The sequence below is a fragment of the Amblyomma americanum genome, chromosome 5 (genome assembly GCF_052857255.1).
Source record: "Amblyomma americanum isolate KBUSLIRL-KWMA chromosome 5, ASM5285725v1, whole genome shotgun sequence".
NCBI lineage: Eukaryota > Metazoa > Arthropoda > Arachnida > Ixodida > Ixodidae > Amblyomma > Amblyomma americanum.
In genome coordinates, this window is record NC_135501.1 from 59419707 (window position 1) to 59563885 (window position 144179).

Here is a 144179-nt window from a genome sequence, read left to right on the forward strand (position 1 = left end):
ACACCTCTTTAATGCCCATTCTTATTAAGCTGTGTCGCCATCGGTGATCCGTGTAACGTAGAAAATCTATAAATAAATAAATATGAATGATCATTCCCACGACTATTTATTTTAATGTATTTATTTATTCAATTACAACACACTGCAGGCTGAGCGCCCAAGCAGGAGTGGCATACATGTATATAAAGTACAAAAGAGCATGTAAGTACAATGTACACAATACACCAACACATTTTGTAGGCTAGCGGAAGCGAATCTTACTTTAAATGAGGTACTCGTATGACCACAATAAAAACTGACATTCAAAGACACATAGGAGACCAAATTACTTAACTCTTCATAAGCTTAATTCCACCTTATCCAAAGATTGGAGAGTAGAAGCTGGGAAACTATTCCAATATTTAATTGTATTAAGGAAAAAGAAGAATGTGTGTAAGTTCGTGTTTGCAAAGTAAGGCGCTAAGATTAGTGCATGAGGGTGGCGTGTCTACGGGAAGAGGGCGAAGTTTGGGCTAGAATCCAGTGCGAGCTTGCGATTAAGTAAGAGAAATAAAAATTTCAGACGGAGAATTTCTCTTCTTGCCTGGCGAGCGTTAATATCATTTTCTGCCATTAGTTCTGATAAAGATTCTGTGCGACCGTAATTCAAACAGATAAAACGTACTGCCTAATTCTCAATTATTTTGGGAGAATTTATATTGCACATCGTATAGCGGTCCCATGCAATGCAAGCATGTTCCAGCTTAGGGCGTGTGAGAGTTGTGTGAGCGAGAAGTTTGACATCAGCGGGAGCATGCTTAAGGTTATGCTTGAGCAGGCAGAGTTCACGAAAGGCGAAAAAGAATGGTTATGAATATGTCTGTTCCAGTTGAGTCGCTTATTTAATGTAACTCCGAGATTTTTGTATTCCTGCACTTCATTTATTCAGCGGTCCTGGTGAGAGTTGGAGAACTGAAGTGGGTATTTTTTCCCGCTATGCAAAAAAGACAGATTTTTCTGAGTTCAGCTTCATGCCCCACTCCTGGCACCACTCTAATATGTTAATGAGTTCAACATTAAGTGCATGCTGTTCTTCAGGTATCTCAATTTCACTAAATATAACCGAGTCGCCGGCGAAGAGACGAATGTTCACGGTATCATGGATCATTTTAACTATGTCGTTGCAAGATAATCCAAGCAATGAAAAATTTGCAAGTTTGAGTTGCTTTAATTTTGAAAATATCCTTCTCGTGCGCGACACGATAAAAAGCTTGACTGAAGTCTAGAAATGTGACGTCTATTTGGCCACCTCTTTTCAGGGCAGAAGGGAAAAAATGAACAACTGTAGTTAATTGAGCAGTGGTTGATAACCCCTTTCTGAAGGTATGCTGGTATGGAGGTAGAATATCGTGCTGATTTAAAAAGTCGGTGATGCGAGTGCTCAGGATATGTTGAACAATATTACAGGGCGATGATACCGAGAAAATAGGACTGTAAAAAAGTACTGAGAAATGGTTTCCTTTTTTAAACACAAGCACTTCACGAGCTGTTTTTCAGTCAGCAGAAAGAGCGGCAGATCTAATAGAAAATTGGAATATTATTACAATGTACCTTGCTAGTTGCCCTGGGTAGCACCGGGGAAATTCATTCGGAATACCATCCGGTCCTGGGGACGTTTAACTTTTCACCTTAGCATCATATTAACAATGGTCTCATGTTAAATAATGTTAGTGTCGTGAGTATCACAAGCAGCGTTTAGGAGTGGGTTATAGATGGTTAAGAGACAACTGAAATGTCGATTGAAATAAGATTCAATTGCCTCAGGGTCTGTTATTAAGGTGCCTTTGTGTGAAATTCAATGTATAAGTTTCTTACATTCACTAATAAACCCCCATAATTTTCCAGGAACAGATTTGATAAAATTACTCAAGGTATTTTTAAAATAGAAGTGTTTGGCTGACTAAATGCCAAGTGATAGGGCGCGACAAATTTGGATAAACTCGTTTCAAGCCCTACGCTTATTTCTTGTATGCTTCGCTTTCATCTTTAAATGTTTTATATCCCTAGTCATCCATAGAGAGCATTTAACAGTTTTTTAATTTGTTGGGGATAACTGGTGAATACAAAAGAAGCAAAACTTTTTAATCTTGTCCCATAGAAGTTAATGTCATTGCCAGTGAAGTTTAAGAGGTGAGAATCTGACTGCCATCTGTGTAATGCTGTGTAATCTTTCTCAGTTTTTACCAGAGATCCATGATTAGGTCGAGTATCATGAAAGGGAAAAGCGGCTTAAACTATTTGGAGTTCAGAAATCCTAGGATGAACTACAACACCATAGTGAATTATAGAGCGGGAAATAAAACACGATCAAGAAGTAAGCATGAACAAGCAGTAACACGTGTTGGTTGTTGTACAACTTGCTGTAGATTGTGGCAAAATATGATATTGTCACTGATAAACGGTCAAAGCACTCACATCAGGTTTAATTAAGCGTGCTGGGCGAGCAAGACAGCGGAGAGCTCGAGCGAGCTAGAAGATAAAACCCTCTAGCCCCTAGAGTGTGCAAGGCACGGCAAGTCCTATCTAAAACAGTTCGGCTGCAAAATGGCGCCACTGGATTAATTTGTACTGTGGAAATATAAAACATTATGCCAGAAGAGCCGCCATAGCTGAAGCCATATTGCAAGCGACTCCGACAATATAGGGAAGATTAAAATATCCGGCCACGATAAGTTCTGTTTGTTGAATTTTTCTGATGCATTCTAAGTTAACATAACAAATCAGGCGTTGAATCTGGTGGCCTCTACACGGCAAACAATGCAAAAACATTTCCGAACAGGGTGCTTTTTAGGCTCAGGGTTTCGATACTTTGAATTTTCGGCAGAAAAGTTCCAGGCCCTTTCTTATTCTTGATTTACATAAACTACTACCATTTCATGTTTCTTCTAAAGTTTGCCTTTTTGCAGACGACTGTACTTTGTACCGTAAACAAACTGATGCTTCAGAAGTTCTATTAATTAGAAATATCAATAATATTGTCGATTGGTGTAATGCATGGCGTACATGCAAATAATAAAAATTAGAAATCAGTGAAGGTATCTCGTACAAGCCACACAAGTCCAACGTATATGCCTAATAATGTCTAATTATAATCTCCGACATCACAGCGGTATCTGGGTGTTATCAATAATCTATCTCGGAAAACTCAAGTCGATTACATCCCTTCTAAATCCAGTAGCACAGTTGAATATATATGCATAAATTTCTCCCTTGCACCAATATTATTCAAATATTATTCAAAATGCAGTACGTTTTATCTGTTTGAATTACGGTCGCACAGAATCTTTATCAGAACTAATGGCAGAAAATGATATTAACGCTCGCCAGGCAAGAAGAGAAATTCTCCGTCTGAAATTTTATTTCTCTTACTAAATCGCAAGCTCGCACTGGATTCTAGCCCAAACTTCGCCCTCTTCCCGTAGACACGCCACCCTCATGCACTAATCTTAGCGCCTTACTTTGCAAACACGAACTTACACACATTCTTCTTTTTCCTTAATACAATTAAATATTGGAATAGTTTCCCAGCTTCTACTCTCCAATCTTTGGATAAGGTGGAATTAAGCTTATGAAGAGTTAAGTAATTTGGTCTCCTATGTGTCTTTTAATGTCAGTTTTTATTGTGGTCATACGAGTACCTCATTTCAAGTAAGATTCGCTTCCGCTAGCCTACAAAATGTGTGGGTGTATTGTGTACATTGTACTTACATGCTCTTTTGTACTTTATATACATGTATGCCACTCCTGCTTGGGCGCTCAGCCTGCAGTGTGTTGTAATTGAATAAATAAATACATTAAAATAAATAGTCGCGGGAATGATCATTCATATTTATTTATTTATAGATTTTCTACGTTACACGGATCACCGATGGCGACACAGCTTAATAAGAATGAGCATTAAAGAGGTGTGATCTCAGCCTTGCGGTGACCTTAATCACTAACTGTAGCCAAAGCAGAGTACATAAACACATTCATAGCAAAGCCCGTTTGACTTATGCTACAAATTAAGGTGCAGCCATGCTGTGTAAATAAATGCATTGTGTGCATTTCTCTGGCGGGCAGCGATTATCTCGCACAGCGTGAAATATTACGATACCTTATCAATATGGGGCATTGCTAAAAACGGATAAGCTTTATTGGGATGCAGATAGGTTCTTTTGCGGCTCTGAAGGGCCTTCGTCACATTATGGATGTATTCGAGAACATTGCTTCCAAAAAACTTCGAAGTAAAGCAACAAAAATCCTAAGGTGCAGCCAACAGCATATACAGCGAAGAACTAAGGGATAGTAGTCGGGCCCTCAGTGACGTCATGGCTTGGAGGACTTGGAAGAGAAAAGAGTTTCCGATGCCGAACTGCGAGGCGGGCTTCAAATACGGTGCTCACCATTTGGCGGTGCTGGAGCCTGCAATGAATTTAACACCGCTACCTTTAAAAAAAGAAAGCATTCAAGAATTTTGAATGGCATAAATGAAACTCGCGACAGGCAAAGAAGTTTTCGTCGCCTCGTATTGAAAGCAACGCAGCCAAAAAAAATTGGGCTCTTTTTTTTATGCGGAGTGGAAAGTTTACTTCAACTACCATTTTAGTCAATTCAGAGATAAATAAATATTTCAGATTTATATTAAGTGAGTAGTACACATTATTTTTGTAGAGACCATAGGACTGCAGTGTAAGAAACAGCAGCTACCAGTATCACTACTGCAGTTTCTGCGGCCTATAAAGTGTCACATACAGAGCCGCCGAGGTGGCTGAGTAGGTGTGGCGCTCGGCAACGGAGCCAAAAGACGCGGGTTCGAGCCTGGCCGCGGCAATCGCATTTCGCCGCCATCGAAATGCTAGAGGCCTGTGCACTGCGCGATGCCAGTGAACGTTAAAGAACCTCACGTGGTTAAAATTTACGGAGCCCCTCACTACGGCGTCCCTCATAAGCTGCGTCGCTTTCGGACGTCAAACCCCCATAAACCATAAACTGTACCAATATCTTACCGAAATGTAATTAGCTTATTTCAGTGAATATTGTGATCTTCTATGTAGTAGGATACGCGCAAGCTTGCGACGCGCAGGCTTGATATCTATATAGTTCGATTCTTGAGAACAAGGTCTGATAACCGTCATCTATGTTTGGGGGTCAAAGGCAGGACAAAGCTCCTACAATTTATTTGCAGTTAAATGTGTATGGGGCAGCCGTGACTAGTGCTCAGAATTTTTCAAGGGAAATGTTTAGGAAATGAAATTTTGACGCCACCACCCGTAGACGAACTAATTGGCTGGTTGTAGAGACTACAAATAAACATTGCCTTTTGCTTGTTTTTCAGTGAAGCAGTGGTTTCGCAAACAAAAATCTTCTGCGATGGCATTACTTCCCCATAAATGATATTTTCTACTGTATGCTGTAGCGATTGCTCTAGTTGCTTCATTTTGTGCTCATTTACTTCAATAACATTGCATGTAGTGATACATTTTTCTTAATATCTTTGAGTTTGGTACTTCAAGCACGGTCGTAATCTGTTTCACAAATATTTATTTCCTTGCCTATCTGCATGCATAACAAATCACAGAAGAGTGGTCTGTAACAAATATTTGCTGTACTCAATACCGAAACCATGGCCTCACAGAGGAGTTCTACTAATTGCTTTGGGGGCTCGTGAGTACAGGCACAAGCGGCATGCGATATCGAATCTGCAAAGAAAGATGCACCCTGTTATGAGTCTTTGGGCAACCCAGCCTTCTGTCTTTCCCTTAATGCTGTCCTGTAGAGACGCTTTTTGGCGGCGACGAACACGAAGACGTTTTGACAGGGGCACTTCGCATTATGAGCTGGGGCTTTAAAAGCAGAAGAAACTGGATAAGCCTCTGTATTCACCTGTCGCTCAAAAATCAGGCTGTGAGAAGCACTCCCACTTTGTGTATAACGAACCTTACGGTATTTAAAGAGTGCAGCAGTATTAGAGCAACAATTAGTGCCATTTTTCAACGTCCGCGCATGTATTTTAACGCGCTAGTTCCTACTTGCAATCTCTTATAAAAATCAGCGAATGAGCATGAAGGCGTTTACCTACCGCAGCGGATGAGACTTCAGTATATAGGAAGGCCGCTGGACCAATCCGCAACTATCTCCGGGCAGCAGGTAAAATTTTGAGGCGGCCAGAGTTTACTCCTCGCTGCAGATGGACAGCGCCACGTGTTTTCCTTCCCGAGCCCTTTCGTAACACGCAGAGGTCGACATAACACCACAAAGGCAAGCGCCGCGGCAGCGTGCGAGGAATTCCATAAGGAAGTCGCCGCGGGTACGTTGGCCGCTAGCTGTGTAGAGCTCCAACTCTCCAACCCAGTAAATCGTGAGGCAAGGCCTAACTGAGTCGGTAGCCAAGTGAAGCTCGAGCTTTTCTAAGCTTGTCGGGCGGCTGGACAGGGCCGGGACACTCTCAATGGCGGAGATTGTGATCTGAACATAGTTTCCGAGGAAGAACATCCCCACTGTCCTGACAGCCAAGATGGCGCTTCGATAAGGCGCAGCGTTGCCAACTGCGTCGGGACGGCATCGCCCAAGCAATGAGCACACTAGAAAGAGCAGGAGACGAGCCTGCGAGAAATGCAGACGAGGGAAAAAGAACAGACTGCGAAACCAAAGGAGCGAAACAATGGAGGCGCCTAATAAGGACCTGATTATTTCAAACCACAGCACTGACATGCAGGAATGATAAACGATAAAAGAACGGTGACTTCGCGTCGACTGAATATGCACATCTCTGCAGGAGAGTAGTAGGCGTCTACTGAAAAGATCCGAAGTTGGGAAATATTGGCCGGGAGGGGAGAGAGTACAAAGTCAGCTCGTTTTAACAGCAGGCCAAACTGATCGTAACCACCCGCAATAATATCAACCGTGTTATTTTTCGTCTTGTATGCGTCCAATAGGGCCTTGCTTTCTGGGTGTTCAGTTATTTGGCCATCGGTCATTCCAATATTCGCCACGTAATATTTTCCGACTGGGAAATACTTTTCAAGCGCTGCTGCTACGAAGAGGTCCGGCGCCTACTGCGTAGTACTTCCTAATGTCGCACCTCTTGAAGTCATCTGAGGGAATGCTGAAGCCGTGCGGAGTCACGCTTGTTACCTGACAGAAGCCTTCTTTGCTGAATGCACAAAACGTTTGCTGGTGTGACTCACCAAAGATGAACAGGCGCACTGAACTAGAAAGTCTCGCTAGGTTTCGCACCCTTTCCCTCACGGCTTCTGTTAGATTCCAGTACCATGGGAAAAAGAAGAGCCGGTCCGCATATAACTGTTTGTACAAATCGTTCGAACAGAAGCCAGGAGCAAGGAGGAACTCCCAGAGTAGTTTTTGCATAGTGCAACTGAGGTACCTGACAGGAACAGGTAAATGCTGCGATAGCATATGAAGTTGCGGTGTCATTGTTGGCGAATGTGTTATGATTGCTGCGCTTTAGAAACTGAGGAGTCTTGGAGTGCTTCCAGCATCTTCGGATGTATGTGAGCAATTTATGATGGTGCTGGGAGATGTTGGTCTGCTATCGCTGTGGAGAGGAGGGCGAAAAATGTGACGGTGTCAGAGAAACTGCGCCGCATGGCAAAGTATGACAGGGAAAAATGCTCTAAACCTTGAGAAGTTTCCTTGATTTTGCCTCAGTATGTTATAATATACCGGCAAAGAACGATACAGCAAGATGCCAGAGCACCCTCACATGTCTAAGCGCTGTATTGCTGAAAGACCATACAAGAGCATCGCCCGTGGAGATTGCAAAATATTCTGGAAATGAACACTACTTAGAGTGGTGTGGTTTCGAGAAAGCAAGTGAGAGTCCCTTCTGGTGTTGTACTGTACCTGAGCACTATACTAAGCAACAAAGCTTACCCTTTGCTGCACTGCGAATGCTGTAATTATCCGGAGAGGCGCACTAAAGAGTTAGTAACTTTCACGTAAATAGGCTCACCTGTGGCCTTCTGGCGTGCTGCGCATTGGGAATATCCTGCCAAAGAAAGAGACTAGCATGTGCGACAGCAGTGAGTTGCGTTCGGCTCGGTTGGTAGCTATCGGTGTCGCTTAGTGGCAGTGTGCAGCGGCCTCTGCGGAGAGAGTTGCAGTAACTGCGCAAAAAGCAACGGGTGCTATTTGATAGCCTATGCAAAGCGTTACTGCTGCCTCCTATTTTAAGACTCGCTTCATGTGCTCTGTCGAGGATTAAGGAAGACTATTCAGATAAAAGCGGTTTAACTGGGCTTTGCAGCACCTAAATACAGAGCGGACCACTCACTACGATTGCTGCGAACAATTTAGGAGAGTTTTTGTGACAAAATATCCCAACTTTCGCCTGTGTAGAGAGAAGCGGTATGAAGACGCAGTCACCGGTTGCTTTATTATTGCTTCTCCTCAGCTCCTGCGCTAAATATATGTTCACTCGCAAGGTTCATTAGAAAGGCTAGAGAAGGGGCTTCCTAGTTCAAGACTCGCGTGATATGCTGTGAAGAGGGCCAAGGAGAATCAATCAGCTAAAAGCGGTTTAAATGGTCTTTGCAGCACCTCAATATCGAGCGCAGTGCACAACTCAGTACAATTTATGCGAACGCTTTAGGAGAGTTTTCGTGACAAAACGTCAACCCTTTCGCCTGTGTAGAGAGAAGCGGTATGAAAAGCGCAGTTAACGATTGCTTAATTATTCCTTCTTCTCAGCTCATGCGCTCATTGAAAGTTTACTCATGAGGTCCATAAACAAGGCGATAGAGGAGCGACTTCCTAGTTCAAGACTCGCGTGATGTGCTGTGCAGGGGGACAAGGAGGACCACTCAGCTAATAGCGGTTAAGTTTGCTTTCTTGCACCTCAATACCGGGCGGACCATTCAGTATTACTGCTGCGAATTCTTTAGGAGATTTTTCGTGCCAAATGTCAAAACATTCGCTTGTGTAAAGAGAAGCGGTATGAAAACGCAGGCGCCGATTGCTTAATTACGCATTCTTCCCAGTTCATGCGCTCATTGAAAGGTTACTCATGAGGTCCATTAACAGGGCGATAGAGGAGCGGCTTCCTGTTTCAAGACTCGCGTGATGTGCTGTGCAGGGGGACAAGGAGGACCAGTCAGCTAAAAGCGGTTTAAGTGCGCTTTGTTGCACCTCAATACCGGGTGGACCACTCAGTACTATTGCTGCGAACTGTTTAGGAGAGGTTTCGTGCCAAATGTCATAACAATCGCTTGTGTAGAGAGAAGCGGTATGAAAACGCAGTCGCCGATTGCTTAATTATTCATTCTTTCCAGCACTTGCGCTGATTGAAAGTTTACTCACAAGGTGCATTACCAAGGCGATAGAGAAGCGGCTTTCAAGACCGGTTTTGTGTAATATTTTTCTTTCCCAAATGGATCAAGTTTTGAACCAGGTTTTACCAGCTAGCAAAGTTTTTAAAGTGTTCAGTTATGTGGACGACTTTTTAATCATTCTTACCAAGGACGGAAGTTTAAACTTCGAAGAAAGTGTGCGTGATGTGTTATCCTTATTTAGACAAAATGAAAATGGCTTAAGTTTTACTTGTGAAGTTCCTGAAGGTAATGTTTTACAGCCTTTAGATGTTAGTTTTGATTGTTGTGAGGAACAGGTTTGTTGGGCGTATGCTCCGCGCGCAAAAAAGGGGCTTCTGCCATATGATTCTGCTCACTCCAAGCTAATAAAAAGGGGGATTGCTACACTCTGCCTCGAATCCGCTATTAGAAAATCATGCTCTCACAAGATGCAAATAAGTTTCCAAAACCAATTGGCTAGGCTGTCTTCAGCCGGGTTCCCTGGTTCGCTCGTAACGGCGGTCGCAGAAGGCCTACTACAGAAAATAAAAAGAAAGGCTGTGAGAGCTGACCAAGATGTTCCTCGAGAAGAGGTGGTGCGACCTGTGGTGGTGCCCTATGTGCACAAGTTATCCCACAATTTGAAAAAGGTCGCGAGCAGGCATGGTGTGCCGCTTGTCTTTTCAGCCCCAAAAAAGCTAGGAAGCCTTTGTTCTCGCATTGAAAGAGAACGAAATGATGAGAGTGGGTGTGGCACCAAACATGGGCGATCGTTCATGAAGTGCACGGAAGGTGTGGTCTATGAAATCCCCCTCTCGTGCGGCCGCTCCTATATTGGGCAAACTAGACGCTGCGTTAATGAGCGAATCAGGGAACATGAAAGAAATGTGGAGCAAAATAAGGAAGGGCGAAATTTGCCTAAGCATATAAGGTCTTGCCCGTTACGCTCTTGTGAGTCATGTTTTTCTGGTGTGCGAATTTTATCAAGAAGTAAAGACACAAAAGCCAGAGAATTAATTGAAGCATTTATTGCTAAGAAAAGAAGCATGTGCGTCAGCGACACGTCCATATCGTTGTATAGGGCAGAGAACGATTTTTTCACGCGTTCGCTGTCATATCAGATTGGAATATGATAGTATTCCTTGCGTGTCAGCTGGTATATATATGTTTGTCGTGCCTTCGAATAAATCAGTTGTGAGTGGCGCTCCGTCCCGTTTATCTGCCTTGTGGTCTGTCTGTTTTCGCGCCTGTAATCCAAAAAAAATGATGTGCTGCGTAGAGGACCAAAGACCAACAGCAGCTAAAAGCGGTTTAAGTGCGAAGTGCAGCATCTCAATATTGAGCGGATCATATTGAGCGGTCATGGGAGTGTAGCGCTTGCCTCCGTGACCCCTGCTTCAGCCTGGTCCGTTACCACTCCACTGTGAGTGTATCCTGCACAGGTAGGTGTCGCGCAGCTCGTCTGACTACCCTTGTGTTACGTGACCACATTATGCGATAGGTTAGAGCGACCCCAAGAAGATATTCAATGCGGGAGGGCTTATTACATGACATGACGAGGTGTAAAGGGGAATAGGGCGCATCGTCGACATACGGTTAAGAAGAGAAAGCGCACGAGCGCTTACACCGATATTGATGCAAGAATTAGGAGGGAGTAATTGCCTTTCTAACAAGGAACGTCTTCCGAAGCACTCCATCGCGAACAACCAGCGGTAAAATCCAGGTACAGACCAGGGGCAGCGGTCCGTCCAGAGCGCACACGATTGACGGAGCGTTCGGCGCCTCTCGTCGCCTTCTTTGTTAAGCTCCAGCATCCTCGCTGCACATGTTGACGGTCCCATTTTATCAACTTTCTTATCCCTACTTCCTCCGAATTCGAGCCTTGTTCATTTAGTATGGGTTCCCGGTCACAGCAGCGTGACAGTAAATGATATTGCTGATAATCTCGCAAAGGCTTCCGTCAGCGGCTCAGTGTTGCCAATCATCCCGGCTACAGCCTATATTACAGCATCTAGATTTCGGTGACGTGCGTTTTTAAGCACGCAAGACACATCACTTCTAACATCGGCGGATTATGAGCACCGTAAATATTATTGGAACAGGAAAATTTGTTGCTCTCGGCAGCTTGAAGTATCACTGACGAGGCTGCGCTGGCGCATCCCCCCTCTAAATTTCTATTTACGCAAGTCGGGTTTGGCGCTCTCTCCCCTTTGTGCATTTTGCTGTGAGCCTGAATCTATTGAACATTTTTGGCTGTGTTGTCGCCGATTCAACTCTCTGAGAAAACGGTTGCTGGAGGAGCCCTTGCAGCATCTTGGCCTTAGTATGAGCAGCCCGCTCTTGCTATCATTTGGCGCCACCGCATTTGGGTTCAGCCTAAGATCTGTTTGTACCGCTGTTCTAAATTTCCTGATAGAATCTCACCGACTGCCTTGCTAAGTGTTCCAACCTTTTCTTTTCTATCAATTATTACATTTTGACTAAATCAATAATATTTATTTCCTCTCTTTATTATTATTCTTAAAATTTTAAAATCAAAACACTCATCCCTTTTCTGTTCATGACGAAAAATTCACCGGTGTTGCGCTCTCACGTGCTTTTCCTTTTTGTTAACTGCGTTCAGGTGAATAGCCACCCGATTCTTGGCCGATCCCTCAGTGTGGGTATGTGCCATATTTTGATAGGCTAATAATAATAATAATAATTCGAAAGTCGAAGGCCAGTCTTACAATTTTCCACGGGAGAAAAGGCGCCATCGTGGCGACCTAGGGTGATGCGACGACTGCAGGGCCGTAGTATGGTTTGAGGCGGGTCGTGTGGACAATGGCGCGGCTTCGGCGACGATGACCATGGGATTGCATAAGGGGTACGATGAGGTAATTTACGGGAAATGTCTGCTGAAGAATACGGTAGGGTCCTTGGTACTAGCTAAGACGTTTAGAGGAAAGGCCGGGACCCGATGAGGGTGCCCAGAGCCAGATCAGAGTAAGGAAGGTAAGCGGGAGGAAGTGCACGGGGTCACGGGTGCTTTTCTGCTGCTGGGCGTGATAAGTGAAGGACCGGGCAAGCTGTCGGCATTTTTCCGCATAAGTTGCGGCTTGAGAAAGAGTTGTAAATTAGAAAGCATCAGGGCTGTAAGGTAGAATGGTGACAATTGAGCAAGAAGGCTCATGGCCGTCGACGAGAAAGTACGAAGAGAATCTGGTGGTGGCTTGAGCTGCGGAGTTATAAGCGTATGTGACAAAAGGAAGAACGCGGTCCCAGTTACAATTGTCGGAAGCAGCATACATGGCCAGCATGTCGCCGAGGGTGTGGTTAAAACGCTCAAATATGCCATTTGTCTGGGGATGGTAGTCTGAGCTGGCGCGATGAACGATGTTGCATTCCTGAAGGAGAGCATCTAGAACTTCAGAGAGGACGGCCGGACATCGATCACTGAGCAGCTCTTTTGGCGCGCCATGCCGAAAAATGATGTGATGGAGAATGAAGGATGCAATGTCGTGGGCTCTGACGGATGGTAGATGCGACGTTTAATCATAGCGTGTAAGATGGGCGATGGCAGCGATGATCCAGCGGTTTCCGGTTGATGTGCTGGGAAGAGGGCTGTAGAGGTAAAGGCCAATACACTCGAAGGGCTGCGCTGGGTAAGGCAGCAGCTGCATTGGAGCGGCGGGTCGGTGAGATGGATGTTTTCGGCACTGGCATGCGGTGCAGGACTGAACTTACTGGCGGACATAACGAGCCATCCCACGCCAGTAGTACCACTGTCGTAGACGGGTGAAGGTCTTCAAGAATCCGGCATGGACACGCTGGAGGTCATCGTGGTAGGGATAGCAAATGAAGGAGCGCAAATTTGTCGGTTGACGAGAAGCCACTTGCGACAATCGGGAAGGTAGTTGCGGCGGTAAAGAAGCTAGTGCCAGATGGCGAAATGGTGGGACTGACGACGGAGAGCACGAGGAGGAGGTCGGGTCGATTGGCCAGATAAGAGATCAAAGAGGCAAGTGATCCATGGGTGTTTGCTTTGCTCGGAAGCCATATCAGCGGCCTCAAACGTCAAATAAGGCAGGGGGGATATACAAAGCACTGCTTCAGACGGCACAGGGGAACGTGAGAGGGCAGCAGCATCGGCATGTTTGTGGCCGGAACGATAGATAACGCGAATGTCGTAATGTTGGAGTCGCAGAGCCCAGCGCGCCAGTAGACCAGAGGGGTCTCTCAAAGAGGACAACCAGCAGAGGGCGTGGTGATCGGCGAGAACGTCAAAAGGGCGCCCGTTCAAGTCGGGGCGAAACTTGATGGTCGCCCAAAGGAGGACTAAAAACTCCTTCTCGGTGTCAGAATAGTTGGCTTAGCTTTTATGAGTGTCCGGCTATCGTAAGCGACAACGTATTCGTCAAAGGCTTGCTTGCGCTGAGCGAGTAATGCATTGATTGACGCCGCTGGCATCGGTGCGGAGTTCCGCCAGAGAACGAGGGCCGAAGTGATGCAAAATTGGTGGACTGGTCGGGAGACGACGGAGTGTCGTAAACGCTTCATCACAGGCTAGCGACCAGGCAGAAAGGTCGTAGCCGGAAAGGAGCTTGGTCAGGGGGTCGACGATAGTGGGGAAAGTGCGGACAAAGCGGCTGAAGTAGGAGCAGAGGCCGACGAAGCTGCGGAGGTCTTTTACAGAAATGGATTTCGGAAATTCGGCCACATTTCGCAACACGGTCGGGTACGAGAGAACGCATCCTTCGATACGACATGTCCGAGAATAATGAGATGCCCAGCCCCGAAGCGGCACTTTTTCAAATTGAGTTGGAGACCAGCGTCGGCCAGGCAGCGAAGAACAGTCTGAAGGCGCTGGAGGTGAGGTGAAAAGTCCGGGGAAAGATCACAACGTCGTCCAGGAAACAAAGGCATGTATGCCATTTGTGCCCTGGAGCATGTTGTCCATCATGCGCTCAAATGTGGCGGGTGCATTGCTTAGGCCGAAGGGCATGACATTAGGTTCATAGAGCCCGTCGGGTGTTATGAATGTTGTTTTTGGGCGATCGGCCTCAGCCATCGGCACCTGCCAGTAACCGGAGCGCAAGTGCAATGAAGTAAAGAACTGAGCGCCCTGCAGGCATTCGAGGGCGTCGTCGATACGGCGGATAGGGTAAACGTCCTGGCGTGTAATCTGTTCAGACGGGCGGTAGTCCACGCAGAACCGGATGGGACCGTCTTTTTTATTGACCGGGACAACTGGCAATGCCCACGGGCTGTGCGACGGTTGTATCACATGGCGCTTGAGCATGTCGGTCACCTGCTCGTCAATGACGCGGCGCTCAGCTGCTGACACGCGGTACGGACGTTGGCACAAAAGGGCATGGGTTCCATTGTTATTACAGTGGGCAACGGCGGTAATGCGGCCCAATGAAGATTGCTGGTAGTCAAAAGAAGCTTGAAAACGGTGCAGAACGGCGACGAACTGGTCTCGTTGGGTAGACGTCAGGGCGGCGTCGACGGAACGGTGAAAAATATCGACAGAAAACTGATTGGTGAAGGGAACAGGCGTAATGGCGCTGACGTGAAGGCCGGCCGTGCTCGCGACGAGGGGGTATGCTGAAGGGGGATCCAGAAAGGCATCACTACCAAGCGATTGGCCACGGAGTAAATTGGTAGGAAAGGAGAACGGGTTGGCCACATAAATAGCGCTGCAGCCGCGAACAGTTGTCAGCACAGCATGAGGCAGCAAAACAGACTTCTGGTCAGCGCATCGTAATGAAGGAGTCCAAGTGACAGTTGTATGTGAGAGAGCAGCAAAAGAAAGAGGTAACAGCACTGAATGGAAAGGCGGAACGTCTGTGTCCTCTGAGACGACCACAGTAGCGGCAGCAGCACCGGGTACGTCCAAGGAAGCGGCAGGGCGACCAGTCAAACTGAGCACGGGCGCAGTCAATAACAGCGTGATGTGAGGAGAAATCCCAACCAAGGATAACATCATGAGAGGAGCGGGCGAGAACGATCAATTCGATTGTGTAGGGAACGTTCTTGATAAGCAGGCGGGTGGTGCAGGCGGCACACGGTCGAATGTCCTGAGCGCTGGCGGTGCGGACAGAAACGGCAGGAAGGGGCGTCGTCAATTTTTTGAGTCTGCGACGGAGGGTGTGTCTGAGAACGGAAACGGAAACGCCTGCGCCAGTGTCAACAAGTGCTTTGACGGCGACGCCCTCAACGAACACGGTAATAATATTGGCAGGCACAGAAACAGGTCCTGAGTGAGTCGCTGGTGACGCAGTTCTTGCCTCCGGAACTGCGGCCGTTAGTTTTCTGCTTGGACGGTGGGTTGGCGGCGGAGCATCGGAGAACTGGAACGGCGGCCAGGAGACGGCGAGTGGTGGGAGCGGGGATGGTAACTAGGAGAAGAAGAATCCGGAGGCGGCTTGTGTGACGCGGGCGAGGGCGACGGCGGAAGGTTGTACGTCGGCTCACGCCTATAATCGTAGGGACGGTGGTCACGACTGCGACACAAACGAGCCACGTGACCAGCAACGCCACAGGCATAGCAAATATGGCGGTTGTCTTGTGTGCGCCAGGGGTTGAGTGACTGCGGCTGTGATCGGGGGCGGGCAACCGGACGGTAAGGTGGGGTGGCAGGATGCTGGGGTTCTAACTGCCGGGTAGGTAGCCTGTAGGCAGGGGCAGCAGGTGAGGACCGCACCACGGCATCGGTGTATGTGAGAGGAGCCGCGGTCAGGAGTGGCTGAGGAGGAGATGGCAGGACTTAGCGACCTTTTCCTCGATGACACGTTGCAGGTTGGAAGTGAGCAACAGCGCATTCGTAGGCGGGCAGGTAAGCAAAGACAGCTGGCATGCGACTTCCTCACGTGCAAACTGCTCGATGCGCTGGAGAAGTGACTGTTGGTCCAGAGCACCGTCCCTGGGAGAGCCAAGCTGGAACATGTAGCCTCCTGATAGTCAGCATGCCAGGTAGAAAGGCGCTGTTTGCGCAGCTCATAGAAGCTTTGAGAATAGCCGATGACACCGGAGACAGTCTGGGGATCTATGGTGACGAGCATCTGAAAGTCGTCATCCTCAATGCCTTTCATAATATGTCTGATCTCGTCGGCCTCGCTCTAGAAGGGTTGATACGCTTGTAGATGTCGACGACATCTTCTATATATCTGGTGAAGTTTTCACCGGTTTGCTGGGACGTCTTCGCAAGGGTTGCTCGGCGCGAAGATTACGCACTGAGGGACGGCCAAACACTTCTATCAGACTGGTTGTGAGAGCAGCCCAGTTCAAGATGTCAGTCTCGTGGTTTTGAAACCAGAGATTGGCTACGTCGTTCAAATAAAAGATAACGTGGGTGAGCTTGACGCTATCGTGGTGAGCTTGACGCTAGCTTGACGTGTTTTTTTAATATAAAATGTATGTTCTTCTTAACAAAATAATTAGTTGCGAGTCAGCGCTTGTGTGTGTCTTCTATTATCGTCTTCGTCTGTTCGCGCTGTTCTACCCACCGTGAACTGTTACCAACTAGCCCAACTTTCTATCCTCCTTCTTCTGAACAAACAAGTTGTCTAGCCATCTTTCCATTGTGATGTTTGCTGAGGTGCAACTTGATGTGCTTTCCCTTCCATCCGCTTGGAGGTCCTTGAAGGGCTATAGCTTTTTATCCGCTCCTTGCAGATGGATTGAACGGGATTTTCCGAAAAACATTGTTCTATCCTTTCTGGGTTTTCTGACGAGGGCTGTGGGTGCGAAGAAGCTATCAACATAAATTTTATGACATTTCCCTTCAAGTCCTTGGGACAACGTGGTGACATCACCGGAAATACCATATTCATTTGACACATTGGCTTGCCCACCGGTTGGCGCTTGGTATACCTGAAAGCGAGAATTGTTGCCAGATACTCTTGCTCTCTCTGACACCTTGAATCTCAGCACTTCGGCTTATATGCGATGTAATGCTTTATGGAAGAGCGACCCTTGAATGGAATCGGCATCTTATCCACGGATTCGTATTCCGAGAAAATTCTGCTGGGGAAATTCCTTCGTTGAGTTCATCAGTGATTGGCCTCATTGCAGCTACGCAGTAATTCTGGGAGCTCACAGTGTCGCTGTTGTCTTTGTATTTGAGAAATCATCGAAGCCCCTCAAAGCGATTTAGTAGCATTGAACCGGCTACAATATCTGTTCTAAGTGCGGATTCTGTCGACCAGCAGCATCACCGTGCATTTCCGAGAAAGACTTTCAGCTCTGGCAAGGCCAATGTTAGATTCTCTTTTACTGCTTGCACAGCATAGAAATTTATTTGGAAAACACACTGCTCTAGTAATTACTCTAGAATCGGAAGTGCGCCATGCACGTTGACCTTGGTGCTTACAGAAAAAGGCTTTCTTGTGTACTCGTTGTCTTTGTCGGCGGTCTACAATGTGTTGTTCATTCTCGCGGACGATACTCTCGAGGGTGGCCTTACGCCGGAGCGTGTTTAAGCGCCGTTAGCACGTACAAGGTCGCTTTCCTCACTCTGTACTTATGAGCTGCTCGAAGTGTCAAGGTCAGTGAGTAGCTGCTCCCAATCGTCCGCCTCGAAACAGTCATCTGAGTAAGATGAGGGGTTCTCAAGAACATTGATTTCCTCCCGGGAAAGAAAATAGATGACCCCGAAAGAAGGGGAGCTCCCCGCTCCGCAAAAGTACCGCGGGTAGAGAAAATAAGGAAACGAAAAAGAGCATGGTAAAAAAAATCGGACTAGTGCCAAAGTTAAAGTGTAATAGAAGAAACTTTGGAAGTAAAAAGAGAAAATAATAAAAAAACACGTGATCTACCATCCAGCGTTCCCGCAGCCAAGGAAAAGGCCCGACACTGCCAGTAGAATTTATTTCTTTCCTTTTCGTTTCCATTCCTTGCACTCCTGTCCCTCTTGTTTTCTTGGTCTTGTCAGGTCGGGGTAAGTCTTGAGCTTCTTCGCCAAGACCTGGGAGTCTTTCAGCTGGTATGGCCTCTTGGTGGGTCTCCTGGGCAGGGCTCCTCCCGAGTGAGTCAGATAGTTCTGCTGGCTGCTTAGAGGTCTTCACCTTGTTGCAGCCTTCTGGTGGGCCTCTATTAGACCTGGACTGTTCAGGACCACTAGGAATGTTCTCTTTTTCTTTGTGTGTGTGTTTTGTTTTCATGTTTTTAACTTTTCTTTATTTTCACATTTTTGTTATGTTCATTAAAATTTTTGCTTTCATTCTTCATTTCATTTTGCGTTTCTTGGTTTGGAATGTTCGCTTTTTTATTGTTTTCTTTTTTTTCTATTCCTCGTTTTCGATTTTGTTTTTATTCTTTGTTTTAGAGTGCATTTTGTTTTTAATTCGCCTCTTTCTTTTTGTTTCTTTTTTTTCCCATGTGTACCTGTGTGTGGTGGCTGGGTAGGTCAGTGTCTATGTAGAATGTTCATGGTTCTAAACTCTCTCATCCCCCTCCCACCAAAGTTTGCGCCTCCGGCCTCCCGACCCTGGAGTTCACTTTGTGGGGCAAGTCAGAAGGCTATGCATAAGAATTCTCTAACATAGTATGAAACATGTCTTCTAAAATATCTGCTCTTTCTTTAGTCTTCATGATTTCGGGTTTCCTATTTGCTCAGGTAGGTCCTAATTTTTTAACTAGTTTTGTGCGATGATCTCTTGTGATGGTGCTGGTTTCAACTTAATGGTCAAAGTCTGTAATATCCTGTCCACATTTAGATTTTAAAGGGCTTGTAATATGAAATAGTGATAAGTAAAAAAGGAAATCCTCCATGACCTGTCATAGCTTCCGTGAACTGTATAAGGATATGTAGTGGTTTGTTGGGAAATGAACCGGAATGTGTTTACCGTTTTTAACCAATTGATGTGTGTATTTTTGCCTTCTTTTTTCTAATAGATATTTCATTTCTCGTAGATCTAGTTTTTTTTTAGTTCTAGTTTTATGAAATGTTTCAACTGTTTTGTCATTGCCCTTATCTACGCTATGTCCTTTGATGACAGCAATTGTCACATTGTGTGGATGACTTTTTTGTAGCTTCCATTTTATAGCATGAGTGAATGTATTTCTATTGTTTGTGTTGTTATGTGCCTTATTTGACAGGGATCTAAAGTTCGTTTTTCACAAAGTGCCCTACAGCGTTTTCAGTTGGTATGGCTTCAGCTTCAAAATTGTTACTATAGTTTGGAAGTGAGTTTTGTTTATAATGAATAAGAACACCCGACTTATCGCACACCACAAAAGCAGCTCCAATTTTTTCCTTATCTTTTGATCCGTCAGTGTGTGTGTTGTAATGCGAGTGTTCAGTGACTGTCTCGGAATATGTATATGGATTGGTTTATAGGGGTTTAACGTCCCAAAGCGACTCAGGCTATGAGAGACGCCGTATTGAAGGGCTCCGTAAATTTCGACCACCGTGGGTTCTTTAACGTGCACTGACACCGCACAGTACACGGACCTCTAGAATTTCGCCTCCATCGAAATTCCACCGCCGCGGCCGGGATCGAAACCGCGTCTTTCGGGCCGGCAGCCGAGCGCCGTAACCACTCAGCCACCGCGGCGGCCTAGGAATATGTATATGGGGCTTTCTTTCCAGCGTGCTAACTCTAAAGGTCATATTTGTGTTTTATTTGTGTCCCTGTTAATGTTTGACCTTCTCATTTAAATGTCTTGTTAATTATGTAAATGCTTTATATTTCTTTTTCTTGTTCAATTTTAAGATAGAGAGGTGGAATATCTGCTAATGTAATTATGCTATGTTGTCCCGGGACCGTTCGATATTTGAAGATATTTCGGAAACTACCGGTTTTTTCACGGTGTTCGGAGGCTCGATACCTTTACACACCCAAAAACTCCCGCCATATCAGGCTCCACCGCGCATGGGGAGAGCCGGTAAATACAGATGCTTTGAGTCCAGGCGTTACTTTCAGTAGATAAGTTTTTGTTAGATGGCGGTTCAGGTTTGGCTGCACCTTTTATGAATGCCGTACTCACTTGAGGAGACATGTTCTCTTCGGTGTATAAGGTCCATAGCTCAGCAAAAAAGGACAAGCACACAAGCTTATATTAATGAGGAGTTGTTCTTAGCTCGCATAATTTGTATAGCCGGGTAGCAGCATTGCCTGTCCACCAATATTTGTTTTGTTTTTTTGCAAACATTTAGTGGCCCAAACAAGCCTGCTCTCCGTTACAAGCTGGCGTTTCAAGAAACAGACAGCAAGCGCATTCTCTAAAAGGAGTTAGAAACTTTTACATGTCCTCATTCGAGGACACTATGCAAATAGTGACGCTCTGCAAGCTATACTAAGAATCTTATATCAAGATAAAGATTTGTCCTCATATGAGGCCTGTGTGCATGAAAGGCTTAGATGTGTATGTTGAGAGCGGGTCCCATCATTTCCCTTCAGAGAATGTAATCTCAGGCGTGCAATCAGTTATCATTTTGTTACGGATATCTCTTTCATTGGCACCATTCTAGTTACCCATGTTTCCGAGACCACTCCTCTACTGTACGAAAGAAAACATTGCACTGTACTTACTGTTTTATCAAAATGGGACATAACATTGCAGCGCTGCATTTCATAGCTTATACCAGGTTCCTGCACATGTCATATTTGTTTTATTTGAAATCTGTATTCTTGTATGTTTTAGTGATTACTGAGTATACTATATTTTTTGCTTGTTTACATCGACAAAATCCCGTTATTGATAAACTTTTGTTTATTTTTCTAGTTGGCTACATATATCTCGGTTGTAGTCTGTTACATAAATATCTACTTCCTGCTCACTTCCATGCGTACCGAATCAGGAGTGCTCTGCATCGACGTTTCGTCGTACTCACCACCGAAACCACGCCCTCAGAGAGGATTTCTACTATTGCATAGGGGTGCTCGCGTTCACAGAGGCACTTGACATGTGGTAATGATTACGCAAAGAAAGACGCGGCCAGTTAGCCAAGTGGGGCCAATCCATCAATCCGTCCTCCCTTTTAAGCTGAGCTGTACACACGCTGTTTAGTGACAACGGCGACAAAGACGCCTTTGACTGGGAAACTTCACGTTAAGAGCTAGTGCGAGAGAAGTAGGCTTACATTGAAAAGCACCAAAGTTCAGAAATCCAGGCCGCGAGGGAAGACAGCGCAGTCAGCTCGCTTATCCTGAAAGATCAAGTAATTTCTGCCGCCGGCGATAACATCAACTGTTATTTTTCGCCCTGTATGCGTCTAAAACGACAACAATTTCCGAGTGCTGACTGAATTGAGCACCGGTAATTCCGATAGTCGCCACAAGATTATTTGCGGAGGGAAACTATCTTTCAAACACTGTTGCGCTAAAGAGCTCCTCAGCTGAAGCATAGTACTTGCGAATATCCCACCTTGTGAAGTCATTGGCCGGAACGCTGAAGCCTTGCGATGTAATGCCGGTTACGCGACAGAGGACTTCTTTGTCAAATTCACTAAGCGTTTGATCCTGTGAGACACCAAAGATGAACAGGCGCAACGTAAAATAAGCGTTGTCTCGGCTTCGCAGCCTTTGTCGCGTGGCTCCGCTGAGATTCCAGTACCATGGGACAAAGAGGAGCTGGTCCGCGGAAACCTTTTCGTAAAAATCGTGTCTACTGGACTGAGGTGCAGAAACGAACTCCCTGAGTAGTTGTAGCGGGGTACCGCGTAGGTACCTGGCCGGAGCAGGTAAATGGTTTGATAGCATGTTAAGTTGCGGTTTCTACATTGGGGAATGTATTACGGTGCGGTCGGCTTTAGATAGCGAGGAGGCTTGGAGTACTTCGAGTAACTTCTGAAGATGCTGGGAGATGTTGGCCAGCTGTTGTTGTCCTCATGCTATGGCACATGCCCACATACGGGGATTGGCCAAGAATTCGGGGGCACAGAGAGTTATTCAGGTAAACAATTCCTGCACGCATACAAAATGAATGGTAAGGATGGAAGAAGTAAACGAAAATGAACAACGAAATCAATTGGCAAGCTGTCGCTGTGTAGAGGAAGATGAAAATAGCGACCGGGACTGCGATACTCCGCAGCATGTTAAAAGCGCTATAACTCGAGACATTTCAGTGGTTTCTGGTCTCTATGTTACCTTATAGCCACGCATAACGAGCAGGTTGTGATCCTCAACACCCTCGTGTGTCTCACTTCTGTATTACTGAAAAAAATATGGGCGCATCGCAGGTGGAGGTCGCGAGAGATTCTGCAAAACGTGCACTCTGCGCCGAGTGGTGCCCCGCAGGAAAGCATATGCGATTCTTTTATGGCTCTGTGTTATATGAATAGTTTACAAATTAAAGACGCCGATCTCTTGTTGTACCGCTAACGCTCTATTTAACCGGAGAGGCATAGCGGGCAGTACGATAACGATGTTGAACTTCAGTGATGTTCACTTGAAGTGGTCCACCTGTGGCGTTTCCCAATTGCCGTACATGTGGACTATGACTCCAAACAACGTAAACCTGCTGGTTCATCAGCAGCGGCTGGCGTTGCGCTAGTTTCGTTCCAGTCGGTGTCACCGCGTGCTAATGTCTGGGAGTCGCTGCAGACAAATCAGGAATAACTGCATACAGAAGAAGGGGTACTGGCCGAGCGCCTATGCAAGGTGTGATTCCTGCTCCCAACTACGTCGCGTGACGTCTGCTGTAGGCAACCTAAGAAGAACTATCAACTAAAGGCACAAATTTCCTACATCTCATGTCGTAAGTATCGAGCGTACCCCTCAATGGTTTTGTAGCTATCGCTTTCGGGGTATTTTTTATCCAAAATATCAGAACTGTGACCTCTCTGCAGAGGAGGGCTGCCTCAATTCCGCCATCAGTTGCTGTATTTTTCCTATGTTTGAATTCATGCATTCAGTGGAAGTTTATCACAGGTTTCGTTTTTGTAATGTGATAGAGAAGAACACGTGCTGAGCATTACTTAAGTGAGTGTAATGGTCGGTAAGCACTCATAAAATTCAATAAAAGCGAATAAACTGTTTTGTTCGCCAGTTATCGATCAAGTCAAAGAGCACAAATAGCCTTTGAATTCTTGTAGAGTACCGGATAGAGAGTGGAATGTAATGGACTGTTTAAAGCTTCAGAGAGAAGTGTTTACAGAACAGAAGGGTAGTGGCGTTAGTTTGGCACCGTGGCGATCATAAGAATGACCCTAATTGCGGCCTTATGCTGGCACGATTTGTAGTGTGCGTCAATAATGAAACGAACGTATTGAACTTCGAAATTCAGTCGATTAGCGTCGACTATTACAGTATACCTTAGGGCACGTCGGCGCCACCAAAGGTGTGTTAGCCCTCACATGTAGAAGTGATGTTGCAGTGCGCTGTCGTTCCGTTCCCTTGATTTTCTAACAATGAGCAATTACAGTGTATATATATGACTACGCTAAGCAGAAGGAACGCAGATTTTCTGTTGGTTACTTAAGGAGCCTTTCTGTACGAATACGTTGGCTATATGCCATTCGCATGCCTCTTTCATGATGGTGAAGAGATCTTTCTCTATTTAATCTGCATCGTGTAACTCCTGGAGCTATGCGAGCACGCGCTGCAGGGTTCTGACGTGCACGTCGCGGTGCTTTCGTTTCCACCGAAAGCGCACTGGTATCCTGTCATGGCACATTGTTGCTGGCTGGAACCGGCGCAGAAAGGGTTGTGTGATGACAAGATCGGCTCCTGCTCTCGTGACCTGCCGGTATCAATGGTTCTGCGTCAGCATGATCCGTCATCAAGGCCATGAGGATGCCTTCAGCCCTAGTACTTGTTGCTCAATTCGTTTTAGTTCTATTGTGTTACGTGCCCACATTGTGCGACGGGCTGGAGCAACAAGCGATCCTCATTCAAGGCGGGTGCGCTTATTCCGTGACGTCACGAAGTGGAAGAGGAAGGGCGCGCCGTCAACATACGCGGGAAAAGAGGTTGTTTATGGAAGAAGCCTGTTTCTTGCGTCCAGCAGCGGTTGTAAATTCATATGTCGGCGTTGAGTTATCGCGAAAAAGACACGTGCACAAATGCAGCACAGAAAATTTATTCCACTGCGGGGACCCACTTGGGTGCTTGGGGTCCGTAGCTTTTCTATTTTTATTAAGCACACGCGTTAGCAATGTTGTTATTCACAAAAGTGCTTCCGCAAAATGCTCCAACTGTGCCATAAAACTTGTTTCAGGGCAGATGGGTGTCTTGGTGAATGCTCCTTTCTGGCGCAGACGTTTTCACACCTGCAGGGTCATTCATGTGTGATGCCTCTTCCAGGACATTCACAACGGTGAAGGGTTCATGGCCTGTCTGGCGTTATTTTACTCTTACTATATTTCTCTTACATGAGCTCATCATGCTAAATTGTCATCATCGTCAACCTGACTACAGCCACTGCAAGACAAACCCCTCTCCTGTATATTTCCATTAACCCTGTTATGTGCAGCGGCGGCTACCTCGCTCCGGAATCTGTTTAATCTCATCCGACCAACTTTTTTCTGCCCTCTCATACCCAACAATTCTGGATAAAAACATTTCTGAACAGGAAACTGTTTATGAACGGAACCTTTTCGTATAATGGAAGACTTCGCTATAGCAATGAATATACCCGCCGATTATCCGACGGAAGTCTTGTATGTTTTTTTATTGGAATGTTTCTGTGGGCAAAACCATTTCGCATTGATTTTCTATGGCAGTCTTAACTGCTCGATGCAATCGATGAAAACACTCTGAAAGAAAGATTTTTCTATATATCACAAGAATGGACCATCACCTTCAGTATTTCTTGGAGAGTGTCTTACAATATTTCAAAACTCTAAAGTTTTGTCCAAGAATGTTGGACAAACAACGAAACGATAGGGCATGGTTCGATCGGGAAATCCGTGCACTAGTCAACAAGCAGCACTGCCTTCACACCTGGTACATAAAAAGCCGTTGCTCATGCACGCTTCATGGAATGGAGGTCCTTTCACGAGATATTAGAGTTAAATTGAAGATTCGAAAGATGAATTCTTCGCTTCTTTGGTGAAAGAATTAAATGTAAATCTAAGGATCTGTGGAAGTTCTTAAAATCTCAAGGAAGCGAACAGGTTTTCGTTCCACACCTATCGGGAAAGGGAGCGACGTCTCTGATGATTGTGACAAAGTTTGCTGTTTTAATAGCTATTTTCGGTCTATTTTTAGAGCTCCCTTTTATCCACAACTTCCTGAAACCACTCAAATTATTTCTGTACCTATGTCACCTATTACAGTTACGTATAATGGAATTTTGAAGCAACTGCAATCGCTCAATGTTCAAACCTGTATTGGTTCTGATCGAGTACCATCTTATGCTCTGAAAGCATGTTCTGAATTGGTAGCACATTATTTTTTGCGCTGTATTACAATTTGTTATACTCTGGTTGTTTTGCCAAAGAATAGAAAATAGCTAACATTGTACCGATCCATAAAAGTAGCTCCAGAACTCAGGTTTCAAACTACCGGCGACTTTCCCTCACCTGCATATAGTGCAAGATTCTCGAACATATTATTTACAGTGCCGTTATAAAACACTTGGAAAATAGCAACTTCTTTGCGAATGTACAGCATGGTTTCAGGTCCAGCTGGGCTTTCATGTTCTACACGGTTGTTGGATTTCAGTCGTGATATTATTTAGTTTTATGACAGTTGGAAATCAAGCTGACTACATATTTTTGGATTTTTGGATGCCCTTTTATTGAATAAACTTGCTTCCCTCGAGACCTACCACGCTGTAATTACATGGAAGCACGACTACCTTTCTGATAGATCAAAATATGTTGTAATTAATGGTGTTACATCCCATTTTGCAGATATTACTTCCAGTGTACCTCAGGGGTCAGTTCTGGGGCCTTTTTTATTGATATTATTGACATTGTCGAGAACATTTTCTGCAAAACCCGCATGTAAGCAAATGACTGCGTCGTGTACAGCCCAATAGTCACTGAACATGATGTGCGCACTATGCAGAAAACCTAGACGGCATCCATCAATGGAGCATCAAGTGGAAAATGACGCTGAATTCAAATAAATGTAGATGTGTTCGCTTTACACGAAAACGTAACCTAATAAACTGTCTGTACTGTTTAAATTCTACTCCTTTGAAAAAGTTTCTGAATTTAAGTACCTCGATGTGTATTTTAGAGAGGACGTTACATGGAGAAACCACTCTTAATATGTCATACGCAAAGCATCCAAAATGTTGAATTTATTCCGGCATAATTTCTATAAAGCCCCAACAAATTTAAAATAATTGTTGCACCTCACACACATTCGACCTATTCTTGAGTATGCTAGCGCACTGTGGGGTCCAAGTATGATTACACTACCGGATGGTTTAGAACGCGTACAGAAACGTGCAGCCCGTTTTGTCGGCATTGATTACGACTTTAGACAGAGTTTCAACAATAAAGGAATCATTTGGGTGGGAACCTATCAGTAATAGGCGCATGCGCTGTCAACGAGAAATCTTCTATCGCGTCTATTTCAGCAAAAGCGGGATTGATAAAACTGTATGCTCAGCTGCCACATTTTGCATCTACACATTGGGATCATGCTTTTAAGAAGCATGAAATGAAATGTCGAACTAAAGCTTATAAGAACCCTTTCTTTCCGCATGTCATATATGTTTGAACGAACTGTCCAAAAATGTCGTTGACTGCACATGTGTGGAAGAGTTTCGTGCCTTTATTTGTGCTTTAATTCATTTGAATCCTAGAATTACGTAATATTTACTTTGTATAATTATTATACTGGTGTGTGTAGCTGATTCTGCTGTATTTAATGGCTTTTCCGTGCGCTCTTTGAACGTCGCATCACATGATTATAGCACTTGCAATGTTTGATTCGTTGTATGTCCCTCCTGCAGTAGCACCTCCTGGCGGGGCAGGTATCTGTGAACAAATAAATAGACATGGCTACGCTTTCAATCTCTTAATATCTAGTCTGTTGCCCTCAGCAAGCATCGGTTAACGGTCAGGGATGGCTTAGTGGTAGTGCATCCGGCTAACATTGAATACGACTGAGGTCGGAATTCATATAAAAAAAAACTCCGTATGTCGATGGAATTGCATACCCAGGCCTTAGGTGCTGCCTTATCTTGATGACCAGAGCCGACGAAGCACTTCCTTATTAGAACAAGATTTGGCCACTGCAGTGTAGTACGTGGCCACAACCTTATATACGAACAAACCAATAAGAACAGGATTAAACTGGAGAAGCTATACAGGAGAGGCCTTTGTTCCGCACTCAGCGTGGTCAGCCTGCTACTGCTGTATGATGATGATAAGCATCGGTTATCTTGTCTTCGCATTGCATCATCTGACCAAGCCCGTTTCTACTGTCGTTTTAGAAGACGTTGGTGCTAACGAGCTGCTCGTCAAGCTCTTCGGCTTTGCGCAAAGAGTACCGAAAGTTCCAAAGTACTTGGACAAAGTATTGCAGCCCAGAGAAATTGCAAGAAAAAGAAACGTCGAGATTGTGAAAGTGACTGTCTATATACACCTTTTCTAAATGAGTTTCGCAGGTACTTTCGCCTCCCTCACAAGCCATGCCGTTGGCTGATCGAGAGTTAGATGCCTCTAAGTTTTACTCTTCGCCCACAACCCACGGCAGCTCTCAGTTAAAACCTGCAGAATTGCGCAATATATCCTTTCAGTAGAAAGCAGTAATTTTTGTAATTTCTTATATTCTACAGGACAATAGTAGGCAATGTGTTTCGTGTGCTTTTGAGTGCTTTGTACGTGCGCCATAAATCCATGTATGCCAGTTAGATTTCTATTCTTTAAAACAATAAAAAAAGGTTGTCTCTAATATTTTCAGCTATTTTTCCTTGTTATTCTATCACCTCGGTGGCTCATTGGTTATGGTGCTTGGCTGCTGATCCCAGAAACGCGGGTTTCCGGCCGCGGCCGTCGCATTTCTATGGAGGCGATATGCTGAAGGGCTTCTACTCTGAAATGTGAATGCACGTTAACAGGCCTCAAGGGGTAGAAATTATCTTCTCGACTACGGCGTCCCTAAAAGCCAGGGTCACACTAGAACGTTAAACCGCATAAAACTAATGTTTCACCTGTATGGTTGATATTTACCATGCACTTGTGAACTGTAGTAATCAAGAGTGGGGCTGATGAATACAAAACTATGGTAACGAAATATTGGGAAAAAGAAGCGTCCCTCCCAATATAGGAGCAGTCTATTGCTGCAATAAATGTAATCCTCCATCAGGTGAATGCATGGGCGTATTATTGTCATTTGTAGCAATGCGCTGCTAAGATATGCACACAGTGCATATTAAAGTTTTCTCAATGGAATGTAAATTTAATTCATGGTTTAGGTGCCCCAGGGATACCTATCTTCACATTAATGGCATACAGTGCGGAAATGAGGGTAGAATTAAGGGTAATATGTGGTTTATTTTCCTTCCTCGCAACATAGATTGGCTACCGAGCAATGAGGAGCACTTTTATGATGGCTGCAACGTTTGTGTTTTCATTTGCATGCCCCGCTCACAACTCCGCATAACTTGAAGCTGATGCTCTGTGAACGTGCGCTATCCTAAAGTGATGATTTCTATGTACTCCGGCAACAAAGAATCAAGGTTAAAAGTTGCCATTGTTTTCAACATGGGAGCCTCAACAGAGACGGTGTTAATAACGAGATTGATGGAACTTGCGTGTGACATCGCCCCACAAGTCACCTACTTTGCGAGGGAAAAAGAAGCCGTAAATCAAGATTTGGAGACGGTAAGCGCATTGCATGCATCGTCTTAGGGGCTTTTTAGAGATTGTTTTTCTCGGTCTGTCCAAACGTTACGAGCAGATAGCTGGTGTAATTGCTCTTTATGTGTAATATCAAGATGTCCTAACGTTCATTAGCAGTAGATAAGAAAAATCTAAGCATGCAAGCAGCATGCATATAAAAAAAGGATCGTCAGTATTACGCGTGTAATGCAACTAATATGCGTTGCTGAGCGCTGCAATTCCTAATGCGATTGCCGTCATTAACGGCAAAAATTTTTATATGCGATTTCCGGAAAAGAAGCTTTGGTCAGCACATGTGAACAGACATGATCAGGTGTTCTTTTTCAATACAAGGAATTTGCGAGTCAGATTGCAGATTGTAAGAAATTTTCGCGGGGACGGCCGGCAAAAAAATTTGGAGGACGCTTAAGCTTCGTCTTTAAGAGTGAGGCGGGACAGCGTGTTGAGGCATTGGAATGGAGTGCACGGAACGCCATCGCCCGTTTGGCGCGACGTGTGGCCTGTTGGACAATTCAAGGAAAGGCTGCCAGTCTCGCATATCTGTGGGGACACCCGAAACGGGCAGTAAGGGAAGGAAAATGAAACGAAAATTGGTTTGAAGGAAAGGAAATGACACCTGTCTCACAATTTTCGCGGACACCCGTACCGCACCGTGAGGGAAGGAAAAGAGGAGGCGGAGGAGTGCGAGGAGGAGGCTTTTTCGCGGGCGGCCAACGCCGCTAGCGCCGACACCGGCTTTTCTGCGACACGAGCTCCCTAATGCTGTCGCGTTAATTTATAGTGCAAGGGCACTCAGATTCTCTACACTGCATGAACTGCCAGTGGCATGCGAGAATAGCAAGTACCACATGTTTGGAGGTGCATCTTACATATTAAGGGAATATCTGATTAAAAGTGTGAAGAAATACACCACCCTGACTACAGCAAATATTTTGCACAGCCACCACCGTACTGCAACAGAGTGAAAATCGAAATATATCTGGCATGCTAATAGAATGAGTTGTTACTGTGGACTCAAAACTTAACATGGTCTATTCATATTGACTGCGTGATTAATAACGCTAACCACATGTTAGGATACTTACGTCGCAAAGTCTCTACCGGTCCCTCTTTCCTTAAACTTCTACTCTATAAAACACTCATACGTCCTAAACTAGAATACGCAGCATCAATATGGGACCCTACGCATGAAAACCTCACATATTTCTTGGAATTAGTCCAAAATAATTCCGTTCGCTTCATTCTTTCAAATTACAACCGTACGGCAAGCATCACAGCCATGAAATCTAACGTCTCACTCCCACCGTTACAATCTCGCAGCAAAATTGGTCGCCTAACACTAGTTCACAAGCTATATCATCACGTTGCGCTTCACAACTATTTCATGTCAACCCCCAATACATTTCACGTCGCATCGATCACCGCCACAAGGTTGGCATCCCAACATGCCACACCAAATCTTCTTTTCAGTCTTATCTTCCCCGCACATCTGTGGAATGGAACCGCCTTCCCCCCGATATTGCAGCCATTCCTGATAATAAAATCTTTCATAACGCTGTAGCTAATATTCTTTATTCTGAAGTAAGTTGATTGTGTGTTTTATCTGTTTCACTGTATTGTATACATTGTTTGTATACTATTTACGTTTTCTGGATGTTGTTATTTGTTTTATTCTGGAGGAAATTTCTTTGTAATACCTATTTTCACTGTATTCTATTTCATTGTTTATCCTAAACCCACTCCCCTCTGTAATTCCTTTGGCCCTGAGGGTACAATAAATAAATAAATAAATAAATAAATAAATAAATAAATAAATAAATAAATAAATAAATAAATAAATAAGAGAATAAATAAATAAATACATAAATAAAAGATAACCGAGCTGATTCTTAGCTGCTGCTGATGCAGCTTGAAAGGCACCCTGCGCCTCTGCCGGGCCACAAAGCCCCAACAGCTGATCACAACCGCAGTTGAAAAGCTCACTCACAAACAAAAAGAAATATAGGCACAAGATATCTGCATCTCACAGTTCTATAATATTTCTGGTGTGCTGTCATAAGATAAAATTATGAGGGGCGCATTTCACCCTGCCGTATTCTGCAAGTTATTTCCACTATTTACATATATAAAACGCTACCGGCCTAGGGTCACTGCAAGTTATTTCTAGTCAACGGTCAGCTGAAGACGATGAAGACAAAATTGGGCTGTCGCCCTTTCTGTAGCGATCGGCTACTTCCGTGCTTTTATGCGCTGTGCTTACCTTTCCGGCCATAGTGTCATCTCTTCAAGCTGTCTGGAGATCCCAAGAACGCCGCAAGGTCTCGGGACGGAGCCTCCGACACTTCCTTCAGGATGCCGACGTTCGTGCCATGAGGCGCGCAGGCCTAAATCAGCCTGGTCAGTGGACGTGAAGAGTAATTACGGCATGGAAAGATCCCATCCTGCTATCAATGCGTCTGCCGTTTCGCCTACTCTTCAGCCTCAAGGATGTCTCCTCAGTACTGTTGCTCCTCCTGCACCCGGTATTTCATCGCTGCTCAAGTCACCGCCTTCACTTGCTGGAGACGAAACATCGATAATCCATGCTGCCTTGCCTGTTCCTGTGCCTACCCCTACACCACTCCTGTCCTCTCCTGTTCGAACTCTCTCTGATGACAGTATCGAACTGGCTGCGAAAAAGGTAAAGCCACTCCAACCTATCTTACCGCTTAAATGACGACACCATCAAACTATCCACTCCCGAAACTTGATCTCTCCTTACGAGTGCACATTAAGCCCACCGCGCAATACGACGTAACGTCAGTTCCTTCAAGATCGGTGCAGCAGCTCATTGACCGTGCACTGGCCATCTCTGGGTACCGCGGCTTTATTTACCACCATCCCTCCAATTCTGTCACCGTTCAAGTAGCGTCACTTGCCGATGCTAAAAAGATCTGTGGCATTGGCAAATTATATATCAGCGAGTCACAGTATATACCTGTACAGGCCTATCTAGCATCAGGACCCGGCTTGCAGAGATGTGTCATTTATGACCTCGAACCTAATGCGCCTCCGGAAGAAGTGATGACGGATCTCTACTCTGAAACCCACTCAGTGCTTAATGCCCGTCGACTAGGAAATCGAGGAACATATCTTCTACTGCTTGCGGGGCCGTTAGAACTTCCTACATGATTCTTCTACAATGGACGAATAGTTCACCCGAAGCCTGTCCGTCCTGCACCAGTCTACTTCTATCGGTGCCTGCGACAAGGTCCCATCAAAAAGTGGTGCCCTGCATCTCAAGACACTCTGCCCAAACCACCAGCAGACGGTCTTCCCTCATTCAGGTGCCCATTCTGTAAGACAAATGACCACGACGTCACTTATTCTAAATGCCCTCGAAAGAAACGTCGTCCGCTAGCTGCGCCTACTCATGCTGGAGTCAAGATCTCCAACCGTTTTGCTGCTCGGTCGACAGACACAGATGAGGCAGATACTGAAAAACCGCCAGCATCTTTGCCTACACCTTCCGGTATCCGCCCTTCCTATGCCTCTGTTGTAAAGACAGGTTCCCATACCCAGCGGAAAAAAGAAGATGAATTTCCTCCAATAACCTCCTCTATGCCTGATGAGATCTCTGCCATTGATGACGCAATCGCCAACGTTCGCCAACAACTTGATCAGCTCTGCCGACGTCGCTCTCTCTTACTACAACGTCCGCATATCCGCCAGTTCAGCTTGTTTGCCAAGTACCTCCTTTGTCCAATGTACACAGTGGTTCAGACTCAAAATATGACTAATCAGAGAAATCTGTAACAACATCTTCAATGTCATCCCTCATTATCCTATTGCAGCAACTCCCTCAGATGATTGCATCTGTTTTGCAAGCGAATGGCTACTAACGCTACTTCCCATGTCGTGCAATGGAGCTGTCGGGGTCTTACTAATAAGCTCCCTGAATTGAAGCTACGCATTCAAGAAGGCAACTCTCTGCTTCGGCTTTCCTTCTCCAGGAGCATAATGCCATCCTTTCTCTCTCTGGTTGTTGTACATAACACAGTCCATCAATATCCGACCGCCGTAGTGGACTTGCTCCTGGTAAAGCAGCTATATATGTTCATTGTTCGACACCACATTCTCCCGTCGACCTGTCTCGTTGGTTAAATACCCGACAAGAAGTAATTGCTATTCTCACTAAGCCGCTACGTATTCCAGTACTGTTGGTTTCTTTTTACGGCCGACCCCAATCCTCTACACTCAACCTTGGATGGCTTACACATCTGCGCACCTCTTACCCACGTGTACCCATACTAGTTGGAGGAGATTTTTATGCGCCACATGCAGCCTGGGGTTACACCCATAACTCTAAACGTGGAGATCAGATTTACGACACGTTTTTTGACCAGTCGTTTACACTTCTGAACAACACCTCTAATTGTAACCGCCCGCGTGCTCCTCCATCAACTCCGGACCTTACATGGTGGCTGGGTCCCGGCAATCCTCACTGGTTTTGTGACACAGATACCTGGGATAGTGATCACTCATGCATCCAAATTGACTTTGCTTCAACTAAATTGCGTAAAATTCGCCGGAATTGTCCATGTAACTTCCTGGGATAGTCTTCACACGGATGGTCGCATCGCCTCAATAACTCCTGCCTCAGCACTTTCTACATTTATGCTTATCTTAACTCAGAACACTGTTTCTTCCACTCTCAACGAAGACCAACCAAATCCTCACTTTCACCTCCTCAATATCTGGGCAAGGCGCAAACAACTGGGTGTGTACATCACTCAGCATCCTTCAGACCAGAATGCACGAACGGAACTTCATAGAGTCACCGCTAAAGCCCGTCGGTATTCTAGACGCCCTCTGCACAAGCGCTGGACAGAGTGGTGTTCTCAACTCAGCACTCCTGTCGGCAATCGCCACTTGTGGTGTTTATTTCATTCCATGGAACGCAAGCCATCCGTCAAAGACTATGCCGAGACTATTCGTCTTACCCTTCGTATTTCTCCAGATGAATTTGCTTCGCAAGCTGCCCTTCAGTTTTTTCCGAATTATGACTGTTCACCTGCACCTGTTCCGGTCAGTTACAAACATGAGCCAGAGGATAAGATAACATCCCCGTTCACCATGCCTGAGCTTATAGCTGCAATTGAAGACATCCGCCCTAACACTGCACCTGGTCATGACGGTGTACCTTATGGCCTTTTCCGGAATCTGGACGGGGAAGCATTGACTTCCCTTCTCAGAATTTTTAACGAAATCTGGACATCCAGTGAGATGCCACCAGATTGGAAACATTGAGTGGTAGTTCCAATACCAAAGCCTGGAAAATCACCCACAACTCTTGGGGCCCTACGACCGATTTCTCTTACCCCAACTATTTGCAAGTTGTATGAAAAGCTGCTTGCCACTCGACTCTCCTGGTGGCTCGACCATCATCAGAAATATTCGTCTTCCCAAATTTGTTTCCGACCAGAATACTGAGCTGAAGATGGTCTTGACTACTTTGCCAACGACGTGATACGTCGTTCACCTTACAGCCGTCTCGTTCGCACAGTCCTGGCAAGAGACATCACGAAGGCCTACGACAACAATCTTCACGAAGCCATTCTCAACACTATGTCATCACTTGGCATGCCCTTGCAGATACGTCGAGCAATTCATGCTTTTCTCTCACAAAGGACATTTGCTATCCGTGTTAATGGTAAACCTACAGGCCTCTTCATTTCTAATCGCGGAGTACTGCAGGGCTCAGTTTTAGCCCCAGTTCTATTTAACATCGCATTCATTCCTCTGATACACAGTCTTTCCACCCTTCCTAATGTTCAAGTTCTGGCATATTCAGACGATATCACTCTCTGGTCCACAAATCGCTCAGTTCAGGTGCAGCAAGACTCTCTGCAAAATGCCCTCAATCTTCTACACAACTTTCTTGCCAGAACTGGCCTCTCCCTCAACCTCTCCAAATCCTGTTACGTTCATGTGGGCAATAAAGCTGGCCGCCGTATTTTCAAATTCACTCCGTTCATGCTCACTATCGACAACGCACCTCTTCCTGAAGTGGAACATACCAATGTAATGGGCCTGCATGTTCATTCTTCAGGCAAAGGCACGGCTTGGTTATCAGCTATACGCAAGAGTGCTATAAACGCACTTGACCTCATCCGCAGAATAGCCAATCGCTCTGGAAGTGCCCGCTCCGATACAGGTCGTCAACTTGTTCGTGCTGTCTTTCAACCTCGGCTCCTATACCAGGCTCAGTTTCACCAACTTACGAAACGACAGTGGTCTACACTCGAAGCACTCAACCACGAAGCCATGCGAGTCATTACTGGCCTACACCGAGCAACTCCTATTTGTCTGCTGCAGGGGTATGCGCACCTCAACACACTGGAAGATTTAATAACCCAGCGACAAACCAAAAGAGCACGGAAAAGTTTCTCTTCGTCCAATGTTAGAGCCTCAACCACCTCCAAGGGACCACTGCCACATTACATCAAACAAGCCGGCTTGTCATAACAAGTCGGAGTTATCCTCTCCGCCATTACCATCAACTTTTTCTACCCAACATGATGACTGCATCCTGCCCACAGATGTCGCCATAACCTCAACAGGGGATCAACTGTTTTTATAAGCCCGACACACCCTCAACCCTACAGCCGCCAGACCTACTGTACTGAAAGTCCATCACCTCTTCCCTTGGAGCTCCAAGCGATTTTAAATGCCATAGCAGCTTTACCTGACGACCCTCCTTATAACCAGGTACACCTATTCACTCATTCCCAAGAAGCTCTCAAGCACCTAAAGAAAGTTCGTGGTACCCTTCGGGTTTCCCAGGACATACATGCTGCTTGCAAACCTTGCCCGGTCTCTATACTCATACACTGGCTTAAAGCACGCACAGATGTCGACAGCATCGCATCTGACATGTCATCTCGTTTAGCGGACGTACCGCAAACACCTCCTGCCTCTTTGCCACCAGATCCACTTCTGACACATTTAACATCTTCAGCCTCCCTCAGGCGGCGTACACGTGCTCTTATTCCCCCGTGTACCCAACCCCTTCCTCCCAACCTATTACGGATGGAGGAGGTCTCTCTGAGGCGGCTGCGTGTTGGAGTGGCCGTTACGCCTGCAGTTCGCCACCAGTGGCAAAGTGAGAAGATTCCTGTGCCAGAAAAATGCCCTCACTGCGACACACCCGCTTCTGACACCACTGTTCACCACCTATTGTGGACTTGCCCAGGAACTTCGCTCTTGCGCGCTCGCGTTCTCCAAGACGCAGGCCTGCCCTCAAACAATGACTCCGATTTCAACTTGTGGATAACGAAAAACATTTATGCCCGAGGATTATGTGACTTTTTACACCTTACTGGACTCCATGCCTTTTTGTAACCTATTAACGTAACAACCTTCATTATTGACGTCACCTTTTATGCCGTGCGGCACATTTAGCGTCCTAAATAAATAAATGTCCAGTCAACACGCAAACTAGAAGTAAAACGAAAGTGTACAGATGGTATATATTTGTTTAAATCGCGGTCTACTTTCTTTGTAAATTCAAAAATATGAATAACTGTGATGAATTTACGCCTCGAAGTATCTTGATTTAGAATGACGACCTTTTCAAGAATATTAATTTAGCGTCCTAAATTATGTCAGTGACTCTTTACGATATTTAGTGCGGCTGAAATGTATAGATAATGTGATTTGGCATCGTATTTTCTGAGCTGATATAGATCGAGTGAAATTGAGACTTGATGAATAATTGACTAGCTAAAAAAGCGTTTTTTACAGAGATCAGTTTGTATGAAAGTATCCGTGCGATTTTCATAATATTGAACCTTATCAAATAGGGCTCCGCATGAGTACACTATGGTACAATGGCTATAATTTAATTACTCATTTTTCAGCCAGTAGGATTACCTTTTGATTATGCTTGGTTGCTGACCGTTAGGCATGAGGCAATAAGTTATGTGTGGCAGAATAAATGTACTTTATTCTAGTATTTTCTGTCTTGACTGAAGTGCGTGTCTTTGGCGGCATAAGATGATATTTTGTTGATATTGGCGCATATATTCTCCATATATAAAGTGAAACTGAGAGACAGCTTTTACCTGCTGTCGTCTTGGTGGTGCTTACAATAAGGCAATTCTTAATGGGCCATTGGCGCAAGAATTCTAGGAATTGATTGCCACGTTCTGGGAGATCACTTTCTGTATAACCTGCGAAAAACATTGTAAAGGTCATCTGCAAAAGCTTTTCTCGTACAGGTTGAGAAGTGTATAATATATTAAGAATGTAAATAGTAAACAATGAGGGCCCCAGAATGGTGCCTTGTCGTATTCCAGAGAGAGTGGCTGAAATTTCGATGAAGTGCGAATAATTGAAACCATGTGCCCCATAACAGAAGCAATATCAAAGTACATTGAGACATTAATTAGTCACATTCCGGCCACACTTCCATCCTAAATCAAATATACCAACCACTTGCTCAGCCAAAAAGAAAATATAACATTACCTGAAGGAGCCTTTCTTGTGACCATGGATGTTACATTCTTATACAAATCAATCCCCATGCCGGTGGCAATGCAGCCCTTTCGGAATCTAATGGACAGCAGAGAACTTATGAATCTCCAGTGCGAAACGTCCTAGGAACATTAACCAAAATTGCGTTATAGTATAATAGCTTCGAATTTGATCATCCATATTGCCTACATGTTAGTAGCACCGCTGTGGAAAAAAGGATGGCCCTAAATTATGCCAACACCTTCATGCATCATATAGAGTCAAAAGTTCTTTCTTGTCCAATTCGGCCGTCATTTTACAAGCGCATTTCGGATGATAATTTTATAATATTAACAAACACAAAACAACAACTTAATCTTTTCGTTGACAATTTAAACTTCGTACACTCAAACATAAAGTTTACGCACACGTACACGACCAGTAAAATAAATTCTCTTGATGTTAACATTCTGGTGGACAAGTTTGCAGTTCGTACAACCGTTTGTAGAAAACCAAGCAACTCCCAGAATAGTTACATTTTCAAAGCGCCCATGCCCGTCCCACAAAACCAGCATGCCTTTATCGCAGGCCCATCATTTTAGAAGAATCTGCTCTAACGACCTGGAATTTCGTCACAACTCCGAACACATGCGCAATGTGCTCTTAACTCAGCGCTATCCAGCATCCCTTATTGATGACGCCTTAAGCAGAGCTTCATATCTGAATCGTAATTAAATACTCCAGGGGCACCGAAAAGATAACCGAGCTGTTTACACTACAAATCTTATTCTCACAATTAACAGCAACACACCGAACATAAACAGAATTTTTAATAAGCATTTTAATATTCTCCAGCAATGTCAACGACTGTTTAATATATTTACATGCGGACCCCGCGTGATTTAAAGGCGTGCAAAAATAAGAACTACCTAGCACACCAACAAACAAGAAACACCAAAATATGGATGTCCCCCATGTGGTAAGGGTCGCTGCAAATTTTGCACACACATGCAGACTACTTGTTCCGCAGCGAGTACGAAGTCAGGTTTCCGGCATTCAATCAACAGAAACTTTGGCTGCGACTCATCAAACTTTAATTACCTTCTTGAATGCACCTTGTGTAACCAGCAATACATAGGACTGACAGACACAGCCTTCTGCATTCGACTTAACCATCACCGCGCACACACCAAGTCTCTCCAAAATCTGCCCTTATCCGAGCATTTAAACTGAGAAGGACAGTCATTTGACTAAATTAAAGTAAGAGTTCTTCAAGGAGACTTCAACACCACGGAAGAACGTGAACCACGTGAATCCTATCTTATCCACAAGTTTAGTACTATTCAAGAAGGTCTTAATGAAAAGCCTGGTATCCTTTCTTTTATTTACGCCCTCCAAACAAAATAACCCAACACTTCAAGTTAATTGGCTAACTTTGATATACCATTTATAACTCGTATTATACATCCCAGGCATTCTTACCTCTCCTTACTCACACTAGCCTGCCTCGTGCAGTATTCGTAAACTTTGACTTTCCTTCCTTGCCTTTTTTCTCAAATATGTCAAATCTTTGTAGACAGCCCAGCCCTCCGCGGTATAAACAGGTATTCCCAACGAAGTCGATTCGACGACCCGCCCAGTGAGAAGGATGCATTGTTCACTGAAACACAGACACATTGTGTGCGATCTTATCCAGGTCCTCGTGACAACGTACCCCATTCCTTCAATAACGTTCGAGCCTCCTGCTAAAGGAAACTTAATGAGACCCCCGCAAAAGGTACCTGGATTGGCCTGTTCGTCCACACCAGTGTCATTAGCGCAGCGGCGAGTTTGACCACGCATCTACAGCGGCGCCAATCTTGGAATTTGTGCATTTTGTTTGTGTGTTTTGTTTTTTTACGCCCGTCGCTGCCGCTCTGCCCTTGTGCCCCGCACCGTTCTCATCTCCTTTTCTCTCGTTTCATCATCTCCTTCTTTGACTGCCTTTCTTGCTGGTTTTTTTCCATTCTTCCTTTTTTGGTCTACTTTTTTTCTTCCTCCCCTAATCTTGTGTCCGTCTGCTCCACTCACCCCCTTTTTTTCAATTTTTTTATTTCTCCAACTGTTGCTGTTGTGTTGGATTCCTTTTAGGCTCTCATCTGCAGCTCACAAACATAAAACGCCAATTGGACGCGATACCCCTGCAGTCCTCAAGAAGACCGCACCGCAGAAGAAAGTTTGACAAATAAATGTGTGTCTTTAGAAGTGCCTACTGCTGTTATTCTTTTCCCTGCGGTTGCCAACACAACCTACCTTCTTATCTTTATATATATATATATATATATATATATATATATATATATATATATATATAGAGAGAGAGAGAGAGAGAGAGAGAGCGAAGTATATGCTTCGTTTAAGGAATCTTTTTATTTTGCTTGACGGTGCGATCGGATGCCCCGAACGAAACGTCGAGTACTATAAAATTTTTTCTTCAACGAAGCGTATTAGCTCTATAGTATTTAACGCAGTCAAGTACGTCATTTTTCCGCAACTATATATATATATATATATATATATATATATATATATATATATATATATATATATATATATATATATATATATATATATATATATATATTAGCATAGCAGACAAGACAAATGAAATGAGGGGCTCGTTTGACAAACATATTAAGGAAGCCAACAGTCACTGAAATCAAGGTGCAAGGGTAATGCCGGGCGGCAGAGTAGGGGGGGGGGGGCTCCGTGAGAGCGACGAGACCGACGCATAACAGCAGCCACCCAGTAGGAAGAAGCACGCAAGTTTCCGAAAACAAGGATATGGAACTGAATTGGATAGTCGTAGGACCGAAGGTTCGGAGAAAGCAACAACAAAGAATGGAGATGCAAGTGACCCCGGGGAAGACGACCCCGGAGCCTCTCTCGGAAGGAATGCAAACTACAAGGGGAGCACCAGCTGCGCAGAAAGAAGCAGAGAAAGGAGGAGACTGCCGCCGCTCCCGAAGGACGACTTAAAAGTAGTTCTCCGACCGAGAGGACTCACAGTCAAGGATTTGCAAACACACCAAGTGGCAAAGGCAGCAGCGGAGGCCGGGCACGAATGCAAGACAGGAGACTTCATCATAAGACTACGAAATGGTTATAACATAAAAATCACCAGAACTGGCAACGAGATAGTAGCCAGGAAGATCAGAAATATCACGCAGCTAAAATTTGGCGATAAAACCTACGCAGTCAACGCCCACGTGGCGGCACCGGAGGACACGGTGAAGGGAGTTATCCACGGGGTGGACCCAGGAACTACACCGGATGAGCTCAAGGACAACCTCAGACTACGCAGGCAGGGGATGAAGATCCTAGCGGCCAGGATGCTTGGAAGCTCGAGCACGGCCGTCATCACCTTCGAAGGCACTTTTCTACCCAAGCAAGGGATCTACCATGGAGGAGAGATGTGGTGCTACGCATACAAACCAACGAGAGAAGTCTGCTACAACTGCGGTAATCAAGGACATCGGATGGACGTCTGTCCAAGCCCACAAACCAAGGTCTGTAGGCAGTGCGGATGCCAGAACCCGGCGGAGGCACACTAGTGTACACCCAAGTGCATGCTTTGCGGCGGAGAGCACGCAGCCGGCTCGAAGGACTGCAAGCAGCGCCTTAAGCCAGCGAGCGAGCTACGCTGTGGACCTCAGCAGCAGCAAGGTCGGCGCAGCAGAAGCCGCAGCAGAGGAGGGAAACCGTGATGGTTCGGGGACGAAAGCAGAGACCCGGACAGAAGCAAGTCGCGGAGTCGCAGCCGCGGCAGACCCTGAAATCAAAACCAGGGGAGCGGACAACACGAGTCCTTTCCACCACTGGACAACGGAAGCAAGCAGCAGCAGCAGCAGCAGCAACAACAAAGACAACCCAAGCAGCAACAACAACAGCAGCAGCAGCAGAAGAAGAAGAACGGCGGCAACTCGCAGGTGAGCTGGCGGGACGGCCCTCCCAAATCGCTATATGCTCCGCACTCTAACAAAAACGGAACACAAAACACACAAATCCGAAAACTATCAGAGGAAAACGCCAGTCTTAAGCGCGAATTGGAACAGTGCCGCAAAGAGATGAGGCAACTAAGAATACAGCTAGGTGAGATAATTAGGGAGAAACAAGAAATCAGGGCAGGTTTTATACCAATAAGGACACCAACACCACCAACACAGATTGAGGAAGACTTACAACAGGATATAAGGCCGGACAGCCCAATAATGAAACTCATACAGGAGATGCGCAACGAGATACGCAACGAAATGCAGGGGAAGCGTAGTGAAATGCGCAGCGAAATGCAGCAGACACAGCAGAAGGTAGCTATGCAAGAGCAGAGCTTCAGGAACTACGTTAAGAGTCAAACCACGCAGAGAACAACCAACGATGCGAGGGATAGGCTCTTTAACGAGCGCAGGTTCAGCACTGAAACCCCCAGCACGAGTAGCGCTAACCAAACATGGCTGAGCGAAATCAACAATTAGAGCTATGGCAATGGAACTGCAGAGGCTACGCACGCGAGCAAGGCCTCTTGCAGCTGTACATATACTCCAGGGGAACCACACCAGATATTATTTTGCTACAGGAAACAAACAACACGACATCAAAACTCAGAGGGTACACATGTCAAGAGGGCAGCAGCATTGCCACCTTAATTAATAACAAGGTGGTGGCCATAGAACACAAACAGATAGAGGACACAAACATAGATCCCATAATCACAGAGGTAATTCCCAAGAAGAAAGCGAAAGCCAAAAGCACCCTAATAGTTAACCTATATAGTCCGCCGAGGCAAACAAATGGCGACTTCCTCAGGCTCTTTGCGGAGGCGAAGAGATTAGCAGGGCAAAACACCCTTCTCATAGCAGGCGATTTCAACGCCAAAAGCCCAAGGTGGGGCTACCCCAGAGATGACAAGAAGGGTCGTGGCATCTGCTTAGCGGCAGAGAGCACAGGGTGCGACCTCCTAACCGACGAGAGCCAGCCAACCAGACAAGGCAACAGCGTGAGCCCAGATACGAGCCCGGACCTCACCTTCGTAAGAGGCAACAAGCAGGTAGAATGGGAAAACCTTCTCGAGAACCTGGGTAGCGACCACTACATAGTCAGAACCTGCATGGTGGCCGAGGGGGTCAAAAGGAAGATATGCACGGCACGAATCACGGATTGGGACGCTTTCAGGGAGCCCCGCCGCGGTGGCTGAGTGGTTAGGGCGCTCGACTACTGATCCGGAGTTCCCGGGTTCGAACCCGACCGCGGCGGCTGCGTTTTTATGGACGAAAAACGCTAAGGCGCCCGTGTGCTGTGCGATGTCAGTGCACGTTAAAGATCCCCATGTGGTCGAAATTATTCCGGAGCCCTCCACTACGGCACCTATTCTTCCTTTCTTCTTTCACTCCCACCTTTATCCCTTCCCTTACGGCGCGGTTCAGGTGTCCAAAGATATATAAGACAGATACTGCGCCATTTCCTTTCCCCAAAAACCAATTATTATTATTATTATTATTACTTTCAGGGTGCAATGCACGCAGCTGGAGGGCGAAATCGAATCCGTAGAGGAGTGGAGTCAAAAGCTTCGGCAAATCCAGGAGGGATACACGAAAGCTCTGGATAGAACAGAGCAAACACCGGAAGTAGATAACAGGCTCATCGGGATATGGGAGGCAAGACGAGGGCTTACCAAGCTCTGGAAAAGGCAGAAGCTAAACCGAAAGCTTCAAAGGAAAATCGCTGAGATAACTGAAAAGGCAGAGCAATACGCGAAACAACTGGCAAGGCAGGCTGACAGCAGTTCAGTAATTCGCTGATTGGCACGCTAGGCACGGCTAGGACGTGGCAGATTCTCCGAGCCCTCATGGACCCAACCCAAAGCAAAACCGAAGGCAGTAAGTCGCTACAGAGACTGGTACATCAATATGATGGAACCGAGGAACAGCTGCTAGGGGAAGTTAGGATAAAATGCTACGGGAAGGATCAGATAGAAAGCTACAAGGAAGAGTATAAAGGAGAAGAGAATCTAAACAAGGACAGGCCTATCACCAAGGAAGAGGTAATCGAGGCGGTAAGAGCGGCCACAAAGAACACGGCAACGGGAGCAGACAAAATCAGCAACTCACTAATCAGGAATCTCAGCGACAACGTCATAGACCAGCTAGTGGTGTACCTCAATTAGCTTTGGCAATCCGGCACGGTTACGGCAGAGTGGAAGCACGCAATGGTGGTTATGATACCAAAGCCAGGCAAAAAGCTATCGATCGAAAACCTCAGACCCATTTCCTTAACATCATGTCTAGGTAAGCTCTACGAGAGGATAATCACCAAAAGGATTCAAACACATCTGGAAGGAGGAAGGTTATACCTGGATAGCATGTACGGTTTTAGAGCGAACCTGTCCACCCAAGACATCCTAATACAGCTTAAGGAGGAGGTTCTAGCCACGATGCCAAAACAGGGGAAAACGTGGTCATGGCCCTCGATATAAAGGGGGCCTTCGACAACGTCAGCCACAACGCCATCATGGAGGGAATAAATAACACCAACAGCGGAAGAAGAGTCCATAATTATGTCAGGGCCTTCTTAAGCGATAGAACTGCGACAGTCGGGCTTGGAGACCTTAGAAGCGACCCTTTCGGCACACCATGCAAGGGCACTCCCCAGGGATCGGTCATCTCACCGATATTATTCAACGTTGCGATGATCGGGCTTGCGCGGCAACTCGAGAGGATACCAGGGATAAAACACGCGATGTATGCCGACGATGTCACGGTATGGGTCACCCAGGGCTCTCTGGGGGAGAAGGAGGACAGACTACAGGAAGCAGCCGCGTGCGTGGAGAAGTACACCAGAGAAAGAGGCCTCAGATGCTCAACCGAGAAATCGGAGCTGCTGAGAGTCGGAAGACATCCCACTAAAGCGGGGCTGGAAGTCTACCTGGAAGGGCAGAGGATCCCAGAGAAAGACATGATAAGGGTGCTAGGTATGTGGCTGCAAAGAAGCAGGAAATGCAGCCACACCATCAGCCTAATTAGTAAAGCAGCAGAGCAGGTAGGAAGAATGATCAGCAGAGTCTCGCATAGGCGGTACGGCATGAAAGAGGAAGACACGCTCAGACTCGTGAGCAGCCTGATAGTCAGCCGAGTCACCTATTCACTGCCCTATCAGATACCAACCAAAGCCGACATGGAACAGATAGATGTAATATTAAGGAAGGCATATAAGACCGCCCTGCATCTACCTAGGAACACACCGAACGAGAAACTACTCCAGCTAGTGATTAGTAACACCTTCCAAGAGCTGAGGGAGGCCCAAATCAGGGCACAGTATACGAGACTCCGAGGCACGCCAACAGGCCGGGAACTGCTGAAAAGAATAGGGGTGGAAACACAAGAGCGCCTTGACAGTTACAGGGACGTCCCGGATGGAATTAAAAAAGCCATTCGGGTCGCACTCCTGCCCAGGAACATGGATCCGAACCTGCACGAAGGAAGACGGAAAGGAAGAGCCGAGTATATCGAGCGAGGCTTAGCCAATCTGGAAAACACGGTCTTCACGGACGCGGCGCTGTACCTGATGGATAGGAAGCGCACGGCCGCGGCTGTAGTAGTCGACCACCAGGGAGAACTGATCACCTGTGCAGCGGCAGAGGCTGCGGACGCAACAGAAGCCGTGGAGGTTGCCATAGCTCTAGCGGTCGCTTGCGGCTCCCAGGGAAACAAATCTCTAAACATACTTACTGACTCGAAAGAATCATGTATGAACTACAGTAGGGGAAGGATAGGTGCTGCAGCCATGAACATACTCAGAAAAGCGCGTGTCTCAGACACAAAACACATACACAGCCTGGTTTGGATATCCGGACATGCAGGTATTAAGGGAAATGAAAGAGCATACGGGCATGCTCGAGCGATGAGTTTCCGAGCGGGATTACCGGACAACTTTTGCACCCGAGCCTGCGACGGGTATGCAGAGCACCTGGCCCTGTACAGGGGCTTAAGGTATAAATATCCTCCGCAACACAAGGCACTAACAAAGGAAGAGGCTACCGGGTGGCGCAGACTGCAGATGGGTATTTTTCCAAATTTACACATACTAAACAGGATGTTTCCGACACAATACAGAGCCACATGCCCGTGGTGCGGGGCGGTACCAACGCTGTACCCAATCACATGGGAGTGTGAGCGAAATATAAAATTCCACCAACACAAACACACAAGTGCGGAGCAATGGGAGAGCCGGCTCGTCAGCAGCGAGCTCACGGTCCAAAGTACCCTGGTGCAGCACGCTTACGAGGTTGCCCGGCTCAGCGGAGCCCTGGAATGAGGGTCCGACCTTGCGAAGACGGGATCCGGGATCGCCTGATATGAAGACGACGCGGATCCTGCTGCCGCCGAACTACGCAAATGTTCAATAAAGTTTTTCACTCACTCTTTTGTAATGCGAATGAAATGGTATGAAAAAAAAATACTTATAAAGCAGCAGAAACAACCATGCCGCCGGTGGGGTCGGAACCCACGACCTCCGAATATCGCGTCCGGTGCTCTACCAATTGAGCTATGACTATATATATATATATATATATATAGAAGAATACGCTCCGTTTAAGGAAACGTTTTTATTTTACTCGACGTTTCGATCGGAGGGCCGATCTTTTTCAAGAATGACCATACAGTGTATGGGCGCGTGTTTTCATAGCAAGAGACTTGATAACACAGAAGGCTTAAGAGAAAACAAATAAACAAAAATAAACAAAAATAATGCAAAGAAAAAGAGGAGGGGCGGCCGGGAGAACGGAACACAATGGACATCTATGGCATATTAGGGAAACAAAGACGGCGCGTCGCGTACCCGTGAACTCACTGCACACACACACGCACACACGAGGGGATCATGATCATGATCACGCTCACATTGACGGTGTCACTGATCAACTTAATAGTACTAACTCTACTAGGTTTCGACAGCGTAATAATTTCCTTTTACTTAAAGTTTGGATTAATTATGTAAAATTTACTACGAGTTTGCTGGCATTTGCCTTTGGAATTCCCTACTGTGTGAAATTAAAACTTCCACTACTGTTCACACATTTTATCAACGTAATAAAACTTATTTAATTGACTCGCTGTCTAGTCAACAGATCTAGAAAGCAATATCCCAGTGTTTTTATATATTGTATTATGTAACTAAGTTGATATTCTACCTGCTTATTTTGTTTTCATTACAGATATTGTTACCACTGCTTTTACTTTTATTACCACCGTTGCTTTCTGTAGGTTGTATCTTAACACTAATTCCGTACTTCACTGCTTCCCATTATATGCTATTCTACCCAACTTGTTTTGTTCTAGGAGGTCCCCTCGACTGTCATGTACTGTGGGACCTCCTGCTGCACTACTTTTATTGTATTCATCTTTTTCACATGCAATCGTGAATAAAGTTAAAATCATATATATATATATATATATATATATATATATATATATATATATATATATATATATATATATATATATATATATATATATATATATATATATATATATATATATATACAGTGTGGTGCGTTTTGATCGTGAGCAATTAAACAAATTTCCCCGCCTCAACCGCTTGCTCATATACCGTTAAACACCACACAGAGCTTGCGTATCATGGTAGCTTTTGTATTGTAGCAAGTTTGACAACGGTACATACTTAGTTGAGCCGTGCATGATGCGAAAACGTAACCGTCTACGTAGAGATCGGCAACCAAAACGCGCAGACGACGCTTTTTCGCTGAAGGGCGGCAGTGGCGCAATCTGTATTCGGCAAAGAAAAACGTAAAGACAAGGCCGCCGAGACGAGCGTTGCAAACAATATCCTTTGAAATTTAAAGCCTCTTTAAATCTGTTGTTCTGATATTTTTTCCGCTAAATTAGCCGAAACTGTTGCAAGCGCTTCGGTTGAAGCACTCGAAACGGCCGGAACGGCATTTTCAAAGGGCCGCGCATCTCGAAACGCTCGCCTCGGCGGCCTTGTCGCGACGCTTTCGACTGCCAAAAAGGGATGGCGCAACTGCAGCAGCTTAACGAAAAAACGTCGTCTGCGGGGTTGGGTTCGCTGATCTCTACATAGACGATTGCGTTTTCGCATCATGCACGGCTCAACTAAGTAAGTACCGTTGTCAAACTTGCTACGATAAAAAAGTTACCATAATACGTAAGCTCTGTGTGCAGTTTCACGGCAAATGAGCCAGCGGTTGAGGCGGGGAAACTTTTTAGTCTTCTCGATAAAAACGCACAACACTGTGTATATATATATAATTTTTCTTTTTCTTCTTTAATAGATTTATTAATCTAAGTAATATTATCCCACTAATAAGCAGAACACATTAAAAAAAAATAACGTTCCCCTATGCACCTTGGTTTCGGAGACTGTTGGCTCCTTTCATCAGTTTGTCAAACGGGCCCCTCATTTACTTTACCTTGTCTGCTAATAGCTTAACGAGGGTGTTGGTTCTGGCAGTCTTGATGCCACCGGTTGCTCAAGAGGGCTCTCGCACAGTTTCCGCCCTCCCCGTTAGATGACGTTCCACGTCACGCTCGCAGTATTACAGGACGTGCTACGTCCGCCGCTATGGCCGAGGGTGGCGCTGGTGAACACTCTCAAGGTTCGCGTACACCAAATAAACATCAATATCCACGAGAGCAGAAGATTGGACAGCCGTCGACGTGGCTCAGTTGCTAAGAGCACCGGACGCGATATTCGGAGGTCGTGGGTTCGGATCCTACCAGCGGCATCGTTGTTTTTCTGCTGCTTTATAAGTAATTTTCTTTAATCGATTTATTAATCTAAGTAATATTATCCCAGTGATAAGCACAACACATTAAAAAAAATAACGTTCCCCTATGCACCTTGGTTTCGGAGACTGTTGGCTCCCTTGATCGGTTTGTCAAAACGGGTTCCTCATTTACTTTACCTTGTCTGCTAATAGCTTAACGAGGGTCTCGGTTCTGGCAGTCTTGATGCCACAGGTTGCTCAAGAGGGCTCTCGCACAGTTTCCGCCCTCGCTGTTAGGTGACGTTCCACGTCACGCTCGTGTTATTACAAGACGTGCTACGTCCGCCGCTATGGTCGAGGGTGGCGCTGCTGAACCCTCTCAAGGTTCGCATACACCAAATAAACATCAATATCCACGAGAGCAGCAGATTGGACAGCCGTCGCCGTAGCTCAGTTGGTAATAGCAACGGACGCGATATTCGGAGGTCGTGGGTTCGGATCCCACCGGCGGCATAGTTTTTTTTCTGCTGTTTTATAAGTAATTTTCTTTAATCGATTTATTAATCTAAGTAATATTATCCCACTGATAAGCACAACACATTAAAAAAATAACGTTCCCCTATGCACCTTGGTTTCGGAGACTGTTGGCTCCTTTCATCAGTTTGTCCAACGGGCCCCTCATTTACTTTACCTTGTCTGCTAATAGCTTAACGAGGGTCTCGGTTCTGGCAGTCTTGATGCCACAGGTTGCTCAAGAGGGCTCTCGCACAGTTTCCGCCCTCGCCGTTAGATGACGTTCCACGTCATGCTCGTGTTATTACAGGACGTGCTACGTCCGCCGCTATGGTCGAGGGTGGCGCTGCTGAACACTCTCAAGGTTCGCGTACACCAAATAAACATCAATATCCACGAGAGCAGCAGATTGGACAGCCGTCGCCGTAGCTCAGTTGGTAAGAGCAACGGACGCAATATTCGGAGGTCGTGGGTTCGGACCCGACCGGCGGCATGGTTGTTTTTTTTCTGCTGCTTTATAAGTAATTTTCTTTAATCGATTTATTAATCTAAGTAATATTATCCCACTGATAAGCACAACACATTAAAAAAAATAACGTTCCCCTATGCACTTTGGTTTCGGAGACTGTTGGCTCCCTGCATCAGTTTGTCAAACGGGCCCCTCATTTACTTTACCTTGTCTGCTATATATATATATATATATATATATATATATATATATATATATATATATATATATATATATATATATATATATATATATATATATATATATATATATATATATATATATATATATATATATATATATACGCCACCGACGGTTACGACGACGACACTGACGGTTCCGGGTTCTCTGCAGAACCGGAGCCATGCCAGATATGCATTCTTAGAACGACAGAAAATTCTGTCTTGTATCTGCTGTGCTTAATCCTTGCCATGCAAAAACACATAACACAAAGAATACACTTCACATGCCACTTTATTCACATAGTAATATCCTGAATAACAAGGCATCACCACAGCAACACTGCAAATCAAAGAAACAATGAAATACCATGGCCACGCAGATCTAGTGCACCTAATTTTCGTCGGGCCCAACCATGCAAAATGACTGCAGTTTTCTGTCAAATATTTTGGATTTCTCTAAAATAAACATTGTATCATCTCATGAAGCCCATTTTCATATGAAATTAACACTGACTGAGCTAGGAAAAACATGTTTCTACTAATAGACAGCTGATGACCAGTTGAGCTTGACCAGTTGATCTTGACCAGTTGAGTTGAGCTGATGACCAGTTGAGCTTGAGCGCTTACCTTCAAAAGTTAAGCGCGTAAAATGTAGGTAGCCTAAATGTGGCGGAGCGGAAAGTAGGCATAGGTCAAACAGAGATGTATGCGTTAAGAGACAAACAGGGCAATTTCATTAGCATTATGGATAAAATAGTTAAAGTAGCTGAAGAGTTCAACACAAATCTATAGAGTAACCAGCATAATCTAGGTGCTAATGAGAGAGCAAGTAGCGTAGAGCATTGGGACATCCCGCCAGGAAAGAACGAGAAACCAAGGAAAGCGTTAAGATCAATTCAGAGGGGGAAAAAAGCAGCTGGCAAAGATCCGGTAAGAGCAGGTCTGTTTAAGGGCGGGGGGGGAGATTGTGCTAGAAAATAGCCGCCCTGTATACGCAATGCCTTATGACCTCGGTCGTACCACAAGCTTCGAAGAACGCTAATGTTATCTTAATTCATAAAAAAGGAAACACCAAGAACATGAAAAATTACAGGCCGATCAGATTGCTGTCCGTTGCCTACAAGATATTTAATAAGGTAATCGCTAATAGAGTAAGGACTACCTTAGGCACCAATCAACCAAGTAATCAGGCAATGTTTTGTGAAGGACACTCAACAATAAACCATATTCGCGTTTTCACTCAGGTGAAAGGTAAAAGCGCTCAATATAACCAACCCCTTTGTATACTGTTCATAGATTATTAGAAAGGATTTGACTTAGGCGTAACCTCAGCAATCGTGCAGGCAATATTGGGTTAGGGTGTAGATGATACTAGTGTAGAATGCCAGAAGATATCTATAACCCCTGCACAGTCACCACAATCCTCAGCAAAATCCACAATAAAATTGCCATAAGGAAGGGCGGCAAGCAGGGATCGTGTCTCACCAATGGTATTCATGACCTATTTTGAGAAGGTATTCAGGAACCTGGATTGGGAACGGTTAGGGACAAGATTTAATAGAAAATAGCTTAGTTATCCGCGATTCACAGATGACACTGCCTAGCTAAGCCAGGAATGAATGGCAAAGCGTGATGTATAACTTAGACAGGCAGAAGGGGATGGTAGGTCCAAAAATAATATGGAGAAAATCAAATTAACTTTAACAGTCTCAGAAGGGAACAGCAGTTCATAACTGGAAGCGAGGCGCTGGAAGTGGTTAAAGAATACGGTTACTTAGTGCAGGTAGGAAACGGAGATCGGAATCACGAGAGTGAAATAACTCAGAGAATGAATGGAATGGCGCGCATTTGGTAGGTTGTCTCAAACTAAGAATAGCTGTTTAGCAATATCCCTGAAGGTAAAAATTTTTAACAGCTGCATCCTACTGGTTCTCTCATATGGGGCAGAAACGTGGAGGCTAAAGAAAAGGGTTCAACCTATGTTAAAGCCTGCACAGCGAGCTATAAAAAGTAATATGATAGGTTTAACGTTAAGAGACAGGAAATGGCCGGAGTGGGTCAAAGAACAAATGCGGGTTAATAAAATCCTAGCTGAAAATGAGTTTTTGTAGGGCTTGCAATGCAAAAGCAAGATAACCGAATGTCAGTAAGGGTAACTGAAGGGATTTCTAGAAAAAGCGAGCGTGAGGGGGGGAGGGGGGGGGGGCGATGTGTGGATGAGGTTGAGTTTGCGGGAATGGTGTGGCCGCAATCGGCATAGGACAGCTTTAATTGAAGAGTATCGGAAAGGCTTTTGTCCTGCTGTGGGCGTAGTCAGACTGATAGTGATGATAAGTTTAGTATGGGCGGTCCAAAATTATAGCTCCTCTGGTACTACGAATAACCGTCATTCTGGATTCGCTACAAATTTGACGGAGACAGACAAGGTGTTTCGCCAATTCCGGTTTATTCAGATAAACCCACACGCTTTTGATGCCCATCTTCAAGCCTGTAATGCTAGCATGAGCGAGAAAACACGTTTACTCTAATCACTAACGTTAACTAAATCACAGTACGAAAACAAAGGCAAGCTGCGCAAATGCTTCAGATTAGGCTTGAGCCATGTTGAATGAAAAAAGGCAGTGTATAAATTTTCGTATTGCGCAGAAACTAGCGCGCACAAGCTTAAAACTGGCCATATATGGGTATTAAGAGGTAGCGCGAATGTCTTATAGGAATATGGTCGTTTAAGATTCTGTACAAGGTTTTTTCGGCGCTTAAGAGGATATCTTCGCCTCTTCAGTGTTTTTATCACATTTTTTCCAGAGAAGTTCGAGGAAAAGCGAAATTAGTGCCATGGCGCAGCCAACAATATACACAGCGAAGAACAGGGGGATCGGGCTCACATCCTGGCTGATGTCACGGGTTGGAGGAGATGGAGGTTTCCGGTGGCGAACTGCGAGCCCGGCTTCAGCTACTGTGCGCAACATGCGGCGATGCTGAAGCCTGCAACGAGTGGTTGCACACCCGGAGCTTTTAGAGAAAAAATGAAGAAATTAATGACGAGTTATCAACAGCGTAGGCAAAACTCGTGACGCTCAAAGCTAGTATTCTCATCTTTGAATTGAAAGCTGAGCAGTATCAGAAATTTGGGGAATTATTTTTACATACACACAGGTAAGGTTCAATAAAGAGTCAGCGTGGTGAATTTACAGCTCAATAAAAATCTAAAAATTGTCTCGTAAACTTGTTATTGGTAGAATTTTTCATCTTTTTAAGCGGACTGTGTTACAAGACGAAAGTTCTGCAATTGCTTCTGCAGTTACTACACCGTGTCATCCATCAGATTGCTTTATCGGAAACGAGGCGCAGTTTTTAAACCTCAGTATTGTCAAGGTCTGATGTCGCAGGATAGGCGATAGAAGGGATGACAGCTATAATGTTTCATTGTTAAGCACGAGTTATGAATATATCGTGATGTTGTTTCGTCGAAATGAGACTATGTTTTCGAGTTTTCTAGAATTAGATGTGTATATTGAGAGCGGATATCATGATACTCCTGCAGAGGATATAATTCCAGGCGTGTTATCATTCCTTCTTCAGTTACAGGGGGAAAATCTCTTTACTTGGCACAACTTTTGTTACCGATGGTTCCGTGGTCACTCCCGCTAGTTTAAGAAAAATTGCGTACGAAAGGAAAAGTTTGCATTGAAGTTACTGCTTTATCGAAATGGGACGTAACATTGCAGCGCTGCCTTTCACAGCTTACATCTGGTTTATGCACATGGTTCTTTTTTTCAAGCCTGCTACCTCCATCCCAGTCGTAATCTGTTTCACCGATTTCTGCCTCCCGGTAACTTGCGTGCGTACCGAATTACGAAAGAGCGCTCTGCAGCGCTCCATTATTTCGTTGGCGCGTTCGCGTTAATTGGCGCACCTGGCATGCGTTAATGATTACGGAAAGATGGAGCCAGTTAGCGGTATGTGCACATCCAGCCCTCTGTCCTCGCTTTTAACGCTCGGCTCCACAGAAGCTTTTTCGAGCCGACGTCGAAAAACACGCTATTGACTGGAAAACGGCGTGAAGTGCTAGTGCTGTAAAAAGAAAGGACACCGGAGACCCTGGTTCACCCAGCGCACAAAGCATCAGTTTGCGAGAAGCTCTCCTACAGTGTGTATTGCGGCTAATACAGCATTTACCGAGTACAGTAGTACTAGAGCAATAATGAGTGCGCCTACTGAACGTGAGCGCATGTTTTCCAACGCGGTAGTTACTATCTGCAGTCACTTACAAGTATCAGTGAATGAACCAGAAGATGTTTACCTACCGCAGCGGGTGGCACTTCAGTATATAGGAAGGTCGATGGAGCAAGCCACAATTGTCTCCAGGCAGCAGATTCCATCTTGAGGCGGCCAGGATTTCCTCCTCGCTGCAGATGGACAGCGCCACGTGTCCTCCGTCCCGGGCCCTTTCATAGCACACAGACGCCTTTAAAAAACTGATGCAATCACCGCGGCAGCGAGACATGAATTCCATAAGGAAGTCGTCACCGGTCCGTTGACGGTTAACGAAATAAAGCTCCCACTCCCCCCACCAGTACATCGTGAGGCAAGGCCTAACTGATCCCGTCGCCAAATGAAGCTTGAGCTTTTCCATGCTTGTTGGGCCGCTGGAAAGGGCGGGAACACTTTCAATTGCGATGATTGTGGTCTGCACATAGTTTCCCAGGAAAAACATCCCCACTGTCCAGACAGCAAGGATGGCGCTTCGATAGGGCTTAGCGTTTCCAATGGTGTCGGGAGGGCATCGTCCTAGCAGTGAGCAGACAAGAAAGAGCAGGAGACGTGCCTGTGAGAAATGCAGACGAGGGAACAAGAACAGACTTCGAAGCCAGAGGACGGAAACAATTGAGGCACTTAGTAAGGTAAGGTTGACTACAAACCAAAGCACCGACATCCAGGAATCGATAAACGATACAAGAACGGTAACCTCGCGTCGACTGAAAATGCACCTCTCAGCGGGAGAGTAGTAGGCGTCTACTGAAAAGCGCCAAAGTTCGGAAATCCTTGCCGGAAGAGGAGTCAGTTCAAAGTCAGCTCGCTTTTCTTGGAGGTCATTAAGATTGCTGCTACTGGCGATAATATCAACAGTGTTATTCTTCGCTCTGTATGCGTCTAATACAGCCATGCTTTCCGGGTGGTCACTGAATTCGTCACCAGTCGTTCCGATGGTCGCCAAGTAATTATTTCCGGAGGGAAAGTCTCTTTCAAGCACTGGTGCACCGAAGAGCTCTGAAGCTGATGCACAGTACTTCCTAATATCGCACCTGGTGAAGCCATTGGCTGGAATACTGAAGCCTTGCGGAGTCACGCTTGTAACGCGACAGAGGCCTTCTATGTAGAATTCACTAAGAGTTTGCTCGTGTGAGTCACCAAAGACGAAGATGCGCAATGTTAAAAAACCGTTGGCTTGGCTTTGCAGCCTTTCTCTCGTGGCTTCGGTGAGATTCCAGTACCATGGGACAAACAGGAGGCGGTCCGTAGAGAACTCTTCGTACCAATCGCGTGGATTGGAGTCAGGTGCAGGCAAGAACTCTCTGAGTAGTTGTAGAGGGGTTCCGGTGAGGTATCTGAGGGGAACAGGTAACTGGTTTGCTAGCATGTGAAGTTGTGGTTTTATCATAGGGGGATATAATATGATGCGTTGTGCTTTGGATAGTGACGAGGCTTGGAGTGCTTCCAGCATCTTCGGATGTATGTGAACATCTGTGGAGGCTGGGAGATGTTGGCCAGCTATCGCTGTGTAGAGGACGACGAAAATAGAAACTGGCACTGCGAAACTGCGTGTCATGGTAAATTCCCTAACTCTAGAGGAGTTTAAGGGATTTGTGGCCATGGTGTTATATCCTGGGCGCGCAGGACGAGCTGTCAGGAACACTGAGCACCCTCGTGTCTCAGTTCTATATTACTGAAAAATATTATGAGCGCATCGCCGGTGCGGGTCGCGAAGGATCCTCCTGAAAGTGCACTCTACGTCGAGCGGTCCCCAAAGGACAGCGCATGCGGTTCTATAATGGGTCTGTGGTATATCAATAGTTTACAAACTAACGACGTCGATTTTTTGTTGTACTGTGAACGGGCTATTTATACAGAGAGGCGTAGCAGAGAGTACGGTAACGAAGTTTAACTTTAGTGATGCTCACTTGAAGTGGTCTACATGAGGTTTTTCTCTATTGCCTTACGTGTGGACTGTGCCTCCAAACAAGGAAACCTGCTGGTTCATCTGCAGCGACTGGCGTTGAGCTCGTTTTGTTCCAATCTGTCACTGCGTGGTAATGCTTGGGCGCTACTGCGTAGGAAGTTAGAATGACTGCACACAGAAGAAAGGGTACTGGTCTAGTGCCTATGCGAAGGTGTGACTGCTGCTTCGTACTTCGTCGCGTGACGTCTGTTGTAGACTACCTTAAAGAACCTATCAACTATCGGCACATTTTTCCTACATTGCATGGCCTAAATATTGAGCGCACCACTCAATGTTTTCGTAGCTTTCGCTTCCGGGCTGTTTTCTTTCGAAAATATCAGAACTGCGGCCTCTCAACAGATGAGAACTGCCTCAATGCCGTGATCGGTTGCTGAATTTTCCCTGTTTGAATGCATGCATTCTATGAAAGTGGACTCACAGGTGCCTGTTTTATAATGGGATTGAAGAAAACACGCACTGAGCCTTCCTTAAATGAGTGTAACGGTCGGTAGGCACTCAGAGAAATCAATAAAAGCGAATAAATATTTCTGGTTGCGAGTTATCGATCAAGTCAAAGAGCACAAATATACTTTGAATTCTTGTAGACTACGGGAGAGAATGAAATGTGCCGTGCAGTTTAAGGCTGCAGAGAGAAGGGTTTCCGGAACAGAAGGGCAGTGGCGTTGCTTGGGCAGCGAGGCGCAGCGTAGGCGCTGCTAACAAGGACTCTACTTGCGTGCACGTGCTGGCACGCTTCGTAGGTCTGCGCCATTATTTGAATGAACGTTTTGAGCGTCGCAACTCAGTGTACTGGCGTGGACTACTTTAGTATACTGCTCGGTTAGGTCGGAGCCTCCTAATGGATGCTGACTCTGATCTGTAGAATGTTGGTGTTGCAGTGCGGCTTTCGTTCCATCCCGATGTTTTCTTAGGACGAGCTACTACATTGCAGATATATTAGTACTCTAAACGGAATGAAAGAAGATTTTCTGTGGGTTACCAACGGAGCCAATCTGTATGAATACGTTGTCGATACGTCATTCGCTTCCCTGTCTGATGATGTCGAAAGGATATTTCTCTATGTAATCTGCAACGTGTCGTTGGTGGAGCTTGAGGAGCACGAGCTGGTGGGTTGTGTTATATACGTTGCGGTGACTTCGTTTCTAGCGAAAATTGACCGGGGTACTGAAAAATTGAAAATTGTATTTGGGGAAAGCAAATGGCGCAGTATCCGTCTCACATATCGGCGGACACCTGAACTTCGCCATACGGGAAGGCTTAAAGGAGGGAGTGAAAGATGAAAGGAAGAAAGAGGTGCTGTAGTGTATTGTCATTGCACATTGTTGCTAGCTGCCATGGGAGCAGCACGAGCTGTGTCAGGACAAGATTGGCGCTTGCGCTCGTGACCTCTTGCCCGTCTCAAGGGCAGTTACAAAATGCAACTCTTTTCTCTGCTAGTAAACGTCGATCAGATTGTTTTATTTCTATTGTGTTACGTGACCACATTGTGCAATGGTCTAGAGCTACAAGAGCTCGACATTAAACGAGGGAATGCTTATTCCGTTACGTCACGAGGTTCAAGGGGAGGGGCACATCTTCAACGTACGCGGAAAAGGACGATGTTTGCACCTACTTCCACCCGTATTTACGCCAGAGTTCGGAGCATCTTATCGTATTTACTAATATCACAAATTACATATTTTGGGCACTTTTTGTATGCTTGAGTTTCATGTCTAAGGAAGAAGCCTTTTTGTTGCTTCCAGCTCGAGGTTGTCAATACATTTGCCTTAGATTCTTTGACAATTTGAAATTACCGCCACTCTAAGAACTTCGCCGCCGCCGCGCGACCTGCTCGCTTCCTGCTCGCCTATGCACTGCCGGGCCGCAGGCATTGGCCGCAGGCCGGGTTTTGCTTCACGCTGATTGGTCTCCCTGCCGTTGCCCATGAATCCGCGCGCCGCTTGTGTTTTTGCTTGCGATTTTCTTTTCAGCTGGCAACATTTTTCGCCTTGCCAGGGCGCAGCGGACGTAGCACGTGTTGTTTTCAAGGCAATGCGCTCGCGTGATGCCTGGCTGCTGTGCATTTAACTGCAGTAGAAGGCGTGTGGATGGCTTCGCCGTTTTTGTGATCCCGCATGGAAAGGCCGATCGCTTGCGGATGGAGCAATGGCTTCACAACACTCACCGAAAGGACTTCGTTCCGACAGCGAACAGCGTAGCAGCACCGTAGAGTCTGATTTTTACTGTGAACAGTATACATCTAAACACATAAGATTGAGCACACCTTTCCTTTGCATGCTAGCAGGCTTTTTTTACTGAATCTCAAACAATGGCTTACAGAAGAGTTATTTCAAGCTTGTTCTCTGATGTCTGCATCCCTCACGGAAAGTAAAATGATCTATCAGCGCTAACTATTATACGTTGTACCTCTCCTGTTGTTACATTCGCTTTGAATACCGCGGCCATGCATTAGTGGGTGGCGACCGCAGTTTGCTTGTGCCGGAGTGACAGGCTCTGTTGAGGTAGTTACTAAGTGACCGCGGATAGTTTAATTTTATATCTACTACTATGCAGTCGCCTGGAGCCTTCCGCTCAGGTTGTGAAAGTTTGTCTGTCCTGTTTTTGGTGCGAAAAAAACAATCCTGAGACTGCTACCCCCAGCATAATCTTGTCTTCCTTACTTGTAAAGCAGCTTCATAGCTGCAGGCTCATACGAACAATATAATATTTATCCAAGCATAGTGATGTCACCTTGGCTATACATGATAGACACAACCTGGGTCAGTCATGACGCCAGCATGACTTAGATTTTGGTGGGCCGGGCCACCCCCAAAATTCTGCACGGTTCAACCAAAAATTGACTTTGGCCAAATTGCACCATCAGCCGTGGAGGCTGAGTCGTTAGGGCGCTCGGCTACTGATCCGGAGTACTTCGGTCGGAACCCGAATGCGGCGGCAGCGTTTCGATGAAGGCGAAATGGAAAGGCGCCCGTGCGCTGTGCGATGTCAGTGGTGGTGGTGAAAAACATTTATAAGCAATTACATTTTTACAGAAAGGTGATTGGGGTAGGACCCTATTGGCCCTTTCCCCTCACAGTACTAGGTGGAGCCCCTATTCCGGGGCCCCATTGGCAAGCTACGCCGCCCGCGTCCGTTGAACCAAGGCCTTTTGGCTCTTCAGGTCTTGACAGCCGAGCAGGGCCGCCTCCCAGTCCTCTCTGGTGTGGTTTGGGTTGGGGGGATAGATGGGTTAGATTGACACGCCCAAACCATGTGGAAGGTGTCCGACACCTCCCCACAGAACTGGCACGTGCCATCAAAGGATGTATTGAAGTGTTTAAGCACCGCCGTGCACAGTACAGTGTTAGTGAGAATTTTGATGAGGAGGCGCTCGTCAGCGCGATCCAGACCCTTACAAGGGGCCGGGTAGCGTCGGTGCTCCTCCTTGCAGTAATCGGTGATTTGTTTGAATGTAATGGCCAGATTGTCTGATTGGGAGTACCCTTCCAAGGACAGGGAGATAGCCCGGGGAGAGAGTGCGCGGGCGGCCTGATCGGCCTGTTCGTTTCCCTGGAGGCCCTGGTGACCGGGGGCCCAAATCAGGTTGCGTGGAGTTGGATCTTCAGATCGACAGCGATATTCCAGTATGCGCCAGGCAAGCGGGGGAGCCCAGCCCAACTCGTAGTTCCGACAGGCCCCTCGCGAGTCGGTGATGATGTGTTTTGACATGGGAATCGTGAGAGCCGGAGCAATGGCAATCTCCTCCGCGTGTGTTGCGCTGTAGGCTTTGAAAGTGAGCCCGTTAACTGTGTTTGTGTTGTGTACGACTGCGGCCGTGTACCACCCCCCGTGGTGTGGGCCGGCAACGTCTACGTAATACACATGTTCTTGGTTACCATAGTATCGCGCCAACGCTTCCGCGCGCGCCTGGCGACGACCGCTATGGTCTTCACTGGACATGTTGCGGGGAAGGGGTCGGACCCGGAGGGCGCGTCTCCAGGGTTCTGGCACTCTCTCCCTTTCCTCAATGTGGTAGTCGTGTTTGATGTGTAGCCGGTCCAAGAGGCGGCGACCGGACGTGGTCTGTGCAAGACGCGTGTATTGGTTGCATAAGTGGGCCTCTCGAAGCTCCCGAAATGTGTTCACCACGCCCAAGGCCAGAAGCCTCTGGTTGGACGTGGTGATCGGAAGATCGAGAGCCCGCTTGATGACTTTCCGCAGGATGACCTCCAGTTGGTCATCATCATGTTTGCGCAGGTGCAAGTAGGGAGTTGAGTAGAGGATTCTACTCGTTACGAAAGCATGGGCAAGCCGCAGTGCATCCTTGCTTCGTAATCCGCCCCGCTTGTTTGAGACCCGGCGGACCATTCGGCCCACCTGGTCTCCCACCGTGCGAAGTTTGGCTATGGTGGTGTCGACTCTGCGTTGGTGGTGTATGAAGAAGCCAAGGACGCAGATCTCCTTGGCCTCCCGGATCGGTCCCGAGGGGAGACTGATGCGAAGCGGAGTTGTGTCCCGGGATGTCAGCGCACATTAAAGATCCCCAGGTGGTCGAAATTATGTGCACATTAAAGATCCCCAGGTGGTCGAAATTATTCTGAAGCCCTCCACTAGGGCACGTCTTCCTTTCTTCTTTCACTCCCTCTTTTATCCCTTTAGCTACGGCGCGGTTCAGGTGTCCGTCGAGAAGCGAGACAGATACTTTGCCATTTTTTCCCCAATACCAAATTTCAATTCACTTTTAAAATTGCACCAAAATTGGTATTCACGTATACTAAACGCGCCCAGTTCAAAGGTCGCACCGAAATTAGGACCGGGCTACCCGCAGAATTTGGCACCGGTCCGAAAATTGCCTTTGGCAATTTTGGACCAAATTTGATATCAAAGTATAATGGACCCCAGCCAATTTGGTGGTCGCATCGGAATTAGGTAAATAGGTGTCACTATTTCGTCCTCTACTTCCTGCAGTTAACGGACTCTTAATATGATTACATTCAGGTAATTTTGCTTGAGTCACTACTTACTATTCCCTATTTAGCGGCCACTAATAAGGCACTACTATGGTCATTTATTATGTTGATCTCAAGTACTGTTAATCTGACTACATTTTGAACATTTTGGGTAATTTTATGCACTAATTATCACTAATTAGGGGTCAGTAATAAGGTGCTACTTTTTAGTTATGTAATTACTACCTCCTATTCAGGCACCATTTATTTCAGTACATTCAGTGTAATTTTAGCCGTTTCGTTCAATAATTACTCCTCACTAATTAAATGTCTGTAATGGTATCACTATTTAGTCTTTACTACCTACATTGCACTCACTATTCGATTAGATTCAGAGTATTTTTAGCCGTGTTGTTCATTAATTTTTTCAAACTGATAAGGGTCGATAATTAGCTGTTACTATTTATTCCTTCCCAACCTCTACTTCAGGTACTGTTCATTTGATTACATTTGGAGCATTTTGGAAATTTAATTATTTTGTAACGACGATGTGTCAATGCGGTAGCGGCAGTGCTATCTCTGAGCGCGCGCTGCTGGCCATAACTCTAGAACAACTGCCTACTGCCAGAAGAACACCGTTCAGTGCCTGGTTCTTTCAGGGCCATTAAACCCTTTTTCACTCTAATTATTGCTCACTAATTATTAGAGGTCGATAATTAGACACTACCGTTTGGTCCTTTATTACGAAGCATTTCATCCGTTTTATTCACTAATTAAGGGTCATAACTCTGACTCCTCCAACTCAAGTACTAGCAATTTCATTTACATTCACTAGATTTTTCGCATCATGGCTGTTTTGTAGCGACAGCTACAATATGCTAGCACTTCGAGCAGTCAGCATGGCACCCCTTGAGTGGCCGCCCTTGACCTCCGTGGCGGCGCCATGATGGTCACTTGGTGCGGAGCAGCTGCCGGCGTAGCAGTGCGCCTCCAAAACCGAGTGGGGGGGTGGGGGGGGGGAGTGGAGAGAGGGAGAGAGAGAGAATACACGTCCAGGGAAGAATATGAACTAACGCCCAGTGAAACGGAGCGGCGAAAGACTGACTTTGCAATTTTACTGAACGAGTTCCCCTCAGCCAGCGGTAGCTATCGCTGCACTCCAGGTTTAACCAGAGCTAAACCACAGCCATTTTTATGAACCAATTAAACTTAAGAAATTAACAGCCATTAATTGGCAGTCACTACTCATTCACTCATTACCTATACACTATTAATCAGTACTACTCCTGTGCTTCTCTCCTGGGCATCACATCACACTCGCCATGGTACCAGTGCACTCAACTAACGCCATTGGATGCACGGCGTCGGCTTTTTCACTCAACGTTCCATAAAATGGTTTCGCATTAAAATTCGGCACGTCATGTGTGCCAGCTCCTATTATTGCGGTTGATGAGTGGTTGCCGGTGGCGCTGGCACTGTCCCATACGACACTCTGTCATATGGTTCAGATGCAATTTACTAGAGCCACGTTCACATAAGGAAACCGCACACTTCATCTTGCTCTGCACTCGCACCTATTTTATCACAAGGCGTTTCAAAGATAATTAAAGCTGTTTATATGCGCGCACGGACTGAACAAGTGCTAACATATTTAGCTATTTCTAATGGCAATACTAATTTCGATACAGGAAATTTAAAAAGTTATTTCGTTGCACAGAAAATTTATGTAGCTTCAAATCCACAAAAAAACGTTTTTTCGCATAAAAACACCATATTCAGATGGTATAAACAAAAACCAAAACTACACACAAAGTAACTTTCAGAGTTCCCAATGCTTCTACTACCATCTATGACGATTTGCGAACTCAGTGTGGACTCCAGCCCCCACCAAACCACGCGCCAGCATTCAATGCTCCAGAGATGCGCAAATGCCCTCATTTTTACTTTTCCTCCCTCAACCTCGCCCCCACTTTCAGAAGTTATCCGGCCCTCCCTCACCCTCAGCTTCACTTCGAAAAATTGCTGGCCCTCTATCGCCCTCACCCTCACATCATTGACCCTCCCTCACACTGACTAACAGTAGTTTCAAAACTAGATATTTTTTATTTGGCAACTTCTGGCGATATTACTGAGTAATAAATATTACAGTAATAAGCATAAGCAGCATTAAGGCAAGCCCTCAAGGCACTGCTAAACGACAGGCTAGAAGCTTAAATTGTATGTGCCCGTGTACGTGTGTGTGTTGTTTGCGCTAACCATCTTCAGTGACTTTAAATATGCAATTCGTAATTTTGCCAAAAACTGGGTCTTCCCCGCCACCCTATTTCTCCTCCACTCCACGAAGGACCAACTGCGCCCAATCCAATTGATCTGGGTCCCTGCGCTCCAAAAACTAATACAGGCCAAGAATATTTATAAATTAATGCGGTAGCGTTTACCGCGAGACTTAAGTTAAATGCTAAGCACAAAATAGGCTCAGAAGAAGGGAAGTTTGAAGGTCGCTTCATTATAATTTCCCGATAACACTGCCATAGCTCTACTGGATTGGAAAACATTTAATTCGTCAGAAAAGGCAGAATGCAGACGATCCGTGCTAGGTGGCTATCAGTCCACGGCTGACAGCGACCTGGGTAGCCCATTCAATGACCCGGGTTTGAACTCCCAAGTCTGAGCTGACCAACACGGTCTCCCACTAGTAGGAACCTGTATTATAGATTCCGGGGGGGCTCCTCTTTACAATTCGACAATAGGTGATCATAAGTTGCTAAATCACCACATAATGTACATGCAGGGTCGTATTCACCGGGGTAGAATTTTGACAACAGGTAAGGCGTCATGAAGGATCGCGTCTGGAGTCGCCTCCGAGTGGTCTCCTGCTCCTTATTAAAGGCTTTGTCTGGAGGAGGGAATATCCTCCTTTCAAGTTTAAAATGATTAGTAATATCGTGAAAAGATGATAGGCCGTCCTTCGAAAAACTCGCAGCAACGACAGCGTCTCCTGCTCGGCTGACGAATCCTCGAGCTGTTATGTGGGCCGCTTCGTTACCAGGGTTCCCCGAGTGAGCCGGGACCCATATCAATTCAATAATTCTGACTAAGTCTTTGGTTTGACCCAATATGCTCATTGCTGCCTGAGAAATTCTGCTCCTCGCATAATTGCGTATGGCAAATTTAGAGTCGCTGAGTATGGTAGTAGCTTCTGTGTTAATGATAGCAAGGGCGATTGTCGCCTCTTCTGCCGTTTCCGAGGATTTCGTTATGGTAGTGCCGGAGACTATCAGTCTACCTTGCGTATCCACCGCCGTTAGTGCGAACGCTTGTTTCTGGGGATATTCTGCGGCATCTACATATACTGCATGTTTATCTTGGTTGTATATGTTGTGTAGAGCTTTTGCCCTAGCCCTTCTCCCCTCGTGGTGAGCAGGATGCATATTCTTAGCTAGTGGCTTAACTCTTATTACCTTAGCGTTGTGTTTAGGTATCTGTGTTTTGGTATCTTGGGGTGGCAACTGTATGCCTAGTCCTAAACGATCAAGTATGGTTCTTCCTGCTTTGGTGCGGGAAAGCCGGCCTCTCTGCATTGCTAAGTGTGCCTCTGTAAGCTCGTCTAAGGTGTTGTGTACTCCCAAGCCCAGAAACCTTTCGGTGGAGGTACAGTTCGGTAGCCCTAATGCTACCTTGTATGCTTTTCTAATCATAGACTCTACTTTGGCTTTTTCACTACTGTCTAATTTTAAGTATGGGAGTGCGTAGACAAACCTGCTTATTACAAATGCTTGTACTATTTTGCAAAGTTCTGTCTCCTTCACTCCCTTCCTTTTGCTTGCAATTCGTACGGTTGTCTGGAGTTTTTCTAGTGTTTCCTTGTTCTTCCGTTTCGACTGAAGGAAGAGTCCTAGGATTCTTATAGTTTGAACTTCCTTTACAGGGAGCCCTTCCACCCAGATTTTCAGTGGAGGCAGAGGTTTGTAATTTTTTGCTCGAGGGCCCCTTGGTTTGTATCTGATTAGAAATAATTCGGACTTGGAGGGCGAGCAGGTTAGCCCTGCTTTACCCGCCAGGCCTTGTATTATGTCTACAGCTTGTTGCAGGGTATCCTCTATCTGACCATCGCTGCCAGTTGTCGTCCATAAAGTGATATCATCTGCGTAGAATGTGTGTTGCAGCCCCGGGATGGCTGCTAATTTAGAAGGAATTTGAATTAGTGAGAGATTAAAAAGGAAGGGTGACAGGACTAAGCCCTGTGGCGTTCCTTTACCTCCAAGTGAGATTGAGTCTGATTTAATCGCTCCCACTGCTATCTCTGCCGTTCTGTTACTGAGAAATGACGATGTACTGGAACGTTCTTTGCCCTGGGTTGATGTCCGAGAGATTCGTTAAGATAGCATCGTGCGTGACATTATCAAACGCCTAGTTCAAATCCAAGCCTAATATGGCTTTAGTTCTTCTGCTGCGTTCTGTCTATTATGTCTGCCTTGAGTTGCAGCATAACATCTTGGGTAGAAAGATTAGCCCTGAAGCCTAGCATGGAGTTCGGGAGTAAGTTATTGTCCTCAGCGTATTCTTGTAGCCGATTGAGAATTTTATGTTCCATTCACTTTCCTAAGCAGGATGTGAAAGAGATTGGGCGAAGATTCTCTATACACAATTTCTTGCCTGGCTTTGGAATGAATGTAATCTTTGCATGTTTCCATTCTTGTGGAATGTTTCCGTCTGTCCAGTATTTGTTCTTGAGAGCAGTGAGTGCCCCATGGCAAGCCACACTTCCGACTCCGTAATCTCAGCGTCCAAGTCCTCGTTCGTGTTCCCTGATAGTTTGGCAGCGGTCTATCTGGGTTGTGTTTAAGTATCGATCTCGTAGTTCCGTTAAGAACTCCTCTGTGGTGCCTTGATACTGATGCACTAATCTCATAAGTTGACCTCGTTTAGTTGATTTAGCCTCTGTGGGGTCAACAAGGTGCCTTAGCAGATGCCAAGTTTTCCTGCACTCGAGCTTGCCATTCATGCGGTCGCAAATTTGCTCCCATTGTTTGTGTTGAACCTCTAGAGTATATTTTTCAATTAGTCTCTGCAACTTTGCAATTCTCTTTTTAAGATTTTTGTTGTGTTTGTTCCTCTTCCAGCGGTTTTGCAAGCTGAAATGTGCTTCCCACATATGCAATAACCTAGAGTCAGTGACTTGTCCTTCTTCCATGCCGATCTCGGCTGTGGTAGCCTTAATGCTCATTTTTAGTGATTCCACCCAGTCCCCGAGATGTTCAATTACTGGGTCTGTGCTTTCATCTTTTTGTCTTTGTTCTCTTATTACAATAAACTTGTCCCAGTACGTAATTTTTACTTTGTTGAAGACTGATTTATGCTTTCCTGTATCAAAGGTGGTAGGTATAATGTAATGGTCACTGCCTAGCGTGTGTCCTGTGTTAGTCCATGTTCGGTTTTGTATGTTCTTTGCCAGGGTTAGGTCTGGCGACGTGTCTTTACATATACTGTTGCCTAGTCTCGTGATTTCTTGGGGGTTGTTCAGGACAGTTAGGCCTAAATTTTGGACCACTTGCCATACCCTGTTGCTTTTGGGACCGGCTCTAGTGTATCCCCATTCCGGGTGTGGTGCGTTAAATTCCCCTACTATTAATAGCTGGGCTTTAGTCGCTAGTTCCAGAGTCTTGATAAGTAATTTTGGTATACCGGTACCCTTATCTTTGAGTGGGCTATATACATTAAGCAGAAACAAATTTGTATCTCCTCGATCTTGGGTAAAATTTCAAGGACGACGTAGTCTTCCTTTGAACTTTCTATGGAGTGCTGGAGAGCAGTAATATTACATTGCAATAATACGGCGGTGGACACGCCCGTAATTGAGCTTGCATCATATTCTGGCGGAAGATACGCCTTATAGCCCGGTAATTTGACCGCGCCACTAGCTTCTTGTAGAGCAATAATGTCTGGTGGACGTTGTTGTGCTTGAATGTGAAACTGCAGATTCCCCTGTTTGCGCCGGAAGCCTCTGCAATTCCACTGCCATACCTCAATTTGTTGCGACGGGGCCATATTGGTGATCCACTCTGTGCAGTAATGATGTTAAGCTGTTCTCCAATGCGGTCAGCTTCTCCATCACTTGTTGGAACATAGACATTACTTGATTTTGGAACGGTCTGAATTCCACTGCTAAGGCATCTACCTTAGCCTCTAAGTTTCCTACTCTAACCTCTAGGCTGTCTACCTTGTTCTGAATGCTATCCACTCTTGTAGTGATTGCATTAGGGTCAGCTCTTAATGGAGCGGGCGTAGCCGGCTGCGGTACATCGCCTGCAGAGGCTTCGGCAGCTCGTTTGTGTTGGGTATTCTCCGCGGGGGGAGGGGGTCCTTTAACTGCGGTGCGTTTGTTTCCATAGCCTCGCATGCGGGAATGGGTGCTTTAAGAGGGGCTTGCACAGGTGTTTGCTGTGACTGTGCTCTTTGCTCTCTCGAGGCCATGGGAAGTCGACGAAGCTCCGCCATTTCTTTCTTTAGTCTGGCGTTTTCCTCGTCACGCGCCTTAAGCCCTTTGTGGAATTGTTCTATAAGTTCCTTCTCCCGAGCGCTCATCTGTTGGGAGGCCGGATTTGGCCAGCTCACCTTTTTGTTGGTTCGGCTGCTGCTTCTGCCTCGGTCTGAACTTGTGCTCTTCTCTCCATCAGCCGCCCGACTCAGCGGCGGGAAGGAACTGGATCTATCTCTGCCCTGGTTCCATGTTTGGTTCCTCGCCCGGCTCGAAGATCGGTGCCTGGATCTCTGGTGATGCTCCACGTGATGTTGGGCCGCACCTTCCACGTGATGCTGGGCCGCACCCTCGTTAAGCCTATGTGGTTGTGGTCTCCGGACCACGAGGCGGTGCTTGCAATTCCGGCTCCCGGTGTGGTGTGCCCCATGGCACACGATGCAGTCTGGTTTACATGTGAGTGGCTCCCCATCAGGAGGTGTAGGATGGTTCTTGCCACATCGGTGGCACAGGTTGGCTTTGGGTCTGTAGCAGACGTCGGCTCTATGTCCGACTCTCCTGCAGTTGTAGCAGGTTTTGACTTGTTCCCGGTAAGGGTGCACATGGAATACGGATCCCAAATAGTAGATCTGGCTCGGAACTTAGTTCTCTTGGAATGTTATCTGTATCGTTTTTGAACGACACAGCTGACGAGCGTCGAGGATCACGACACCCGGTTTGCGATTAATGAAGCCTTGTCGGACTTCCTCCGGCGAGCTTCCGTCGTAGGCTTGATAAATGACACCTCTGACTGAGTCGTCTGGCGCTGCTACATACGTCGCCACTTCATAGGGGTGATCTCCAAGCTGGAACGCTTTGACTTCGGAGTACATTGCAGCTCGCTGGCGTGGCGGGGTGCTTAGAGTGAGCGTGTTGTTATTAGAATTAACACGCATGGTGTGTTCAGTTAGTGCGGCCTGAAGAGGAACCTTGGCTGCCGCGCACATGGCGAGTTCGAGTTGGCGTGGCGCAAAGTCGTTTAAGTTCCAGCCTCGCGGACGGCAGACTTTGGAAGTTGCGGTAGCGACACTCGCCTTTTGATAGCGGGCGGCCTCCGTTTCTTCTTGGCAGGAACGCCGGAGTCATCGTTGGCGGCGTCTTGCTGCAGGCGCCGGTCGCGGTCTTGTAGGCGAAGAACGGTTTCCCATTCTCCGGACGCCAGCTCCGCGGGCGAAATGTCATCCCCCACGACGGTGTAGTTAATAGTTGAGGTCGTGTGAGCGGGCCGGCTGGCTCAAACAAGCGAGCGCAGGGCCCAGGGCCCTGAGGGCACGGCAGCGTGTAGAGAAGTCCGTGAGGCACACAGAAAAGGGCGTTGACTTGCCAGAACTGCTGTTCGCGGGTACGGGGCAATGCTCCGAAGATTTCCCAAAAACGGCAGCTCAGAGAATGCCATAGCTCTAGGTCTTCTGAATTTCACTGCTTCCAATCTCCTGCCATTTATTGAGGTTTGCTGCATGCACGTCTGATGACCCTTCCACGCGCACGGATAGATGATGATGACCGCTCTTTGAAACTACAACGTGAGAGACTGGCAATTTAACACGCGCGAACGCGGGTACGTGACAAAGATGAGGACGTTGATTACAAGTTTTTTTTTATTCGAGATATTTGCCTTTAGGCATAATGAGAAAGAAAGAGAAAGATGGAGTGTAAAAAAGCCCGCTTAAAAAGAGTGCCAAAGTTCTCGATAAAGCGATTATCCAGATGCCATTTGCGAAAGTCGTCTTCAACGTCCCATCGCAGGCCCACCTTCTTGAGGAAGCGTTGCCTCACGGAGGCTGTAGCCGGGCAAGTCCACAGCAAACGTTTTGCGTCACACAGTTCAGGCGCAGCACCACAATGGGGACAGCTGTCAGTCAGTTCGAAGCGTTTCTCACGCCACCGATGACGCAGAGAGGGAGTCAGAGCTCCTCCTGCCGAACCCGGCGCACAGATACCTCCTCCCGAGTGAGACTACGGGACAGAGGGTACGAACACGTGGGAATTAGAGCGCGTGTTCGCTGACGCAAAGGCTGTTTCTCGGAAACATGGGAAAGGAGCAGATCTGGGGAAAGAGAAGACGGTGGCGGGATGTCTGATGCGTAAAGGAGTGCCATTGTATCCACATTTATATTATGCGGATCGTGAGCATGGCTGCGAACCCAGTGCATGCGCACAGGACAGTGGATTGTTTGCAGACTGCAGAGTTGGTGCATGGATTGCGTAATTCCGAATATGCGCCGGACAGCCTTACGCTGCTTAAGGGCGACAAAGGACTCAGTGTAAATGTGAACAATATCGAAAGCGGATACGAGAGGAAGGGAAGCAGTTGCACTGTGTATCGCTTGAGGATCCAAGGCTAGGGGGGTGCAAGTATCCGCGCTATATGTAGAGCGGGATTTAAGATGAGGATGTGAGGGACTGTAGGCTACGGTAACTCCCTCCGGTGCTGTGTCTGATGCATCAATGTATATTATGCACCCTGGAGGTAGATGCGCGGCTGATATCGGCGGAGAAGCAGGAGAGCGATTGTCTGTGAGTTGACAGTATGACCATGGAGAAAGAGTCTCTGCACGATGAAGCTGAAGCGACATCTTACGTGCTCTGTTTGCCTGACGCTGGTCGATATTCAACTTAATGTATTTAGCTGAGCGTACGTGTGCAGAACGAGTATGGGTGTAATACGAGGGAGATAACTAGCGCATAAATTCCCGATTAATTGCTTCAATGGACTCTCATTGTCGACGGGTGAGGCGATGAAATTGAGCCTGGTACACCATCCGCGGCTGGCGAATGGAGCGCACAAGCTGATAGGCAATATCAGAACGCGCTCGGCCAGAGCGCATAGTTATGCGTCGCGTCAGACCGAGAATAGCGTGATCCGATTTAAGGGTCGCATTTAGCCACGAAGCCCGAATCTCAGATGTATGGAGTGGAAGACCGAGAACACGCACACTTTCTACTTCGCAGTGCATACCGGCAGGATATTAAGATTTATCCGAAATGATTGTTAATATGAGGAAGGTGTTTGAACCAAGCGACTTTAAACCGGAGTGGCATTTCCACTTGTTGATGCGCTCAGCCTTACCTCGCGTCTAGTGCTCTGTCTTTTTGCGATGTTTTTCGTGGCGTTTCCTAATAGTTTAAAATATAATTTAGTTAATGTACGTACCATATATTTTCAATGTAATAAATACCATCCTTAGAAAACCTGTGGCGATGGCATAGTTGCCTGAAGCAGCGGCCAGTGGGTTCGAATCTCGCTCCACGAGCTTTGAAGTTTTTATTCACTATTGCCTTCCCCCATTGCGATGCCTGCTTTCCGCTGCGGCTCTTAAGCTGTCGCTTAAAACAAAAAAAATTATTCAGGCCACTTGAAGATCAAACGGATCACTAAAATACAGCATTTGTGCTGGATAATGCATGCTGGTGACTAACTCCTTGAGCCTGGACTGAACAATTTCCATGGCTTTGTCAATGTAGAGAACTCACCAAATCTACCGCTGTAAAAGTCTAAAATGATTCATTGGTACGCAAACTTACATCATATGTTATATCAACCGAAGTAAGCCAGATCACGTCAAGCAAAAGCTTAGAAATTCAGGGTACAGGTTGCAAAACCAGGACTAAAGGTGCTAGCGCACGTTAATTCGTGGTTAATTCCAAGCGAAACCACCAGTGATTTTTTTCTTTCACGTCTACGCATTACCCAAATGGGCTGCCTGTAGCAGTAGTAACCGATAAAGGTCTTTTGTTTCGAGCAGCTGAATTCCAAGATTTTCCTAGATTCCAAGATCGTGTTAAGCACTTGCTCACGCCACCCTATCATCCTCAGTCGAATGGAGCGGCAGAGCATGCGGTGCGAACTGTCAAGAATGCATTACTTAAGCAGCGGCTGGAAGACAACGAAAGAGGCACTTCTAGGTCGCTGCAGCACAGAATTGACAACTTCGGCTTCTGGTTTATTGGTTTATTGGGGTTTAGCGTCCCAAAGCGACTCAGGCTATGAGGGACACCGTAGTGAACTTCGGAAATTTCAACCGCCTAGGGTTCTTTACCGTGCGATGACATCGCACAGTACACGGGCCTCTAGAATTTTGCCTCCATCGAAATTCGACCGCCGTGGCCGGGATCGAACCCGCGTCTTTCGGGTCAGCAGCCGAGCACCATTACTACTGAGCCACCGTGGCGATCAACTTTGTCTTCTCTTACCGGACTACACCTCGTACATTCACCGGAAGAACACCCGCTGAATTATTTCTGCGAAGGAAACTGTTGACTCGTCTATCGTTACTGATACCAAACAGGGCAGAGTCAACGAATGCGAAGGCTGACAAAATTAAAACGTGTGCTGATAAACGCAGAGGTGCGCAGTGAGTGTTTCCTGTTGGTGATCGTGTGTGGTCTCCCTCTGTGCGTGATGGCGTGGTGAAATGGTGGCCTGGAAAAATTACCCGACTGAGGTCACCGTCAACGAACTTGGTGTGTGTGAGACAGAGTGCGGTTTGTGCACGCGGACCACCTGCGAAGATCCTGCATCGCATCAAATGCAAGTCTGAACATTAAACCAGGCGTGAAACTTCGGCATTCATCAAAAGTAGTGCCTCATTAACCCGCATGCATCAGACGTATTGCCTCATTCACCATCCCACTCTACCCGACAACTACAGCGAGCAAGCGGCGAACAAACGATGCCACTACAAAAGAGCACCAGGAAGCGGCGCCCACCTGATCGTTTGACTTATGCCTGTGTTTAGAACTGTAAAGGGCAGGGAGTGTCGTTACGTATCGCGATAAAGGTTATCGCGATGTTTGCTCGTGGCTTGTCGCGTTCGCAAGTATTGCTGCGCATGCGCCGGTAGCTCATGAAATGTATTTAACCTCGTGCGGATGGAATATACGGTTGTTGGTTCGAGGTTGCCAGTGAACACCTCGTATTTAAGCTTCCCGTTCCCTGGCCGACGACTGGTTACAATAGAGCGCACACGTAGTGAGTGTTGTTAATTTCACGAAATATTACGCTGTCATCAAGCGAACAAGTGTATGTTAGAGGATTCGCTACCGTCTAGGTCAATAATATAAATAAGAAATAAAACCGGGCCTAAAACAGATTCCAGCGGCACTGCAGAATGGACGGGGGCTGATGGCGAGGTAGATTGTTGGCAGTTACGAATTGAGAGCGGTTACAAAGGAAATCTACGACGCAGGAAAAAAGACTAAGATCAAGGTTGTTTCTCAACTTCAATAGTAATTTAGGGCATACATTGTCGGAGGCCTTTGCGAAATCGAGAAAGACGCAGTCAGCTATTGAGCGGCGATCAACAAAGACATTATTTTTATGTGAGAATGATGCTAACAGACTTTCGCAAGGCACAAGCTTACAGAAACCGTGCTGTGCGTCTGCAAATAATGAATTAGATTGCAGGAAGTTCGCAATACCTGTCTATTATATGTGTGCTAATACTTTGCATGGAATGCTTTTTAAACACATCGGCTCGTAATTAAGGGGTGAATTCTTATTACCTGATTCAAGGATCGAGACCTCCTTCGCACCGTCCAGTCAGCGGACAGGGCAGGATTGTCAAGGGACTGTAGCGCCAGTTCAAGTGCCAGCGTGTAGATTACAGTGAAATGGGATTGCTTCCAGTGAACGCTCGCAGAGCTGACACCTCGCAGAACTGATGCGTCCGTCAGCTGGCCACTGTCTTCTCTGTCCGCCACTACAGGACTGGGGAAATAACTTAGAAAGGAGCAGTAAACAGTATATTTTAGTACCTTTAAAAATTTCGCATTCTTTAAGTCAATACCTGGACTGGAGTATGGTTTAAAGGAGTCAGCTATCTTCTCAATGCCACAAGTTTAGGTGTAAATGGGATCCATACTTAGGTAGATATTAGTCTTCGCTTGTGGATAAGTGGCGTTAGTACAACGAGCAAAGTTATTAGAGAAGTTGTCTTTCAATACCGCTGGGCATTCTGAATCAGGGATGGATACGCCATTCTCGCTGGGCCGTATTCTGTCGTCGTCTCTCGTTCTAGACGACGTTAGTGCTAACGAGCTGCTTGTAAAGTTTTTTGGGTTTCCGCAAAAAGTACCGAATGTCGCAAAGTACATAGAAACAGTAGTTGGACTGCAAGAAAATGTAAGAGAAAAAAATTAAAATTTGGAAAGCGACTGTTTATGAAGGTCTTTCGCAGGTATTTCTGTCTCCCTCAAAAGCATGCTGAGGGTTGATCGAGAGATTCCAGAGGTCTAATTTTATACCTCGGGCACAACTCTCGGCGCCTGTGCGGTCTAAACTGTAGAATAGCACATTCTCGCCTGTCTCAGGTAAGCAGTCTTTTTTTATTTTTCTGAAAATTTCTTTTGGCCTGATGGCTCAGTGGTTATAGTGCTCGGCTGCTCACCCGAAAGACTCGGGTTCAATCTAGGCCGCGGCGGTCGCATTTTCATGCAGGTAAAATGCTAGACGGCCTCTACTTAGCAATGTCCGTACAGGTTAAGGAGCCCCAGGTGGTAGAAATTATTTAAATCTTCTTTACTATGGCGTCCCTCCTATCCAGAGTTGCATTAGAACGTTAAAACGCATAACACTAATATTTCACCTGCATGGCTGATGTCTACCAGGCATTTGCGAACTGTATTACTCAAGAGAGTGAGTGTTAATAAAAATATGGTAACGAAATAATAAAAAAAGAAGTGTCATAATATAGGACCACTCCTTGGCGTCGCAATAATCAGCATCAGGTGAATTCACGACTGTATTATTTTCATTTGTAGCAATTAGTTGCTGTGAATTGCGCACATATGCAGATAAATGTTTTTTCGATGGAATGCAAATTTAAATCATGGTTTAGGTGCCCTAAGCACACCTGTCTGCGCATTAATGGCCCATAGCGCGGAATTCAAGGTAGTATTAAGGACAATACGTGCTTTCGTTTCCTCCAGATCTATCTTTGCTGTCGAGCAATTAGGAGCAGTTGCATGATTGCTGTTGCATTTCTGCTTTTCGTTGCATGTCTCACCCACTGCTACACGCACGTAGCTTACGGTATCCTTAAGTGATAATTTCCAGGCAATCTGGCAAGAAATCATGAACGCAGGAAGTTGTCACTACTTTTAACATGGCAGACTAAAAGCCGCAATTAGTAATAACGAGACTAGTGGAATTTTTTGTGTGTCATCGCCCCACAAGTCATCTTGAAAGCGAAAAAAAATCTGCAGGTCAAGTTTTAGAGAAGGTTAACTTATTGCATGGATAGATATAGGGTCATTTTAGTGATTTCTTATCTAGGTCTCCGTAAAAGTTGCGGGCAGGTATGTGGCGTAATTCCTTTTTAGGCTTGATATTAAGGTGGCGTAACCTTCATTAATAAAAGAGAATAAAAGTCTTCACATCGAAGCAGAATGCATGTAATAACGCAAGGGAACGTCACTTCGGGCGCGCAATGCAACTAATATGTTTTTCAGGCCGCTGGCTTTCGTGATGAGATTGCCTGCATTAAGAGCACCAAAGTTTGTATGTGATTTCCGGACAATAAGGTTAGGTCTGCCCATGTGAACAGACATGATCAGGTGTCCCTGACCATAAAAGGAATTTGCGATTAAAGTTGCAGAATCCAAAGTGTTTTCACAGGGACGGCTAGCAATATACATGATTCAAGAGCCTGCGATTGTATACAGTGCATGACGTGGCAATGTAATGCTGTAATAAGTACCACATCTTGGGAGTTGCAGCTTATATATTAAGAGGATATCTCATTCAACCTTTGAAGGATTACGCCACCCTGAATAGAGCGTAGATTTTGACAAGTACCGGAATGTTGCAACCGCGTGAAAATGTAAAATAAATTTGGCAATGTAATGCAACGATTTCATACCGTGGACAAGACAAGCCCGCTCATCCCTAGCTGCTGTGTCCATCATAATATTAATCAGTAAAGACTCTTATTATGAACTCTCTCAAAGTTGCATGAGCAACAAAGGAGAGATGATGTAAGGAAAAAGCTGCGCTGATGCATTTTGAAAGCCACCCTGTGCCCTGATACGATCGCACTTCCGGCCACGTGGGTCGGATAAGGCGACAACCGATAATTTTCAACAAACCTACAATCTCGCGACGGCTACATACCAGATGTCACTTGCCTGGGAAAAGATGGTTGTGTGTATCGCACCTGCTGGCCGCTTCGACGTGGCGCTGGAAAAATGAGGACTGCGCGACTGCAGCAGACTCTCCCACAGGCTACCAATGCGTACCGGGAAGCGATGCGGAGTCAAGTCCCGGCTTATTCTCGGAGACGGCGCCAGTTGGCCTTCCCTGAAAGCCACCGGCGCAGCTCTCCCAGCGTAATTGACCGTCTCGAGAAGATCCGAGGACCAGCGGAGTTCAGTCAGCGTGTTTTGGCATCGGCACTCATCTATAAAGGAGAAGCGGACACCGCGTATCCTTCTGCGTAGCCTTGCCCGTGCATTGGTGAGAGAAACGTGCGAGCACCTGCAAACCGAAGGAACGTGACTCGTTTAGCTTCCTGTGTCTGTCCGACCTAGATGGTATTCCCCTCTCAAGCTTAACACCTGATCGGGGCGTGCTCCCTGGGAAGAGAGTGCGTGATCTGCCACGGTGAACTTGGTCACGTCTTTCTCGGCAGATTCGGCCTCCATCTAGGGCTTTCCGGGAATAAAAACCTGATAAAGCTAGGCGCACAGTACGGCCGAGGAGCTACATCTCATCGAGAGATCGCTCTTGCGCGAGAGCTTCCTCGCATCGAGGTTCTTTCACTTAGAAGCACTCTCAGTTCCTGTATAGGTAAATAATGTAAATACAACATTTGTCCGCAAAGTTCAGAGACTGAGTTCATTAAAAAAATGGGTTGAACATGAAAAAAATTTGTGCAGCACCCCTTCGAAACAGTCTCGCTTGTAGTTTATACACAACTTCCAACGCATCTTGGGGTCATGGAAACAGTTGGAAAGCGCTTCTTTTGTTATGGCTGTCAGCTTCTTTGTCGTGTCGTCTTGTACGGCCTCCACGCTCCCCATCCAGCGACCTTTTAGGGCTCTCTTCACACGAGGAACCAGGAAAAAATCTCACGGGGAGAGGTCAGGCCGGTATGGCGATTGTGGAAATAGAGTAATGTTGAGCTTGGCGAAAAATGTTCTCACGCTGAGAACAGTGTGCTGCTTTGCGTTATAGTGGAAAAGGCCGCATTGTCCAGATGCCCATAAGTAAGGGTGACGACGTCGCAGTGCATCACACATGTGTTGGAGCACGCGGATATAAAACTCCCAATTCAACGTCTGTCCTTGTGGGACGAAATCGGGGTGTATGACACCTCTGGCTTGGAGAAAGCTATCAGCATTGCCTTTGTTTTTGTCTTCTGTCGCCGCACCTTTCTCTGAGCCGGAAAGCTTGTGGACACCATTCGGCGCTCTGCCTCTTTGTTTGAGGATCGTGTTAAAAACACCATGTTTCGTCTTCAGCAATGATGCTGTCGACGAATGAAGCATCCTTCTCTGCCTCGAAGAGCAAAACAGCGCTCACTAATTCCTGCGTGTCCTTCCGGTCATGTGTAAGGGAGTACGGTGCAAGTCTGGCATTCAGCTTTCGTTTCCCCTATTTCTCACGCAAAACTTGGTGGAAAATTTTCTTACTAATGTCGAGAACATCTGATAGCATGCAGACTGTAATGGTGCTGTCTTGCTGTGTGATTTCCCTTATCCGAACTACGTTGTTTTCATTCCGTGCGGTTGAAGGGCGCCATTGCCTTGTGTCGTCTTCCACCGAGGTTCTCCCCGAAACTAGCCTCTTGTCCACTCGAAAACTCGCGCCCGTGATAATGTCTCGTTGCCGCAAATGTCACTAAAGCGCTCATACCTATGTGTATCTGTCTTGCCAAGCTTCACAGAGAATTTTATGTTTACACGCCGTTCGAGGTGGACGTCCATCTGTCCAAATTCACAAGCAGTAGAATGCGCAGACGACTATTGACAACGTATATTTCTACATGTAGTGCCATGTAGCAATTAACATAAATAACTCAGGTTAGCCCGAAAAACGGCGCTGCTCATACAGCAACGTTTAATTTGGGGAATCATTTCTAGAGACGAAAATAAACCAGTCTCGAAACCGTAAGGACGAAGGTAGTTTTATTATGTTTTTCTTGCCTACCTTCTAACACAGTCGCGATCACCCTCGTCCCATCACCGGTCCGGCCATGCTACCAGAGTTACAAGTGCCCTCTGCCAGGACGCATATCCCCGCAGCTGATCAAAACAGCAGTTGAAGACCTCACCCACAATCAGAAAAAAATACAGCTACAGTATATCTGCCTGTAACATTTCCGGGAAATTTCTACTGTGCTGTCACTGGACAAAATTATGACAGGCGCACTTCACAACACAGTATTCAGAAACTCATTTTCAATCAACATACATAAACTGCAAATAAAAAAAGTGTTCAGACCGTATATTTTTGTTATAATACTGGTGTCCCTTCTATGCAAAGTTAAAAATGTGAATAACTGTGATGAATTTACGCCTTGAAGTCTGTTCAGGTATAATGTCCTCTTGAACAATATTAAGGTAGCGTGAAAAATTATGGCAGTGACTCCTGACGATATGTAGTACGGCAGAAAAGACATGGACGATTGATATGGCGCTGTATAATCTAAGGTGAAATAGAATGAGTGATGTTGAGACCTGATGAAATAAATTAATTCTTAGCTAACACATCGTTGCTTTAGAGAAGAATAAATTGGTATGAAAATAGGCGTGGTTTTCTTATGTTGAACCTTAAGAACTAGGAATCCACGTGAGTAGACTATCGTACTCTTGCTATTATGGCTTTTTGAGCCAGTAGGATTGCCTTTTGATTCTGTTTGGTTCTTGTCCCTCAGACAAGCGGGAAGACGTTAGGACAAAAAAGGTATAGCGCAAAAAGACAGGAATAGAGAAGCGGACAGACAAGCGCCTTTGTCTGCCTGCTCCTTTAGTCCTGATTTATTTTTTGTGCTGTACCTTTCCTGCGAAATGTACCGACTGGCCCAGACTAATGGCTTTTGCAATATGTTATTGGGCGAGTCAAAATTCATTGTAAATTCGTATTCTCACACAAGTTGGAAGTGAGTACATCTGACGGCGCAAGATGCCATTTTGTTCATTTTTTCCAATATGTTCCCAATATGTATGGTCCAACTGAGCAACTACTTTCGTCTGCTTTCGTCTTGGGGGCAATTGCAGTCTTCTGTAAAAATTACGAATGGGATTGATAGTATCTCAAAATAAATAAGGTAATTCCGAATGGACTTTAGATACAAAAATTCTAGGAATTGTTTAGCACGTTCTTGAAGGTCAATTTCTAAGTTACCTTAGACAAGAATGATGAGGCCATCTGCATACAATATTGTTGTACAGGAAGGGGGGCGGAAATAGTAATAATTTAAAGAGTAAATAAAAAGACCACAAAATTCTGCTATGTGGTACTTCAGAGAGAAGGGGCTGGGAGCTTGATATAGTGCGAGTAATGAAAACCATTTATGTGCGATGTTTCTAATGTGCTATAATAAAGACAGGCTGCTTCCTCTAATGCCATAACAATTTATTTTATGTAGGAGTAAATCGCGAGTCCGCAGGTGAAAGGCTTTTGAAAAATCAGATCCATACACAGAGTGTAAGCAGCCTTTCTTCAAATGCACTTTTTATTGCCTTTCTGTTCAATAATCTCATATCTGGGGACCTTTGGTTTCTGACACACCAACCTGACTGCCTAATAAAACTCATTGTTTGGTTATAGCACAATTTTCTTTCCATGTAAATTATTTCTTCCACACCTTTCTATAAAATCAGCAGAATTGAAATATACCTGTAGTTTGCCATATTCCACATAGCTCCACCTTTCTGAGCTACAATCACTTTTTCTATTTGCACATGTTGTAGAAAGATGCCTTATCATACAGGGAAGTTAGAAAGTGTATTAGTATTGGATTTAATATTTCCTATTTTGGCGACCTATTTTTCTATTCTGAAACATGTATCACGAGTACTGTTTGCCTTCTGACACCGCTTTAAAATCCGCAGAACCTTGTTTGGGTCACCCATAACAACGCCCGCTCCCTCTCCTACAAGCATGACCTGATTTCAATGTTCTTTGAATTTTGCTTTTCATTTGACGAAATTTTATTTTCGAAAAATGGTTTCACCGGACAACAGGTGCGCTTGTTTTGTGAAGATATGAGCAGTATATCCAAAACCGATCGAGCACACGTGGTGGTGGAGTAGGGATTTACGTAAAACACCAAAAGACTATTGAAGTATTTGTCTAATTCGCATGTGTCACACCAGATAATGAGGTACTGTACTTACAGAATAAAAAAAAATTGCGCTTGTGTATCGTCATCCCTCCGGTAAACAAAATTGTTTTTTGAGACTTGCTGCAAGAATTGCTAGAGTTTTCGGCTTTATATGACTATTTCCTTACACCATGGTGGTAATTTCAACGTTGGCGTACATGACGACAGCTGTCGTACCCGTGAGCTTGGAAATAAAATTCATACTTCTGGCTTTTCTAAAGCTACATCGACGCCTACTCCTATAACACTAACTAGTAATTGGCTACTAAATCGTTTCATCCTGAATACTTACACTCGTGTTCACTTAGGTGGCATAATAATTTTTGACAACAAGGGCCACAGCCAAATCTTTATCGCTTATTCCAATTCTATTCCCAGCGAAAAAAAAAAAACGTGCCAGTCTAATCTCGTGCTTATCTGCTAAAGCATGGCTGATTTTTCTGGACGTATTATAAATGCTGAAAGGTCTTCTATTTACAGATATACATGCACCTCGGAGGTGCACACTGAATTTTTGCCCTTATTAACTGGCATCTATATTACTTCGTTGCTTTGAAGCCATTCGTGCTGAAAAAAAAAGATCAGAAAACCCTGGCTGAAGCAGGAACATTTAAGCATGATAGCTTAAAAAATGTCGTATTCCAATCGTTCCTGAAATCAAGAGATCCGGCAAAGCTGCCAGCTTGTAAGAGGTTTGGTAATAAATTAAAAGCTGAGTTAAAGAAGTCGAAGAAACCCTATCACAAAACCTGTTGTTTACATCTAAGAAGCGCCCACATAAAGTATGGAACGTTCTTCACCAAGCAATAGAAAGGCGGGACGTGAAAAGTAACCTAATGTAACTGACAGTAAATAATAACGTGCTCTAAAACATTTCTGAGGCCGAAAGCTTCACCGCACACTTCCTGAATATGGTACGGGTAACAAATATTCAGGCTGACCTAGCACTCAAGTGCCAACATCGGGGAACCATATTTTTTTAACGAACAGATCAAATTAGAAATTGCTGAAAATTTACACATAAAAAACAGAAACTCTACCAATATATATTGTCCTCAAACAAAGACCGTAGCAGCCGTAATAGAGATTATTGCCTCGTACCTTGAGCATAAATTTATTCAAATTTTAGAATTCGGTTCATTCCAAAGTAAGAAGAAGATGTCAAAAGTCTACTTCACCTTTAAAGTTGGTTACAAGAACGACACAAATAAAGGCAGGCCCATTCCCGTACTCCCTGTTCTTTTCGAAGGGTTTATAATCACATTTACACGTAATAATTATTTCTTCTCAAAGCACTAACACACCATTAGAATATCAACATGGGATTCGCCAAGGAATGTACACAGAAACTGCATTACCTAAGCAAAAACCGTTGATAGTGAAGTATTTTTAGCATAAAAACTTACTCTGGCCTTATTTATTGATTACATTAAGGTACGTGACTATTTTAACCTTAATTTATTACTTAGCTTTGGTTTTCGCGCAATTTTTGTGCCCTGGAGGTTCCCTGCTTTTACATCTTCCGCCGCAGCTGTGGCGCTGGTGCTGTGGCACCAGTCGAAGTCAGTTGGTAGGATTTTTTTTTGCGTTTTCAGCCATTTCCAGGATATTGCTCAGTCGTTCCTTCAGGGTGGTCGCGATATTGTTTCCGTACACCCAAATTTCGCAGGTTTCTCTCTGTCTGCCAAAGAACTTCATGACGGCCTCATGGCGGTGAAATCAAGGCAACGTTTAGACTTCACGAAGCGAGGCTCAGTGACTGAGCCAGATGGCCTTCTTCTTGAATTCTATTTGCAATCCTGGCATACAGTAGGCCCCATTCTCGGGGACGCGTTAAAAAACCTGCTTCAGTCAGCGCGGTTTTTCTGAATCATTTAGAAGAGGCCGCGTTGTCCATATTCCTAAAGAGTCTCAATTGTCGACACGTCCATCAGATTGCCGCCCTATCACTCCATTAAATTCAGATTATAAAGCATTAGAAAAATTACTCGTTCGTCGCCTGCACCCTCTAATCCCATCCCTTATTTCCTGCCACCGGGTTTGCTCCATACCAGTTCGTCAGATACATAATTCTTGCGTAACCGTAGATATCCTGGAGTATACTAGCTGGACGCGCGCACAGGGTCTTCTGGTTTCCCTTTTTGAGCAGAAGACGTTCGACTGTCTGGAGCATGAGCATGCTGTATTTACGGTACGGTGGATACCTTCACCTCCCCACCTTTTCTTGGACTTTACATATATTAATGACTATATTAATGACTTACCCAATTGCGTGACGTCCAGAATCAGACTATTTGCTGACGATTGTGTGCTTTATCGACGTATAACCTGTAACACTGACAGCCAGCCACTGCAGTCTGATCTTGAAGCGATAAGCACATGGTGTTCTAATTGGTTAATGCCTTTAAATCTTTCCAAAACTAAGCTCATGTCTTTCACTAACAAGCCACGTATTCCTACCGCCTACTTTCTTGATAACAATAGTGTAGAATTCACCACAAGTTACAAGTATCTTGGCATTAACCTACAATCCGACTTATCATGGAATCATCATATTAATCTCACTCTTGCCTCCGCTAACCGTACTTTCGGACTTCTCAAACATAATTTAAAAGAGGCCGCGACACATGTAAAAAAACTAGCGTACACCACATTAATCCGTCCGAAACTCGAATACGCGTCTGCCATTTGGGATCCTCATCAGAATTATATCATCAGTAACATCGAAGCCCTGCAAAACCGTGCTGCGCGATTCATCTTTTCTGATTATTCATGTTACACCAGCATCACCTCATTGAAGACTAAAGCCGAGTTAAATAACTTAGCACTGCGCCGAAAAATTTCCCGTCTGTCACTTTTCCACAAGCTTTATCACCATCCTTCCCTTCATGATGAATTATTCAGCCACCGCCAGTTATCTTTCCACGTCGCGATCATTCTTACAAAGTTAAACGCAATAACTGCCAGTCATTCCATTATGCCTATTCTTTTTTACCACGCACAATAACCGAATGGAACGCTTTGCCATCAGAAATTGCCACTGAATCTGATCTAAATAAATTCCAACATCTTATGCACTCATGTTTCAACAACTAAAAAGGTATTTTTTGAGCGTTCTTTTCTTCCGCCTTGTCTTCTTTTTATTTTATATTTTTTTTGTACTTCAGCGCACCTTTTCCAGTGTTGTATTTTTCTTTTTCTAGCGGTGCTGTTATTTATGCTCAAATTTTGCTGTTATGTGCATTGTTGCGACCCTTTCTGTGAATGCCTATTTATGATTAATATTTTGTGATTTCTATTTTATTTTAGTGCAATATCTTTAACCTTATAACAATGCTTTGTTCTTACTCCCCCCCCCCCCCCCCCCCATGTAATACCCTCAAATGAGGGCCTTTGGGGGTATTTTGAATAAATAAATAAATAAAGATTTACAGGGATATTTCAATCACTCTGTTCCTCGATGGCCGGCAATATACCGCTTTTGGTGTTGGCCGCCGCGTTTGTCATGGTTGTCCGCTCTCCACCTTTTGTTTATCCTTGAATTAGAGCCTTTCTTCTTGGCGGTCAATCGCCACTCCCGTATTGGAAGTCTGGCTTTGCCAGGCAGCGCGGCGGTATACGTTACCGCTTATGCGGATGGCATCTCTTTATTTAGCTGATGAACGTAGCCTCTTTGCAGCTTTCAATATTTTCATGAGTACACTTCCTTATCTGGGGCTTTTCTTAATTACTGACTCGTTGCTTTTTTGTAGAATCTCCCAAAACTCATTTAGCATCTGCGATACCTATGCAGTGGTGCAGATGCGCATTTTAGGCGTGACCTACGATTATGATGAATTAAAGCTTGGTCTGTGATCTTCAGTCGTGGGGGTATTAGAGCTCGTGTGCGAACAGCGCAGGCATTTGACCTGCCTCTCCTCGAGAGGCGCCAGCTGGTTCAGTAAGTCACGCTGGGTGTCTTCTGGTACCACAGTTACATGGTAAAACCGCCACTCCGTTTCATAAGGCGTGTGCAGGCTATAGTTTTTTTCCTCTTTTTTCGCCATGCGGAACCGAACTTGCAGCACGTGCTGTTCTTGGACAACCACGGGGCAAGGGAGGTTTTGCGTTCTCAAATATTTCCGTCGCGTCCTCGCTGTTAGCTTTGAAAATTATATCGCGTATACTGCCTGGGTAGACTCTCAGGCGCGAAGCCTGACGCGGTACTCTTCAGGTCTTTCTTTTTGTGCTTTTTGTATCCCGCAGCCTCGGTTAATCATAGACCTCAATCAGAACCGCTTTCTCTGCTTCGTCAGTGGCGTTTTTCAGGCATTTAAGCGCCGTAGCACCACATCTCGCCATCGTTGCAGAATATGTCGTGAACATTTTGGGCTCGCCACTGTTGTCTTTCGTAACGGTGGACCGGCGCTCGCCAGTGCGCCGTGTTCAGTGTGCATGCTCAGAGAAGACGCTCCTCCCAGACCATCGGCGCGATATGGTGTGAAACTTTTTGGGCTGTTCTGTATACTTGTGATCGGTTAGAGCGGAGGGCTGTGTTACGCTGTAGCACCTGTCTGAAATGCCGGTTCCCGGAATCTAATCGGCACGTGCCTTTTCGCGCGCGGTTCATGCGCAATTTCGTGAGTGGGGCATATCGTGCTTCGTCTCCAGCAGCCGCTTTCTTGGCCTGTTAATTGTAGCGGAGATTTTTAGTTTATGGCGCAGTCGTTGCGCCGCGGTCACTGGTTGCTTTCGACGTCGAGCTGTGTGGCCAATACTAGGCCGTCTTCTAAGGGCGCTGATGGGTTTCTTTTCGAAGGAACTCTTTCTTTGGGAAGAAGGAAGTGTTCCGACAATTCCGTTAATTTCTCTTACCTATCGGCTTGATCTTGTATTTAGGCCAAAGTTTCGCTAAGAATTTTTTTCTGTGCTATCATTTCCGCTCAGCTGTTCTGTCAATAGGTACGCTATCCTGTATATTTTACATTACACATGAGCGATTCCTGTTAGTTTCTCGAAGATACTTATGGTGCCTCTTTAGTTTGGTCACCTTAGATGCTTAGCGTTATGCCTACTTCTGTACGTCATTTTATCCGGTAACCGTGACATGTGTACTTATGTAAATTATTTTTTTTTCTAAACACGATTAGGACCGCTTCTTGCACGAGGTGCAACATAGGCTCATTGTGGGCAACCCACATACCCCATTTTCCTCCCGAGCTTACAAATAAAATTCCGATCGGCTGCTTAGGTTAGGCTGATATCAAAAAAAATTAGTGCATGGTATTATGCTTTGAGGGTACAAAGAGGCGTTTGGTGCTGGGTGTGCCCCTAAAGCATCGACATCGGCCCCTGTGGGGACCATGTGGGCAGGCCTAAATTGAACTTGCCCCTTCAGAACTACCATCGGTCCCATGTCGATATTGGAGGGGCCAACTAAGATGAAAACCTCACGTTCATCCTCAGGGGCTGCCCAAATCTCACCAAAATAGGACCAATGGGAGAGCTGAGTGGGCTAAACACATCAGGCAATGCGGGCCAAACGAGGTCAGCCCGACACCGGCTGCATGCATTGGTAGCATGTTCGACGCATCGGAACGTATGTGGGCAGAGCACTGAAGGCAGAATGGGGCCCGCGTTGTACCACCGGGGCTCACATTGTACCACCGGGGCTCGCATGGGCAACCCACATTCCATGTACAGGGGCACTCACTTCATCGCTCACTTTGTCCTACATGGATAGGTATAATGATGTTATTCGATAGCATTCAGGCTATCAAAATTTAGCAATTTCCTCGTTAATGAAGTACGGTAACATCCAAATTTAACTATAAATAATTAATGCGGCAGCATTAAAGCTGTCCAAATTTGAATTTATTGGTTAATAAAGTGTCATTAACATCCAAAATTAACTACAATCCTCTTTAAAGAGATAGCTTTTTAGCTGTTTGGCGTTCTCTATAGCGAAATTCAGCGATAGAATAAAAGTTGTGGCGCCATAAGGTCACGTGACACCGAGCAACCAAGTACATGATGGCGCCAAATTTGAAAACATGTCGCCACCGGGGGGCGAACGTAGTACGGGCTGTCTGAGTGTCAGGCGGGCGAAAGACTTAATAAATGAATTAAATAAAACACTTCATGGCTGCCAGCGTATTTCGAATCCGCAGCAGAGTGAACAGATCAGCTTCGGTGGGCATTGCAAATGACCACTACGCCATTGCCACATATCCCGCGTGTTTAACTGTCAGTTTTTTATGGGCTGTGGGTATGCCATGGAATGCTCTAAGCAATGTGAACTGCACAATGGGAAACCTTACCACTGTATCTCACGAGAATTCGGTTCACAGCTCGCAGGAGGAGAAAAGACGCCAACAGCCTTACGACAAGACTGATAGCCGTAAGCCTGAAGTCGGCTCCCGCACCCCTGTCTCACTCTTCTGAACACTGCGCTCTTTCTTTAATGCGCAACATGCACGTAAAGACGCACAGCTAACCAACGCAGTGTTACCGGTAAGAAGTTTCGTAACAGGCTGCATAACGTGAAAGTCGTTCTGCAAATAAAATAGGTGGCCGCGGATGATTGTAGATGACGTTGCCTGGAAACCACTGGCAGGGGCCTTTGTTCAGCAGCAAACAACAGCCAGGCTAGTGATGATGATAATGAAGATAATTAGATGTACTTACCTGTGCATTTCTCAGGATTTTCAGTTCGTAGAACCGCTTTTCTTTCTTTGTTAAATGTACGCTTGGTAAATTAGCTATTTGCTTTAAGGTCAGCCCATACCGAGAGGTCATCCTGTTCAGATTGCTGACAGAATTCTATGCAATGTGCGACAGAAAATGCGTTATATTTCTGCCTGTTACCAGTGGAACCGAAGGAGCCAGCAGTTCCACTCTAAAATTCCGGATCAGGGCAAGCAAATGATTATGAGACTCAAGGCGAGAATCATGAATTTAAAAACACGTTAAAAACAATGTTCTGAACTGCTGCTGGACAACCAGAGGTAACAAAAGTAATTCGTGGCCTCGGTCGAGTGGTCATCAGCCTAGTCTACCTTCTATAAGTGAACGCGTCACTAATACCAGGAAGCATCATGCTTGTCTTGTTCACAGCCAAAAAAGGATGAAAGGTTTTGTATACCAGGTTGATGAATAGACACTTCCCTCCCGATTGATGTAATTTATTTATTTTTTATTACTGGCAGAGCTTCAAGAAAATCCGTAATGTGATAGGCCATGTTAAATATTATGGCATTATAATGGGTCTGTCTGCGAATGAAGTAGGGGCAATTTCCTTATGTTATTTAGGATTTCTATACAATAAATGCTGTAATGCTTTTAAAACTCTCATTGTTTCCTATATAAACTTGATGCATGCATAGACTTATGAGAAGCAGTTGGTTTTCGGCGTTTCAGAACACGTTATATATTCCAAGCTACATTGTATTTAGAAATGTAGTGTGACAGGCTATTTTTGAGGTCAACGGTTATTACTCCTCTGGTATTATTGATGAAACTGTGAAATTTGCTGTTAAAGTTTAGGAAGAGAACAAAGAAAATAACAGCGTGCATTGTAAAAAGTGCGGAAAACGGTGAGATAGGCGCAGTAAATTTCCGAACGAGAAGTAACATGTAAGAATTAATAGTCAGAAGTAATAATAGTAGCCAGAAGAAAGAAACCGCAGCTTGTTAGATGGTTTCTAACACTAATATCCAGAGTACGTGGCATCTGGTCGCGATGAATGCTGTGAAATGCGAATTGATTTATTATAATGGATGCTGTAGCCTGGCATCGCAGCGGTGGCCCTGTGGTTGGTTATGAACACACCCCGTTTTCGGGAGGTGCTTGACTTATGTGTCGAAGCTCTATGTTTATTTCGTACCGGTGTGTCTCCGAACAAACAGTTTAACTTGTTGGTTCAGGACCCGTATGTGGCAGCTGCATTTTCACAATTGCGGTGCGTGGATGGCACCACCCCACCGAGCATTCTCGTCTTACTATTACATTTGAGCGAGAATAATGGGAGCACATCCGGACTGTCTTCAATCATGAGAGGTAATCTTTGTTGTGCTCTCCCGAATAGTCGCGAAGTAATGTGCAAACCCCACCAGTGACAGCACCTGTCGCGCAGGACTCTGGCGTAACGCTTAACCGATTCACCATTGCGCGAGGAGCGGTATGAGGACTACCAGGGTTATATGAATGTAAAGTTGAGAATGCCCTCACGCAGATGGTTGGTACGTGCTGCATAAGTGGCAGCTAATAGGGGAGGAGCGCGGTCTGCGATAGGGCGGCGAATGCCTTCACTAAGAGCCACGCACAGGTAGAATTGCCACCTGCATGACATCGGGGTACTTGACGCCGCAGCACACGGCGACTGCGCTTGCAAAGTGAGCGAGCGGGCTTTCGCTTTCTGATAGGTAAGCTGTCTCAGGTGTCTCTGCCGTAATTATTTAGCAAGGAGGTATGAACAGCTAACCATGTAAAAATGTCCTAAAACAGTGCGTGGAGAGCTTACTCACTAATATTAAGTAAAGCGCAACGCAAAAAAAAAACCGCCGGGTGCCTTAACTACATTGGTATAGAAGAAAATGCGAGAGCGTTTGGAAGTTTCGCAAAATTCTGAATGAATGAATGAATGAATGAATGATATATTTTATTAACTCTATCAAGGTTACATCAGCAACAAAAAAGAGAGCACGCAATGCAAAATGCTGCGTTGTTGCAGCTTGAGAGCCACCCTGCTCCCTATGCCCGGGTGTATAGCCCAGCCGCTAATCACAACAGTGGAAGAGCGCACTCACATACACAAAAACTACAGTCACAAAGTGTCTACATCTGACATTTGCATGAAGTCACGCCTCTAATATGACTGGACGGTATTTGACAAAAACTACTCCACGAAAAATTTAAAATCACCCGAGATACAATGCAACTAAAATAAAGGTACGCGAAGCTATTATATAAATATATGTTCTGATCACGAACTATCTACAGTCAGACATGGGATTAAGTGACCAATTTATGCCATGAAGTCTCTTGAAGTATAATGTTGTTCTTTTGCAGAATATTGAGGTAATGTGATAAACTATGTGTCAGTGTCTGCTTACCGTAAGTGGTGCGGCAGAAAGGTACACACCATGACATTTAGTTCTGTGTATTGCAGGATGGAATCGAACGAGTCAGGTTGACCCTTGATAAAGGAACTCATTATAGTGGAAACAGCGTTTTTGTACATTGAGGTTAACTTTAACGGAAATAACTCTGTGATTGTCATGATACTAAACCTTGCAAAGTAGGGACCCGTATGAGTACACCACAGTACATTAGCTATTATTCTAATCGCTCGTTTTTGAGCAATTAGAATTTGCATTTGGTTTTGCTTGGGTGTTTTCCCCCAGACTATGACACAATAAGTTTTATGTGGCAATATAAATGCATTGTAAAGTAATATTTTAACTTTAGGGAGAAGTGTGTGCCTCTGGCGACATAGGATGCCATTAATCCTGTATATTTTAGCGCACATATTCTCAATATGTGTATCCCAATTAAGAGACTGGGTCAAAACAACGCCAAGAAATTTCTCAGCTGGCACGACCTCAATTTTTTTATTTGCTAACCAAAGGTCGAGATTTGCACGCACCATTCTGTTTTTAGCTCGGTATCCCATTGCTTTCGTCTTGGTAATGTACACTTTTAGGTAATTCTTAAAGGACCATGGACGCAGGACTTTTAAGAACTGATTAACGAGTGCTAGTAGGTCAGTTTCTATAATACCTGAGGCAAGCATTGTAGGGTCGTCTGCATACGCTGTTATGTGTACAGGAAGAGGAGCAGAAAATATATTATTAATGTAATGGTTAATAAATAGCGCCCCAAGAATGTTGCCTTAAATAACACCAGAATTCAAATGGTACGCACGTTCATTTACAACACTTCAGGAGATATATTCGTCGCCTTAGTGTTCTTTTTTTGCAAAGTTCCTTCCAAAACATTTCGCAGAAAAGCGACATTTGTGACAGGGAGCAGCAAAGACCTTATGCAGCGAAGTACATAGGGATGGTGCTAGGACCATCGTTGATGTCTTGGCTTTGAGAAGATGAAGACTGGTGGCGAACTGTGACCCGGGCTTCAGCTACGGTGCGCAACATGCGGCGGTGCTGATTCCTGCAAAGAATGGGGGAATACCAGGACAATTAAAGAAAGCCAAAGATTCACACCAAATTTGGAACACCATCAATGAAATTCGTTGACGCGTAAAGCAAGCTTAGACAGCTTCACATGGAAACCAGACGAGCCCAAGAAAATTTGGGGCAGAATTTATTATACACACGAGAGTAGTGAATATATAGACTTAAATGAAAATATAGGAACTGTCTTTAAAAGACATAAAATCATCAATTTTTTTCAATTAACCGTAAGTATGTAACGCAGAGAAAGTATCGGAATCGCTTCTTCAGTTTCTGCACTATCTTCTATGGCAAGCTGAGTCGCGGGCATAGATAGGCCGTCAGCAATATTGGTCAGAAGACCGCTGTTCAGTAGCCTGTATAATCTGCGACTGAAGGTCTCCGTTAAAGGTCATACAGTACCTATGGAGACAAATTGGGCTGTTGCTAGCTGAAGCATCTTAAAGCGCCCAGAAAAACTGGAGGGGACGCGAAGCTCCGCCCTAAAGCTATGACGCGGTAGCGTAATGTGTTAATTCTCATATAAGAAGACGGTCATTCTTTAAGTTACATTCATAGATCCTTGGGAGTCATAATATCACTCCTGGCGCACTGGTGCAGCGGTGAGGCGATGCGCCACAGCATTATAAGGTAGGTGCTCTCAGTGGTGGGCCTTGAGTGGTTCAGGTTGTCCCTGCCTAGCAACAAAATCATCACCTTAACCTCCACCTGCAACAGTGGGCAGTTTGCTCACCATACGGTGGCCAGGTTGTGATGACGCCGCAATGTTACCTGACATAGGGTGCCCACCTGCCTCCTAGTTTGCTCTCTGGAGACAGCCTGCTATTGCCATGGCCATGATTTTTTACTTACAATGCCGTTGTCGAAATGCCTACTTATGAGTTATTGGCGAACAGGGCCTTTAATACTGTCGCGTTAATAGAGATTCACTGGATGTCAAGTCATTTTGGCATAGCAGCAAATGAACACGCTAATGCAGAAGCTAAGTTTTATCATGCTGCTGGGGCTTTTATCAAAATGGGACTATTGTATTGTATTGTATTGGATTTTATGGCGCATAAGCAACTTTGTATAATTTATTTCAAAAATTGGGTGTCCTCAGCAAAAGTTCTTGTCCGGACAAGGACTCCGAGGATCCCATGAAATCGAATGCAGACCTCAGCCTTCTTCTCAGGACTGAGAAAATGGATGAGGTGCGTCATAAAATGCGCGAAAGCACAGGGTAAATATTTTTAGAATTAATAGTTCTGCGATATTTAATATTATATTTTGTTTAAGATGGCCGCGTCTTTCAGAAAATTAAAAACAGACGAAGTTGTTACAAGTGAATTATCCCCTACAAGTAACTTGGGGTGGAAGAGAATGCGTTCATCGTAAAATACAGTAAAATATTTTTTTCTTAGCCGTTCAAGTTGTGTGCACGAGAATAAAATGTGATTAACTGGCAACTCATCTCCACGTTTCTCACATAGGGTTTGTTTTGTTTTGTCAGTAGAAAGTTGTGTGTTAGGTGTGTGTGTCCGATGCGCAGGCAGCATAAAATTATTTCTATAAAACTTTCCTGATGCCTCCATGATCTCTATTCTCCCAGAATAGGTTTTAATAAATGTAGTTTGGTATTTTCTTTACTATTCCATGTACGCTGCTATTTTTCTGTAAGTTTATTTTTTACTAACTTCATGCAATCTGCATAGGGTATATTTACAGTCTGGACTTCCATATGGCTAGCTTGAGCAGCGCACGTGTCAGCTCTCTCGTTGCCACAAATTCCAAGATAGCTTGGTATCCAACAGAGCTTAATTTCATGTTCTTGTGTTTCAGCAGTTACTATGTCATGAATTATATTTCCTATTAAAGGCTCCCCTACGTTTCTGCCTTTCAGTGCTGTGATTGCACTAAGCGAGTCCGTGTAGATAATGCTGTTTTGAATGTTCTTTTAGACTACTTTGATAAAGCCACCGAAACGGCATAACATTCAGCTGAGAAAATTGATGCGTACTGAGGTAACCGAACTACCTTTTCCCATTTGTCTTGCACTACAGCACTTCCGACGTAAAGTGATGTTTTATAACCGTCTGTATGAAATGCTGTGTATTCTTTGTACTTTTCCTCTAGTGCCAAAAATTCTTGTAGTATGTGTTCACGTGGAGTTTGCTTTTTCCGAATTTGTGTCATTATGTAGTCGCCTACAGCGGGAAAGTTGTACCAATGTGGCAGCGGTTTGGGTCTCTGGGCGACATCAGGTAGTGTGTCTAAAAGTCCCAATTCCTGGAAAATTTCTTCAAAACGGAGGATAAGGGGTCTCGTCGCATTCGGTTCGTTACTAAAAAGCTGCTTAGACGGGCACTTCGTAAGTATGGAGTAGCAGAGATGTTTTGGTAGTCAATGGGATTTTAGGACGTATGCACATGTGAGCATGGCTCTTCTATCTGCGAGGGCTGGTTCGTTACATTCGACATATATGCTGTTTATTGGTGATTTCCTGTATGCCCCACTTGCAAGGCGCAAACCTGAATTATGTACTGGATCTAATTTCTTAAGGTAGGATGGTCGAGCTGAGTTGTACACTATACACCAATAATCTAGGCAAGAGCGAACTATGCTGCGGTAGATGTGCAAAAGGAAAGTTCTATCAGAGCTCCAGCGTTTATTTGAAAGCAACTTTAAGATATTTATTGATCGAGAAGTTTTATTCTTCAGGTTCTTCATGTGGGGCAAGAAGGTGAGTTTTTTGTCAAAAGTTATGCCCAGAAATTTGTGTTCACTTTTTATCGGTAATTCGGTTTCATTCAGGTGTAGTCTAGGACCTGTCTGTAGGCCACGTTTGAGTAAGAAAAGAATGGGCACTGTTTTCTGTGGGGAGAACCGGAAAGCATTTCGGTCGGCCCATGTTGAAAGTTTATTTACTGTTAACTGCACTTGTCTTTCGCATGTTGATATGTTTGAGGACGTGCCAGCTATCTGCACATCATCGAGATAGATCGAATACATAACAGACCTTGGAAATATTTTGCTAATAGAATTTATTTTAACAACAAAGAGGGTCGTGCTTAAGACACTTCCTTGAGGCAATCAATTTTCCTGAATGAAAATTCTCGAGAGCGTTGAACCGAGGCGTACATTTAATGAACGGTTTGACAGTAAATCTTTTAGGCAGTTCAACATCCTGCCACCAATGCCAAGTTCAGCCAAGTCGTGAAGAATTCCGTACCTCCAGGTTGTGTCATATGCTTTCTCTAAATCGAAAAAAACAGCAAGACATTGTTGTTTGTGTATGAAGGCCTCACGGACAGTATTTTCAAGGCGAACTAGGTGGTCTGTTTTCGAGCATGCCTTTTTGAAACCGCACTGATGGACATCGAGAAGCTCACGGGCTTCTAGCACGAAGGTTAATCTAATATTCACGTACTTTCAAATGATTGCAAGGCAGCTGGTGAGGGCTATGGGCCTATAAGTACTGGGAGAGGTTGGGGTTTTTCGGGTTTTAAAAATGGAACGATGATGGCCTTCTTCCAGGTTTCGGGTAGTTTACCTGACACCCAAACCTTATTACAAATCTTAAAAGTGCCTCTAGGGCAGGTTCGGAGAGGTGGGACAAAATTTGATAGTGTATTCCATCCGGGCCCTGTGCTGTCTGTTTGCCAGCGGACAAAACTGTGCTGATTTCTTGAACTGTAAATAAATTATTATATGGTTCATTTGTACATCCACTTGTAGGGAGTCGTTGTTTCTCGGCTGTGTTTTTGTACCTTAGGAATGATTCTGTGTAGTGTGATGAGCTGGTAACTACCGAAAAATATTCACCTAAAATGTCTGCCTGTTCTTCGATGTTTGTCTGTATACCAGGAGCTGTTAGAAGGGGAAGTGTCAATGGGGAGTATTTACCATCTACTCTTTCGTACCTTCTCCCACATTTCTTTTGACGTAGTTGAGCTATTTATTGATGTCACGTAACCTTGCCAAGAAGTTTTTTCGGCACTATGGCGGATATATAGGGCTTCTGCCCTTACCTTTTTAAATTGTTTATGAGAATTTTATGCGTGAGGTACCTCCGAAAGTTTTCCCATGCTTTCTTCTGTTTATGTTTGATAGTCTACATTCTTTTGTATACCAGGTTTCGTGGTTTTGTTTCACCACTCCAGAAGATTGAGCTATGGCCAGGCGCGCAGCAGAGATAATGCGGTTTGTGATAATTTCATTGAATTCGTCTATACTTAAGTTATTTTCATCTATTTTTTCTAAGCTGGCATTTGCTTGAAACAGTGCCCAGTTGGCGAAATGGAGTTTCCAACGTCGTAATTTTGTAGGAATAATTTGCGAAGATGATGTTTGGCTTCTAAGAACGGGTAGATGATCGCTACCATACGGGTTGTCCAAGACATCCCATTTAAGAGCAGTAAAAACAGAAGGCGATGAAAGAGGCAAATCTATGCAGCCCCATTTTCCGGAGCTTGGAGAACAGTATGTGAGTTTATCCCTGTTGAGCAGGCTTATATTAATGCACAGAATAAAATCTTCTAAAATACGGCCTCTAGTGTCCGTTTGTTCGCTTCCCCACAAATTCGAGAGAGCATAAAAATCGCCGACTAACAGATATGGCTCTGGTAATTGTTTTAAAAGGTCTTCTAAGTGATGGAGTATTACTGTCAGGTGGGGTTGGAGGTATACGGAACATACTGTAATTGTTTTAAAATGTACTACAGATACTACAACGGCTTCAAATGTAGTTTGAAGCTGGACGTCACGAGTGGCCACGTTACTTTGAACGACTATGGCGGTACCTCCAGAGAGCCTGTTTGGTTGCTCTCGGTCGTGGGGAAAGACTATATTTACTTAAAATATTTTTATGTTTTGATCCCAAGTTTGTCTCCTGGAGACAGAAAACAACCGGTAAATATAAAGCAAGAATATCTATTACGTCACTGTAGTTTTTTAGTATGTGACGACAGTTCCAGTGAATTAGGAACGCCATTTCTAATAACGTTTGGTGATATATTTAAGAAACCTTTGCTCCCGGTTTTGTGGGGCCTGTTATTGGAGTTTTGCTCCCTTTTTGTGTTCAATGGAGTTCCGCCGCCGCTGCTAGGGAGGCGGGCTACAGTTTATGTGCATCGCCTCATGCCAGGCGATCGATTTCCCCGGTGAACCCGCGGAGGTACGGATTTCTGGCTTCTCCCTACGGCCTGCCGGCTCAGGGGCCAGCGAGCCTTTCTTTTGAGATGACACGGCAGCCTTGGCTGCACCTGTCAAAAATGTGGATGGCCCTGCATGGGCAGTGGCCTGAAGTTGGGGTGGTGTATCACCACTCCCGCCAACTTTGGTTGTGCCAGAGGCCGCCGTCAGGTGCACCTCTGAAATGTCAATGGCGCCGACACCGGGGTGCCGTTCGAGTGGGGGACGGGGCAGGCACACATCAACGATGGTCTACTGTGTGCCCACTGTCACCAGACGCCGCTCGGCCCCCCGGCACACGGCGTCAACATATGACCTGGCTGTCTCTTCCTTAATTTTATTCCTTGCTTCAGAGTAAGATATATTTTCTCGTACTTTCAGATTGATGATTTGCTTTTCTTTCTTGAAAACTTCACAGGTTCGCGATTAGGCTGCGTGTGGACCTTTGCAATACGCACAATTTGTTTCAGTTACTTGCCAGCTGTCTGTTTCATGTTCGGTTTCGGCACATTTGCCAGAGGTCTCCTTGCTTCTGCATGTCTTGCTGCCATGGCCATACCTTTGGCATTTGAAACATCTCCTAGGGTTAGGAATGTACGGGCGCACTGGGCACCTGATGAATGCAACTCGGACAGACTCGGACAAACGAGTGCTGCCGAATGTTAGAACGATGTAAGGGGTTGTTTTTTCTTATCCTTTACGCCTTATTGTGATGCGGCGAAGGGGCGTCAGGTTTTGGTCAGGCAAATTCTCGAGGAGCTCTTTTTCATCCTCTGCCATTAGCAAGCGATCAGAAATTACTCCCTGAACGCTGTTCAGGATTCTGTGGGGTGTTAAAATAATGTCAAGATCGGCAAGTTTCTCTTCTTTGAGTAATGCATCACTCTGCTTTTTGGATTTCACTTGTACAAGAAGATCTCCTGAGGATAGTTTTTTTTTGCTTCATATTCTTCGCCTATATTAGCCACTAGCCACTTTTGTATTACAAACACTGATATTGCTGCCATTGGAGCGTTTTGCTCAACAGCGTGGACTATCAGGAACTGTGGGAAATTTTCAGTAGATTTTGCAGTTGGAACTGCGATTCCTTCGGTGCGGTACTGTTTCCGGTTCCGATCGTTTTTTTTTTTTGAGGGGGGAAATTGAGAATCCATGCGGCATGTATTGATGAAGGGTTCCTATTCTGTCACTTGTGCTTCACCCTTATAGGCACAAGAAGGTCCCGGAGCTCCCTACCTGGTATACGGATGGGGAGCCTGTCGGCCGGGGCTTGACCATGGCCCTGACCGCCACCGTTCATGGCTTCTACCCTTCACCTTAAAACCCATCGCCACAGTGCGGATGACAGCTTCGGTATGGTTGCTATGGTCCGTGGTGGCGCCAAGCACCATCACCTTGAGACTCAAGGTGACCTTGCGGGGCAAAGTAGGACTCTCGAGAAGTGTCATTACAGCGTTGCCCGGGCATTCGGTTGCAGGCTGCCATGCAGTGGAAGTGGAACGACATGGGCCATAAACAGGGCAGCGCCTCTAGGCGCGATGGGAGGTTGCTACATCACCCCACATTTATGGTTTTGCGGCAGTAATATCTGTTACGGCTTGGCGTTTCATAAGCCAAATTTCCTCCAAAATACCCAAGTAGAATCTAGCCCGAATCGGTCTAGAACTTTGCACAGCGTCACAAAGTTCGCGCCTTCCTTGACCTTCTTTTCACTTTAATTGGCGGTGCGAGTCTGTTCTTCTTGAACACTTCCGCGAGGACGGTTTTCTTCGCTACGCTGAAGTAGCACAGAAGGCCAATTTGCCCGTTATCCGCAAAGTCACCTGCTCATGGGCACTGCGGTCGTGATGCCGGAAGTGGCCACGCACGCAACTGAACGGTGACCGGCGATTAAAAGAACTGAACACTGTTGAACGCCGCGGCACCCTACGCAAAATGTTCTCGTTAAGGCTGGAACATTCTCTATAATTTCCCTTCATCGTTTCTTTGTGTTTCTTTTTCCTTTCAACATCTCTTTTTCTTGGTGCCTTAAGAGCTGTTTTGTTTTGCTTGAGGACACGGTGGCGGGCAAGACGCGAGCTGCGCAGTTCGCTTGGCGGAATCGGAGCGTGCAGACGTGCGTGGGGTCAGCCAGGTATGTGGTCGGCAAGCGAGCCTACATCCAGGCTGTGAAGCATAGAGCGCGGCGACGGCGGCGCCGAAGAAGCGAGGCGCGAAATCACTGGTATCCGCGGCACCACATCAGCCCATAGCGAGAATCCGCAGCCCAAAGTTATTTGTAAGCGGACCTTATAGCTGTGCAGTTAAACTACCATTCTTCCCGCTGCCTCGAATCCTATGTTCTCGCCGCCGGCTCTGTTTCTCCACGTGTTTTTTTTCAATAACAGTCTCTTATTCGAGTAAAATTGTTGTGGAGCTATTACTCTTGTGTTTACTTAATATAATTAACGGGTTTGCTGGGCTCGCAGCTGTGTTCTTGTTGATTGTGTCGCACCCTTCCAACGGTAGCCATTTTGTTAGGCTTGCTTTTGTGATAGTTCCTTGATGAAGTTTACCTGAAATGAAGATTTTGGTTCTGAACCCGACTACGCCGCATGCCTGCGATCAACGGCTAATCAGGCGTTGGCCCTCCCGTCAGTCAGCAGCCCGAATTTGTTCTTTTGCACGCGGGATGGTGAAGTTCTCTCTCCGTCCGCTCCAAACTTGCGGAGAGTGCAGGAGTGGTAAGATTGGCCTGATTTATTATACTTTCGGTGTCAGTTAACTATAAATTCCCCCAGAATACCCTTACATAGACAAGTCGTCACATACTTTGCGAAAGCTCTCACTGCAACAATAGATGGAGAGCAATGAAAGCTGCCGTCCGACGGCGGCACAAACAGATGGCAGGTAAGCGGGAGCTTCACTTTTTGAAGCAGGCCCAGATATCTGCCTGCGACACATGAATGGGGGCTCTGCATAGACATCAGGATTGAGACTTCAAAGAAAGACGGGACATGTTTGCGCGCGTGAGCAAGCAGCTGTCTCTGCAGTTGTACGTTGACCGTGCCATTTCCACTCCGCAAGCTGCATGATCATACGTGCGTCTGCTAAGGTGCTTCTATTAAGACCGTTCTCTGAACCATGCTTCAGTCATGTGCATCTGTGTGCGGGCACGATATGCACCTCTTCTAGGAAAATAGGGCAAAGGACGAGGACAACAAAGAAAGGGGACAACAGGACCATCATGTTGCAGATATGTACCGCCTGTGGGAGTTATTTGTGCTTTGGCCTTAGTGCTGGCCATGAATGAAATTTTGACGCTCTACCGTTAAGGACCCTGTGTCGCAAAAAAGGTGTCATCACCCTGGGTGTCAGCCGTGAGCAAAAGATCTGCGAAATATCCCCAAATATTTACGTTAGGTCCATGTCGGCCAACTAGTTCACCTAGCCATGTGAAGTATTTACATCACAACCACCGGATAGTGGCAAACTCGCCACTGGAGCAGCTGGCAACTAAATTAATCATTGATCGCGAGGACTTTCACGGGAACAGCAACCTGGGTCTCACAAGCCACACCATTGGCAGCACCTGCGATAGAAGGGCAGTGGCGCGTAGGTCAACCACTGCACTACCGCGCACTTAAGACTGAGCTCCATGTACGCAAAAAAATAAGCGACGCGACGAAGCGGCGCGGCGACGATGACTGGCGTTAGCACCGTGGCCCACTGGCCAAGCTCCATGCCTTGCGACAGCAAAAAATTGAGACGATGATCAGTGTTGGTTTTATAGCCCACCGCAAAGCTGTGTGGGCATATAACAAGGGCCAAATTATTTGTTAAGGATTAAACGTTTTCTTCAGAAAAATGCAAAATAAAATGCGTTTACAACTGTGTGCATTGAATGTAGATTGCTTAACGGAATGAAAATATCTGCTCACGTAACTGTTTGGTGCTTGGTTTAAGAGTTTTGGTTTCGGCGGTTTTCCCCGCGCTCTTCCCTTGCTTTTCCCCGCTAAAAATTGACGGCTGGCACAAGAACGTCGCAGATCTAGAGTTGCGCTTGAATCTAAAAAGAAAGAAGGCTCTTGCCCGCAAGTGGTGGGTGCGACTAGTCTGCGAGCGGCGCGCTGAAGAAAGCGAATTCTTCACAACGGTAAGTTGTTCCTGGCCAAGAAATAAAAGCAGCGCAACTGCATATGCGGCTACGCATTTTTGCATATGAAGGTAATGCAGGACGATGATGCATCTCTTTTCTACGCGTTCTACAGAATCTCACTGCAGACATTTCACTTCCTGCACTCAGTGATGAAAAGTCGCCTTACAAAAGATTGCTGTGCCGAGAGCCCATATCGTCTGGCGAGCGCCTCGTCCTGAGGTTGCTGTAAGGAAATGCTGTTTCTGAAGGGACGCTGTGTGGGTAATGTTGTGTGAGAAATTGTTGGCCGACGAGCAGCTGTGAGCAGACGACGCTTGTTTGGGGACATGGTGCCGGATACTGCTTGGCTATAGTGATCTACAGAGTAGCACAGCGCAACCGCATGTTCGTGCGCTTTGGTACTTGATGAAGTTCTTGATATTGTCCTTATTTTCAGGTACCTGTCTTCAGGAATGCTGATCAAAGATGCCGCAATATCACTCAGGGTGGCGATTGAAACAGCCAGACGGGAAATCCATGTTACATGCAAGGTGCTCTGGGAGGCGCTCGCTCCAATTTACATGAAGGTGCGTCAAGTCTACCCTCTAGTACAGTACAGCTACGATATAGACATTTTACTTTTCATTAAGCACTAGTCCTCCATACTTGAGGCTCCAACAGATAATGAATGGAGGGAAATTGCTGCAGGCTATTCCCAAACCGCATGGAAAACACATTGAAAAAATAATTACCATGAATGCTGGAAGCCTGTAATAAAAGTGTAAAATCAAAGTATTTGTGTACTGTGATGCAAAAAACGGAGGAACTCATTTGTTGCACTACTATCAGGTGCAATGAGCATTGTGTAAAGGGTCCCATAAGACTGCGAAGCACTGTCACACTGAACTAGTGCAAGAAAAAGAAGGACCTTGACAGGTATGGAAACATCAGTTATGGAAATGTGACTTTAAAGTTATGGAAATGTGACTTGAACAGACAGAGTTAGGAAAATGAGGGGCTTCTTATTACATGCATTTTAAGGAAGCCTAAAATAGCTGTAGCCATGGAATAAACAGGCGAATACCAGAATTTGGATTTGGGCAAGCTGGTAAGCGTTCATACTGATTCCACCATTGCCTGACGTCTGAATCAGGGCGAGCTCAACCTGTCTTATGCAGCTTGACTGCCAAAATCAGAGAAGGTGTGCCCCTTGTTTTCGTTAGTGACGAGGCCTTCCAGTTGCACCCAGATTTCATGAAGCCACTGCCAGGGAGCCGCGCAGACGCCAAAGAGGTGGTGTTAAACTACCGCCACAGCCGCGCAAGGTATGTATCACTCAAGTGAGAACCTAAGAGTAAATTTAACTCTCTCTCTGGTCTTACTCAATTGGCAGTCAGCATTTATACAAGCAGGTGTGCAATATCTTACAACTGCTTGAACCAGCGTACTGAGTCGGAAAAGAGCTTTGCTTGGTGTGAAAAAAGTGACACATATCAGTTTTGCAAGCAAAACTCAGTTTCTTTTCCAGAAGATATGTCGAAAATTGTTTCGGCATCTTGGCATCTCGGTGGCGCAACTATGAGAGACGAATAAACCTTGAGCCAAAAAATGTGGACAACGTAGTGAAGGCAACATGTGGGCTGCACAATTTCCTTTGTATAGAGAGCAGTTTAGCTAGCCATTACTGCCCTCCTGGCTGGACTGACTGCTCCTATACATTTGGAAATGTTCGTGAGTGCTCCTGGTGAGAGGCAGCGTCTAGCTCTGAAATTTTTCAGCTGCGGAAGGCCAGGGCACGCAGTGTGCACAGGGTGCAACTGTTGTGAGAAGCACATTTTTGGGATTTTTTAATGCTGAAGGCCAAGTTAACTGGCAGTGGTGCCTGCCTGGTGTCGGCACGACTTAATAATTGGGCAGTGGCTCAACCATGTGCGCGTCGAGTACAGACAACTAATTGTAGTTGCACGTTTCCATCTTACGCATCATGCTAGATTATTTTGTATCACCTTGCATTAGATATCATGGTTTTATGAAGGTTTAGCGTAACAAAGCGACTAAGGCTTCGAGGGACAGCGTAGTTAAGGGCTCAGGAAATTTCGACCAACTAGGGTTCGTTAACGTGCACAGACATCGCAGAGTACACGGGCCTCTAGGATTTTGCCTCCATCGAAATTCTACCACCCGGGATGGTATCGAACCCCCGTCTTTCGGGTCAGCAGCCGAGTGCCATAGCCATTCATCCACCGCGGCGGCTTCATAGAGAGTTTATATATATATATATATATATATATATATATATATATATATATATATATATATATATATATATATATATATATATAATTCACAAAAGTCTTCCCGGATTCAGAAATTTCTAATGCAGGAAAGAGGGGCACACGAACAAAAACATTCTTATTAACGACGTTTCGGCCGGGGCCCGGCCTTCGTCAGGTAAAGTACAAAGCATCGGTGCTTGGTCCTTAAATACTTGACCTATGATAAAACATAAGACCAGCCACTCATGGCCGATAACAATGTAATAAAATGACGCCCAAAGTAGCGCACAGTGATGAGGCTTACAGGCTTTCGCGGTTCGCACGTGCTCCTCGCAAGTAAAGATAGCATAAAAAGCATTAAAAGAAAGTTTCTCGGGGGCATGCAGAAAACAATAATAAATACCACGCGTTGCGGCGTTGAAGGCATGACACAGAAACACGCGGCCAGTCACTTTGTCATTGACAAACAATGAGATAAAACACAAAAAGTACACGGGGCATAGATGATACAGTACACAGTTATTGACACGTGTTTGGCGCGAGTCCTGCACATTCGAGAATAAAAAAAAGCAAAGGAGGAAGCTTACACAAACATGCTAAAATGTACTGCATGAATAGACAGAAAACAAAACGCAATCATCAGCTCGTGTTGCATTATTCGCTACTTTGAGAGGAAAAATATTTTGCCAGGGTTTTCATTCAAACCAGACGTAAGTCCTCTGAATTTGAAAATTAGAAAAGATTCCCGAACTTCTCTGTCATGGTGAGATTTGAAGCCAGATTCATGTATTGTGGCTTTAATGTTATTTCTCGCTTGTAAATTAATATTGTAATCTTGTTATGCCTGAAAGGTAAGGGATTACAAATCGAAAAAAAATATGCCGCCTATGGGAACCCAACTCGCGACCGCACACAATATGGAGGTCATAGGTTCAGACCCCGCTGGTGGCAACTGCTTGTTTTTGTTCTAATTTGTGATCGGTTATCTTTCAGGCATAAGAATATTATAGTAATGATTTCCCAGTGAGCAATACAACAATATATATATATATATATATATATATATATATATATATATATACCTAGTTCTCTATGCTTTACTTGCTTTCGGTGAGTGTTGGCTTTCTTCATATGCTCTTCCATGCACGATGTACAGCTATACGCAATATGAGAGGGAACATGAGATCGTGTGGCCTCCTCACTTCGCAAAGCGCTGCCATAGACAGAAGACGAAAATCGTCAGTGTGAGGCGCATGCAAAGCAAGCATGGCCCAGTACTCTTTCAGAGCATGATCTTGATGCCACCAGTTCTCGTCTATTGGTGGCTGCACTTTGCGAAGCACGGAGGCCCCATGCTCTTGTGTTTCCTCTCATATGGTTTCTAGTAGTTCACAGAATGTACCAGCTGAACCATTTTTCTGGTATAAACTCTACAACAGTCTACAACGCTTTCATTTGCATCTCATTCTGTAGCCTCTCTGGTACCTGCCTAATTTTGTCTACAAGGTACGCCCCAAATTGGTCAAGGCCATCTGGTTTTTTCTAGAGGATTTTTCGAAGCATATCAGTTTGGTTGTCGTACTTATGTACTTCAGTTTTTTTTCTCTACTGAACCCGCGCAGGTCGTTTCAGGTACAAGCTCAACTTTGGAATTTCTGGCTGGAGGTGAGCTTGGCACATCGCTGGACGGCAACGAGGCACACTCGTTAGGCTACATTTGTTCAAAATTCTACTGTGCACTTCCCTGGAGCATGTCATCGCCGTTTTATGCGGGCATAATGTACCCAGCTTCGGCATGGTCGTACGCAGTGCTTCCACGTTGCCCCAGGTCCTACTGTAATGTAAAAGATTAGTAAATGCCTACAGTTTCGACCAGGTGAAAGAGGCCCTTGAATGTTTAAGTGCACTTGAAAACAGTGGTCTGCTAGAATTATTAAAAAGGCAGCAACTACAAATAACTTGGCACAATAATTTTCAACATGACAGATAGGAAATAACATTGGGCATCAGTTTTCTGGTTCTGTGAAAAAAAACTGTAAATCATAAAGGACTGCCGAAACCGCACATGGTTTTGTTTGAAGGTGTTTAGCGTCTCATAGCGACTCAGCTGCAATGTGGGACGTCGTAGTGAATTGCTCCAGAAATTTTGACCACCTGGGGTTCTTTAACGTACGCGCACTTACATAGCACAATACACGGGCCTCTAGCATTCCGCCTCCATCGAAATGCCACTGTCCAGGCCGGGGCCGACCCCCCGTCTCTTTCGGGTCAGTATCCAAGCGGAGCAGCTAAGCTGCATATGACAGCATACATTTAGTTAAATATAATGATAACCTCCAAATGTGCTTACGCTCTGCTGTGCATTGTGTCCCGTAGGAAGAGCAGCCTTTCGAAGAAAGGCGAGGTGTCAGTTCCTTCGACTTTGTCCGCCCCTGCCCCGCTCTTTTTCGCCTATATGCGCCCCTTGAACACCCTCCTCAAGGTGTCGCGTAGATTTTCCCATCGATTGTTCACATCGGGGACTGCGTAGGCATGAACAGCGCAGTAAATTGGCTATTAGGTGAAACACTGTACCGAAATTATGCTTCCATTTGGCATGCAAATCTGCAGCAAGCGGAGCGCGCTTTCTAGTAAACAATAAAGATCGCTAAGCGTTACGCATTTTGCCCCTTGCTAAAGCACAGCACTGCGAAATACCAGCTGAGTGCTTTGTTTACAAAACAACTAAACTGTTACCCCGACAGCTTAGTCTCTAGACGCCACTCCGCTTCCGAAACCTTGAGTGCCTTGTAATTTCTTTTGTTGTTGGAGGTCTCAAAGGACCCGCTTGCACTGCAGAGTGTCAGTGAGCCTTTCTTTAAAGCCTGGGGCTTGGGCGTTGCCATGGTAATACAAATTTAGTACGTACGGGCACTCGAAAACTCTTGCGAAAGGAAAATGCGGCACATTCGAGAAAGCGAGCGAAATTACCGGCAATGGCGTACGCTGCCGAATTACCTGCGATTGGCTAATCCCGTGGGAAACTTTCGGTCGACGAGTGTAATTTTTTTTTAGGGCAGATCCGTGCGACACGGCAAGCGACACGGGAATTTTTTTCGCGCGACGACGCCGCTCGTCGCTTGCCGCCGTCGCCTTCGCGTGAGTTTTCCCGTACTTGGAGCTCAACCTTTAAGTGGTTTGAACATTTCCAAGCATATGTGAATGTAAACGTGAGAATGTTCAATTTAGGATATATCAGCGTTCACCCATTAATGCTATCGTGTCCTTCAGGACTCGATATGCCCTTAAGGGGGATGCGCTTAAGGGGGAGCTTTATGGTCGTCTTCAGCATTTTTTTATCCCCCCGCCTCTGCCAGCCAGTGTGCGCATGCACTTCTAGTTTTATTATGACATCCCCACATACTAGTTGTACTTTACTTCTTTTTTCTTGCCTTCCCTTTTCCCCGTCTGAAGTAGCAGGCCTAGTAATATTTCCGTCGGACAACCACTTCACGTCTTCTCTCATTAAACTGCTGTCTCCTCCTCCTCCTGCGCATTTTAAATTATCACATTGTCGTTCCGAGAACTGCTAGTAATCTGAAGGCCTAAAGACTCAATAAGTTCTGTTGCTGAGCACAAGTAATCACCATTGTCTTGAACGTTTGTGGCTCAAAAGCATTACAACTGTTCCTGAAACTGATCTAGATGCGTACTGGACCAGCATTTCTGGCGATACCCCTGCAGATTTTGCAAATCCAGACTTGTAATCACCTCCTCTTCAGTTAGATAAAATATCGAATTCCTCGCCATCAGTCTTGCCCCTAAAGGCTCCGTGATCACATTGGCTCCTTTACGAAGAGGGGCAAAATTTTTCCTCAATGTAGCTGCCTGTTTAAAACGACATAACATTGCAACGCTGTGTATCACTCTGCCCATAAAGTTTCTGCGCATATTGCATTTGTTCAGAATGAAATAAATGAATCTCTGTACTTTACTGTTTGCTTATTATGCTCTATTTCGCGCTTGTTTGAAATGGTAACATTCCGTGTGGGAATGCATTTTCAATGTTTAATTATTTTAATGTTGCTGCCTCCGTTTAAGCGACAACCTGTTTCTTAAATATCTACCTCCTTCCCACCTGCATCCGTAACGGATAGCGAAAGAGCATTCTGCATTGTTATACTCTGCAATTTTCTTCGCTATACAAATCGTATTTCCATGCCTGCGTTGTGGTGCTCCTGTTAACACTTGCAGAAAATATACTGGCGATTAATGGCGATACTGGCGATTGCTTCGTTCTAGTGGGGCGCTATGGCGACGACGACAAATACGAGTTGTCTGGGACGTTCGCATTAAGAACTAGCGCTGTAAAACTAACTGGAACTATAAATGGCATTGGAGTCATCATTCACACCAGCCTTCAGGTTTCGAGAAAGTTTCCCACTTTTGTAATAGGGATCTCATGGCTTTAAATGTGCAGTAGAAAGGCAATGTTTACTGCCTTACTTAACGCCAGCGCACGTTTTCAAAGGTGAAAATTTCCTACTTGTAATGCCCTACAACAATCAGTGAATCACAACGAATACGTTTGCCTACCGCAATGTGCGAGACTTCAGTATCAAAGAGGGCCGATGGAGAAATCTGCAATGGCCTCCAGGAACTAGATTCCGTCTTGAGGCGGCCAGGGTTTCCTCCTCGCTGCAGATGGACAGTCCAACGTGTCCTCCGTATCGGGCCCTTTCATAACACGGAGACGCCTTAAAATGACTGATGCAAGTCTCACCGCATCGAGCCATGAATTCCATAAGGAAGGCATTGCTGGTCTGTTGACGATTAACGAAGTAAAGCTCCCACTCTCCTCACCAGTACATCGTTTGACAAGGCTTAACCGAACCCGTCGCCACGTGAAGCTGGAGCTCCTCCATGCTGTCGGGCCGCTCGACAGTGTGGGGGTGCTCTCTACTGCGATGACCGTGGTCTGCACGTAGTTTCCGACGAAGAACATGGCAGCTGTCCAGACGGACAAGATTTCGCCTCGATAGGGCGCGGCACTGCCAACTGTGTCGCGTGGGCAGCGCCCAAGCATTGAGCAGGCGAGAAAGAGGAGGAGACGAGCCTGCGAGAAATGAGATGAGGGAATAAGAGCAGTCTTCGAAGCCTGAGGACGGAAACAACTGATTCACCTAGTAAGGTTTGGTTTTCTGCAAGCCAAAGCGCCGACATCAAGGAATCAATAAAAGGTATAAGAACGGTAACCTCGCATCGACTTAAAATGCACATCTCCGCGGGAGAGTAGTAGGCGTCCATTGAAAAGAGCCAAAGTACGGAATTCTCGGCCGGGAGCGGAGATAATTCAAAATCGGCTCGCTTTGCGTGCAGCATAAGGTAATTGTTACCACCTGCGATAACATCAATTGTGTTATTTTTCGTCCTGCATGCGTCCAATAGGGTCGTGCTTTCCGGATATTCAGCGAGTTGGGCATCGGTCAGTCCAAAAGTCGCCATGTAGTATTTTCCGACTGAAAAATCTGTTTCAAGCGTTGTCACTACGAAGAGCTCCGAAGCTGATCCGTAGTACTTCCCGATGTCGCACCTCTTGAAATCATTGGCGGGAACGCTGAAGCTCTGTGGTGTCACGCTGGTTACCCGACAGAGGCCTTCCGTGTCGAATTCACTAAGCGGGTGCTGGTGTGATTCGCCAAATACGAACAGGCGCAGTGTTGTGTAACCGCTGGCATGGCTTTGCAGTCGTTCTCTCGCAGCCTTGGTGAGATTCAAGTACCATGGCGCAAATAAGAGCCGGTGCGCAGGCAACTTTTCGTACCAATCGTTTCGACGGGACCCAGGAGTAGGCATGAACTCCCTGAGTATTTGCAGTGGGGTCCCGCAGATGTACCTGACAGGCACAGGCAAATGCTTTGATAGCTCCTGAAGTAGCGGGTTCATATCTGGCGAATGGATTATGATGAGATGTGCTTTGTACACTGAAGAGGCTTGCAGTCCTTCCAGCATCGTCCGATCGAGGTGAACATGCGAGGACGCTTTAAGATGTTGGTCGGCTATAGCTGTGGACAGGATGGCGAGAAAAGCAACGGTGCCAGAGAAAGTGCGCCACATGATTAAGTACGCGCAAAATATACGCGCGACAAATAAATGTTTTTCGAGTCACTATTTTTCTTAAAGAAGCTCAAGACGGGATAGCAAAGGGGAGAACACCCACATGTGAGTGGGTACCAGTATATTATTGAAAGACCATCAGATCGGATCGCCAGTGGAGAGCGCGAGATGTACTAAAAATGAACCGAAGCGGAGCAGAATCCCCTGCGCAGAAGCAAGTGTGATTGTCTTATGGTTTTGTACTCTACGTGGAATACGTGGACAGTTTGCAAAGCAACGCAACGGATTCCTTGTTGCACTGCGAAACCTAGCGAAGGGTGTGATTATTCTTTGTATGTTAATGATGCTCCCTTGAAGCGGCCCATGTGTGGCCTTTCTGCATTTCCATACAAGGCAGCTATTCTTTCTATTAATGGAACCTTTGATTCGCCTGGCGCTCCTTTCGTACCTGTCAGTGTCGCTGGGTTGTAATGCCTAGGAACCTCTGCGGAGAAAGTAGGACCAACAACGCGCAGAAGAAGGGGAACCGTTCGGGAGCCTATGCGAGGTGTTACTGCTGAATATTACTTTAAAAGTCTCTCCTGATGTGCTTTTAGAGAACCGACAAGGACCGATTGGCTAAAAACAAATTAAGTCGACGTTGAAGGGCCTGTGTATCGAGCGGGCCACAGAGTACTATTGCAGTTAACGCTGTAGGCGACTGTTCGTGCCAAAATATTGAAGCATGCGGCTGTGTACAGACAAGTGGCCTCACAAGGTAGCCTCTGATTCCTTCATTTCTCCTACTTTCCTATGCATGCACTCGATGAAAGTGTGCACACAAGGGTCCATTAATAATGCCACTGAGAAGCGGCATGCATATAAGTTAACTTGAGAGTGCAATGGTAGGTAAGCACTCAAAGCAGTCAATAAAAGCAAATAAAAACTTTCACTCGGCTGTTATCGATCATGTGCACGAAAACCGCCTGAGTACGTGTAAACTACATAATATCGACTGACATGTACTTAACATTCAGTCTGCGGAAAGAATTCACGGAGGACCAGAGTAATGCCGTTGCTTTGGCCTCGAGGCGCAGCGTGATCGCTGTGAAGAAAGGGTGTGAATGCGCGCTCGTAAATGCATGAGCGGTTGCGACTGGGGCGCTTGGGAAAGGAAAAGTATTTTACGACTGCGTTAATAACGAAACGAATCTCTCTAGCGTCGCACTCCTGTCCATTAGCGCTGACTATATTATTACACTTCTTCGGGAGGCCTGAACCGGACAAGGCGTGCCCATTACGGCTCGTACACTATTGGTCCCACAGTGCGGATTCTGTTTATTTGCATGGTTTTCTAAGACTGAGTGCTTACTTGTAGATATGGCTACGCGTAAGAGAAAAAAAATATTTGAGTTGCATGCGGAGGCATACTGATCGAAGATGGGTCAATACACTATTTACTAGGAAAAAAATGATATGTGCAACATTAAGAGACTGGAAGCGGGCATAATGGGTGAGGTTACAAACGCGTGTTAATGACATCTTAGTCAAAATCAAGAGGAAGAAATGGGCTTGGGCAGGGCATGTAATGTGAAGAGAAGATAATCGGTGGTCCTTAAGGGTAACACAATTGATTCCAAGAGAAGGCAAACGTAGCAGGGGGTGACAGATAGTTAGGTGGGTGCTTGAGATGAAGAAGTTTGCTGTCATACGGGTGGCGCAGGTGGCTAAAGACAGGGTTAATTGAAGAGACACGAGACAGGCCTTTGCCCTGCAGTTGGCGAAGTCAGGCTGATGATGATGAGAATTATGGCGAAGAGCTCTTTCTTTCTCCGAAATATCGGTGACATGTCGTCGCTAAAGTTTCGACAGCATGTACTGCAGGCTTGCTACTTATAGATTGTTGCGCGTTCTCTTTCATCCGTGGATTGTGACTACATGGACCTGCGCGCGGTTTCGATGCCACGCCTCTGAGCTTTCGGCGCAATGCTTGCGTTTGATGAAAGCGCGCTCGTGCGGTGCGACACTTTCCTCCTCCTAAGGTGCCTATTTTAATGCTGTGCAAGACGCGTTCCGTTTTCTCAATTAGTGGCTCTCACACTAGTTTCAAGTACCCTCTGTCGGCACGCGGCAGTGGTTGTGGCTGTACTGGAGCCATTTGACAGGCCCCATGCACTTTCCTCTTGATTCTTCCTTCTGTTGCAACATAAACAAAGCGTGTGTGCTCTCCGGCCTGACAAAGCATCAATAGAGGTTGTGCGCCTGAGATTTCCTTTTGCTGTCTCCTCCCAGTTTCTAGAACGCAACACTTTCATTTCCATCGCACCGACAGTTTTTGTGAAATGTAACGTCAATGGCGTTTGCTTCTCAGCTGTACAGTGAAGCACTATGCTACCTTTGAGGAACAATTACTCTTGGAAGGTGACAACAAAGGTTCCCCACAACCGAGACACATTTAAAACTTAACATTTGCCATGATTGCTCCACTACGTGGCTACGAAATTAACCTCGTTGATTGGTTGGTTACTTCTGGCAAAGATGACATTTAGGTTTGGCATTTCACTTTGTCGTTAGAGGACTTGGCTGCTCTACGGGCTGGGTCTTGGCAAGGTTGTCGCTTCCCTGCTATTTCTTTTTGAAGAAACGTTAATTAGCAAACGCCAAAAAACTACTAAAATCTGTTTTCTCAGTTTAGCTCTCGACGCTCAGGTACTAGGTGTCTTACCTGTTTTGTCAGGAAAGAGTGTACTTCAACGCCAGCTGCTCATCCTTCAGTCCTAAGGAAGGTTACTTAGGAGTATGCACATTACCTACCCAGGAGTACAGTGTGCTTGAAGGAAACGAGCGCACTTTGTACCCTGCCTTATGGTATATATGGAAGCGGGGCACATATCACGCGCTCGCCATTAAACACACACCATCATTGCAGCAAACTGTGGTAAGCATATAAAATAACTGCAGACACAAAAATCACGCAACAGTAATGCAACTTAGAAATGAAAAAATTCAGGGGAGGGGGTGCACATTTTTCACCTAAAGTGCGGGGAGCCGAATGCCTTTGATGCGATGTTGCTGCTTGTGCCATTGATATGTGGTTATGATGATAATTATGTACACAATTGTTTGTGAATCTTAAATGCTAGAGACACTGGCGGGCGATTGGGAGGCGTCCGTCTGATTTGACGCCTTTCTGAGAGCACTCTTCAGCGTCCTAGACAAGGAGAACTACCTATAAGTGTTGGCAGGAAGTAGCCTAGTCGTTAGCACGCTCGGCCGCGTAAACGATGGTTGGTGATTCGAATCCCATCATGCAGAGAGATTTTTTTTCTTATCGAGTTGAAGAGCGTAACAGACGGACGGACGTGAGCATGAGCCACTAAAGGCTTTCGCCTTAAGCGCTACTAGTTCTATTAAGAAAAATTCGACGGATTGTGTTAGGGTGTGCACAGACAGGTGGTGGAGAAAACCACAGCGATGACAAGAAAATTATGTTGACGTCAACAAGCGCCCACAGCATGGTGAGGACTGCCGTTTCAGATAGTCATGAACATGTACTTTGTTTTTATGTACCGCTACCGGCTGACCTCCGTGAGGCGCAAATTTTGCAGCTTAATTCGTACAAAAATAATGACAGAACCGTGCCTCGTACAGCGCTGCGGGGAGTGTCAAAGGAGTTCTCTTTGCACATAGCATACTTCTGCTAGTTCAGTTTGAGGCCAGCTCGCCGCAGCTATTCGAAACGAGTGTCCGAGTACTCTAGGCGGGCATGGTGTCACTACTTCGCGCTCCCAGACAACCTTAAAGCGTGTGGGGTTAGCGGTCTCGGTCACAAAGGAGGTGCCCTCGACTCAGCGTGGCAAGCTCAGCCGGAGACCAGCTACCAAGTGACAAAGGGGTTGGTCGTTTGGTGCCCAGCTTTCGCCGGTCGCAAGCCAGAGAATAGGTCGGAGCCAAAGGTTCACAAAGAAAACAAAATTTATACAGCTAAAAGACGATACAAAGGCTTTCACAATCACTCGTACTAGTACATGCAATGTGATCCACAAATACCATGCACCGTGTGCAAAGTAACACTTGAGAGAGATAACAATTCAACAAAATCTTTGCAACTAAACTGCACTACACAGGGAGAGACAAATAAACAAAACACAATTTGTTCACCAGGCATTGCGACAGTCCGACGAGTTGAAGAGGAGGAAAAACATTTATTCAGAGCATAAAAACTGGGTGGGTTCAGTACGAGAACCCATTGGTCGCGATCATAATCCGGCCCCTCTCAACCAGCGATTTCTGGTCGAGGGGGCTGTGGCTATGAAGGGTTGCCTCCCAGTGCTCATAAGTCGGATCGGGATTGCTCTCCAAGTCTGGGTTTTCTTGACATTCCCGAACCGCATGAAAGAGCGTGCCAACTGCTCCACAGAAGGGGCAGGACGAATCGTAGGTGTCTGGGTACCGTTTACTCATTAGGTAAGGATTGGGAAGAGTATTAGTTTCTAGTCGCCTGATTATGTGCTCTTCATATTTACTTAGGGTTTTGTGAGGAAGAGGATATTTCGTTCTTGTGATCTTATAGTACTCTGCAAGCACTAGGTCCTGGAACAGCACCCTGCTGTCAAAATCCACCAAGGGAGTCTTTCGCGCGCATATAAGGGGTAAGCTGCTATCCTATGACCCACACTCTGAGTGACGTGACAAAAAAAGCCGTCCAGAGAGTCCGAGTCCTGTTGGATTACGGTACTACGTCATGAAAGCGACACTTAATATCAGTGTATGCTGGGACTTGCATCGTTCTGCTGAATGCCACGCGGAATGGCAAAGTTCATGGTCAGATCCTACCTCTAGAGACGTCTGTAATCAGTGCTAGGATGAACCCCCGTGTCACGGTGTTGCCATGCTCAAAGAGCCCGAAAAATTGCCGGTACCGTCCGGGCTTGAAAATAGCATCGTTATTTTCGCGCCATTGCTAAGGGCGCTCTCTGTTTCCTCGATACCATTCTCATTTTGATGTTCTGGAATCCACTAAAACACAATACAGTGGATATTTATTTTTGCAGATGATTGCAGCGCAGCGATATTGGGTTCCGCACACTGATAGGAGCCGTGCCGTGTTCAAAAGATTTATTTGATTCGATTAGAACAGACTTCTGTCAATGACCGCAACAAGGAATCAGTGGCAGGTGGCTTTGGAATAATACCTCCGTCGACTGCTACTTGGTAGCGGCAAATGAATTTTGTCGTGAATGGAGCTGTAGCATGAAGTCCTGCCGTTGAGCTCCGTTGGCAACATAGAATGGGAAAATGATTTCATCCGCGAACATCGTGTCCTGGCCCACCACTTTCCTTTCGACTGACGCAACAATTTTCAGGAAGGATCTTCATGTGGCGGGATCTTCCTCAGGTGTGCGTAAGGGAATGGGCTTGTATTCGACTGAGTTTGTTGTCTCGCGGGACACCAATCAAGGATGCACCTTTAAGGGTTGTGAAGTGGATGATGCCGACGTCCAGTAAAGACTTTACTTGTCCCGTGAATCGACGGCGAGATGTTAACAATAGCCCTGCCCCTATTGTCACACTTCAGCCACTTTGTGTTTACCTGGATCATATACGGCATTGCAGATTTTCGACAGCGTCCCATGCTGGTCCGGCCGGTACGTGCAGCTTTCGTGAAAAGTAAATGACCGAAAAGCACTGACGAGACTGAGTGGAGGCTGCTTCCGTTGACACAGGGTCAGTGTTGTCCATGCAGACAGGTGACGTGACGACATGCCAAGTCAGATTTGGATAGCCGCGGAGATGTAAAGAAGTTGCTAGCTGGATTATTTTCTGGGTCGCAACACTTTAGCGTCACTTATATTGAACTCACTAGGCCAAGCGAGATGTTTTGCTATGCAATCCCTTAGCGAGAACCACGGAGCCAGACTCTTTAGGAGTTGAAACTCCCATCAGTGCGAGCGAGCGCAGCGTAGCGAGGTGGTTAGTGAGCTCACGTCACACGCTGAAGACTAGGGTGCGATTCCCGTCGGACGAACAATTCTTTTCCCCTCATGTAATACCCCAGTCATGGAGGCCTTTATGGAAAAAAATGAAATAGCATTGCCACCATCACCTTTTCATCTAAGTTCATTGCAAGTTAATTGCAAGAATGCTTTTTTATTATTAGTTCCCACCCCTTATGTATTACTCCACTCATGGGGCCTTTAAGGAAATAAATTGAAATGAAATATGGTCGCAACTGTATGCGGCGACGGGGCCGTTTACAGTCCCATACAAAAAAATCCTATGGGCGTCTATGGAAAAAGCTATGTTCGTCTATGGCCTTTTATGAACGTCTATAAGCACCCATAGAGGTGCTTATTGCCAGCTATTGAAAAATCTATGCCACTAAAGCTATAGCTTTGGAACCATTCAATTGTCTTAAGCTCTCTATAGAAAAATATATCAGCCTGTATAGACAGCTATAGACAGAAATAGGAAAGGTCTATAGCTATTTGGGCCAAAATTCAATAGCCGGCCATAGGACATTTTTTGTATGGGGTGGCGGCGCCATGCGGCGCGTCGTACAAGCCGTTGCGAAAAAATAAACGCAGCACTCGAGAAGGCGGCGCGCGCTCCAAGCAGACGACACGGGGGTTTGCTTCAGCGGGCACGCCGTGACGTTGTTTTTGTGCGCCCTTAAGTCAAACAGCAACAATTCTTGCCGGTGTATGTGTTCAAATGGTTGAGGCGTAGCACCAGTTGTTCTTCGGGCTACCAGCGTTAAAGAAGCGCCCGACAGTGCCCTCAATAAAAGTCAGGCGCGCGCAGCCGAACAGGAGCAACACGCTCGAGCGGTTGCCTTGGCTACCGAAACGGCGGTAATATCTTTCCAAGCCGCCAGGCGCCGCAAGCATGTTAGTGGCTCCGCGGGCTTGTGACCTTTTCTGGTCGCCGCAGACATCGGTGTTTCCACTCCTTAACAGGCGAGAGCTAATACGTTTGGAATAAATGGCGCGATATTTGTTGTATTTTATACATATTTCGCGTATATATGCCGGATATAGGTTTCTGAAGTTTTATGCTTGGTATTCGAAACATATTACTAAAATTTGCCAAAAATACGTCACTTAAATCTTGCTTAAAACAAATACGTGAAAAAATATGTGTTCGGTTTTAACACCTTGTCAATCTAATAAAATGGTACTTTCGTAAATATGAAAATAATTCGCCTGAAGCATACTTCAATTTTCACAAAAGGGCAGTCCTTTTAAGCATATTTATGCACACATTTAGCTGCCGTAGAACAATCTAGTGCTCGAAATCGCATTTTAGGAAATGGTCTTTCTTGTTGAAAATGTATATAAAGTTTACTTATGCTTATACGACATTAATTCGTCGAAAGTATACTTCAATTCTAATGAGTGAGTTGTCCGCATAAACATATTTCTAGCACACTGTAGGCTGCCGCTCAACAACCTGGCGCAGGAAATCGTATTTGGAGAAAATGCATTTCCATGGTGGCAGTGTATTTAAAGTGTGCTTTAGTAAATAAAGAAATAATTCTTCTAAAGTATACTTCAATTCGTACAAATGGGTATCCGCGTCAGCATATTTGCAGCACACTTCAAGCTGCCGCGGAAAAACCTAGTGCACGAAATCACGTTTCCGGGAACAGTGAAAACTTTCCCTTTTCTGGCGTCATTTCTCTTATGGTAACTTCTAGCAGGAAGGAAATCAAAACTTACTTTAATTACGTGTGGACAGCTTGGTAGCATTATATCGGCAAGGGCACCATGCGCACCTCCGGGCACAAACATGCCATCGAAAAGGACCCTGACTGGCAAGGCCGATCGGCTCTCATAGACACCCATGTATTTGTTGGTTAACAGTTAGTGTCCTGTCCGAAGACTGAAACAAGTTACGACTAGCAATTCGGTTCTAGATAGACCGCAGATTCGAAAGCGACCACTTCGACATTTCGGCACTTGTGCGATAATTTGGGGGCCGACCGTCTTTGTGCCAAAAAAAAAACCGCCTCACCAGACAAAATGATGTGTCTCCTCTCGGGGGGCATCTATAAGCGAAGCGAAGTGTCACTGCCTCCGGGATCGGCTTGGGCGTATTTTGTTTCCATCTTTGCTCTCCTATCTTTCAACTCTCCTACTTTCAGCACGTGGCAGCCTTTCTGGCTCAGCTTGAGCCAGTGGGCAGGCCTGTGCACTTTCCTTTTCATTCTTCCTGACATCAGCAAGCAGGCAAGCCAAGTGGCAGGCTTGTCGGAGCAACTCCTCTTTTTGACGTCACTTTCCGTCAGAATTCCCTGTGTGGCGACATCTTTCCCGTTCAGATCCCGGCAAGTGACCTTGCATTGTCATTGACTTCTTGATGTCAACACGTTTTCTAAGGGATTCTTTGTCTCCTGATGCTTATAGTCAGTTCAGTCATTACTTCTGCTGTTGACAACATTGATCAGTACCATCCGGTGATTCGACTAGTACAACTTTTTTAAACCAAAATCAATATAACTTTAATGTATTAATTATATATGTGTAGCGTATATTTAATGTGATGTAGTGTATTGAACGTATATGTTTAGCATATTTTATCTAATAGATTAAATTTAGCATAATTCTAAATTATAATTGTAAATTTTAGTGTGTTTTAGTCTAATATAATGTATTTATTGTATATTTTTAGTATTTTTAATGTATAATCAATATACTAAGCTTAAACAAAATGTATTTTGATACATTTTTAAGAATGCTCAAAATATAACTCCTAACGTACTTAAAAAGCATTTGTGTTGCAATTTAGCCATATCTGGTAAGAATTTGTTTTCTGAGCTCCTTGTCACAGAGTGGAAGTGCCGAGGTATCTCTCCGGGGGTTTGCCGATCCGTGCACAGGTCCGGAAAGGAGCGCCTCCGCAGCCGTGTCGCGCTGCAGCAGCAGCTGTGCAGCGGCCTCCGTGTCGCCGCCGGCAACCATGAGGCAGCGTCGAACCTCCAGCACGCAGGCCGCCGGGAACATCTCGCACAGTGTGCGGAATGTGGTTCCATCGCACAGCTCTGACTCATCACAGACAGCAATGCGGTTAGGCTTCCCAACATCCTCTTCCATTTGGCTGGTGTTACGGGACCGTGGAGCCGACTTATTGGAGACCTTGCTCTCAGGCGAGATGATTGGAGACATCACAAAGCTTTCTGTTCTTTTGGTTTGGGTATGCTTGCCAACTTTGCTGCAGAGCAGTCTCACCCAAGATGATATTTTTGCATCTGATATTGAGTCAAAACTTGGAATGTAAGCTGAAAGCATCTCTTTGAACTCCAGGACGTCAAATCCTTCTTCAGCTATGTCCGACTCCAAGATCCCCACAACGTAGGTCAGCAGAATTTAAATCATGTCTGTAGAGTCTTCGCCAGTCTTTTGCTGAATAAAGCAGACGAGGGATTTCTTCACGAAAGCTTCCGAAGCCGCCGTTGCGCCACCACTGTTCATTCTCTCCGCCTTTTTGTCAGTGGAGAATCACCACCGCTCTCGGACTCGAAGCACAGGGATAACGTTGTCTAGGGGGGAAACTGTGCCCGAAAGTGAAAACGAGCTCTTCTACAGCATCCTCACAAGGTGTCGCCAGGTACAGTTACCACCACGGAGATTATAAAGTGCTTCGATGTAACTTTCGCTTAGGATGGCGCAAGGGCAGAGAGCGAATCCAAATGTTTTTGTTTCCCGCTCGCTCCACTAAAAAATGAGCCGGACAGCTGGATGCGTAAACGTTTCAGCATTGCCGAGCGTTCTGCGAAATCAAAGCAGTCGTGCTCTGTCCCCGCAGGAAATCACATAAGAGATACTGCTGTAGCAGCCGCTGTTACTAAAACAGACGTGCAGGGCAATTTTTCTGATGCTAGAGGGCACTGAAACAATTAAAAGAATCAAAGCATTTAAGGTGTACAAGGCACAACATACATAGCCTCATCGAGGCACTTCCTTGAGGTGGCGTTTTTGTAGAATGCATTGGCGTTCTGTCTGTTATGTGAGGTGGAGAGCACTTTTCTGAAGCTTGATAGATTTATTTGTGAGCTATAAGGTTCAGTACGAATAAAGCATATGAGGTAATTATTTCAGAAGGAGGTCCGAAGGCAACAACTATCAAGATGTTCTGCTGTTCAGAAGTTAGTCAGTAATAGAAAAAATGGGGAGCAAATTAATTTAAGTGCACAAAGAGATCTGAATCGTAAAATTAAAAAGTGCAAAGAGCTTATAAATAATATGTTGCCAACACGTACGTAATAAACTATTGAAAGAAATAGAAACAATACTAACAAATATATCACTACCATGCGCCCGAAACAACACAAATAAATGGCTTGATTACTATTTAATGCAAAGTAACACGAAAGGAAATAATCGGCTAGGGGCATAAATTCACAATAAAAACGTATAAGCAGAGAAACAAACTAAAAGCTTAAATAGTCTACTATATATAGTATATATTCGGAGCTCGGGCATCGCCATCTGCGCTCCTCGCGGCAAACAGCGCCAAGTTACCGAACAAGGAATGCACTGAACACACCGGTGGTTACGTAAGAGAAAATACGGAAGGAATCCGCACAGTAAGGGCACCAGTGATGTAAATAATGGGTTCAAGAGCGGAGCTAAAATGAAAGACCGAAGTTTTGAGGATAAGAAACCACTGCTGAGTTTCCTGTGGCAAGAACCAGGACACATAGCTGCTGGCTGTCGGAAACCCAAATTGGTGTTCTCTCTGACCGGTGGTGACGACGAGAACATGCGGCTGCCAGAGCCTTATCTACAAGACTTGGTCGTGAACGGAAAGGAATGCAATGCCCTGCGTGACTCCGCGGCAACAATGGACGTCGTCCATCCCTAGTGCGTGAAAGCTAACGATTTCACGGGTGAGTGCGCGTGGATAAAGCAGGTCGTGGAGAAGAAGACCGTTTGCTTACCCAATGCGAATGTAAAGATCGAGGGACCGCCCGGAGTACTCGAGACTGAGTCAGCAATAATTCAAAATCATCCGAGGCATGCCCCTATATTTTCTGTAATAAATCGAACTTCCTATCAAGACAAAGATGCAATCGCTTTCCGGAATTGGTGGCTCCGGCCATTACCTGTTCTAAAGCGCGTTATCTTGCCAACTTGAAAAGAAATCAAGATGAGGCTACAGCGGCTATGGCAGAGGCATTAGCGTTAAGGCCCGCATGTTACACAACTAAGCAGGAATGCCCTCGTATTGTGCTCCCACATTCTCAAAGTTTAATGGACATCCTCAGTGTTAACAAGGAAACTTTAGTCCAGGAAGAAGAGAAGGATCTTTCGATGCAAAATCTGTAGGAGCACGTTCAGGAAGGAAATGCTCACACCCGTATAAGCTTCCAACGCCGTTCACGTCTTTGATATTGTCGATAAAAATATCAGTAAAGGGATTCACTATGATCAGCTAATTCTTGCTTCGAGGTATGGGGAGCAGATTATTCGACTGTCGCATGGCGAAAGAAGGCCTTGCCATTTGGGAGGGAAGAAATCAAGGCAAAGTTATTAAGACAGTTTTATTGACCACGTTGCTTTCAGGACGCGTATAACGTGGTCAATAAAACTGTCTTAATAAGAGTTTGCGAGCCTCTTATAGCACGAAAGCATCTGACGTTGGTGCCGCTAATAACGCAGCCATTCAGGTGTCTTGTGGATGTAGAAGGGCCTCTTCCGGTGACAAAATCAGGGTACACATACATTCTAACCATGATCTAACAAAGTTCCCAGAGGCAGTTCCATTAAAGGAAATCAATCCGGTGATTGTAGCAGAGCGCTGCTACGTGTCTTCGAGAGGAGTGGCTTTCCAGCAGCGCCCTGACTACATTGTTTCTTGAGCGGTGCGTAAATCGCATTGTTCGAAGCTCCGTGCGACACCCGCACAGTAATAGTGTGAAGACATGGCCCTCTGTGTTAAAAAGAGTACTCCGCGCGTTTTGTTACTGGCAAAAGAAACATTGGGAAGCTTGTCTACCAGCCACCATATTCTCCTTGAGGTGTGTGCCACACGAGTCTACTGCATGGGTTCAGTCCTGCAGAAATAGTTCAAGGTAGATCTCTTTGGTCACCGCTCCAAATGTTGCGCGAATCATGGGAAGGCCGCGGAGATTATCAGACGGTAGTAAATTATGCACTAAAACTACTCAGCCGACCTCAGGCATGTAAGGAGTCGGTCGAAGCCAACATGAAGGGTGCCCAAGAAAATCCAAACTGTACTACGACAGAAACTGTCGAAAGAGATCTTTCGCAGTAAAAGACAAAATGTTACTGCTAGGAACGGCCCGGAAGATTAAGTTGCAGATACAGGGGCAAGATCCTGCAGAGGTGGTAGAAAAGCTCTCCGACACAAACTATGATGTTAAAATGCGAAGGCGGTGCAAAGAGATCAAAATCTACCACTAGAACCTAGTGAAACCATATAAGAAACTTCAAGCGGTGGTTCAGCTGGCACTAAAAATGCCCGAGGAGGTAGAAGCAGAGTTTCAATATCTAGAGCAAAAGCCTGCGAAATCACTCGGCAAAATACGAGCAGATAATGAGGAGAATTCAAATCTCAGCATCCAACAGAGACAGGAGCTTGAGGCGTTAGTTCCCCAGTTAGAAAATTATTTTAGAGACGTGCCAGGAAAGACTACCCTCATATAACCCGATATACAATGGACTTCTAACGAACCGATTTTGTCCAGGTAATATCGTTTGTCTCCGAAACAGAAAGAGATCATGGAAAACGAGATCAAGCGCACGTTGCAGCTAGGCAAGATTGTCCCAGCGTAAAGCAAGTACACTTCTTTCAGATTACTGGTGGAAGTTCGAGGCAAAAAGCCAAGCTCATGTATAGATAACCGCCAAATAATTGCAGTTACTCAAGACCAAACCTACCTCATTCCTAAGTTGGAGGAGAGAGTGGAAACGATCAGCCACGAAAAGCACATATCAACGCTCGCCGTCGCCAGAGGCTACTGGCAGGTTCCGCGAATTGACCAACCAAGCCGGTATGCCATGTTCATTTGACCGTTAGGAATGTTTCGCCCATTTTTCCTTAGCGTCGAGGTAAAAATGTACCTTTTTATTTCGCGACTAATGAACCACATTCTGAAAACTATACAGGAACACGCGCTGCCATACTTAGATGACATCGTGATATTTTCTCTTAGCTCGTAGGAGAACACCTCACAACTGCCGGTGGTGTTGTTTCGCTTGGGAGATGTGGGCCTGACCGTTAAGGCAGAGAAATGCCAGCTGGGAAAAGCAGAGGTCAGCTATTTAGGCCGCAAGGTAAGTCAATGTTACCGGCTTCCGCTAGTGCTTAAGGTCGTCGCAATAACTGAATATCCTAGACCTAAGAATAAATGTGACATTTGTTCCTTCCTTGACTTAGGAGGATACTAACAGCACTACATCAGCAATTTCTCAGAGATTGCTAGTCCACTCACAGATAGCTTGAAAAAGAATTAACCCATTAAAATGAAGTGGACTGAGGCCAAGGAACACTCATTTTTCAGCTTTGAAAGCTGCCTTGTCCAGGCAGCGTAGGCTGAAGGCACCCGATGTCGACCAGACCGCTTGCGATGCAGTGTGATGCTAGCGACCATGGAATGGGAGCGGTGCTCAGTCATAACCATGTCGAGGGTAACAAGTACCCTGTGATCTTTGTCAGTAGAAAACTGACAATTCGGGAGCAGGCGTACTATGCGTCGGATGAGTGTGCGTCCCGTATGGGCATACAGAAACTGCAGTGCTATCTATAACTAGCTGGATCCCCCTTCGTAGTCTAGACAGATCATTGCCCTCCGCGTAGTATGTAGTCGAAAAACGGAAGGCTCCTACGCTGGAGCCTTAGCGTTGCAAAATCAAAGCTTCGAATTTAAGTATCGCAAAGGCCAAGACAACGGCAACGCATATGGCCTTTGTCCAGGTTTCCCTTAGCTAGTAACAAACGGCGTGGTACTAACAGTAGGTTCTGTTTATTTTTTCGAGTTTCAATTATTTAACAAGGTGATGGTTCGGGCTAGTGGGTATGCGTTATGATCCATAGCGCAGCAACAAAACAGGGGACAAACACAAGCGCCAACTTCCACTACAGCTTTATTTGGTGCACACAGAATTTATACAAGAAGTAAAGAACGATACCAGTCAGATTAGACAAGATACTTTGTGAACAAAGCTTAAAAATCACATGCAATACATTTCATCGGTTGGCATACTGCTCCGAGGCTAAAAATGCCATATCTTTCTTTGTCAGCGACAATGACGGACTGCTGACGCAGCTTTCAGGTCCAGCTCTTTCGATTGCGGCAGCCTCGATAATTTCCCTTGTTAATCTATCGGCATTTCTGCCTATCACATTGCATTCTTTAAAACCAGGCTTGCATTTATGAACACGACAGTGCCGTGCCAAATTGCTGGAACCGCCATCCCTAACTTCCCTAGGGATGGCGGTTAGGGATGGCGGTTCCAGCAATTTCGCACGGCACTGTCGTGTTCATAAATGCAAGCCTGGTTTTCAAGAATGCAAGGCGATAGGCAGAAATGCCGATAGATTAACAAGGGAAATTATCGAGGCTGCCGCAATCGAAAGAGCTGGACCTGAAAGCTGCGTCAGCAGTCCGTCATTGTCGCTGACAAAGAAAGATATGGCATTTTTATCCTCGGAGCAGTATGCCAACCGATGAAATGTATTGCATGTGATTTTTAAGCTTTGTTCACAAAGTATCTTGTCTAATCTGACTGGTATCATTCTTTACTTCTTGTATAAATTCTGTGTGCACCAAATAAAGCTGTAGTGGAAGTTAGCGCTTGTGTTTGTCCCCTGTTTTGTTGCTGCGCTATGGATCATAATTCAATTATTTATGCACTTTATTTGTCTTTCTAAACTATAATTGGCTAAAATTTCAGAGTGCGCTCATTATGCGGCAGGGCACAAAGTTTGGTTTTCTCTTTGCATTCACCAGGTCACCTCTGCAGTTGACTCCTTTAAGCGAAAAGGAATGGTAAACGAAGAAATCAGTTTTTCCAAATGAATGAAGTGGTGAATATTGGTAGGGCTAAGTGCTTCCAATGTCGCGCCCTGGTTTAAATGCGTTCCTCAGAGATCAAGACAGGCAGAAGAGAAGAAACGCTCTTCGACCTTCACCGCAAGTCGTCAAGCGAAGTAGGAATGCCGCCACGCAACATGGTAACTCAAGAAGCATTGTGTCAGCAACCGTTCATGACCTTTTATTGAAGCAGACTGGCGGTGATAAGTGTCCTGTCACTGTTCTCTGCAGTCGACAGGGCATGAAAGAAACTGCACAGCGCCAACGGTAGTGGTGAGCAGCCGTGATTGTCGTGTGTGACCGTGATGACAGCCGAAGAGACGCCCATGAACCCGGGCAACGCAAACGGCTGTGATGTGTGCGTCCTTGCGTTATGGGTTCAGTTCATGGGATGCCAGTACACGCATTGGACGGCCACTTCAGAGAACAGCGTCCGGCAGCAGGCCCTTCTTGACCTCTCCGGGCGGGTGAGGGGCTGTTATGACCGGACCTGTAGAGAACTACGACACACCATGCGCAGGTCGAGCCATTCTCCACACAACGGAGCGGACGTCCGATAGGGTCGCAGCATTCCTCACTTAAGATACCATCTGAGACGCGCGTCAATGTCAACTAGCCATCGGAGCGCGCGACGGTAGTTTCTATCACGGGTTGTGCTCGTTGCCGGCCTGCCATCTAGGGATTCCGAGGGACTTATGAGACTTGGCCGCCGCTATAAAAAGCGCGCACTTAAGATGCGCGCTTAAAACCGTGAGGTGAGGAGTTTAGGGGTGGCTTCCTGGCCTTAAGGCGCTAGAATCCAGGGGCTCTCAGACATGAGGCGAGGAATCCTTGTCAGCGGGTGTATCTGTTGCCAAACCGTCCTCGTTGTTTCGGATGACGCGGTTTTTGCGAAGGGCATCTTTCTTTTCAGATCTCTTTCATCTCTCCTACTGTATGCATGTTGCAGCGATTGTGGCTCAGCTTAAGCCAGCGGGCAGGCCCGCGTACCTTCTTTTTCCCTTTTTCTGCAGTCGCAACAACAACATGGGGTGTGCGATGGGGAGTCTCTGTACCTATTGTTGTTCTTACGCGCCTCGGCGCTCTTTCTTACCTGTGTAAATAATGTAAATATAAATGTGGGTTCGTTCCATAACGAGTCTTCTAAGAGCGTCCCTTGCTCTTCGGAGCGGAGGTATCTTCCTCACAGTTCCTTGTGGCAAATTAGCGTGCACTTAGAAAAGCTTTCTTCAAAGGTTGATTTCCGTTAAGTGTGTGATGATTTGATTTGAGTGGGTAACGAAGTTCACTAGGATATCGCTGAAATTAAATCTAACTGCTTGCCATAACTAGTGCTAACTATATGGCAATGAAACGAATGAATGAATCATAAAGAATTAATTCCTTTACTAGGCATAATCTCCATAGCCGGGTGGAGAGACTCCCATAAGGTTAGCGTTTTGCCAAATTACATTGACGTCATGTCTGTCTGTGATGTGCGACGCACTGCTTTTGAAGAGAGGACTCAGGTAACAAAATAAAATCAGTTTTCATGAGCTGTGGTCACTGTATTTTTTCGGTGTCTTAGCGCTTGAAGGGATTCGATGCACAAAGAGCTCGCACTGCATGATGGCTTGTAATGATGCAGATCACCATATGATCTTTTGTACTTTTCTTACAGGACTTCTGCATTTTTTTACTATTTTTGAGCAAGTATAATGGAAAGGCCTTTCTGTGCAGTGTTTGAAAAATATAGTTAATATCATAATAATCACGTTTTTACTTTCACTGAATCTGTTATATTTTCTATTGGTGCAATATTTATTGCAATCATATGCTGCCGTTGACTGTTACCCTCATGTAGCTGTCTCCTGAACCTGTGTGTAGCAGATTGAGCTGCTTTTGCTCCAGGATCTTGTCACCTAGGAATAAATCGATTAATATTGAATACGGAAATAGATCGTATTTTCATCGCGGCGAAGTGCCATTTGTGATGTTCTGCACAAAGGGGGCAAATGTTGCTATGCATTTTGGAACATCTCCCGACAGTGGAAATAGCATGAAACAAATCACCGGGCGTGCTTGTGAGGTCGTTTCTCAAACAATGCGTCTCCAGGTTATCTGCGAGCCTAAGCAGTCCAGCAAATTCCTCTTCCTTGAGAACTTTCAAAGCGTTGCCAGGAGAATTTGTCACAATACCATCGATGTTTCTTCTGTAAAAAAAGCCAAAGAATTGATCCTTGACATGTCTTTAAGGATACACTGCAATAGCATTAAATATGCTTCCTTTAATTTCATTTATTTCCTTCCAAATGCCTCTCAATAATTCATAAATGTTCTACAAGTGAAAGTGTGCCGAACGCCATTGTTTCATGTTACCTCAGTAGATATATGCAAGCGGCTGCTTTTTAAAGTGAACTATAATTACAGGCAGAATGTTCGGAGAGAACGATAAATGCAGGTTACAAGAGAGGCCTGCGCATAACGATGGAGCATATTAGGCATCAAAATGATTAAGCTCTGGTTGTAAGCAAACAACTGCAAACGTTGTCGTAAAATATACGGGAAAACGACGCAGGAACCTAAATGGGTGTTGAAACAATTTCTGAGGAGAGTACGGAAACTTCCTCAGTCAGCGCATTTTCTCACTACGAACATTTGAGCCGAACAATACACTTCTACACGCAGTAGACAATCCACAAACTAGCGTTAAAGTTGGCGAGCTCTTTCCGGCGACTTTTTGATGCTGTAACCTTTTCTTTCGCAAGCTCCTGCGTAATTCTCTTCAAAGAAGGCGATTGTTTAGATTCTTTCAGGAGTTGCGCAGCTACTGTGGCCGCGGCTAGTCAGTAGTGTGACTACTGCAGGTCAGAAAGCTCCGCCCCTTGTAGAATTCCCGCGTGATGAGCGCCGACCTTTGAGCGCGCAATAAGTGACAAGAAGAGATGCAAAGGCCCGAAGACGGTGAAAATTGAAGTTTTAACTACACATAACTTAGGTTCTACATAACGTATTTAAAAAACTCTTACTGAAGGGACACCACACTTTTCTGAGAGCCCCTTTCAGACCCCTTTAAAACAAAATTACCAGAAGATAGCTAAGAGTTTCTATACTAAGGGTACCCTGTAGAGTGGGTCTTTCACTAGGTGGAATTCGAAAGAATGTCGGTGAAAACAGAACAGCGTTTTTTTCTGGTGTGACAAGCCAATAAGCCATTGCCGCAGTCCCACACCTCCCACCAAGTAAACTGACACCATCGTTATTGTTCGTCCCTTCGTTCTAAGCTTCCAGAGCTTTCGCGCAGCTCGTGAAGGCTGAGCTGTGGCGCAAACCTCCGCTTTAGGTGCAGCTGCACGCTGATCTGTATGCGGCTGAATGCGTTGTTGAGCCTGTAAAAAGAAGTGGGTCAGTGATACGCTGCGAGAATTCGAGAAAGCCGCGACAGTAGCGAGGAACGCTGAGGGCGCTGCACGACAAGAAAAAACAACCGCCTGTTCCCGCAGGCAGGATAACCCGAAAAGCGCCGGGAGGCAGCGCGTACGTTGTCTGGTCGGGAGAGAAGCGGATCATGCCATGGGCTCCTTGAGTCGCGAAAGCAGTGGCTATTACTATGCACACTGCCGAGTTAGAAGAAGAGAAGCGGGCGAAGCCGACGGCACGTGACACAGTTAAGGCGTCTTACCCACAACATAGACCAGTTACCACAAATATATATGTCCTATATATAATATACCGGCGAGGACAACGTAGGCGGCACGTTTCTGGTCCCCTTGGCAGGAGCGTTTACGGGCGGCTTTTGTCACTGCAGTCTGCAGCTTCACTGAGAAAAGTGTTTACAGAAAGCTTCTTTTTTTGCTGCGAGGTTGAGACATGGTAACAACTCAAACATGCATAACGCTAATCTCAATAGCACTGCGCTTCAAAAAACGGCGGAACTTCAAAAATAACATGGTTTGATTAGGTTTGTTGGGGTTTAGCCTCCCAAAGCGACCCATGCTATGGGAGACGTCGTATTGAAGAGCCCTGGAAGTTTCGACCACCTGGGGTTCTTTAACGTGCACTGAAATCGCACAGTACAAGGGCCTCTAGAATTTCGCCTAAATCGAAAATCGATTACAAATAGCATGGTAAACCGGAGCAACGGCTGAATAAAAGCTTAACGTATAAAGTACGACAATTAGGACCTTTTTGAGGGGGTCCATTGAGGGTGTTCAGTGTATTTATTCGATACATAGAGCTGCGCTGAGCCTTTTGATGACCGATTAAACGCTCGAAGAACACATGAACGGTAATTAACGGATTTGTAATAACGAAGCTTTGGTGAGGCACCCAGAAGGGGAAGCAAGACGACACAAGAGGGCGGGAATATTGAACATTTCTTATGAATAAAGGAGGCTGATCGGCGGAAAGGGAAAGCATGCGGCTGGGTGTAAGAATGCGCACACGGCCTTTTAATACAGTTACACTACTTGACGCAATGCTCTCTTGGAGAGCACTAACTCTGAAGTCGATAAAGCGAAAATACCTGCATTTTGTCTATTGAAAGAACGCAGAAGGCGCCTTCAATCTCATCCCTTTTGATATGTTACCGCGTTCAATTCAGAAGACTAGCTTCAGAGAAAGCGGAGCGCTTATACGCAAGAAAGGAAGGGAAAGTTCAACTCGGGGTACGGCTGCAAGCGGTCGCTTTCAGAAGCATGCTGCGAAGATCTCAAGGCGTCCTCGTTATATTTTTGCTGCCAGTCTATATGGCTGGGCAACACCGCGATTCTCCTTCAAGCAGCTGAATTCGGAGTCCTTTGCAACCTATGACCTTTTAGACTTATCTGACGGACGGGAAAGATGATATCTATTTCGCTATTCTGCATATTCATTCGACATGATGAGTCCTGCACTGCTGGACAAAAAAGAAAACTACTGTTTCTCAGTTTGAGGCACTAGAACAGAAATAAAAATGCGTACAGATTATATGTTTTAAAAAAAAGCTATTCGTTACTTCACCAATTTTGATTATACGCTCCTGTCGATGACTTACTTTTACACTACCAGGTTGCACCAGTTTATAGTTTGTACGAAAATTAATTAGCAACAATCGCTGCGATACGACATTAAGGCTACTAGACTTATCACACGAGAACTACACCGGCTTATGTCCTCCAAACTCCAGAAAAATGATTTCTTCTTGTGACACTCAATAGACAATTAGGATGCTGTGCTTGAAAATGCATCTCTTTCTAAATCATCTAATGTGCATGATGATTGATATTGGAAGAAGTAGCTTGCGCGCAGTTCGTGCCACCTTAACCTAGAAAGCGATGGAACAAGCATGTAACATCTATAGTTAGTTTTTGTGTGCATATAAAAGAAGTACGTATAATCTCTATGTGTGTAAAAAGTGCTCGAGGCGGGTCGAGTTTCGGTGAAAGGAAAAGGAAGAAGGGTGATGTGGCAAAGCTCGAGGAAGGTTCTAGGCTCCTATGTAGCAGGCGAAACAGATCGGGAGCGCACTTGGCATCTGAAGCACTGCACAAGCTCTGTGACCGGGCACGGCACAGGTGAGACTGGATGTGGCGGCACATTTGCGTCGCGCATGTTGCTTTCAGGTGGTGCGCTGTCGGACGAACGGAACGGCTCAAAAGGCATTCCTAAAGCGATCAGCGTTATCCGCTTCGTCGATGAAGCGGACAATATATCGGAGGGCACTCTGTGTAGTTGCGGTGGAGGAAACAGCGAAGGTCGTGTCGCCGACTGTTGCGCAGAGTAGATCGAGGTCCCTGTATGTAGTGATGAAAGAGGTGCGCGCACTGGCATGAGCGGGGAACATAGAGGAGATGTTCCACATTCTCGAGTTCACTGCAGACACTATACAGGGCATCGCCCTTACTTGTGATGCGGTGTTTGCGTTCGCGTGTCCATACACAACCAACTCGTATTTGTAGAAGGGGGGATTAGGCCCTGCGGCGAAAATCTGCGATCAAAGCAGATGGCATGGATGGTCTTGCCTGTAGGGATCCGTGGGTCGGAATGTAGACGCATTAGGTTGCGGAGGACGACATGACGGGCAACGTCGAACGCCATCACTTCATCACTGAGAGGTACAGCGGTGTCATCGTGAGCTGCCTTGGCAAGCTGATTATCCGAATCACTGCCTGCGATGCCATTGCGGGATGCGATCCACTGCACCACAATGTCACAACCAGTTCACATAGATCATTGAACTTGATTTGGTTTTTCAGCAGCGCAGGGGACAAAGGACGTGACAAGTGCACAGACACGGCGCCGTGTCTGTGCACTTGTCACATCCTTTGTCCCCTGCGCTGCTGAAAAACCATGTCACACCAACTTGCCCAAGCTTCTACAGTATCACTGAACTTGAGAAGACGTTGGGAGCAAAGGAGCACACGGTCAGGGGTGCGCAAGAACAAGAGAGCTGCCCGTGAGGGAGAGTTGATCACGACGCGAGAGAGTTGTGTATTTTCACGCAGAATAACTGCCGCTAGGTGCAGTCCGGCCAGTTCAGCTATGGTCGATGACCAGTGGTGGCTCAAACGGCATTGTTGCTCCACTCCGAGGCCGCGCGCCGTACACACTGCAGTGGCAGATCAACAGCAGGCGACCGATCATGACCGCTGGCGGCCATTAGCTGAGATATGCAGCCAATGGTGAGGTTCGGTCTCCAGCCATCCAGTGATAGGGTATCTTTTCACAGAAGCTTGAAAGAAGCGAGTATATCCGAGTTACCGCTGACACAGGACCGAATGAATGCGAAATGGGAAAGGGAAAATGGACAGCTTACAAAATAGGGCCACTGGTGTCACATCTTTTTACGACTCTTTCGTTTTCATTTAATTTAATTCGTTACCATAGGCTGCTCCGTCCGATAGTGCAAGCAGTGGAGAATGAAGTCAGGCTTGCCGTGTAAGGAACATGCCCATGATGTCCTCCGCTTCGTGTGAGTGCGTCCCACACCCATGCAACACTGGTGCCGACGTTGGCGAAAGACGGAGAATTACTACGTATCTGGCACGCGTTATGAACTTTATCGACGGTCTTTGGGAAAAATATTAGCGCGACTAATCGGGGAAGCATGGATTCTGCGACTCAGCCGGTCTCGATGCCGCGGTAGTCGAGTGGCTCACGACGACGCCCCGACCAGACCTACTGTGCCAGTGATTGGTAGTTTACTTCCACATTCCCGGTTGCTGTCATACCCCTGACAGCAACAGGAAATAAAATAAAAATGGAAATATATCATGACATATTACGGCTCCTGAGGTATTCAAGGCGCAGCATGGAGACAGAAATGAAAACTACGGCTAGGAGTCTCACGGATCAAGTCATCTTTGTTTTCACATTCGTATCTCTTTCAACTTCCGCTTTGACTTCTGCTTTGTTCATTTCTTTTTTGAAGCTTGGCAGTGATCTATACTACGATGAAGCGAGAAGAGCAGCTGTTAACGAAATAATTTTGGAATATTTTGTTCCCTATACTAAATTATTTAAGTCAATTCAAATTAAACGTGCCGCTTGCGAGAGCCCCGTAGATAATGGGCACCTGAAATGCCTTTGGGAAGTATCATAAAAGAGGCCAGTTGCTGTATATGTTGAAGCCTCTAATACTGCCTGTTGAGCAGTCAATGGCGCCGCAAAGGTGTGCTTCTAATTATTTCGCCGCATAGCTATACTCACCGGGTGCCTGTATTTATCAGTCAGGACGTTTTATTCCTTCGCTTTGATACGAACGCCGCATCTGAGGTCAAGTAAGGAGACCCTCATGTCGTGTCCAGTTCAGGGCAGCTTCGTTACGGCCCCTAGTGGCCTTAGAGCTGCTTACGAATAAAGAAGTTAATGGTAGGCAAGAATCATCACTTGAAAAATCGACGTATCGTGTAGGTGCTGTCAGCCGTCCAGACGTACGCCTTCTCCACGTAATTGCGAGCGGAGGTGTTGTGTGACCGTCCAGCAGTGACGAAGGACATCCGCAACGTGGGGTAGATGTCAATGAAGCGGTTGTTGGCGCCATCACCCTGCCAGCGGTGGCGAGTCACGCCGAGCTCTTCGTACGTGTTCGCAATGGTAGACAGGAAATTGTTCCTGCTGACGTCGAAACGTACGGCAGTATATTGTACAAGGTCGTAGACTGTATGGAAGATGCTTGGTTTAAAGGGCGATTTTTTTCGCACTTATTTAAGCACGGCGCATCAGTAAGCATACAGCCTGCCCCCCATTCAAGTGCCTTTGCTGTAAACTCAGCATCTGAATGAGCCAAGCGTTTCGCATGCTTTATGCGGCGCAGGAGCGACCAGGGCTTAAAAAATGAGGCAAGTTTCCTCCAGCATTAAGCTCTTGAAAGAGCACTGATCAAGTCGGCTGAAGACGAAGGAGAAAGCTGGGCTCAGCTATAAATCACAGAAGATTACAACTTGTGCATTGTGGTGCTTTCCATTCACAAAGTCTGCCAGTTCATTGCACACAACCAGAATGGAAAAAGATAAACTTTACTCCACTTGACACATGGTTAACCTATGTTCACATTCTGCTCCGAGATCCATCTTCAGGCGAGATACAGAAAATTAAATCTGCTGTTCGCCTGCCCTTAACATCACGCCTGCTAGAACTTGTAGCAGCTGTTAGCTCTGCGGTCCTGCATAAACTTAGAAGTATAGATAAATGTCGTCATCGCTTTCCCGGTCGTGATGCATCAGCGCAGTGAATTTATGGGGTGGTGCAAGGAGGAACCGGCAGGCTCTAATTTTTCCTTAACTTCTGGTTGCAATTTATTGCCTTAAATTGGGATGATTGCCTTAGGGCTGCTATGCTTACATAATGTAGAGAAAAGCGTCAAAACATCTTCAATTCCTGTTTACAATTTACCATCAGTGCCACGTCCACGTTTCTCCTTTGTGTGCACTTCAAGCTATTATTTGCGTTAATCGATAGGAGAAGAATGGCATACACATTGAGCGTGTTGTTGGCCTTTCCGTCCGTCCCGTGTCCGCTGTGTTATCTCAAACTGTCCTAGCTCCGCAATGCATAACTACAGATCGCTACCACGCAAGGCTGAAGTCTGCTTTCGCTTTGCTATTATTTCTTTGAGCCCAAGTATGCTCGCTTTTTTTTTCTTGCGCTGTAGCCACAAAATAAATTTCTGCGCCATTGTTGGCAGTCTATCTATGTGGCTTGGCGCCATGCAATCCAAGAAGTTCATGCCTTAGAACCCTATCTGCTAGCAACAATATGTCATGCTCGTTGGTTACTAAGAGAACAGAACATTTGAATTTTCAAGAAATACACTGGAGCTTATTTTGGTCTGCACTACACAAATCATCTACGGCCGCTAAGTTGCTGCAAGAAAAAACGTGAAAAAACTCTCACTAGAACAAGTTATCAGAGATTTCTTTGCTAAGTGTGAGTGGAAGAGCTTGCTAAGACAACAAACGAAGTCGCATGGCACACTCGCTTCCAAAGTGCATCGAGCGTAGCAGATCGATCGCAGAAACAGCTTAAGAACCATTAGATGCCTCATTTCTGTCTTAGTTTAATGTTTCTTTTATTAGGAACACTAAATGCCTTCTGTCGCACAGCGCTTTTTCTTACCTGGGCGTCCACGTTACGCCTAAAATCAGCCCCACCAGTTGCTTTTCCTACAAAACGCTGTTCGGCCTTTGGTCTGTGGGAGCCCCCCGCTGAAGTCTTTCAGTTTACAAAGTGATGTCCTGGTCGACATAACAATGTGCGTCAGCTTCCTTGTTTTTGCACCTTTCCCCACTCCTCGGTCTTCTCATTACAAAGCGCGAGAAAAAAATCAGTCATGCAGTGAGGTAGAAATAGCTAGTCTTACCCACGTGGTCAAGCAAGTCAGAATGGGTATCATACGTCGACAGTGCTTGGAGTATCCCTCTGAAGACTTCCTTTTCATCCGTGCTGAAGACCGAAAACAGAACGTTTACCATGCGACTTGAGGGAACTGAAAAATGAAACCAAGATCCCTGAATTCGATCGCCGCGAACAGTTAGAAGGCCGGCAAGTAATTTTAATTTCAATGTAAGCACTGGCTTTAATTGTGCGTCGTCTGATGTCAGCTATGTGCTGCAAACATTTTCTGTCGGAGTCAATATATTGGTGAGGCAGATCTTCCTTAGCAAGAGCGCAATTGATGAGCTCGTTGACACCTTAAACCACGTCTCAAAGGCAACCTCCGAACATATTAATGAAGTAGCCGATCTCAACTTTAGATAATGTTATCATTTTAAAATTGGACTTCAAATTGCGACGAGACAGGAAATTCTGTCAGGACTCCTAATACACACATTTACCTGATTCGAACTTGATGGGGTAAAATCTTGAAAGTAAACTTGCAATCTTGAAAGTGCATGTCATCGCAACCGTAATCCTAGTATAATAGGTGAATGCTTTCTTCGATCCCCGCTCAGCAGTTACAGGGCGCTGCGACTACATTTTCCCACCGGTGCACGCACTCTGCGACGGTTGCCTGAAGGATACCGAACACAACAATGGCGTGCGCCACTTCGCCGGAGCGCTCCCTCCTTTCTTTTTTTCTTCCCTTCCCCTTCTTTGCCTCCTCGCAGTGGCAGGCCGTGACTTCCCCTACGGCTCAATGATTGCTGCCTAGTTATTAAAACATCTAGTTATTAAAACATCTACATTGTTCCTTCGTCTCAGCGCTTGTTTCTGTTGTTTTATGTGGTTTTAACGCCCCAAAACGACTCAGGCTATGAGGGATGCCGTAGTGAAGGGCTCCGGAAATTTTGGCCACCTGTGGTTCTTTACAGTGCGCTGACATAGCTCAGTACATGGACCTCAAGAATTTCGCTTCCATGGGAATTCGACCACAGAAGCCGGGATCGAACCCGCGTCTTTCGTGTCAGCAGCCGAGCGCCATAACCACTGAGCCACCGCGCAGGCTGGTCTCAGCGCCCATCTTTTCCGCCCCATTTTCCTCAAGCTTTTGGCTTTACGACATAGAACACGTTTTTCTGTCCCGTTCCACTTTCTTGGGTCATGACTCTGACGCGACAGTGTTAAGGGCCCCGTGTCGCAGAAAAACCGTGGTCGTCAGCGTAGGTTGTGAGCGAAAAATCTTGCAAGCGAATTCATAAAAAAATGGTGCTCATTCAGCGCTATCATGCGGAAAACACAGAAGGCCTCCTCTTCGCACTGTACGGCGCTGCCCCGACAGATGGGGCGCCACTCGCCCGCTCCTCCCCTTCCTCACGTTTGAGCGCATTAGGACCGTGCAGGCACTGGCCCGAGGATGCCCTAAAACCCTTGCGCTTAATAAGTTTTCTCGCTCCCTTACCTTCATACTTCCAGCGTGCGTCACTCCAACCCTCGTGTTTAGGCGACGCGGCCACTTAACGCTCACAGCGCGATTCCTAGGTGCAGCGTCAGATGCGGGGTGCCTCTGAATGAAACCCCTTCATACTGAAAATAGCGACACTTTTCGCCACTCCCGCGTTTTCCTCCTCAATTGTCATCGCCCACGGCTGTGCGCGCAGCGCACGGCACGCTTCGCAGGCCATCGCGCGCCGATGTTCGCGCTTTTTTTCAAGCTCTATTATCGAACACAACCACAAGCTGTTGCTGCTTTTCTTCTCCGTTATTTTCAGTTCAACCCTGCTTCCTGTCTTTCAACGCCAGCAAACCCAGAGCACATGCGTGGACGAAAGCTTCTTGCAAGATCACGATCACTACCTCACCACCTTCCTTCTCTACGATGTGACTCCTCTTCAATCTGGACCCTCACCATTGTATTGAAAAGCCCATTTAACCGACCGCATCGGCAAATGCACAGTTAATTCCTCTTGTCGAAACGTTAGCCTGCAGATTGAGGCTTGTCTGAAAATTCTCATTAATCCTTTATTTTATACGAATGTAATTTTTCCTGTTGTCTCTGTACCATGGCTCTCCAGGTAAGGTATTTTTTGTTTGGTCACTGTAAGTATTTCATCGCGTACATTGCTCTCCATTTGTTTTAATTGCATGCTTTTATTAACATTCCTGCCTTTGTACTTCCGCAATCTGACCAGTCTAAATCGCGGCAGCCATTTGAAACGAAAAATACACTTGGGACAGAATGGCGTTCCGAGGGTAAGGAATTCTGAAATGTCAGCAAATGGGACGCTCTTGCGCTGTTGCGAATGTATCCACCACTGGCTGCACTGGTCCTTTGTTTCTTGCCTGTGCTCTTGCTGCTCTCTTCAAGATTGTGAGTTGTCCATGCACTTATGAAAGCGTCCTGTATACAAAAACATTTAATAGGTCGTTAAATTCATCATCAGTAACTGAATTGGCCGTTATACAGAAGAGCACATGAGATGCACTACTTTCTTTACGAAGCCTTCAGCTTTGTAGACTGAAAAACTACATTATACCGAGACCTGAGGTCATCATACAACAACTGGGAGAAACCAACTTTTACCACAAAACGGAGCGCCCTACAAACTGGGTGTTTCAGCGAACACTGTCATATATTCGTGAACACAGAGTTCGTCAACCTATCAGCAATTGCGGCTGTTACGCAGTATAACTATTGTTTGATTACGTAGCTGATGAGCATGTCGTGACACACTCAAGACCTCCAATCTCCAAAGCGCGAGGAAGAGTACATGAACAAGCATCAAGCGCGTCAAACAGGTGGCGGGAATGCTCCGAGGCCGCCTGAGACAAAGAGTGGTGGGCTTGCCTTAACTCCACAGGTGTTGCACGAGGTTTAGAGCGAGACTCACGCCAGCGTTGTATTTCGCTTGTCTTCCACGTAGGTTTCCCGTTTTGATGTCAACGTAGAAGAGAAGCATTTTGTCGCTGTGCCTTCTTCCTCCTGTTAAAAAATAAACATGAAAGAAGTCTAACCGCGTGGCTGGTCCGGGCGAAGTTGACGTTTCGTGAGCGGTAGCTAACTGGGACAGCACGAGTAATTCAAAACGCTAAATTAATAAACGTTAGGAGAAATGAGAGCCAGAAGAAGTGATTAACTCTGTCTTGAGATTCTGCTGTTAAGGAAGAAAGGATAGAAAAGAGAACATGGCAGAGAAAAGTGCCGGTTCGCAATATATAACTATAGTAGAAAAGCGGTGCATACATAGAAAAGAGCCCACGTTCCTTATGCACGGCTTACAATATCACCTGGGGTGTTCCTCTGAGAGTCATCAGGACCCCAAGAATAACCGCTATTATCAGCAAGCGCTTACTGTTACTATAATCGTTAGGTTGATGGTGTTTCTCCACTCAACGCCTGTACTGATCAGGGCTGTTCGATGACCCCTGCTTAAACCGTTTTGCCAATATACTACATCTGCCGCCACGGCTAGTACTTTGCCTCAGCGAATCCGCAGCCTCATTTCTCAAGTTTAGGTGCACATTCACTCCAACAACAATGCATATGGTAGTTGTTACCGCAGCACCTGGGCTTGCATAAGCCAGAGCTTGCCTGACCGCGTTACGTCTTGTTCATGTTTGGAGAAGAGCGATATTGTTTGAATACAATTTTTATTTTTATGACCATCATTGATTTCACTCTCTACGCGCTAGCGGAGCACATGGAAGACGTACTGACGTTCTATATGTACTCCAACTTCTTGTAAAGCATAAGCTCTACTTGCCCCTTTGAGCGAAAAGCCGTCTGTGTGCGTGTGCGTTAACACTCGATATTACCTATAGAGTATGGCATCTTTAAATAACCTAGAAGATGGCGGTCAGATTAAGGATTGGTCAAAGTAGGTAGCTCGGGAGAGGCAGCATGCATCGCAAAAATTCCACCGGCGGCAGCACCTGCTACCTCACGGCAGTGGCCAACCGCTTAATCTCTACACCATTGAGCCAGGAGTGGTTTAAGGACTCCCAGGATTATATCAATATTAAGTCCAGAAAGACGAATTCTGTATATATTGGCATTAACCCATTAGCTACCGCGTCATACCCTTATTCGGAGCGCGGGCCGCGGCACGGCGGTGACTGCCTTCAAGAATTTAGCGCGCAGACTAGAGAAGGGTGCGGTAGCATCCCAGTGGAGGCTACGTATAGCTACGCTGAGGTTGAATTGCCAGGTGCGTGGCATGGGGTTATATCCCGCCAAAGCGCACGACGACTGTGTTCAAAATGTGAGCGAGTGGGCTTACTTACGTCTTGTCATACGTATTCTTTTGTGTCTGTGCCGACTATTTTCATTACCTGACGGGAGCCCCACTAATAATAATAAAGCTGCCTTTATTGCGACCCACACAACCCTAGTGTTGGCCACACGCTAGGATTCTCAGCAGCAGCTGGGGCGTCGCGATACGCCCTCCCCGTCTTTCCCTATTCCTGATGCAATGCTTTATACGTAAAGGCTGCGGCTTCGGCAGGCTTAACCGTCGCACAGGTATAGACATGTAGCGGCGCTGCGCCGCCTTGTTTGTAGCACGCGGCAGCGCTGGCTCCTGATGCTACGCGCCGTGTGGATTAAAATACAGCACAAACCCAACGCTCGACCTGCTTGCCTCACCTGTCTGCGCGCTCTGCATTTCGTAGGAAACAAGCCCCATATCTTACGACATGGCGTCAAGGACGCAATGATTGGGGTGACGCTAAGTATCCGGCGGTGTCGAGGCTCTTGGGTCGTCCAGCGTCGTGACCTGCTAGACCTCTTTCAATCTGGAAGCGTGCCACTTGGACCCTCAGTCGTCATTACACTTGCCTACTCTACACTTCCTGACACGCGATATCAGTGGCAGGTTCGTTCTGTTGGAGGCCATCGTAGCCCTCGACGGTGTTACCGTAGTCTTTTAAGCAAGCAATTCTCCTCGACGCGCTGCTGGCCGGGCGGAGCTGATGTTCGACGGCCCTCTCACCAGTCGGCGCGCCCTTCCGAATACCTTTGGTAGCGGTTGCTCTCGCACTAATGACTCGTTGACACTGAGGTACTGATTGCACCTTCCATTTCCAAAGTACGCCTCTCTATCTCTAGGCCAGTAATCACTGCCTCAGCCATACATACGATGGACTTCTCGAAATAGCGGCCGACATGAACTTCGGACAATAACATACAGATGATGACGTATTAGGTGGTCACTAGGCTCAACTTCTCTAAAACGTCAATTTGTCATGACCTCGAGGTGCCAAAGCACAGAGAGCATATGAAACGGATTTCTTCGGCGCACATGCTCGAATTTCTGCCGTTCGCCAGCTTCCAGAGCGCTTCACCTAGCATTCTCTGCTAATAGTTCGTCAGCGTCCAGAGACCCTTACGCCCGCAGTTTTTGACGGGCCTTTGTTCACCATCATATGTGCGTTCGGCTTTCTGGCCATCAGCGTTGCCCATCAGTTGCGATCTCGTACGCTAACCCCTCTACGTCAGCACCACTGCATACCGCGTAGGAAACAACAACCTTTCTCAATGTCGAGGTGCGTACGGCGTTGCACAGCTAATCGGCTCCATTGCACCGCAGCTGAAATTATCGACTATAAATCCACCACCGGAGCTTTTCTTCGCCAGTGTGCATGTCAGCAGCAGACACGGCAACATGCTAAGCAATCCCTTTTGCTTTGCACTTCAGGTCTTTCTCGGAGCCCTGCTAGCGCCGCGTGAGTGGTATCAAGCGACACGTGCGAACCATGTTCAAGGATTCGATGCCGTATCAGCAGTACTGCTTTCCGACGGAGTCATCACTGAACCACACCAACCTTGGCTATCAGCTTCCACACCTTTGACGACATCGGGGACGTCATGTCACGTGGCTCATCCATCGACTATAAATCCACCACCGGAGCTTTTCTTCGCCAGTGGGCATGTCAGCAGCAGACACGGCAACATGCTAAGCAATCCCTTTTGCTTTGCACTTCAGGTTGGTAATCTCAAATATGAACATTGTTATCGAAGTGACGATCATTTTTTAGTGCTGCTGCCCTGCCCACTGAGCGTTGAGTGCTTTCTGTCTTGTGTTATTACATTATCGAAAGATCTGTTGTCTTGTGGCGATATTGAAGCAAATCCTGGTCCAACTGAAAAAGAGATGCTATCGGAGTTACTAGCAGGCCAGGGTAAGATTACTTAAACAATGGAGGGCCTACAGGCATCACAAAACAAGATAGAAGACAAGCTTTCCTCTTTAACTGAGCGGATTGACGGTATTGAGAGACAGTTATCCGGCCTAAATGTCTTAGCCACGAAGGTGAAAGATATGGAATCTACCATATCAGAACTTCAGGGGCAGCTTACTTTAGTTAGAAACCAGATGGATGACTTAGAAAACAGAGGTAGAAGAAATAACCTTATCATTTACGGTATAGAGGAGGACAGCATTGAGTCTAACCATGAACTGGAAGAGAAAGTAACAAACGGCGTTTTTCAGGAAAAGCTGGGTTTAACGGTAAGTGGCGTCGAAAGATGCCATAGAATGGGTAAAAAGGAAGCAAGCAAGGTGCGACCTGTCATTTTAAAACTGCTCGATTTCCGTGAAAAAATGTCCATATTACAATCATGTCACAAGCTCAAAGACTCCGGCATATCAATAGCTGAGGATTATTCAAAACGAGTTCGAGAAATACGTAAACAGTTATGGAAAAGCTGTAAAGAAGAGAGAGACGAAGGAGCCAAAGCAAAGTTATTATTCGATAAACTAAGCGTTGATAACGTCCTATTTGGTTGGGACGAAGCGAAAGGTTCTCGCTTCAGGCTTAGAAAGAAATCAAACTGACTTCTCACCAATAAACCTCGGACCCTGAAAATATTAAATGTTAATTGTAGGAGTGTTCTAAACAAGACTGCTGAGTTGGAGGCTCTTCTGCTTTTGCACGATCCAGAAATTGCGGTTTTGACTGAGACTTGGCTTAACGACACAGTATTTGACAGTGAGTTTGTGCCCACTGGCTACAGTTCGTACACAAAAGACCGTGATGGTAGAGGTGGAGGCGTTAGCATACTCTTTATGTCAACCTTGCGAATTTTCCCAATGTCTGATATACCCAATGTAGAGTGTCTTTTATGTAAAGCATACTATGGAAATGTTAGATATGTTATTGCAGCAATGTATAGGCCCCCTAGTTCTACCGTTTCCGTTCTAGACGATCTCAAACAATATTTGTACACGAATGTCAAACTTGGTGATCGTATTATATTGTCAGGTGATTTTAATTTACCTAATATAGACTGGTCGACGTTCTCACTTGAAAAACATGACGCTTTAGGTGAAGCAATGTTGGACATTGCTTTTTCCTTTGATTTATTGCAAATTGTGGAACAAAGCACAAGAATTCAGGGCAGTTCTCAGTCAGTCCTTGACCTATTTTTTGTCAGCGGATCAATAGGCGCAGATACAAATTACGAAATAGTACCTGGAATTTCAGACCACGAAGCTGTCCTACTCACCATTGCTGATGCCGTCTTGGATAGCAAGCCTAAATATCCATCTTACCCAAACTTTTCTCGAGCCGATGATGTATCAATCATTGACATACTTTCGCTTAACTTCGATGCCTTTTCAGATAGCACAGATGATGTGCATTCGCTTTGGTGCAGGTTTAAAAAATTAGTAAAAGAGTGCATTGACCGTTTTGTCCCGCTGATAACTAAAAAGATAAACGGCAGGAACCCCTGGATCTCCCGTGAGACGTTACGACTCCAAAGGCAATTGAAGCGTCTTAAGAAAAGATTGAAAATCCATGCTGCACAGGCGGTCAAAAACAAGATTGACGAAATTTCCTCCTGCCTTAAAAATAAAGTATATGCCGATAAACAACGCTACTATGGTGAATCACTGCCCAGTTTCATACCTACAGCTCCAGAAAAGTTTTGGCGTTCTATTTCTCCGACTTCCAAGGAATGTGATGTGTTTCATGTTGATGGTAAAGATGTGTGCGATGGCAAGCAAATAGCAAATGCATTTAATAAACATTTTAAGTCCGTCTTTACTAAAGATAATGGCGTAATGCCGTCTTTCGAATTACCTACGTCACCTATACCCGATGTTAAAATAAGTGAAACAGGAATACTAAACATGCTTTTAAATCTGGACATTAAAAAGTCTTGCAGGTCCGGACAACATTCCAAACACATTTTTAAAGCGGTATGCAGAATGGAGCTCAAAATACCTGCACGTTCTGTTCACGAGATCATTGTGCGAGGGACAAGTGCCGAGCGACTGGAGGACTGCCACAGTGAAGCCACTACATAAGGCAGGAAAAAAACAGTGCATTCAAAATTACCGCCCAATTTCTTTAACATCTACGGTATGTAAACTTTTGGAACACATAATTCATAATCATATCTCAGAGTTCTTGGAGAAATATAATATACTTACGAAGCATCAACATGGTTTCCGAAAAGGCTACTCTACAAATAGCCAATTGGTTCTAACAGTGCATGACTTTGCTAAAGCAATTAACAATGGGAAACAAATAGACGCTGTTTTTATGGATTTTTCAAAGGCTTTCGACAAGGTGTCTCATAAAAAGTTACTTCACAAATTAGGCGCAATACTAAAAAATTCTCAACTAATTAATTGGCTTGCGGCTTATCTTGAGAACAGAGAACAATTTGTTGTTTTTAATGACCACCATTCAGAACGACTTTCAGTTGGCTCTGGCGTCCCGCAGGGCTCGGTGCTTGGGCCTCTTTTGTTTCTTTTGTTTATTAATGATGTACTGCATGGTATTCCCGTTAAGGTTAAACTTTATGCTGACGACTGTGCATTGTACTCGGAAATAGAGAATGCCGCTGACCAGGAACTGCTGAACAATGCCTTAGGACAAGTTGTTGCCTGGTGCAAAGCTTGGCAAATGTCAATTAATTTTCAAAAAACTGTTTTTATGACCATTACACGCAAGAAGCACAAACTTAAATATCCATTTGCTACTAACGACATATTTCTCTCCGAAGTAACACACTACAAGTATCTAGGACTCTGGATCACTAATGATCTCACTTGGACTGAGCACCTTGAATATGTAGTAGCTAATGCTAACCGCAAATTATTCTTCTTGAGGAGGGCTTTGAGACTTTCCACCCCTTCTGTCCGTCTGCTCGCATACAAAAGTGTAATTCTGCCGATACTAGACTATGCATGTGTAATCTGGGACCCTTTCACCAAGACTAACATCACCAAGATGGAAATGGTGCAAAGAAAAGCAGTTCGCTTCATATATAATAGCTTTGGACGTACATCAGTAACCGAACTACTAATGAAAGCAAACCTGCCACCATTAACGCAAAGAAACCGTGTATCACGACTAAAATTGCTCTTTCAACTTATTAACGGTCATTATAAAACCGACCTCACGGGAATAATTAGTTTTTCATCTGGGTATATTCTACAAGGCAGAGACACAGTCGCACAATAACCGCCTTTAGCACCCATAATAACTGTTTTAAGTATTATTTCTTTCCCCGAACAGTAACTGAATGGAATCTACTAACCAATGATCAAATTTCAAAATCATCACTATTGGCATTTATTTCAGGTATTGTTTAGAAATGTGTTGTCTTTAACTGTTTATACGCTCCATGGATCTAATTTGTATTATATGCTTTGTCTGTGTTATTGTTTTCATTATGTATTTATTGTATCCCACCCTGCTAAAATCCCCAGAGGGGATTGCAGTATTGATAAATAAATAAAATAAAATAAATTCAGGTTGGCGCTTTGCCGCCTACCAACCGCACCAGCGGCCTCTCCGGGCTGTCGGACGGAACTTCCAGCGTCGCATTCATACAACATGGGATCCGCACTCGCTCCTGGGTGAACGCAAGTGCAGAGCTTCGTAGTCTAAACATGAGGCTAACATCACCGCTTTTTATGCCTTTCAAGAAACGCCCGCTCCAGTCCACTAAGGCACGGCGTCCAGATACAGCACCGTCAATCTGCTTGCCTGCGGGCACACCACCTAGATTTCCGACGTCAAATCTTGTGCTTCTAGTACCCAACGGCACCCGAACTATTTCTTTGCATAGCTTAGTTCTCACTCTTTTCCTTTCACGCTACTGAGGGGGGGGGGGGGGCAGCTCTAGAGACGCAAAATTGCCCTTGTGGGCAATGCGCCACCTTGCTGGTGGCACTGGCGGGTGCTTAGCTTTTAGAGCCGAGTGCTGTGAAGAACAGATATATCTAAACCACAGCGTTGGGCCTTCTTTACTCGTCCTTCAAAGCGCCCTGCAGCTTGGAGGAGACAATTCCTGTGTCCTAAGGACATACAGGGCTAATACGGCAATCTCGGAGCAGGCGAGCGGCGGCCTCGAACGCGACAACATTGAAGCGCACCAATCTTGTCGCCTAAAGCATTTCGGTTATCTCTAGCGGGTACGACAATCCGGGGCACAATCGAGGGTCAACACGGTCACTGGTTTTGGTGGTTGGATCATATCGAATCTTCGCGACTTTTAACTCTGCTTCTGGTTGTTGCCTACGGGGATGCGCCAGCAGTTTTTTCTTTTCATTTATGCTCATTTTTTTCATGCTGTTTATGACCATCACTTGGTCTAACGCATGAGCCATGGATTCCCGTGTACCTCCGCACGACCGGAAATTTAAATCACGATTAAACGCAGTGCATTGGAATACGTGGCTTTCCGAACAATGGCAAATGCGCGCGTAACTGTGCCGGTACTGAGCGGTGACAGCGACATTTGTATGCACGGTTCACGAAGAGCAAATGGCTTGCTGGACTACTGCGACGGAAGTACCAATGACGCACTGAATAGGAGACCTAGCAACAAAGGAGGCCACTGGACGGTGGCAGGAATTGTTGCAAATAAGTAGAGAACGATTCTTTACGATGGTAATAAAAAAAATGTACGCTGCTGCATATAACTATGAACTGATCAGCCCAAGACTAACACCACAACTATAGCCATGTCCGAACTGTTCAATACGTATCAAGCGTTGAATAAGGACTTTTGTCTCTTCTATTCGGTGCATAGGTAATTAAAGGAAAATACAGAGCGAAAAGAATGAAGAGAACAAGAAAAATTTAAAACAGGACGAGCGCTTGTGTGTTCCTTTCTTCATTCATTCTTTTCGCACTGTGGTTTGCGTCAATTACATGTCAAGCATTGTGACAAAATATCTCCTGAGGTCTCGACACAAAACAGAAAGATTCTAACATTGTGTTACAAATTGTAAACTTCACTTAAATTTGAACACATTAAAAAATCACATTTAATGCGAACGAATTGCACCTACTTTTTCGAAAGCACTAGCGCAACTGGATTCTTAATTTTATTTATTTTTTTTATTTAAAATATACTGTCAATCTCCAGAGAGATTGTAACAGGGGTGGGTATAGAAAAACAATTTTACAGTATTATTAACAAAGAAATATACTAGAGAGAGCGGCACAATCGACTGGTTACATTAATACAGGACGTGTCAAGGGATATGTACAAGGAAGTCAAGAGGCAACACAGAAAACTTACTGTGTTTCAAAATACATAAATAACAATGGTAAGTACACAATTTGTAAAATTAGGATCATAAAATACATGCAAGTAATGCAGCACAATACAATGAAAGCAGAATGATCAATGTGATAATAACACAGATACCATACAATAGTTTTACTCTGCGTTTGGCCACAATAGTGCTTCTTCTACAAGCTGGGTAAAGTTTTCAGGCGAGCTTTGTTGTGCAATTACTGGATCAAGTTTGTTCCACTCGCGCACTGCGAGAGGAAAAAAGGAGTAGAAAAAGGCGTTGTTTTTACACGAAAATTCGTTAATTGTGAGAGCGTGTTTGTGGCGTGTGTTTCTAGAACGGTTGATACTAACAAAGGCTAAGG

The 144179-nt window shown here is 45.6% G+C and overlaps 1 protein-coding gene and 2 pseudogenes across 1 annotated transcript; all 3 read right to left on the bottom strand.

Moving 5' to 3' along the window:
- Nucleotides 1–49827: 49827 nt before the first annotated feature.
- On the bottom strand, nucleotides 49828–96351 carry LOC144133908 (uncharacterized). The gene is made up of 6 exons (XM_077666965.1): nucleotides 96220–96351; nucleotides 90324–90439; nucleotides 89595–89708; nucleotides 75343–75705; nucleotides 53851–53991; nucleotides 49828–52528 (listed from the first exon to the last, which is right to left on the bottom strand). Exons 1-6 carry the CDS (start codon nucleotides 96349–96351, stop codon nucleotides 52300–52302), a joined length of 1095 nt encoding a protein of 364 aa, XP_077523091.1. The 3' UTR covers nucleotides 49828–52299.
- Nucleotides 96352–116157: 19806 nt separating this feature from the next.
- LOC144134726 (CUE domain-containing protein 2-like) lies at nucleotides 116158–116910 on the bottom strand (annotated as a pseudogene).
- A 5941-nt stretch (nucleotides 116911–122851) lies between these two features.
- LOC144133909 (dermonecrotic toxin SPH-like) overlaps nucleotides 122852–144179 on the bottom strand; it is a 25510-nt pseudogene continuing 4182 nt past the window's right edge.

What these genes read in the sequence shown, in the direction of transcription:
- LOC144133908 (XM_077666965.1), bottom strand. Translation starts at nt 96,351, where the DNA reads ATGACACTTCTCGAGAGTCCTACTTTGCCCCGCAAGGTCACCTTGAGT. An exon ending in CTGTGGCGATGGGTTTTAAG is followed by an intron (nt 90,440 to 96,219) that starts GTGAAGGGTAGA and finishes CCACTGTTGCAG; the next exon opens with GTGGAGGTTAAGGTGATGAT. An exon ending in GGTCCTAGCACCATCCCTAT is followed by an intron (nt 75,706 to 89,594) that starts GTACTTCGCTGC and finishes TTCGGTTTGCAG; the next exon opens with GTGCTCGCACGTTTCTCTCA.